This window comes from Bufo gargarizans, chromosome 2, assembly GCF_014858855.1.
Source record: "Bufo gargarizans isolate SCDJY-AF-19 chromosome 2, ASM1485885v1, whole genome shotgun sequence".
NCBI classification, from domain to species: domain Eukaryota; kingdom Metazoa; phylum Chordata; class Amphibia; order Anura; family Bufonidae; genus Bufo; species Bufo gargarizans.
Window position 1 is genome coordinate 138,561,019 of NC_058081.1, and position 144,179 is coordinate 138,705,197.

Consider the following 144,179-nt stretch of genomic DNA (forward strand, 5'->3'; position numbering starts at 1 on the left):
GGGCTATCAAATTGGCGCATATATTACGCCTCATTTATTGCCAGAAATGGCTCCAATTGTTGCGGACAATTAAACCAGTTTATATGGTAGTATTGTGTAACAATGAGCGTTTACTTGTGAGGTGGTCCGATCGGCGGCACATTTGCTTGGGGCAATTATCGGGAACTAGCGTTTGTAATATCCATCCCCAATAATTGCCCAGTGTAAACGGGGTAAGCAGCGTGTAGCGGCCTCTGCCTCTAAGAATAAGCCTTTTTTATTCCCACCATGCCGATTTAACGGGAGGCTTATGCTTAAAAGGGGTTTACATCAAGGCGTAGAAAAAAAAGTCTGTGGCGTAAACTGCTGGGTTACCAGATGTGCAGCCAAGCACTGTTACTGTAGGACAAAGTCCGCTCTGCTGCATCAGTCACATTGCCGGCACAGCTTCCTACATGTTGTACTGTATCACTGTGATTAATAAGAAGACGGGCAGAAGAGGACAGGCACGGCCATATTTGGTATTGGAAGGGCGCTTCGAATGGCGTCACAGTGGGCGGGGCCTGGCGTGGAATGTACCGGCCGCACTGAGGTGTAGGGCGGGTGCGGCAGCTGGGAAACATCGCGGCTCCGGTTGAGGCCTTCGTGCACACCTGAAGATGGGGGAGAGCAACCCGGACAAGGTCAGCATGGAAAAGCGGCGGGAGGACTGACCCGGGGGATAACGTACCTCTGGTGATAAGTGGTGACAGACTCGTCACCTGCACCGGCAAAACTGCTATAGTCTCCTTATAGGAGAAGAACGCTGCACAGTGGTGGGCTATGCGATTTGCATGCGGTAGTAATGCGGCTTTTATTTATACAAACTGAGTCCTCAGTTTGAGTATTTCCTATGGGGGTTTTGTAGCTGCAGCTGCCAAAGCCACTGGAAAAAACAGAAACCCCAGAGTTTTTCTAATTCCACCCAATGGGGCACATTTATCAAACTCGCCTGTTATTAGTCATAAAATTAGACAGGAGTGTTTCATTCTGCTCCGCTGTCTTTGTTTTGCTGAGTATTTATTAACCCCTTGGATACCAGAGTGTTTGTTGTTTTTTTTTTGCGTTTTCAATTTTCTTCCCTATCTTTCTTGAGCCGTAACTTTTTTATTTTTCCGTTCGCATACCCATATCAGGGCTTATTTTTTTTTCTGGACAAGTTGTGCTTTCTAATGCCACCTTATATTATGACATACAATGTAGTGGGGAAATAAATTCAGATGGGTTGGAATTGGGGAAAAAAAATACATATTCCTCCACAGTTTTATGGGTTTTGTTCCTATGGCGTTCCCTTTATGGCAAAACTGACCTGTGCCCTTCATTCTCTAGGTCAGTACGATTACAATGATACCCCATATGTAGTTTTTTTTTTTATGTGTGTATATAGTGTAAAAAAAAAAGTTTACCCCAATTTTTTTTTTTTTTTTTTTTACATCACTGTATTCTGACCCCCATAACTTTTTTTATTTTTATAGTTATACCTACTAAGCTGTGCGGGGGCTCATTTTTTGCAGGACGATCTGTAGTTTTTATTGAAACCATTTTGGAGTGTGGGTGACTTTCTCATCATATTTTATTCAATTTTTTTTTTTGGGGGGGGGGGGGGGGTAAAAGAAGTGATAAAACAATTTTTTTTTCCGTTATACCATTAGTAGTATAGGCGTTTTCAGACGTGGTGATGCCTATAATATTTATATATTTTTGTTATTTATGTGTTTGTTTTTTTATTATAAGGAAAAGACAGTGATTAAAATTTTTTTTTTTACATTTTCTTTTTACTTTTTTTTATGGTTTTGTAGCTCGTGTTTGAGGCTACAAGATTCACTATTTTATTTATTTTTATTCTATGCCATCATTTTTAATAAAGATCCATGATGAGAGCAGAATTGTTAATTTCTTATGTTGGCCTTAAAGATGAGTGAAGTGAGCTTCGGATGCTACATCCGAAGCCGCTTTGCAAAAAAAATTGTTATAATACTGTACAGAGATTCGTCTCCGTACAGTCTTAGAATGTATGGGCTCAGATGAGCCGAACTAAGTTATTAATAAAGTCGCGTGAGACTTTGTTGAATAACTTCAGTAATTGATTATTACAGTGAAAAACCACTTCAAAACTTGGAACCGAAATCGGCTTCAGTTCCGAGTGGTACCTTGTTCGGTTCCAACGTTTTTTCACTGTAATAATCAATTACTGAAGTTATTTAACGAAGTCTCGCGCGACTTGGTGACTAACTTACTCCAGCTCATCGGAGCCCATACATTAGAATACTGTACGGAGACAAATTTTTGAGCTAAGCGACTTCGGATGTAGTTTCCGAAGTCGCTTCGCTCATCTCTAGTTGGCCTGTCACCTGCTGGCCAAAATAAGAATTGCAGCTCCAATACCCTGGGTCTCTTTAGAGAGACCCAGTGTATTGAATTCAATTACCGGCATCCTCTTTGGCCACTGTTTTAGCTTTTAGATGCCAGAATTATGTGTGACTTCAATGACCGCGATTGGTGTAATTGCCGAGCTCAGTCATTAGCCGTGGGTCTCTGCTGTTTAAAAACAGAGTAGACCCCCCCAGCCATGGCGGCTGCTGCACGCGCAGCAGTCTAAAACCACTTTTTTTTTTTTACTAAAAACAGATGCGAACACTATAGTAAATGTGCCCCCCCCCCTTCTCTGGTCTGCTAAGAATGGCATTTGTGTGGCTGGTGGTTTAAAGCCGTGATCGCACCAAGAAACAACACGTCCATTCTTGGCAAGTTGTCCATAGAGAAGCTGCCGGATGCAGGGGAGCGTGTCCAGCCATGGTTTATCTCCATTCAATGCTGCTAAACCACAAAGGGGTCCATGGCACTGAAATGGGAAAAACTGCAGCAGAATGTCCAAATCTGCCATGTGAACAGCCAGCCATCTGTCATGTGTAGCCTTAGACCTCATGCACACGACCGTTGTTTGGGTCCGTTTTGGTGGCTCAGATGCGGACCCATTCACTTCAATGGGGCCGCAAAAGATGCGGACAGCACTCCATGTGCTGTCCACATCTGTGGCTCCGTTCCGCGGCCCCGCTAAAAAAATATAATGTCCTATTCTTGTCCGCGAATAGGCATTTATATTGCCGGCGCCCTTTCCGTACCGCAAATTGCAGAAGGCAACACGGACTGCTTCCGTTTTTTGCGGATCTGCGGTTTGCAAACCGCAAAAAATGGAACGGTCGTGTGCATGAGGCCTTATAGTAATGCTGCTGGAAATGGCTGCACTGAAAATTTCCATTTTTAAAGATAACCTGTCCCCATGAATTGCAATGCAGTCTGCAGGCAGCACGTTATAGAGCAGGAGGAGCTGAGCAGATTGATGTGTAGTTTTATGGGAGAAGATTCAGTAAAACTTGCAATTTATACATTTATAGCCCTGCTCTTACTGTGGTTAGGAGCCATGTGGGCGGTCTTATCAGTGGCTGACCGTAACTCGCTATGCTTAGGCATGCAGGGTTAGCTGTCAATCACGGAGTCAGACCGCCCACATGGCTCCTAAGTATAAAAAGAGCAGAAGCGTAAATGTATAAACTACAGGTTTTTCTAACTCTTTTCCCATAGAACTATATATCAATCTTCTCAGCTCCTCCTGCTCTATATCATGCTGCCTGCAATGTATTTCAAGGGGACAGGTCCTTTTATAAAGGGTTTATTTGACACGTTGGTGGCTTATTGGTAGAAAGTGCCACCAGTGTCCGATTAGTGAGGGTCCCACCTACTTGACTTCTGCCGATCACAGGAACAACAGAGGAAGTGGTCGGTGACGACACTGGTAGAAAACCTAGACTTGTCTCCTTCAGTAGCAAGAGCATAGACTCCCTCAGCATTCGTGGGTATGGATAGCAGGGAAACATAGACGATAGCCTGGACCTACCAGGAACTGGTGTGCAGCTACAAACTGGGCACTGCTATATCTCTATGGCGGGGATCTGCAACCTCCAGCGCTCCTGCAGTTCTCAAACTACAACTCCTAGAATCCTCCTTTCACTTCTATATAGGAGTTAGAAGAACAGCTGAGTAAGTGTGCATGCTGGGAGTTGTAGTTTCTGGCAATCGGGGGGGGGGATCCCAGCGTTCAGACCCCCAAAGTCTAGCAGATCGGAGTACCTCTTAAATATTTTGGTGTTGCTTGTGTTCTGTAGATGAATTCTGAAAACCTAAGAGAGGACGGTAACAAGCACTTCAAATCCGGAGATTATGAAGCAGCGTTGTCGTGTTACACGAAAGCACTCAAGCTATCCACTGATAAGGGAGACGCGGCCGTATTACATCGGAACCGCTCCGCCTGCTACCTGAAGCTGGTATGTGTAGAGAACCGCCGATGTCTCAGACAAACACGTTTCCGTACCCTCCAGTAACGGTGTGCTTGGAAATAGTGAGGATGCTACAGCACGCAGCTGTTCAGAACATGATGGGGAACATTCATGAATAGCAACCATTAGAGTAGTTGTCCAGCTATTTTTTATTTATTTATTCTTTTTAATTAAATGTATTTAACTTCAGGCTTCTGTACCTGTGGGAAAAAAACATGCATTCCGCCACTCCGTTTCGACTCCTTTTACTGCTCCCCATCATGCAGATAGATGGATGTAACATGCTTCACCTCAGACGGTGATTAGCCTGAGCAGCTCCATGTCACTGCCCGGACATCTGCTGCTTGGGGATTTATCACTCCTGAAGCCATTTATTGGTTGCAGCAGTGCACGTGAACCCTTCCATCGAGACGTTTACAGGACTTCAACAGTAAGGGAGGTGGAAAGGAGTGGTAGGGAGCAGGGGAGTATGTTGTTTTTTTTTTTAAAACAAACTATAACAGCTAAACCGGTATTGTTATGAATTATTCTCAGCCAGGTAAATACTTGTCCGTGTTTTACAGGAGGATTATGAAAAGGCAGAAGAAGATGCCTCTAAAGGTGAGCGGAAGTGAACTTTTACAGTTTACATATTGTTGGTTTGTATAATGTTAGGCTCTGTTCACATCTGTCAAGGAACATAAAAACTAAAATTACGGCAGTGACGGATGTGTTACATGGCAGAGACCTGACGGCCCCTGTTGTCTGTCATTTTACTGTAACTTAACACATCGTGCAGTGTCATTATTATTATAATTTTTTTATTTTTTGCTGTTTTTGAATTGGAGGTCCCTAACAACCTACAACGCAGATGTGAACACAGTCCTAATATATATATATATTTTTTTTTTCTTAAATGACACCATAACTGTAGTAATCAGTTTTTTCATGGAAATCCAAAGCTAAAACGGTTTAGCTTACAATTAGTTTATTCATTCCATAGCCATTGGGGTGGATGGAGGTGACGTGAAGGCCCTGTTCAGACGCAGCCAAGCCTTAGAGAAACTGGGCAAATCAGACCTGGCAATACTTGATCTTCAGAGATGTCTCAGTCTAGAACCGAAAAATAAAGTGTTTCAGGATGCTGTGAGGAACCTAGGAGTGCGGGCGCAGGAGAAGGTATTCAGATTAATTACTTATTAAAGGGATTTTCCAGTCTGAAATAAAAAATAAAAAAAATTACAAAGAAAATTATTAAATCAGGTTTTTATTATAAACTTGTTTAGAAATGGTGCGCTTTTTATTTTTACTTGATCCACTTAAATTCTTGGGTTTTCTGACACACCTACATCTAATGTCATTATGAATAAGCAACTGGATGATTAGATGTGATTAATTTTTATTTTCTGTTCATAAATATTATTTACGTATTTTAATAATTTTCTATAGGTTCGGCTCATGTCCACTACAGACTCCCGGGTGGACCAGATGTTTCATATTTTGCTTGATCCTGAAGAGAAAGATGTTGAAAAGCAGCAGAAGGTATTGATTGACTGACTGGGAAGAAATTAAAGGGGTATTCCCATCTTGGACATTGGGGTCATATTGCTAGGATATGCCTCCAATGTCTGATAGGAACGGGTCCAACCTCTGGGACCTATCCTTAGAATGAAGACCCCAAAATGTCGGCGGGTGCACTGCTCATGTGCGGCCGTCCTCCATTCATTTCTATGGGACTGACGAAAATAGCCACATACCCCGCTTGGCTATTATCAGCAGTCCCAGAGAAATAAATGGAGGGTGGCTGGACATGCACAGTACGCCCTCAGGTCCTAGCGATATGACTCCAGTGTCAAAGATAGGACAACCCCTTTATAGTCAAGGTAGTCTAGGTGGATGGTATTTTATATAATTTACTTTTGCAGGCGGCACAAAATTTAGTAGTTTTGGCTCGAGAAGATGCTGGAGCAGAGAAGATTTTTCAGAATGATGGGGTCCGTCTCCTGCAGCGGATGCTAAACACCAAAAAATCAGACATGATGTTGGCTGCTTTGAGGACACTGGTTGGACTCTGCACTGGTCATCAGTCTCGAGTAAGAATTCACTTTACATTTCAGTCTAAACTCTAGTGCTGTAATTTCTTTTTACATTATGGATTTCTGAGATATTTATGCATTAGAACATTTATTTGCCACCAGGACTACTTCTTTTGCCATCAAAATACTTTATTGAACAATTCATAGGGAGATTGCAAGAATTGGCATTTCTATCATAGAGCAGGACCTTTGATCCACAAAATGCAGAATACACACGGCCAGGTATCCGTGTTTTGCGCATCCACAATTGCAGTCCGCAAAAATGGATACGATTGTGTGAATGAATAGCATTTATTTGTTGGATTACTGAGACAGAAGTTTCCACTAGAATTCTGGCACATGTTGGTGTAGATATATAACCTTTTTAGCCACATCCCTTTTCCGTTGAGGCACAACCGTTGGATTTTTCGTGAAACTAGGTATGCCCTGTGGTGATACAATTACCGCAACGTTTAGGTCAACTCACGTTAGTAAATGTGTCATCAGAATATAAACTATTATTTAAATCACATTTTTTTTTACCTTTTTTTTATTTTTAGAAACTTCAGTGATTTGTGCTTTGATTTTACATGTCGCTCTTTTTTTTTTTTTTTTTTTTTAAAGTATCTAAAATTGTACAGTAGGAAAACTGCATGATTTTAAGATTTTTTTTTTAAATATAGGTAGGGACATGGGAAATAAAAAAAAAAAAAAATCACCAAAAAGTCTAAAAAATGTTTAGCTTAAAAACCAGATATAAACAATTGGTCCTTTCAGATGATACATTAAGCTGTTATTTTTATTCTCCTCGGTGTAATCTAGTCTTGTACACTAAAACATCTGCTGTGGGTGAATACTTTTCGTGGTCGCTCTGAATGCAACTTTGATGTCATAGTTGATTGGAGGTTATCCAGCATAGCAGTTCTGTAGGCTGTAATGGTGCAGTTCCCACATTTTGGAATTAAATATGACATTTAAAAGGGACCTGTCCCAAAAATGTCTGTTTTGGTAAATAATTGTATTCCACATAAAATGACAATTCTGGAACACTTCTTTATATGACCCTTATGTTTTACCACTCTTTTTCTCTTGCTAAAAGTTGATAGATAAAGGTACAGTTATCCATAACCTTCCAGCAGGAATAATAGAAGAACAGATGCTCCAGAATCGTTATTACATGGAGAATATGCAAGTATCTCCTAAAACAGCCATGTCAGGAGAGGTGACAGGTCCTTTTTAACGTAAAAGATATTGGATAATCTCCTCTTTTGGTCGTATGCATACTAGTGAAGACTGGTTACATATTAGGGCTGTGATGTAGAGTTTGAGAAATGTTTCTGCTGAGTAGTCATTAGACATTTATACAATGTACATAATACTGATTTAAGGTTTAGAATACCGAAAATGTGTTAAATATTTGAGATGATGGTAAAGCCTTGTTCTTCATAGATCTGTTGTATTTTATAACTTTTTGCTCTTGTATGTCTAGACAGTATCAATCCTCAATGCTCTGGGTGTGGAGACGTTCTGCACAGTGATGGCAGTGGACAATGAGCCGGTCTCCCTTGCTGCTTGCAGTGTCCTGCATGTTATGTTTGATGCTCTCAAAGAAGGCATGACAAAAGATATTCGAGGGAAGGAAGGTGCAATTGTATTGGATCCTTCCAAGGAACTGAAGTCAATGATTCATCATCTGCTGGAAATGTTAACTCAACCAAGTGTCTCATCACATGGCAGAGAGAACTCCCTAAACCTTCTAATCAAGGTAGTGCCTCGAAAGTCACTACGTGATCCCAACAATGGGATGACATTGTGGGTCATAGACAATGGTAAGTGTACCCTTAATCAAATCAGTAGTGTGGCACTAAGCAAGGAGTTTTGAATTATTTGAAATCTGCCATTCTCCTGCCCTCTCTACAATACTTTCTGTATGGTGAGAGGTAAACGGATATATACCTAGTGGCCCCGGCCAGCATAGAGGCTGATGCTTTTTCCTGTAGTGTGCAAGGACGACCGCCACTGATGGATTGCAGGGTGGTCTGTAACCATGGAAATGAGCAGTGTATAATTGGATGGAAAAATAAATCCAGCCAGCAAAGGAAGCAATATGGATATCACTAATACATTAGTAAGTGGCTTGTATTAACTTTCTCTACATGACTAATGCCACTTACTGAAGTGAGACAACCCCTTTAACCACTCCAGAACCGCCGTACGCAGGATTGCGTCCTGCCGGCGGCCCTGCTCTTCTGGGTGGACGCATATACGCGTCCTCCCGCGAGAGCCGAGATTTCCTGTGAACGCGCGCACACAGGCGCGCGCGCTCACAGGAACGGAAGGTAAGCGAGTGGATCTCCAGCATGCCAGCGGCGATCCGAATTTTTTAACCCCTAACAGGTATATTAGACGCTGTTTTGATAACAGCGTCTAATATACCTCCTACCTGGTCCTCTGGTGGTCCCTTTTGTTAGGATCGACCACCAGAGGACACAGGTAGGTCAGTAAAGTCGCACCAAACACTACACTACACTACACTACACCCCCCCCCCCCCTGTCACTTATTAACCCTTTATGAACCCCTGATCACCCATGATCACCCCATATAAACTCCCTGATCACCCCCCTGTCAGGCTCCGTTCAGACGTCCGTATGATTTTTACGGATACATGGATCGGATCCGCAAAACACATGCGGACGTCTGAATGGAGCCTTACAGGGGGGTGATCAATGACAGGCGGGTGATCACCCATATAGATTCCCTGATCACCCCCTGTCATTGATCACCCCCTGTCATTGATCACCCCCCTGTAAGGCTCCATTCAGACGTCCGTATGATTTTTACGGATACATGGATCGGATCCGCAAAACACATGCGGACGTCTGAATGGAGCCTTACAGAGGGGTGATCAATGACAGGCGGGTGATCACCCATATACACTCCCTGATCACCCCCTGTCATTGATCACCCCCCTGTAAGGCTCCATTTAGACGTCCGCATGTGTTTTGCGGATCCGATCCATGTATCCATGGATCCGTAAAAATCATCTGGACGTCTGAATGGAGCCTTGCAGGGGGTGATCAATGACAGAGGGGTGATCACCCATATACACTCCCTGATCACCCACTGTCATTGATCACCCCCCTGTAAGGCTCCATTTAGACGTCCGCATGTGTTTTGCGGATCCGATCCATGGATCCATAAAAATCATACGGACGTCTGAATGGAGCCTTACCAGGGGGGTGATCAGGGAGTCTATATGGGTGATTACCCCCCTGTCATTGATTACCCCCCTGTCATTGATTACCCCCCTGTCATTGATTACCCCCCTGTCATTGATTACCCCCCTGTCATTGATTACCCCCCTGTCATTGATCACCCCCCCCCCTTCCCCCTGTAAGGCTCCATTCAGACATTTTTTTGGCACAAGTTAGCGGAAATTTTTTGTTTGTTTTTGTTTTTGTTTTTTCTTACAAAGTCTCATATTCCACTAACTTGTGTCAAAAAATAAAATCTCACATGAACTCACCATACCCCTCACGGAATCCAAATGCGTAAACATTTTTAGACATTTATATTCCAGACTTCTTCTCACGCTTTAGGGCCCCTAAAAAGCCAGGGCAGTATAAATACCCCACATGTGACCCCATTTCAGAAAGAAGACACCCCAAGGTATTCCGTGAGGGGCATATTGAGTCCATGAAAGATCGAAATTTTTGTCCTAAGTTAGCGGAAAGGGAGACTTTGTGAGAAAAAAACAAAAAAAATCAATTTCCGCTAACTCATGCAAAAAAAATAAAAAAAAATTTCTATGAACTCGCCAGGCCCCTCATTGAATACCTTGGGGTGTCTTCTTTCCAAAGTGGGGTCACATGTGGGGTATTTATACTGCCCTGGCTTTTTAGGGGCCCGAAAGTGTGAGAAGAAGTCTGGGATCCAAATGTCTAAAAATGCCCTCCTAAAAGGAATTTGGGCACCTTTGCGCATCTAGGCTGCAAAAAAGTGTCACACATCTGGTATCGCCGTACTCAGGAGAAGTTGGGCAATGTGTTTTGGGGTGTCATTTTACATATACCCATGCTGGGTGAGAAAAATATTTTGGTCAAATGCCAACTTTGTATAAAAAAATGGGAAAAGTTGTCTTTTGCCAAGATATTTCTCTCACCCAGCATGGGTATATGTAAAATGACACCCCAAAACACATTCCCCAACTTCTCCTGAGTACGGCGATACCAGATGTGTCACACTTTTTTGCAGCCTAGGTGGGCAAAGGGGCACATATTCCAAAGTGCACTTTTCGGATTTCGCAGGCCATTTTTTACACATTTTGATTGCAAAGTACTTCTCACACATTTGGGCCCCTAAATTGCCAGGGCAGTATAACTACGCCACAAGTGACCCCATTTTGGAAAGAAGACACCCCAAGGTATTCCGTGAGGGGCATGGCGAGTTCCTAGAATTTTTTATTTTTTGTCGCAAGTTAGTGGAATATGAGACTTTGTAAGAAAAAAATAAAAATAAAAAATCATCATCATTTTCCGCTAACTTGTGACAAAAAATAAAAAGTTCTATGAACTCACTATGCCCATCAGCGAATACCTTAGGGTGTCTACTTTCCGAAATGGGGTCATTTGTGGGGTTTTTCTACTGTTTGGGCATTGTAGAACCTCAGGAATTATGACAGGTGCTCAGAAAGTCAGAGCTGCTTCAAAAAGCGGAAATTCACATTTTTGTACCATAGTTTGTAAACGCTATAACTTTTACCCAAACCATTATTTTTTTGCCCAAACATTTTTTTTTTTTATCAAAGACATGTAGAACTATAAATTTAGTGAAAAATTTATATATGGATGTCGTTTGCAAAATTTTACAGCTGAAAGTGAAAAATTTCATTTTTTTGCAAAAAAATCGTTACATTTCGATTAATAACAAAAAAAGTAAAAATGTCAGCAGCAATAAAATACCACCCAATGAAAGCTCTATTAGTGAGAAGAAAAGGAGGTAAAATTCATTTGGCTGTTAAGTTGCATGACCGAGCGATAAACGGTGAAAGTAGTGTAGTGCCGAAGTGTAAAAAGTGCTCTGGTCATGAAGGGGGTTTCAGCTAGCGGGGCTGAAGTGGTTAAATACTGACGACCTAGTCTTAGGATAGGATATCAGTATCTGATCGGTGGGGGTCTGACACCCGTGACCCCAGCTGATCAGCTGTTTGAGAAGACAGTGGCGCTTCCATGGGTGCTGCTGCCTTCTCTCAGCTTTTCCTAGGACAGTGACATCACGTTCATTGGTCACATGGCCTTGGCGCAGTCCCATTGAAATGAATGGAGCTGAGCTCAATACCAAGCACAGCCGCTATACAATGTACGGCACTGTGTTTGGTAAACACGGAGAAGGCCGCGGCGCTCGCAGGAGCCGCTGCTGCCTTCTCAAACAGCTTATTGGTGGGGGTCCCAGGTGTCGGACCCCAAACCAACTTAGAGGCTGATAATATGTCCTGACGATAGGTCATTAGTATTAAACCCCTGGAAGACCCTTTTAAATAAATTGGTCCATTTCCTAAAATCTAACACGGCATACATACCACACAAATAATGTGCTTCTATATGACACACATGTACCCAGAATACATGCATTCCCGCAATTTGCACACACAGATAATTAAAGGGGTATTCCAGGCTCCTGATATTATTGACCCATCCTTAGGATAGGTCATTAATGTCCGGTCAGTGGAGGCCTGACAACCCAGACTTCCACTGATCAGCTCTTCCCTGCAGCCTCAGCGATGGAATTAGCACTTTTAATGAGACAGGAAGCACAATAGTTTAATGCATAGTAGTCCTGCCATGTTATTGAAGCTCAGCTCCTATTCACTTCAATGGGAAATAGGCTGCAGTAACCCAGTACGGCCACTGCACTTTGAACGGAGCTGTGCATATTTTTCTATTCAAAGTGCTAATTCCGCCACCAGAGGCTGCGGAGAACAGTTGATCAGTGGGGATGTGGGGTGTCAAATCCTCAATGATCGGATATCAATCGTCTATCCTGAGGATAGGTCACCAGTGTCAACAGCCTGGAAAACCCTTTTAAAGTATCGCTGAGATTTTAAAGATGATATATCAAAGATTTTGGTAGATAGGGTCTGAGTGCTGAGACCCCCGCTGATTGCTAGAACGAGGAAAGTGAAATGTTCACATAGTGAGCCCTCTCTCCTCCTTGCAGTCCATCTTGATTCCTCTGCTGTAAGCTAGGAGAGAGATTGCTCTACTCAATTGGTGGGGTCTCGGCACTGCAGTTTAGCGCTATGCAATGTGGCACCCATCGCCTGAGGCAGGTGCTTTATTTTTGGAAACTGTCACGACATGGCAGATTGCGGTGTAACATTTGCTTACATTACTTGCGGTACAGGCAGTGCTATACAGTGGTCATTGGTCGTCTAGTGCTTGTCTAGCCCAAAGTTAGCCCTGGACAGTTCTTGTCAATATAAATTGAGGATGATCCCAGTAATCTAATCTTTGTTTGGCTTAGGTTTAAAGAAAATCCTTGAAGTTGGAGGTTCGCTGGAAGAGATTCCTGGGAGCCTGGTAGTTACAGAGACAACCAGGATGAGCGCTTCTGTACTTTTAAACAAGCTTTTTGATGACCTTAAATGTGACGCAGAACGAGAGAATTTCCACAAGCTGTGTGAGGATTATGTTCGGTAAGAAGACTTAGAGTAGTCGATTTTATACCTACAAATGGAGTTTATGAGATTACAGGTCACCCTTGCCCAACAAGCAGCCTGTAAATACATTCTGTATCGCTATTGTACCATAGAGTGGACCCCCACCACTCATATGTGCCTGTGGTAAGGAGAACTTTAAACTGAGTTGGTGGTTTCCTCGCTGCGCGTGGCACTCCTGTTCCTGTCATCAGTGAGGGACCCAGCAGTGGGCCCCCAGAGATCACACATTTATCACCCATCCACTCCATTCATAGTTCTCCTTACTGTGGTCATGCAGTGAGGAGGAATGTGGCCCCAGGACCCCCATTCTAGTAATCAAGGGGTACCCAGCTGTTCTGTGGATACATGTAATTTGTCGAAAAAGCCTATATTAGGGCTTGTTTAATAAAAACCTAAAAGAAAATGTGGCCTTATTGTTAGAAGCAACCATTCAGATCTCTAGTTTCATTACTTATAATGCTCTGAAAAATGAATCCTGCCCTAAAATTTATTGCTACTAGCAAAAAAGCCAGTTTTCTGTTGCCTAGTTTTAATAAATGAGGCCTATTGGGAAATGTCTGTCCTACTTGGTAGTGCCAGCTGCCCTGCCTAGATCAGTGGATAGAGATCAGGATTTTAGTAAATTGGAGCAAATATGTTTCTGTCATGGACAGCAGTCAGTACATTGCTGGTGTCGGGCTGTCCATACTAATCCCTGCTGACTGTTTCACATAGCACAGGTGTGGCTCAACCAATAGCTGAGATCCTGATGCGGATCCCGCTGCTGGGTATGGGCGGACTAAAACGAAAAGTGGCCCCATGCTGTAGGCAGGTCCAAACCAACAGAAGGCACAGCAACACAATTAGCTAGGGCCAGCAATGCCATATTGTGGCACAAAATAATGCCCCAGCAGCATATAATACCTCCCCAGAAGCTAATCCTCTGTGGTGGCCAGTGCCAGCTCCCATGTTCCATCCTCCTAGTCCAGTTGTCTCAGGATGGCAATACAATTGAATTCAGGAGTCAGGAGGGCACCAGCGGCTGTCGGTTAAATACATGGGTTCTTGACACTAACAGTCTTAATTAACTCAGGGAGCATCAGATCATTACTTACCTGGCTGGCGGCTGTGAGTGGGGCCCAGGCGGCTCTCTGGGCCTCGGCCCACCGAAGTTTCCCGGTAAGGTCTATGGCCAGCCCGCCCCTGCTGGTGGGTCAGCTGGTGTACAGGCAGCCTGAGTAATAGAACAGATGGCAAGATGTAGGCCGATTACCTCTAATTTCTAGAGGATAGACTTACTAGATTACTAAAGGGGTTGACTCCTAACAGACAACCTATTTAATCTGAAAGATCAGTGTAGGCATAGCTACTAAAACCCTTTGCCCAGATTGAACTGTAGTATTATATGGCAGCTATTTGATTTGGCTCATTGTGGGTGGCCACGGGAAGAGGACCCGTTTAAAGCCATTTCGTAATGTGGCATGTATTGACAGTATCCTAGAGAGATATATTAATATATCTTTCTTTTTATAATCTAATAAATGCCACAATTTGTGATTCATGATCTACACTTTGTATTTCCTGATGCCCAGGAGCTTGTTTGAAAACCACGGTATGGATGGAAAGCTACGTGCCATACAGACCGTCTCATGTCTGTTGCAAGGACCTTTTGATGCTGGAAATCGAACCCTGGAACTTTCTGGCATAATGGACAGTGTCATATCTCTCTGCGCCTCAGAACGAGAAATTGATCAGCAGGTGGCAGTGGAAGCCCTCATCCATGCAGCTGGAAAAGCTAAGAGAGCCTCCTTCATCACTGCCAATGGTGTGACACTGCTAAAAGATATATACAAGAAAAATGAAAATGATGCTATCCGGATTCGAGCCTTGGTGGTATGTATTTTGTGTGATCTTGTACATATGTACTGTTGACTACTTTCTGGTTATAAACTTTGCAATATTCTCCTCTAGGGTCTTTGTAAGTTGGGATCAGCAGGAGGAACTGATTTCAGCATGAAACAGTTTGCGGAAGGCTCCACTCTTAAGCTAGCAAAACAGTGCCGGAAGTGAGTTTCATATTTACTACCGCACATTGTGCATGAATAAGGGGAAGCCATGGTTGACCTCTATATGGTTTCTCTACAGGTGGCTGTGCAATGAAGGCATTCAAGCCAGCACCCGACGTTGGGCTGTGGAAGGCTTGGCCTATTTAACATTTGATGCAGATGTAAAAGAGGAATTTGTAGAAGATAAAGCAGCATTGGAAGCAATGTTCAAACTAGCAAAGGTAAGCATTTACAAAGCCTTTGTTAAAGGCGCTTCAGTAAATGGCATTTATCATGTTAATACAAGGCAGAAGCTCCCACGGTCCCGGCCACCATAGAGGCCAGCATTCCTATAGTGTGCAAGCATCGCCACCGCTATTAGATTGCAGGGCGGTCAGAACCATGGAAACGATCGGTGTATAATGTGAAGGAAGGCAATATGGACAATCACAATACATTAGTAAGTGCCTTGTATTAACTTTCTCTACATAATAAATGTCTTGAAGTGAGGCAAATTCTTTAAAGGGGTTATCCAAACCTGAACCCCCCCCCCCCCCCCCACACACGCACACACGCACACACACACACACACGCACACTATGCTTAGGGCCCTCATACAGAGAATACTTACCTGGTCCCCAACACCTCTCCAGATCCCTCCAAGGCTGTAGCTGCATCTCCCCGGCATGCAGATCACAACAACTGTAGACATCAGGGTGCATCCAATAGCAGGCCGTGATGATGACCTTCCCACTTGCCTCAATTGTGCCTTCACACGCGATGCGAAGGGAGCAGGTCAGCGGCGCAGCCTAGTATTGACTGCACCCCTCTGGAGACATGCTTTTTGAAAATTCTTCCAATTGTAAAAAAATATGCAGAAGATGCATCATAGACTAATTGTTTTGAGCCTTGTAATTGATATAATGTGTGTTATTCTGTGAGGCCTTAGACTGTAGTCTATTCAAAATTGTAGACGAAGGATACTGTAAATTAAAGGCAATATTTCTTTCTAGTCTGTGAACATTGGGTGATGGAAATAAACCACCGTTTATTCTACACCACATTTGTTTTCTTCTCTAGTCACAGGACAAGACTGTGATTTTTGCAGTTGCATCCACCCTTGTAAATTGTACAAACAGCTATGACCGGGAAGAAGTAGACCCACAAATGTTGGAGTTGGCCAAGTATGCCAAGCAGCATATTCCTGAGGAGCACCCTAAGGTGAGGAGAAGACAGTTCTGAGACTATTGCTGGTGCTGTACGCATACTGTGACCTGACAACGGCTCTCTTGTAACTGCTTTTTCTGCTGCACAACAATAGGACAAGAAAGAGTTTGTTGAGACGCGGGTCCGCAAGCTCCTGGTAGCAGGTGTGGTGTCTGCTCTAGCCTGCATGGTGAAGAATGAAAGCCCAGCATTAACAGATTCCTCAAGAGAACTAATTTCACGGTAATTCTTGGACTGATTTATCGTAGGTTTCAAAATACGATATAGTAGGAAAAACTTTTTTTTTTTTTTTTTTTTTCTTTTTTTTTCTCATGTTAAAGGTGATATCGAGGATTAGAACAATATGGCTGCTTTCTTCCAGAAACGGCACCCCAACTGTTCATGGGTTGTGCCTGGTGTTGCAGCTCAGCTCTGTTGAAGAGAAGAAGGCTAATCTGCAGTACCACATACAATATGAGGACAAGTGTGCTTTTGTTTTTGGAAGAAGACAGCTATGTTTTCTAATCTTACACATCCCCTTTAACCCTTTCGCTGCCAGGGGTGTTTGGACATTTTGCTCCATGTTTGCCTTGTTCACAGGAGCCCAGAACACAGTACTCAATGTGTGGTCTGACTAATGATTTGTAAAGTGGCAGGACTATGTTCTAATCACGGGCATCTATGGCCCTTTTGATGCAACCCATTATCTTATTGGCCTTGGCAGCACCTGCCTGACACTGGTTTCTACAGCTTAGTTTGCTGTTCACTAAAATTCCTAGGTCCTTTTCCATGTCAGTGTTACCCAGTGTTTTACCATTTAGTATGTACGGGTGACTTGCATTATTCCTTCCCATGTGCATAACCTTACATTTGTTAGTGTTAAACCTCATCTGCCACTTCTTTGCCCAAGCCTACAATCTCATAGTCTACATACTTCATTAAGTGGTGACAGAAAAAACTGCTGGAATGTGTTCTTCCCTCCTAGGGTGTTCTTGGCTTTGGTGGAAAAATCTGAAGACCGAGGAAATGTTGTAGCTCAAGGAGGAGGGAAGGTAATAAGTTGTTTAACGGAAGTAACTTGGAGTAGATTATTGTGTCCGGGAGTCTCCAGGAGGGGCCTTTACTGTCTTCTCATGAGCATTTTAATATTGTTCACTAAGGGGTGCCCCCGAAAGGTGTGAACCCACTAAATGCCAAATGTAACTGACAAAGCTTTGCAGTTATCTTACAGAATAAAACACTTCAGACATTTCTGCCAGTCTTTAGTAAATGTGCCCCGTAGTGCGATTGATGTTTCATTATGGCCACATGATAACAGGACATATTCACATGACCGTATTGTCCTTGGGTCAACAGCTCTGTCACCCTGTGAAATCTGTACCTCCGTTTGATTTGTTGCAGGTGTTAATACCGTTGGCTTTAGAAGGAACGGAAATTGGAAAAACAAAGGCAGCACAAGCACTGGCTAAAATAACAATCACCTCTAACCCCGAAATTGCATTTCCAGGTGAAAGGGTAAGTGCCCATGAGCACCATCCAAAGCAATGGACTGCTCATCAAATCATCTGTTGTGGTGCATTATGTGTCTTTTGCTGCAAATAGTGTGTTCCTAATTTACTGGACGGTATTCCATTAAAAGTTGTTAAAATGTCTACACAAAATTTATGAGATGGGACGTTTCAAAAAGTCACTCAACATTTGCACCTGTTCTGCACACAGACCCTGGTGTAGAAAAAGTGACATACTTTTAGCCAATGTGAAAATGAATGACAGTGATGTATGTTTTGATAGACTCGGTGGAAAAATTGTCACAAAAACTTAGCTGAGCTTTACTTTGATACTGGCTACAGCTATTAATAAATGTGGGTCTTTTTGTCATGTAAGACTCAGCACAACCCTTTAATACATGGTGCTAATCTGAAGCTAATTCAGATTTGTGATGTATTTATACATCAGTGGCCATCTATGCACAATCTATGTGTGATCTGACTGATTTATTTAAAGGGTTTCTGTCACCCAAATTTTCGCTATTAAACAGGCTAACATTATAGATGTAAAAATGTCACCTGAATTTAACTCTGCATTTCTTTTATTTAAGTATGCCCCTGTTTTCGTGTAATTTTAAAGGGGTTCTGCAGTTTGTTTAAACTGATCTATCCTCTGGATAGATCATCAGCATCTGATCGGCGGGGGTTTGACACCCAGGACCCCTGCCGATCAGCTGTTCGCGGCGCTGCGGCCTTCTCACTGTTTACCGCTGGCCCAGTGACGTCACGACAAGTGAATGGAGCTTAGCCCCGCCCAGGCAAGTTGATACTAGTCGTGACATCACTGGGCCAGCGGTAAATGGTGAGAAGGCTGCTGCGCTCCTGGAGCGCCGCCGCCTTCTCAAACAGCTGATCGGTGGGGGATCCCGGGTGTCGGACCCCCGCCGATCAGATGCTGATGATCTATCCTCTGGATAGATCATCAGTTTAAACAAACTGCAGAACCCCTTTAACTTTTAATATATGCAAATGAGCCTCTAGGAGGAGGGGGCGTTGCACCTGCTCCTAGAGGCTCCGTTCGCCCACCTCATTTCCACGCCCTTGTGTCTTAATTGACAGGGCCAGGCCAGCGTTGGTTCTCCGGCTGGCCCTGTCTGCTGTGTAAATCTCGCGTCTTCAGTATTCGGCGCAGGTGCAGTGGATAGATAGATATGGAAAAATTGGCAGAACTCTCCTGTATCCTTTGAAGCTGGGTGCTACCATGCTAGATCCTGATTAAGAACCCACATGAATATTTAAGGAAGACCGAGGCACTCCAATGGCTAGAATAAAGTGTATTGAAGTTTATTCACTGTCCATGAGAAATGGGTGAATAAACTTCACTACACTTTATTCAAGCCATTGGAGATGGATAGTTTCTGCACAGAGACAATGATTTTGGGTGACGCATTAACAGTGCTTTGCCCCGATGCAGAGTAATTGGCGCACCACTATTTGAGCTAATTATTGGGAACGAGTGTTTGTACCTGAACATCAACCCGTGTAAAGGGTCCCTTAATATAGAGTACATCCCGAAGAGGCTACCCTGTGAGCTGTATTTTTAGTCCACATGTACAATGGCTAGAAGGGACATTGTGAGCATTATTCATTGCTCGTCACTCACTTTCCTTTCTCCAACAGATTTACGAGGTTGTTCGCCCGCTGGTCAGCTTACTTCACCTGAAATGCACTGGTTTGCAGAATTTTGAGTCACTGATGGCATTAACAAATCTTGCAGGGATCAGTGAGCAGCTGAGGTGGGTAATCAGGGGTCACACAGAGCCGATCATACAGTGTTGGGGTAGTTTAGGGACTATGATTCTTTTCTATGTGTTCTGCAGGAGTAAGATCATAAAGGAGAAGGCAGTGCCGATGATTGAAGGTTATATGTTTGAAGAGCATGAAATGATTCGTGTCGCTGCTACTGAGTGTATGTGCAACCTGGCCATGAGCAAAGAGGTAAGACACGTGCATCTAATTGGAGAGGGGGGGAAAGGGTGACCTTTCTCAGGCCTGGCTGTTTCATCCAGAGGATCCACTCTATGTATGGTGACTAGATTATTGCAAAGTACAGACGCTCCGAACCTGTATACTTTACACTCAGCATTTTGTAGTTTTTTATTGCCATTTTTAATATAAATATATATATATATATATATATATATATATATATATATATATATAAAAAAAATATTTTTTTTTTAACGAGGGTGGAGGTAAATATACAATTGGCAGTTAGTACTTTATAGCATATTATTGATAACAATTTTTTGTGGCATTTTTGGGGTTGTGTTTTTTTATTTTTCAAAACACGATAAGGGCTCATTTACACGACCGTATGAAGGGGTCCGCATCCTTTCCGCAATTTTGTGGAACGGGTGGAGGTCCATTAATTTCAGTGGGGCTGTAAAAGATGGGGACTGGATGCCGTGTGCTGTCCGCATCCATTGATCTGTTCCGCGGCCCCACAAAAAATATGGAGCGTGTCCTATTCTTGTCCACGAATTGATTGCGGACAAGAATAGGAATTTCTATCATAGTGCCGGCTGTGTGTGGACCGCAAAATGCTACGCAGGTGAATGTAGCCTAACATATTTTTTGCCATAGGCTTGAGCCAGAACAAAAACGCATGCAAAACAGCAAAAAAAAATTTATCAAAACTGGTGCATGGGAAAACTTGCTTAGTTTCCCATAGCAACCAATCAGATTCACCTGAAAAATAAAATGGGGAATTTTATTGGTTGCTATGGACAACTAAGCCACTTTTCCTTTTACACCAGTTTTGATAAAGGTCCCCCTTTTGGAAGCTGACAAAGGTTTATGGGGTTTTTGCTGTCGGATCTTGTGAGCTCCCATAATGCATGTTTTACTACGGCAGAATTTAGCTTTAGACAAAGAAAGGTGAAGAAAGCAGTATGTCGTTCAAATCCGTCAAGAAAAATACAGCAAAGTGTGTTTTCCTTTGAGGTAACGTCAGCTTGTCTTGTTTGATGCTGTATTAGATTCCCCTAGATCTATTTGCAGTATTGTGCACAGATCAGAGTAAAAGCCAAATGGTAATTTTTTTCCCCAGGTGCAAGAATTGTTCATGGTAGAGGGATCCGATCGACTGAAATTATTAGTTCTGTACAGTGGTGAAGATGATGAGCGTCTACGCCGTGCTGCTGCTGGGACTATTGCAATGCTGACTTCTCTGGAGCCAAAAATTTGCCAGAGGATAACAGTAGTGGTAAGCGACTTGTAATGTAATGTGAACACATGCCAAGATGTAAAAAAATATATATATATATATATATCTATCACACACACACACACACCCACACATAGGTGACACATGGTTCACCATTCACAATAGGTGATGGTCACAGCTTATCTATTGCCTTTCTCTGCCCAATAACCAGGACACAGGACATGCCTACAAAATTCTCTATAGAAGTCAGTGAGTTATGTCCTGTCTGTTGGTGCTATGGTCCATGTTGCTGCTTTAAAGCATATCTCTAAACACTATTAAAGGGGTGGTTTCTCTGGGATCTTTTAGGACTTACTTAGGATAGGTAATTTATCTCAGAGCGTGGGGTGGGGTGGGGTCCGACTCCCAGCACCCCCACTGATCAGCTGTTCTGCAGTAGCTTTAGCGCTGGAGCTGTACAGTTCCATGTAGTGGACAGAGCTTGGAGCCCCACAAATCTGATATTGATGACCTGTCTATGTACATATATATTATATACCTATCAATATAGAAATCCTACAACCTGCAATAACCTTGCTTCCTCTACACTGCCATATCAGCACCTTTTAACCTTCACCTAACTGACTCCTTCCCCATTCACTTGTAGATTGTCAGCCCTCGCAGGCAGTCATCTCCTCCTCCATACCAGTTAATAAGTTACATTTTTTTTGTGCTTGTTTTATATTATGTACAGTATGTATATCCCCTTTTTAGGTATACAGCATCCTGAAAGTATTGGTTCTTAAAAATAATAAATTAGGCTAGTTTTCCTATGATATGATATGGTTTCCCATGTGTCACATCTGTAGACAAGTTAGTGCAGCATTCCCCTCTTATTTGGTCCTGCAGCTTAATCCACATTTATTTCTAGAAATGACTACCGGTATGTGTGTGTTAGGAAGGGTTCACATCTGCCCCTGCATTTCTGAACGTCTGTTCCCTCATAGGAACATAAAAATGCCAGATCCATCACACGTCAATTAAAAAAGAAAGAAATTACATGCAAATAGCAGGACGCACTGCAAAATAATAAGTTTATTGGGTCAATGGATTAAAAACACTTAGGGTCCATTCACACGGATCTGCAAAACACATACAGCGGCAATGTGCGTTCCGCATTTTGCGGACCGCACATTGCCGGCACTAATAGAATATGGCTATTCTTGTCCACAATTGTGGACGAGAATAGGACATGTTCTATTTTTTTCGGGAACAGAATTGCGGACCCCGGAAGATCCACATTGTGCTGCCCCATAGAACTGAACGGGTCCCCAATTCTGAATTGCGGACGTGTGAATGGTCCCTTAAACTGTGTTGGGTCAATGAGAGATTACCCCCCTAAAAATACAGCAACGAACCAATTTCATGCAAGGGAGCAACCCAAAGTGATACAAGTATATTTATAACCATACAATGTACAGGGTACAGTACACCAGGTAAAGTATATTGCATCTGTAAATGAGCACCTGAAATCGATCCCATATGCAGCGACACAGTAAAATAATAACTCCAAAACTACAAGCGTAGTGGACCGAATAGTCAAATAAATGCGGTAAATGCCAAGATAGCCTGAGCAGTAAAGTGCAAAAGATCACAAGATCAAAGGGGTAGTCTCATCTGAGACAATGGGGGCATATCGCTAGGATATACCCCCATTGGTCTTATAGGTGTGGGACCCGCACCTATATCGGGAACAAAGGGGGCAAAGTGGTAGCTGGAGGACTCCGGTTTGACCACCACCATGCGTTCTCCCCATAGAAGTGAATGGGAGCGCATGACCGGCCACCACTCCTATGAGCCTGACGGCAATAGCCAGCGCTAAGCTATTTTCGGCGGCCCCATAGAAATGAATGGAGGGTGGCTGCGTATGCGCAGTGTGCTTTTCACCACTTTTGGGGCTCTTCCTTTTTTAAGTAAAAATGAAAAACACTATAAATGCCTGATACCTAAACACATATAGAAATACAAAAAAAAATGACGAAGACTGCCAAAATAATCCCCAAGTGATCTGATCTAACCTAGACAAAAAGTGCTGTGTGCTGGGAAATCACGTGACTAATTCAGATAACAATCACTATAAATACATGATACAAACACACATGTGCAAACAGGAGGACCGAATAAAGTGCCATGCTTTAAAATAGGAGAATAAAGTACTAAATCCGAACTGAATGTGCTGGATGAAGTGTGGGCTTCTTGCGTTGCTGCGGGGATCACATCCCACGCATATTGCTGCTTGTAGATCCATGACACATGGCACCCGATAAACCACATTTCTTTCATGGTGTCAGTGATTATACTGGAAAACATAGCGCTACATACTGCACTATTTTTACTGCCAGTGTTTATGGAATCTGGAACAGAGGCTAGGGTCAAATGTGAACGCAGCCTTACAGCCTACATGTGATCAGTGAACTTACTGGAATTTTCTCATTGCAGACAGCCCACTGGTTAGAGATTTTCCAGGCCCTACTCCTGAGTGAGAATATAGAACTCCAGCATCGTGGAGCGGTCATAGTCTTGAACATGATGAGTGCGGACAAGGAGTTGGCAGGGAAGTTGATGGAGAGTGAAATGTTTGAAATCCTTACTGTTCTTGCAAAAAATGAAGGGGAGGAAAAGAAACGTCCTGTGTTCCAAGCTGCACAAGAGTGTTTAAACAAAGCGGTCGAGTATGGACTCATTAAACCCAACCTGACTACGGAGTCTGACTAAGGGCCCTCTGAGGTCCTCAAGACTCGCCATTGATTTACTCTCCTATCATTCCATGCGGCTTGAATGTTTCTGTTCACTGGTACAAAGCAGTGATCTTGAAAATGTTGAGGAATTGAACCCTAAATTATGTTAAAATATTGCATAACTTTTCATTATACAAAGACTAAAGGGGTTGTCTGGTGGGATATATATTTTAGAAAAAGGGTTATAATGGATTAAAAACAATATATAAAAGAATATTAACTCACTGAAAACCCATTGAGATGCTTACCCAGGTTTCCACTTCCTGTGAATGTCTCAACATAGGAAATGACAGTGTGTAAAATGGGCCAGTGGAGAGCCAGATGAGCCTCTGAATGGCAGCAGTGGGGTTGATCGGTAAGTAATTTTTTTAAAACTTAATATGCCCCTCTAGACAACCCCTTTAAGTGCTGAGATCATTCTATAGAATTGAATTCAGTATAATTAACCACTTCAGCCCCGCTAGGTGAAAACCCCTTCATGACCAGGCCACTTTTTACACTTCGGCACTACACTACTTTCACCGTTTATCGCTCGGTCATGCAACTTACCACCCAAATGAATTTTACCTCCTTTTCTTCTCACTAATGGAGCTTTCATTTGGTGGTATTTTATTGCTGCTGACATTTTTACTTTTTTTTGTTATTAATCAAAATGTAACGATTTTTTTGCAAAAAAATGACATTTTTCACTTTCAGCTGTGAAATTTTGCAAAAAAAACGACATCCATATATAAATTTTTCGCTAAATTTATAGTTCTACATGTCTTTGATAAAAAAAAAATGTTTGGGCAAAAAAAAAATGGTTTGGGTAAAAGTTATAGCATTTACAAACTATGGTACAAAAATGTGAATTTCCGCTTTTTGAAGCAGCTCTGACTTTCTGAGCACCTGTCATGATTCCTGAGGTTCTACAATGCCCAAACAGTAGAAAAACCCCACAAATGACCCCATTTCGGAAAGTAGACACCCTAAGGTATTCGCTGATGGGCATAGTGAGTTCATAGAACTTTTTATTTTTTGTCACAAGTTAGCGGAAAATGATGATGATTTTTTTTTTTTTCTTACAAAGTCTCATATTCCACTAACTTGCGACAAAAAATAAAAAATTCTAGGAACTCACCATGCCCCTCACAGAATACCTTGGGGTGTCTTCTTTCCAAAATGGGGTCACTTGTGGGGTAGTTATACTGCCCTGGCAATTTAGGGGCCCAAATGTGTGAGAAGAACTTTGCAATCAAAATGTGTAAGAAATGACCGGTGAAATCCGAAAGGTGCACTTTGGAATATGCGCCCCTTTGCCCACCTTGGCAGCAGAAAAGTGTCACACATGTGGTATCGCCGTACTCAGGAGAAGTTGGGGAATGTGTTTTGGGGTGTCATTTTACATATACCCATGCTGGGTGAGAGAAATATCTTGGCAAAAGACAACTTTTCCCATTTTTTTTATACAAAGTTGGCATTTGACCAAGATATTTTTCTCACCCAGCATGGGTATATGTAAAATGACACCCCAAAACACATTCCCCAACTTCTCCTGAGTACGGCGATACCAGATGTGTCACACTTTTTTGCTGCCAAGGTGGGCAAAGGGGCACACATTCCAAAGTGCACCTTTCGGATTTTGCAGGGCATTTTTTACACATTTTGATTGCAAAGTTCTTCTCACACATTTGGGCCCCTAAATTGCCAGGGCAGTATAACTACGCCACAAGTGACCCCATTTTGGAAAGAAGACACCCTAAGGTATTCCGTGAGGGGCACTGCGAGTTCCTAGAATTTTTTATTTTTTGTCACAAGTTAGCGGAAAATTATGATTTTTTTTTTTCTCTCTTTTTTTCCTTACAAAGTCTCATATTCCACTAACTTGCGACAAAAAATAAAAAATTCTAGGAACTCGCCATGCCCCTCACGGAATACCTTGGGGTGTCTTCTTTCCAAAATGGGGTCACTTGTGGCGTAGTTATACTGCCCTGGCAATTTAGGGGCCCAAATGTGTGAGAAGTACTTTGCAATCAAAATCTGTAAAAAAAAGACCAGTGAAATCCGAAAGGTGCACTTTGGAATATGTGCCCCTTTGCCCACCTTGGCATCAAAAAAGTGTCACACATCTGGTATCAACGTACTCAGGAGAAGTTGGGGAATGTGTTTTGGGCTGTCATTTTACATATACCCATGCTGGGTGAGAGAAATATCTTGGCAAAAGACAACTTTTCCAATTTTTTTATACAAAGTTGGCATTTGACCAAGATATTTTTCTCACCCAGCATGGGTATATGTAAAATGACACCCCAAAACACATTGCCCAACTTCTCCTGAGTACGGCGATACCAGATGTGTCACACTTTTTTGCTGCCAAGGTGGGCAAAGGGGCACATATTCCAAAGTGCACCTTTCGGATTTTGCAGGGCATTTTTTACACATTTTGATTGCAAAGTTCTTCTCACACATTTGGGCCCCTAAATTGCCAGGGCAGTATAACTACCCCACAAGTGACCCCATTTTGGAAAGAAGACACCCCAAGGTATTCCGTGAGGGGCATGGCGAGTTCCTAGAATTTTTTATTTTTTGTCGCAAGTTAGTGGAATATGAGACTTTGTAAGGAAAAAAGAAAAATCATCATTTTCCGCTAAATTGTGACAAAAAATAAAAAATTCTAGGAACTCGCCATGCCCCCCACGGAATACCTTGGGGTGTCTTCTTTCCAAAATGGGGTCACTTGTGGCGTAGTTATACTGCCCTGGCAATTTAGGGGCCCAAATGTGTAAGAAGTACCTTGAAATCAAAATGTGTAAAAAATGGCCTGCGAAATCCGAAAGGTGCCCCTTTGCCCACCTTGGCTGCAAAAAAGTGTCACACATCTGGTATCGCCGTACTCAGGAGAAGTTGGGCAATGTGTTTTGGGGGGTCATTTTACATATACCCATGCTGGGTGAGAGAAATATCTTGGCAAAAGACAACTTTTCCCATTTTTTTATACAAAGTTGGCATTTGACCAAGATATTTTTCTCACCCAGCATGGGTATATGTAAAATGACACCCCAAAACACATTCCCCAACTTCTCCTGAGTACGGCGATACCACATGTGTGACACTTTTTTGCAGCCTAGATGCGCAAAGGGGCCCAAATTCCTTTTAGGAGGGCATTTTTAGACATTTGGATCCCAGACTTCTTCTCACACTTTCGGGCCCCTAAAAAGCCAGGGCAGTATAAATACCCCACATGTGACCCCACTTTGGAAAGAAGACACCCCGAGGTATTCAATGAGGGGCATGGCGAGTACCTAGAATTTTTTATTTTTTTTGCATAAGTTAGCGGATATTGATTTTTTTTTTGTTTTTTTTCTCACAAAGTCTCACTTTCCGCTAACTTAGGACAAAAATTTCAATCTTTCATGGACTCAATATGCCCCTCACGGAATACCTTGGGGTGTCTTCTTTCCGAAATGGGGTCACATGTGGGGTATTTATACTGCCCTGGCTTTTTAGGGGCCCTAAAGCGTGAGAAGAAGTCTGGAATATAAATGTCTAAAAATGTTTACGCATTTGGATTCCGTGAGGGGTATGGCGAGTTCATGGGAGATTTTATTTTTTGACACAAGTTAGTGGAATATGAGACTTGGTAAGAAAAAACAAAAACAAACAAAAAATGTCCGCTAACTTGTGCCAAAAAAAATGGCTGAATGGAGCCTTACCGGGGGGGAGTGATCAATGACAGGGGGGTGATCACCCATATAGACTCCCAGATCACCCCCCTGTCATTGATCACCCCCCCCTGTAAGGCTCCATTCAGACATCCGCATGATTTTTTACGGATCCATGGATACATGGATCGGATCCACAAAACCCATGCGGACGTCTGAATGGAGCCTTACAGGGGGGTTATCAATGACAGGGGGTGATCAGGGTAATCACCCCCCTGTCACTGATCACCCCCCCTGTAAGGCTCCATTCAGACATCCGCATGATTTTTTACGGATCCATGGATACATGGATCGGATCCACAGAACGCATGCGGACGTCTGAATGGAGCCTTACAGGGGGGTTATCAATGACAGGGGGTGATCAGGGTAATCAGGGTGATCACCCCCCTGTCACTGATCACCCCCCCTGTAAGGCTCCATTCAGACATCCGCATGATTTTTTACGGATCCATGGATACATGGATCGGATCCACAGAACGCATGCGGACGTCTGAATGGAGCCTTACAGGGGGGTTATCAATGACAGGGGGTGATCAGGGAGTGTATATGGGTGATCACCCGCCTGTCATTGATCACCCCCCTGTAAGGCTCCATTCAGACGTCCACATGATTTTTACGGATCCATGGATACATGGATCGGATCCGTAAAAATCATGCGGACGTCTGAACGGAGCCTGACAGGGGGGTGATCAATGACAGGGCGGTGATCAGGGAGTTTATATGGGGTGATCAGGGGTTTATAAGGGGTTAATAAGTGACGGGGGGGGGGTGGGTGGGTGGGTGGGGAGTGTAGTGTGGTGTTTGGTGGGACTGTACTGACCTACCTGAGTCCTCTGGTGGTCGATCCTAACAAAAGGGACCACCAGAGGACCAGGTAGGAGGTATATTAGACGCTGTTATGAAAACAGCGTCTAATATACCTGTTAGGGGTTAAAAAATTCGGATCTCCAGCCTGCCAGCGAGCGATCGCCGCTGGCAGGCTGGAGATCCACTCGCTTACCTTCTGTTCCTGTGAGCGCGCGCGTTCACAGGAAATCTCGCGTCTCGCGAGAAGACGCGTATATGCGTCCAGGAGGAATAAAGCAACCACCTCCCGGACGCATATACGCGTACGGCGGTCGGGAGGTGGTTAAAGGGATTCTGTCACCTGGATTTTTGCCTATAGAGCTGAGGACATGCGCTGCTAGATCGCCGCTAGCACATCCGCAATATACATTCCCCATAGCTGAGAGTGCTTTTATTTAGGCAAAAAACGAATATATATATATAATATATATAATTAGTGTGTAAATTAGGCAAGTAAGGAGCCCAAAGGGCTGTTACCAACGTTTCAGGAGCCCAGTCGCACCCACTGTGAAGAAGCCCAGCACCTAGGGCTGCAGTAAACGAATATTTTTGTAATCGAGTATTCTATCGATTATATTTCTCGATTCATCGAGTAATCTAATAAGAAAAAGCTACTTAAAATAACGTACGTAATTAGGTATGTATAAAGTTATTGGTTTGAAGGGGTTAATAACTTTATACATGCCTAATGCCAAGGTGCTTCCATTAACCCCTCCAAACCAATAACTTTATACATGCCCATTGGGTTTGGAGGGGTTAATGGAAGCACCTTGGCATTAGGCATGTATAAAGTTATTGGTCTGAAGAGGTTAATGAAAGCACCTTGGAGGTGCCTTCATTAACCCCTCTCTAAACCAATAACTTTATACATGCCCATTGGGTTTGGAGGGGTTAATGGAAGCACCTTGGCATTAGGCATGTATAAAGTTATTGGTCTGAAGAGGTTAATGAAAGCACCTTGGAGGTGCCTTCATTAACCCCTCTCTAAACCAATAACTTTATACATGCCAAGGTGGTGCTTGCAGCCTCCATTAACCACTCTCTCTCCATCTGCCTCCCCCCAGCCTCTGATCTGCTTGCCCCCGCCTCTGATCTGGCCCCCCCCCCCCCCCAGCCTCTGATCTGGCTCCCCCCCCCCCCCCCCCCCACCTCTGATCTGGCTCCCCCCCCCCCCCAGCCTCTGATCTGGCTCCCCCCCCCCCCCCCCAGCCTCTGATCTGGCTCCCCCCCCCCCCCCCAGCCTCTGATCTGGCTCCCCCCCCCAGCCTCTGATCGCTCAGTCCTGCCTCTCTGGCCTCCGGAGGACACGGAAGCGGTGAGCGAGACGCTTAATTTCACTCCCGCTCCGTGATCACGTGATCTGAACGATTCCTCGATGCAGGGAAACTGCATCGATGAATTTTTTGACTCGATTTAATCGAGTTATTCGAATAATCGTTTCAGCCCTACCAGCACCGCCCACATCCTCTGAATCTCCTTGCTCCCGGACGTCACAAAGTTAGAGCGCCGTAATCTCTCAGCTAGTGCATGCGCAGTTCGTTCCCTGAGGCTGATGCCAGCACAGGGAAGGAACACTGCCGACACTGACATGCCTCGTACTTGTGCATGCGCGAGATTACGGCACTCTAACTTGGTGACCTCGTGGGATACGGGGCGGCGCTGGGCTCCTTCACAGTGGGTGTGGCTGGGCTCCAGAAATGTTAGTAACAGCCCTTTGGGCTCCTTACTTTCCTCATTTATGTATCTGTTTTTTGCTTAAATAAAAGCACTCGGAGCTATGGGGAATGCATATTGCGGATGTGCTAGCAGCGCATGTCTGCATCTCTATAGGCAAAATCCAGGTGACAGAATCCCTTTAAAGCTAGTGACCAAATCATCATTTTATAGACCAAAGGTGGAAGGGTTTTGTTGCAGTTATGGAGGTAACCAGCTACTGTTACTGCTTCACATCCACAATTTATGGTCTATGTCTATATGTGAGTATTAATATTGCTGCAATGTACTACATGTACAGCTGTCTGATTTTATGCTAAGGTTTTTAAGTCTTATGTCCCCTTACAAAAGGCTTTTGGTTTTTAAAGAAACAAAAAAGTGCTTTTTGATCTCCAAATTTTTCCCTCTAAATTGATTCCGTGCCTTCATTGTATACAATGTAATAGCAGCAGATTAGGGCACTTCATGCGGCTGTAACATTCCGGTATTCTTCATAGTGTCGATAATAGCAGCTCTTGTTATGAGTCATGGACATAAATTGCTTTATGTATTATTTTTTAAGTGGTTTTGGTTTTTAGACTTGGCTGATTTCTAAACTCTTTACAGCTCCAAACTAGTAACACTGTACAATAGGAAAGGGTCAGTTCAGGATTTTCCATTACATCCAGTTATAGTGACCAGATATTGCAGCGGTTTATCTTCATTTAGGCATTTCATTGTATTATATTTATGCTGATTTTGACAAAGCCCCTTTGAGATACAGTGGAAAAAAAGGTTCTGGCTACTTGCACCTTAATCTTAAAGACAGTTTTTAGTGGCTGCATTACAAACAATGTGTACATTTGGCCCTCATTACTTTGTGTACTGAACTGAAAATTTACCCAATTGGGCAACTGAAATTGTTGCCACTGTGACCAAATTGATATATAATTTGGCTCCTATAGTTTTAGACTGTAGGCAGACACCTAAGTGTCTTCTATATCCTGGATCCTTGCTCCCATACTCTGGAAAACATAACGTGCTGATTGCCTACAATCACCACTAGAGGGAGCTTATTGAGTTCAGTGTAGGACCATATGCCATACGCTTCAATGCTTACAGTCATTCCAGTCTATCTAAACTTTGCAGTTGGCCATTCCACTGTCTAGTGCATATGCTTTATAGACCATATGTGGAACCAGTCACTTCAATGGGTCCGCAAAAAAACCCACCTGAAACCACTCTGTGCATTCGGTTTCCGTATGTCCTATTATTGTTTGCAAATCACGGTCCGTGGCTCCTTTTAAAGTCAATGGGTCAGCAAAAAAAATAATAATACAGAATGCCACTGTATTTCACCCGTTTGTGGATTCTTAGGCCAGGCCCACAATAGCCATGTGATTTAATTTTTTTTTGGGTAACTCTTTATTGCCTAATTATTTTGTCCGTATACGATCTGCAAAAATCTGAACACATACGGATATGTTTTGTACAATAACAGAACGGAAGAGGACTTAAATCTGAGAAAAACAAAACCCGCAAAACAACAACAGTCATATGCATGAGCCCTATGGCTGAAGCTACTCCCAGACTTTTTGTAGTGCTTTTCACTTTAACTATTGAATGACAGCTACAGGCACAAGAGAATATACAAGCCAGTTTACTGTTTTAGACTACAACTAAAGGGAAAAAAAAAAAAAAAAAAATCTATGAAAAGGAGATTTTTGTATAACTTACCAGTTAAATCTCTTTCTCGCTCTTCCTTGGGGGACACAGACCTTGGGTATAGCTCAGCTCCCTAGGAGGCGTGACACTAAGTAAAACTGTTAAGCCCCTCCTCCATCAGCTATACCCTCAGCCTGGAGATAGAGGCTACCAGTTGCGTGTCCAAGTAGTGAAAGGAAAACAACCAATAACGGGAACAACCAGCCAGCAACCCAACGGGGCGCCAAACCATAACCCCGTAACCAAACACAGAAGGGTGGGTGCTGTGTCCCCCAAGGAAGAGCGAGAAAGAGATTTAACTGGTAAGTTATACAAAAATCTCCTTTTCTCGCCCATTTTCCTTGGGGGACACAGACCTTGGGACGTTCAAGAGCAGTCCAAGAAGGGAGGGACCACAACCCAAGGCGGAACACCACCAGAGCATCAGATAACCTCTGCCTGCAAAACCAGGCGGCCCAAAGCAGCATCCGCCGATGCATGCGTATGCACTCTATAGAACCTTGTGAAAGTGTGCAGAGAGGACCAAGTGGCTGCCTTGCACAACTGTTCAGCCGAGGCCCGATGCCTCTGCGCCCAGGAAGCTCCAACTGCTCTGGTGGAATGAGCAGTGATGCCGAAAGGCGGAGCTCTGCCCTTGGCTCGATAAGCCTCAGACACCGCCAGTTTAATGAAACGGGCAATAGCCACCTTGGAGACCGCCAAACCCTTGCGCGAACCCTCCGGAACCACAAACAGGGAGTCCGTGCGCCGAAAGTATCCGGTGACCTCCAAGTAAATCCTCAACGCCCTGACCACATCCAGACGGTGCAGTTCCTGTTCTCTGGGGTGGGAAGGAGAGGGACAGAGTGACGGAAGGACGATGTCCTCATTGATGTGAAAGGCGGAAACCACCTTTGGCAGGAAGGTCGGGACAGGCCGAAGCACAACCTTATCCTGGTGGAAGATCAGGAAAGGGTCGCTAACTCCGACACCCGTCGGAGAGACGTGATGGCCACAAGAAAGATGACCTTGCAGGACAGAAGACGAAGGGAGACTTCCCGTAAAGGCTCGAAGGGGGCGGATTGGAGCGCCGAGAGCACCACATTCAGGTCCCAGGAAGGAACTGGAGGGCGGTACGGCGGAACATAGTGAGCCACCCCTTGTAAGAAGGTCTTAATTGGCCCTAGAGGGGCCAGGGGACGCTGGAGAAGAATAGACAGCGCCGAAATCTGTCCCTTTAGAGAACTGAGGCTCAGCCCCAGGTCCAGACCCGACTGGAGGAAGGACAGGAGTGTGGGAAGAGAGAATCGGAGAGGAGGGATGCTCCGGGACTCACAGAACCCCAGATAGGACCTCCAAACCCGATAGTAGATCCTAGAGGATACGGGCTTACGAGCACGGATCATGGTGCGGACCACGTCCGCGGAGAAACCCTGTTGCGTTAAGACGGCGGTCTCAATAGCCACGCCGTCAAACGTAGCGAGCCTAAATGCTCGTGGAAGATCGGTCCCTGAGAGAGAAGGTCTTCTCTGGAGGGCAGTGGCCACGGTGCGTCTGCCAACAGCAACATTAGGTCGGCGTACCAAGACCGGCGGGGCCAATCCGGGGCGATTAAAATCGCGGGAACGCCCTCTGCCGCGATCCTCCGAAGAACCCGTGGCAGGAGGGGGAAAGGAGGAAAGACGTACAGAAGGGAGAATTCGCGCCACGGAAGGACGAGCGCGTCGGCGCCGTATGCCTTCGGGTCCCGTGCCCTGGCCAGGTATAGGGGGACCTTGTGGTTGAATTTGGAAGCCATGAGGTCCACTTCGGGGCGATCCCAGCGAAGACAAAGGGCTTCGAACACCTCTGGGTGCAGGGACCATTCTCCCGGGTCGATGGTGGACCGGCTGAGGAAATCCGCCGCCCAGTTGTCCACCCCCGGGATGTAAATCGCGGATAAGGCCGGCACGTGCGTCTCCGCCCAGAGGAGAATGAGGGTCACCTCTTGCATCGCTGCGAGTGCCTCCCTGATGGTTTATGTATGCCACAGCCGTGGCATTGTCCAATTGGATCCGAACAGGGTGGCCCCTCAGTAGATGGGTCCAGTGTCTGAGGGACAGAAGAATCGCCCTCAGTTCCAGAATATTGATTGGAAGTCTGGACTCCGATAGAGACCAAACGCCCTGGACGGACCGGGGAGGGAAACCCCCACCCCCCCCCCACCCCCGTAAGCTGGCATCGGTGGTAATCACCAGCCAGTTCAGTGGGAGGAAGGACTTCCCCCGTAGAGGGATATGCAACCACCAGCTGAGGGAAGCCCGAGCCAGGGGAGGCAGAAGAAAGGTCCTGTCCAGACTCCTCGGTGATTTGTCCCAGGCCGACAGAATTGCCCTCTGAAAGGTGCGGGATCGGAATTGTGCGAACGGCACCGCTTCGAAACAGGCAACCATCTTCCCCAACAACCGCATGCTGGATCTGAGGGAAGGGCGGTGATGACGGAGGAGACTGCGAACCGACCCGCAAAGGGCCAGACGCTTGTCCGACGGGAGGCGGACCTCCGCCAACTCCGTATCCAGGAGCATCCCCAGGAAGATCAGCTGTCTGGAGGGGGTAAGGGAAGACTTGGGGTGGTTGATGATCCAACCGAACCGCGTCAGGGTCTCCAGAGTGAGTTCCACACTGCCGGATGCCTGAGAGAAGGAGGGTGCCTTGACCAAGATGTCGTCCAAGTAAGGGAGAAGAAAAACACTTCTTGAACGTAGAAGGGCCAAGACAGGGGCCAGGACCTTGGTGAATACTCGAGGAGCCGTCGCCAGACCAAAGGGAAGGGCGACGAATTGGAAGTGATCGTCCCCCACCGCGAAGCGCAGGAAGCGGTGATGATATGGAGCAACCGGAACGTGGAGATATGCATCCTGAACGTCGATTGAGGCCATGAAATCCCCTCTTTCCAGGGAGGCCACTGCGGACCTGAGAGACTCCATCCGGAATCTCTGCAGTCGGAGAAAACGGTTCAGGCGCTTTAGGTCCAAGATCGGTCGCACTGAGCCTTCCTTCTTGGGAACCACAAAGAGGTTCGAGTAGAACCCCCTGAACCTTTCCGGCGGCGGCACGGGGGCGACGACACCCTTGTCCATTAGAGAGCGAATGGCCGCGAAGAAGGCGGCCGCTCGTACGGGATCCCGCGGAGGACGGGACCGGAAGAAACGGTCTGGCGGAATGGACGCGAATTCGATCTTGTATTCGCAAGATACAATCTCGAGCGCCCATGCGTCTGAGATGTGGGCCCGCCATACGTTCCTGAACAGGAGAAGGCGGCCCCCCACCCGGGTGGGTGGGGGCGCACCTTCAGGCAGAGGGCTGCTGGCCTGTGGGAGCCCGTGTGGGCTGGGACTTGCGCCAGGTAGGTTGCGTCCTAAAAAACGGCTTCTTGCGTCTATCCTGGGCTGGGCCAGAGGAAGAAGAAGAACTGGCCGCGGGGTCTAGACCCGGTGGGCTTGCGAAAGGACCGAAAACGGGACGAACCAGCGCGACCACGGGGGGCGCCCCTCGGCCTGGACTGGGGGAGGTGAGTACTCTTCCCACCCGTGGCCTCAGATATAAGTTCGTCTAGATGGGTCCCGAACAAGCGGGAACCCGTGAATGGTAGGCGGGCCAAAGAGCGTTTGGAAGCGGCGTCCGCCGCCCAAACCTTCAGCCAGAGTTCCCTCCTGACAGAAACTGCCAGGGCAGAGGAACGGGCAATGAGGGCACCCGCATCAAGAGAGGCCTCACAGACAAATTTTCCGGCCTGGACAATTAGTTGGGCTAAGGAACGGAGGTCCTGTAGAGGGACGTCCGACCCTAACTCCTGTTCCAGTTGCAAACCCCATTCAGAGACTGCTTTACCAGCCCAGGCGGAGGCAAAGACCGGTCTAAGGGCCGAACCAGAGGCAGTAAATATGGCCTTGGAGAGGGATTCCGTACGACGGTCCTCAGCAGACTGGAGGGAAGATCCGTCTTGTACAGGAATAGTAGTGCTTTTGGACAGGCGAGCCACGGGAGGATCAACCTTAGGCGGGGACGTCCACGTGGTCACAGAATCCGCTGGAAAGGGATAACAAATGTCCAGCTTTTTGGGTGTAACAAAGCGGACGTTAGGCCGGGTCCAAGCCTTGGACACCACAGAAGAAAAATCAGCGTGGATGGGAAAAACCTTGGAGGCCTGTCTGGGGCGGAGAAAGGACACGCCGGCCTGTTCAGAGCTGGGGGGGGGGGGGGGTCATCGTGTATGTGAAAGGTATCACGGATGCTAGTGATAAGATGCCCCACCGCGGACGCCAATTTGGACGGAAGCTCTGAGTCCATGTCCACGTCCGAATCCGCCAGTTCTCCCTCAGAAGGCGTATCCCTTTGAGAGGATAGACTTGACTGAGCTCGCACGCATGGCAGAGAGAGCGAAGCATCTGGAGAAGATGTGCGCTCAACCCTTGAACGTTTCTGAATATGCCGGGCCCTGGAAGATTCGCTGGGAGGCAGGGAACCAGTGGGGGCGGCAGAAACGGTAGTCCCAGCGGGTGCGACAGGGATTGTGGCAGCGGCGGTCTATCCACGAGACGGCCCACTACGTGTGTAAGGCTTTCCACCGCCTGAGACAGAGACCTAGCCCAGTCAGGGGGTTCAGAGGCACCGGGGGGGCGCAGCGGGAAGCGGGCCCTGCATCGGGGCCTGACATGCAAGGCAATGCGGCTCAGATTGCCCACGCGGAAAAAGTTCCTTACAGGCGGTACAGGCATGGTACCAGGGTTTGGGGGCACCCGTGGGATCTGACATGCTGAAATGTGGTCATACCCTAATACAGAGACCACAAGGGATATAGCAGCTATGACCAGGAGGGTTAGGAGAGGGTTAACTGTCCTACCAGTGCCTCAGAAGAAACGTCAGGAGTAGAGAAGGATCAGCAGCAGCAGGAGCAGGGAGCAGCAAACAGCAGAGAGCCTGCAGATAGCGCCCACAGAAGCCGAGCGATGTACCAGGAGCTCAGAGTCCCCCACGTGTCCCAGCTTCCTGTCTAGGAGTGAGGAAGCGCGGGAAGAACTCAGCAGAAGCGCGGGGAACAAGCTCCGCCCCCTCCAGCACTTGAAAGGTTCTCCTTCACAGGAGACATAACTCCGCCCCCAAAATGATGCGCGTAAGCCACGCCCCCTGCTGCCGAAAAACTCTCAGGGCTAAGAAGAAGCCGGATGCCGTGAAATAAAGGGCCCGCAGGCCCCAAGAGTGCGGCGATTTTGCCCAGGTGGGTGACCTTCTGCCACCATTGTCCCCTGCCCCACCGATCCCAATATAGCCATGTCGGGCATAAGCCCCGCCCCCCGTTCTCGGAACGGAGCGGGCGGCGGCGGGAAGGGAGAGAGTGAGAGAGCATGCCGGGCCCTGAAAACAGCGTGGGGGTGCCGAGGATACACCGGAGGGGAGCTGGGGAGGGTCTGCTGGAGCGCTCAGAATGAGCGACCACGGGTGCCCCCCTTACCCAGAGGGGTACATGCTTGTCGATAGGGACGGGGTATGGGCTGGAATAGCCATCTCACCGATCAACGTCTTCACCCTCAGTTCCTTCCAGCAGGGTCGCCCCTTCAGCCACTGGCACCGCAGTGGCAGGAAGCTGGGAGAGGGGCTTGGCGTGCGGGCGACCCCCTAGCTGGCAGGGATGTAGGGGAGCCATTGCTGCCCAGATCCTCCTATTGCTTCTGTGGGGGAGGCAGCAGTGCAGATAAGTTGGCACTGGCGCAGCTCAACCCCGGGAGAGCAGAGAGGTCCAATGCGTCTCTGGTATCCCTAGGAAAAAATAAAATAACAAAATTAGAAGGAAAAATAAAATAAAATAACAAGGAGAAAACAGCCCTGCAGTAGCAGGGAGTGTCTTGCCTCCTTGGACACTAAGCTAAAACTGGTAGCCTCTATCTCCAGGCTGAGGGTATAGCTGATGGAGGAGGGGCTTAACAGTTTTACTTAGTGTCACGCCTCCTAGGGAGCTGAGCTATACCCAAGGTCTGTGTCCCCCAAGGAAAATGGGCGAGAAATAAATGTACTGTACTTAGATATAGCACCAGCCTAATAAATTATTCAGTTGTTTGCATTGGCCTGTCCTCATCTGTGCTATTCCTGCCTGAACATCAACCTGTGTAATAAGTCCCCATATCTTGGTTTACATTTGTATATTTTATCCCAGTGTTTGTGCTAATTATTGGGGTGACAATAAATATTGGCAATTTACACACATGACATTTTACTTGGACAGTTATGGATTTGTGGGTTACCACCTCTGAAAAATAAATGCACCTTTAGTAAAGTGCCTTTCAATATCTGCTAAGTTCAGACCGTATACTGTACTTATGTATTAATACATGAAAACCTCCCTTGTTAGTGTGTGCTCATCTTTAGTATATCAAACATTACTTCATGGGGCTGGCCCAAGATTGGAAAAGTCACTGTACTTTCACAGCTATTACCTTTCTAACGTCTTTCATGATCCTGGGGCACATTTCTGAAGCAGCTTCTCTTCTACTTTCTGTATGCAGTGGATGGCAGCTAGTCTCCACCCACCATGTCTGTGCAATCTGCAAACTAGATGCTCAGAAGAAAACTGCTAAAAATTGCCAAATAAAAAGGCCACTGTACTACTGATTAATGCAGTTTGGTGAAAGGTTAGCTACGTTTTAAACTTGCCCCTTATCCACATAATATGGGATAAGTGTCAGAACGCTGAGATCTATAATGATGAAGAGAGTGTCAACCTTGTGTGTGACACCACACTAATTCTGTCTTCTGAGTGTCTTAAGTGTGTTCACATTTCACCATGAAACTGTTGTATAATTTCCGTCATGGGTTGGTTTCAATGCACTGCTTATTTATATGCTATTATTTTTATACAAGCTAAAGTTTGCCTCTTGGAATCTGGTAATTTATTTCTGATATTAGATCAATAAATCAAATTTTTGACAAATGTGTGTTTATTTTATTACACAGTCTTCAGTAGCTATAAGATATGTTAGCTATTCTGATGGACAGAGTAGTGTCTTGGATCCAAGAGTGATAATACAGGTCCTTCTCAAAAAATTAGCATATTGTGATAAAGTTCATTATTTTCTGTAATGTACTGATAAACATTAGACTTTCATATATTTTAGATTCATTACACACCAACTGAAGTAGTTCAAGCCTTTTATTGTTTTAATATTGATGATTTTGGCATACAGCTCATGAAAACCCAACTTTCCTATCTCAAAAAATTAGCATATCATGAAAAGGTTCTCTAAACGAGCTATTAAACAAATCATCTGAATCAACTAATTAACTCTAAACACCTGCAAAAGATTCCTGAGGCTTTTAAAAACTCCCAGACTGGTTCATTACTCAAAACCGCAATCATGGGTAAGACTGCCGACCTGACTGCTGTCCAGAAGGCCATCATTGACACCCTCAAGCAAGAGGGTAAGACACAGAAAGAAATTTCTGAACGAATAGGCTGTTCCCAGAGTGCTGTATCAAGGCACTTCAGTGGGAAGTCTGTGGGAAGGAAAAAGTCTGGCAGAAAACGCTGCACAACGAGAAGAGGTGACCGGACCCTGAGGAAGATTGTGGAGAAGGACCGATTCCAGACCTTGGGGGACCTGCGGAAGCAGTGGACTGAGTCTGGAGTAGTAACATCCAGAGCCACCGTGTACAGGTGTGTGCAGGAAATGGGCTACAGGTGCCGCATTCCCCAGGTCAAGCCACTTTTGAACCAGAAACAGCGGCAGAAGCACCTGACCTGGGCTACAGAGAAGCAGCACTGGACTGTTGCATGTCATTCGGAAATCAAGGTGCCAGAGTCTGGAGGAAGACTGGGGAGAGGGAAATGCCAAAATGCCTGAAGTCCAGTGTCAAGTACCCCAAGTACCCACAGTCTGTGATGGTCTGGGGTGCCATGTCAGCTGCTGGTGTTGGTCCACTGTGTTTTATCAAGGGCAGGGTCAATGCAGCTAGCTATCAGGAGATTTTGGAGCACTTCATGCTTCCATCTGCTGAAAAGCTTTATGGAGATGAAGATTTCATTTTTCAGCACGACCTGGCACCTGCTCACAGTGCCAAAACCACTGGTAAATGGTTTACTGACCATGGTATTACTGTGCTCAATTGGCCTGCCAACTCTCCCGACCTGAACCCCATAGAGAATCTGTGGGATATTGGGAAGAGAAAGTTGAGAGACGCAAGACCCAACACTCTGGATGAGCTTAAGGCCGCTATCGAAGCATCCTGGGCCTCCATAACACCTCAGCAGTGCCACAGGCTGATTGCCTCCATGCCACGCCGCATTGAAGCAGTCATTTCTGCAAAAGGATTCCCGACCAAGTATTGAGTGCATAACTGAACATCATTATTTGAAGGTTGACTTTTTTTGTATTAAAAACACTTTTCTTTTATTGGTTGGATGAAATATGCTAATTTTTTTAGATAGGAATTTGGGGTTTTCATGAGCTGTATGCCAAAATCATCAATATTAAAACAATAAAAGGCTTGAACTACTTCAGTTGGTGTGTAATGAATCTAAAATATATGAAAGTCTAATGTTTATCAGTACATTACAGAAAATAATGAACTTTATCACAATATGCTAATATTTTGAAAAGGACCTGTATATAGTGGATGGCACTCCTTGTTCCGTAGAAGTTACGGTGCTCAGTGGTAATGATCAATGTAGATATAGATAGAGACCACGGCACTCATGTTGAAGTTATCATAAAAAGTTCATTTTATTGTCCATCCCAACTTGAAATTGATGACACTGGCCAACGTTTCGGTCCACCAGGACCTTGTTCACGGCCTAAAGCGCAAATATATACATACGTTTTGATTGAGACAGAGTTCACAGGGCAGACCATATGCAATAAAGCAAAATATCTGTGACAAATTAATACTAGGATATCTATAGTACGGTACAATGATATATAGCCATTTAGTGCAGAGGAGTACCGTAAAATGGATATACAATTATATACACTCACCTAAAGAATTATTAGGAACACCATACTAATACGGTGTTGGACCCCCTTTTGCCTTCAGAACTGCCTTAATTCTACGTGGCATTGATTCAACAAGGTGCTGATGGCATTCTTTAGAAATGTTGGCCCATATTGATAGGATAGCATCTTGCAGTTGATGGAGATTTGAGGGATGCACATCCAAGGCACGAAGCTCCCGTTCCACCACATCCCAAAGATGCTCTATTGGGTTGAGATCTGGTGACTGTGGGGGCCATTTTAGTACAGTGAACTCATTGTCATGTTCAAGAAACCAATTTGAAATGATTTGAGCTTTGTGAAATGGTGCCTTATCCTGCTGGAAGTAGCCATCAGAGGATGGGTACATGGTGGTCATGAAGGGATGGACATGGTCAGAAACAATGCTCAGGTAGCCCGTGGCATTTAAACGATGGCCAATTGGCACTAATGGGCCTAAAGTGTGCCCAGAAAACATCCCCCACACCATTACACCACCACCACCACCAGCCTGCACAGTGGTAACAAGGCATGATGAATACATGTTCTGATTCTGTTTACACCAAATTCGGACTCTACAATTTAAATGTCTCAACGGAAATTGAGACTCATCAGACCAGGCAACATTTTTCCAGTCTTCAACAGTCCAATTTTGGTGAGCTTGTGCAAATTGTAGCCTCTTTTTCCTATTTGTAGTGGAGATGAGTGGTACCCGGTGGGGTCTTCTGCTGTTGTAGCCCACCTTTTTTTTCCCATTCTGACATTCAGTTTGGAGTTCAGGAGATTGTCTTGACCAGGACCACAACCCTACATGCATTGGAGCAACTACCATGTGATTGGTTGACTAGATAATCGCATTAATGAGAAATAGAACAGGTGTTCCTAATAATTCTTTAGGTGAGTGTATATTTACACACACATGTGAAGACTGGTTACAAGGTGGGAGCAGGCTCATCTTGATCCAGGTAGAATAGGTGACAGACCTATATAAGGAAGCAGTAGCAATAAATCAATATTCATGTGCAGGCTGAGAGTCATAATATTTTGCATAACATCCAATGTAATACTCAACACTCTATTAGAGATCAGCATGAAGGCATATAGGCACTTGGGAGCAGATTCAAAATCATGTGTAAGGTCATGGCAGTAACCTGAACATACACTGGTGGTACTGCTTCCTTATATAGGTCTGTCACCTATTCTACCTGGATCAAGATGAGCCTGCTCCCACCTTGTAACCAGTCTTCACACGCGTGGTGCGTGCGTGCGTGTGTGCGTGTATCCATTTTACAGTACTCCTCTGCACTAAATGGCTATATATCATTGTACCGTACTATAGATATCCTAGTATTAATTTGTCACAGATATTTTGCTTTATTGCATATGGTCTGCCCTGTGAACTCTGTCTCAATCAAAACTTATGTATATATTTGCGCTTTAGGCCGTGAACAAGGTCCTGGTGGACCGAAACGTTGGCCAGTGTTATCAATTTCAAGTTGGGATGGACAATAAAATGAACTTTTTCTGATAACTTCAACACGAGTGCCGTGGTCTCTATCTATATCTACTTGGATCCAAGAGTGACTCCAAAAGGTACAGGACTGGAATAGGTAAAAAAAAAAAATTATATATATATACACACACACACACACACTACATACATACATACACCTACTTCTATAAAAAAAAAAATTCAAAAACTGCATCTGTGAAGTCAGGATGGAAAATGACAAAATGCATAATGTGCAGGTCCTGCCATGGGTTTCATACTAAGACAGAACGAGGCATGCTGCAGCTGTAAAAATCCACGTTTTTTTTCCCCCCCACAGTATGTGATTTGTAAAATCCCATTTGTATGCATTGTGGTGTACAATACTTTTTTCTGTGTGGATCTCACACTGAAAGTCCATAGCAATCTGCCACATGTGAACATGGTGTAAAGCAGCTCGAACAAAAACAATCATTGGCCCAGATTTAGGCCTCGTGCACATGACCGTATGTATTTTGCGGTCCCAGTCCATAAAAATATGGATGACATCCGTATGCATTCTGTATTTTGGAGAACAGAAGAGCTGGCCCCTAATAGAATAGTCCTATCTTTTTCTGTAATGCAGACAATAATAATAGGACATTTTTATTTATTTTTTGCTGAACGGAAATACGGAAACAGAATGCACACAAAAAAAAATATAGAACGGAAAGCAAATACAATTTGTGTACATGAGCCTGTAGGATTAAGGCAGGCCTCATGCACACAAAGGTATTTTTTTGTCTGCAGTTTGTGTGGGTCTGATGCGGACCCATTCACTTCATTGGGGCTGCAAAAGATGGAGAAAGCACACCTCTGAGCCGTCCGCATCTGTATGTCCGTTCGGTAGCCCTGCCAAAAAAAAGAAGACAAACATAGGACAGTTCTTTGGCTGTGCGGGCATGCTGGGAGTTGTAGTTTTGAAAAAGCTGGAGGCACACTGGTTGGGAAACACTGCTTTAGAGCTTCTGTTCTGCAAAATGTGGAACAGACACAGCCGGTATCAGTGTTTTGCAGACCGCAAAAACGTCAACAGCTGTGTGCATAAGCTGGAGTCAATTTAGGCCAGCACCAGATTTATTAGAGTTGTTCAGGCTGGACAGACACTTCTCTTTACTGTTGGTGGACTTGGGGCTCATGCACACGAACATATTTTGTTTGTGTCCGTTCCAGATTTTTTGCGGATCGTATACGGAACCATTCATTTCAATGGGTCCACAAAACTGTGTGCATTCAGTTTCCGCATTTTTTATTTTTTTTGTGGAACAGAACATATCCTAGTAGTGTCCGCACTATGGACAAGGACAGGACTGTTCTATTAGGGGCCAGCTGTTCCGTTCCGCAAATTACAGAATGCACACGGACCGCAAAATACAAACGTTTGTGTACATGAGCCCTTACTTTCAGACAGATTTTTCCACCATAATTGTTGAGCATGTCTGAAAAAAAGTGCCATTTTTTAGACAGATTCTTGGCACAGATATCACTTCTGAGCCATTGGGTGCTACGATAGAAAACATTAACAGAAGGTTAACCTCCACTACAACATGCCCAGCAGAAGGAATGCCAGGCCACAGTATATCACATGAGACATCATGTAAGAGGCAGTTTGAATGAAGAGAATTCTATCGAGATCAAACCAGAATTTTTGCACTTGCAAAAAGATCACACATGCTCTGTACTTGGCATGTGCCATAACCAACAGGAAGCACAGTGGAGAGACCACACTATGAATGTATGGGAAATTGTATTGGGAACCAGTAAGTTTACATTTCACAATATGTAAGTAGTGTGGATTTGTTACAAGTGGCCTGTTACTTTCACCAAGTTGTAAAACGGACTGCTCATCATTATTTCAGCTTTACATTTGTGTCTGAACAGCCAATAAGACATCCAGCAATTAAAGTATGAACACAAGGCACACAGCCATGTTTTTATTTTAGCCCGCAAACGACGGACACCGTTCACGTGCATTCTGCATTTTTATCACTCCCGTAAATAGAAAGGACTATTCTCATCTGGAATACAGACAAGAATAGCAAACGGTCCATAATTTGCAGAGCAGCCACACTGATCCCCCCAGAAATATAAAAAAAATATATAATTTTTTATTATAATTTTTTTATATTTCTGGGGGGATCAGTGTGGCTGCTCTGCAAATTATGGACCGTTTGCTATTCGTGTCTGTATTCCAGACATACAATGGGTCAGTATGCTATCTGCCCCCCCAAAACAAAAAAAAATGTAGAGAGCACATGGATGAAAAATATGGTGGTTTGCATGAGGCCTAAAACAAGATTTGCTGAATTACTATGGAATCTGAATCACATTAGTAAAGTCTGTGTAGTGATCAAAGCACAAAAGAAGGGGTTGGGAAGCTCAGTGGTAAGCTGGGACTGGAATTCTAGGTTCTAATCTGAAGAAGGACAATATTTGCACGGAGTTTGCATGTTCTCTTGGGTTCACTCCGACACTCAAAGATACTGATCGGAAAGTGATCTCCATTGGCCCCGTGTGCTGAGGATGTCTGTAAAGCGCTGCAGACTAGGTCAGCTCTATATAAAAGTCAGTAAAATAAATAGTTGCCTGGTCTGTTCAGTCACTATCCATTAGAAAGAACTCTTGTGGGTAAGGTATAAGGCTACTTTCACACTAGCGTTCGGGGCGCCGCTTGTGAGCTCCATTTGAAGGGGCTCACAAGCGGCCCCGAACGCATCCGTCCAAGACTAACGCATTCTGAGTGGACGCGGATCCGCTCAGAATGCATCAGTCTGGCAGCGTTCAGCCGTCCGCCTGGCCGTGCGGATCCGTCCAGACTTACAATGTAAGTCAATGGGGACGGATCCGTTTGAAGATGACACACTTTGGCTCAATCTTTAAACGGATCCATCCCCCATTGACTTTACATTGAAAGTCTGGACGGATTTCACACTTAGAAATTTTTTAAGAATATAATGCAGACTGATCCGTACTGAACGGAGCCACCGTCTGCATTATATGAGCGGATCCGTCTCAGACGGATCCGCTCTGAACGCAAGTGTGAAAGTAGCCTAAAATGGCTTTTGGTTAAATGCCCCTATGGCTTTTGGTTAAATGCCCCTAAAGGAGCAGAGTGAGGTAGGTAAGACCGTACACTTAAATAACAACCAGAAATGGCTTTAACAAGGTAGATTTAATTTACTATACAAGAACTGTACAAAATGTTCAAAGCAATACATTAGGCACGTTACCATACGACAGACTTATCTCAAATGATACTGTGGAACGGGTCATTAAAGCCATGAAGGATATACCCTTTTTTTCAATGAGATATCACTACGAGTCTGTAACTTATTAATCGGAGATATGTTACCTAGATAAATGCCTAACCAGTCACATCATGTCATGTACATAGTCCTATATGAGTTATAAACACCCAGGAAAACTGAAGAGACTCCAGGTAGAAATGACACTGTGTAATGCCTAGTACAGTCCCTCATCACACCCTGCACTAGATATTAGCTCTGCCAGGGGCTGTACTCCCATAAGCGTGTATTCACACTTGTTCTAAAATCCAATTGTGGGAATATTCGCAGGTGTCAGTTATATGCGTTTTTTCTATCCATTACACAGCATCATATGCCCTTTCATCCATCATCAGCCTAATCGGCGCTCTACCTAAAGAGGTTTTAAAGGGAATCTGTCACCAGGATCATGGACTACTATCTGAGAAAATACATAGTAGTACTGCACATAAGGAGTCCTGTACTCTCAATTATGTTAAAGGGGTCTTCCAGGCTCTTAATATTGATGATCTATTCTCAGGATAGGTTATCAGTATCAGATCGGTGGGGGGCTGACATCCGGCACCCCTGCCGATCAGCTGTATGAAGAGAAGGCACGCGCCTTCCTCACTGCAAGCAGGAAGAGACAGGAGACGGCATACATGCACCTTCTCTTCATACAGCTGATCGGCGGGGGTGCTGGGTGTCGGACCCCCGCCGATCTGATATTGATGACCTATCCTGAGGATAGGTCATCAATATTAAAAGCCTGGAGAACCCCTTTAATATGGCACGGCCGTCCATAGTGTGTTTTAAACCACAGCTTTGAATGCTGACAGCGAAGCAACAAGGGGCAGTAGGAAAATAAAATATGTGAAATCCGAAATGTGCAGTACTACTCTTATTTCTGCAGATAATGGTCCAAGATCTTGGAGACAGATGCCCTTTAAGAATTAAAAAGCAGCCGTTACTGCCAAGTTAAAAATTGTCAGTTAAAAGGGAAATTATTAAAATGAATGGCCTCTTTGTATCAGCTCTTGTATACTGGAGCCCTCACTGACACGTTACTGTCAGAGATGAATCTGTATGGGCATCTGCAGCAGTGGTACAGCCCCGATCACAGGCTATATTATAGGGCTTAGCCAGGTCTCTCTGAAGCCGATTGTGCTGCCAACCTGGGACATTATGTCCTCAAAGAATGAATTGCTTGGATTCCATGTGATGCCGACATCTCTCTGTACTCCTCAAACAGCTTACAATCACTTCTCAATTTGGTTTGTCAAGGTACAGAGTGGGGGGGAAAAAAAAAAAAAAAAAAAAAAAAGTTGAAAAACGGTATAAAAGTAGTGTTAAAGCCTCTAAAAACTCCATTCCATGACTTTCAATCTTTTGAAAATAAAATTATTCTGTGGAATCTCTGTAGTGACGCTAGAACTAGAAAATAAATGTGCAAAGTGTCCACGAACTAAGAACCGTATATATACGCACAAATAGAATATTAAGCCTTAGCCGTGATAGAAGCCGGGACGACCGAATCCAAGGACTTACCCTCTTATTATACAGTACAAAGTACATTTCAGAACGGATCATGTCTAACTACCAGTTGTCAAGCTTCTAGAATGATACAAAGATTAGGATCTATTAATATAAGCTAAAGAGATGAATTTACAGTGCAAAAAGTAGCATGGACTTTGGTGCAGATTCCCCCTCCAAACAGAGTCCAGGGAGGCACCCCTCAGCTAAGAGGCCACCTTAGTACATACATAGCGGCGACGCTCAGCGATGCAAAATGTCAGTCCTTTTTCTGTACAGCATTTTACATATGCGTTATGGTGGAGTTCAGGACTCGAGGGTTGGTGTTAGCTCTTGTAGCTTTTGAAAGTTCTCGCTGTAAAAGGGGAACAAAAAAAAAAAAAAAAAAAAAAAAAAAAAAAGATATATTAAAGAAAGGAGCACCAAGAAAGGGGGAGGGCATGCAAATACAGCTACTGAAAGATACCAATACTGGTGAATTCAAGACGGGCAACGGTACAAAATAACCAGAATCATAGAATATCAAGGAGAGATAAGACTCTGTTCACAATAGTATCATGGCTCCATTTTTAGGGGAACCATGACCGTTATGAGGGATCCATTGTGTAACAGGTCCAGAAAGATTCCATTGACTTCTAATGGGTTCAATAAGTATCTGGGTCTTTCTGTCCTATTTTACATGAAAGAATGAGGGGAATTAGCCTATTCTGGCCATTGCAAAGGGGTGTGAATAGAGCCCATTATATTTTGGGATTCATATATTCAACATTACTGAAAGGTGCAGTACAGGTCTTGACAAGATCAAGAGCCGGAAAGTTTTTTTATTTTATTTATTTATTTATATTTTAGAGGATTTTTTCTAAATCTTAGGATACATTGGGGCAGATTTACTAATACTGTTTAATGTAAGCACTAGATTTATCATAGTGCTAGATGATCTGTTTCAACTAGGGATGAGCGAAGTCGATTCGCATAAAACTTTGTTCTAATACTGTACGGAGCAGGAGCTCCGTACATTATTAGAATATTTTGGCTCCGATGAGCCGAAGTTATTACTTTGCGAAGTCTCGCGAGACTTTGCATAACTTCATAAATCAATTTCTACTGTAAAAAATATTTTACGGACTCGGCTACGGTTCCAAGTGGTTCCTTGGAACTGAACCAGAGTTCGGGAAATGTTTTTTTTTACAGTAGAAGTTGATTTATGAAATTATTACCTGAAGTCTCGCAAGTCTTCGCGAAGCAATAACTTTGGCTCATCGGAGCCAATACATTCTAATACTGTACGGAGATCCTGCTCCGTACAGTATTAGAACAAAGTTTTATGTGAATCAACTTCACTCATCCCTAGTTGAAACTTTTTACTGTATAGTCTAAGTTTACAGCACCTGTTACTGGTGCATTTTAAGGGGCTGCCAGGATAAGGGGCTGCCAGGCCCCCTTGTCATAGGCCAGTTTTTGGCACAAATTGCAGTCAAAGCTTGGGGCATTTTCGAAAGTAAATTGCCCTAAACCTTTGGACCAAAGAATTTATAAGATATTTTACACCTCTCAGAAAGGTTCCCAACCCTCACTGTTCCGCAGTGTGAGAAATGCTTGCTGATTATTTGCTGTAATAGAGCAGAGACTATAGACAGTACAGTAAAGCAGGGTGTTAGAAGGCACATGTGTTATATAAAATAAGAATGGATGGCATAATCATGTCCCCATGAAGTTATAAAGGAGCACGTCAGAAGAAGTCATCTGTGCGTTCAAACTTTGCCCTTTTCTAAATGAAAGATTTGGTAGGGCTATTGGAAACCCCATTTACTAAAGTAAAAAAACTAAAAAAAACTAAAAAAACAACATTAGGCTACTTTCACCCTAGCGCTAATATTTTCCGGTATTGAGATCCTTCATAGTCAATGGGGACAAAACATAACTGAACAGAATGGAATGCATTTTGGAGTAGAGTTGTTGCGATACCAAATTTTTGATTCGGTTTCGATACCATGAAAAAGTATTGCGATACTCAATACCATTCGATACCACGCAAAAAAAATAAAACAAAAAAAGCCACGTGCATTCCTCATTTTTAAAAATGGCGAATCGCGCAGTTTTTATTTTATTTTTTTCTGTTCCGGCATTCACCACCTAGATTTTTTTGACTTTTCTGACGTGGCGACGTAATATGTTTATTATTTATATATTTTATATGTGAAATTTGGAAAAGGGGGTGATTTATACTTCATATTTTAGTGTTTTTTTTTTTTGTTTTTTTTTTTTACACTTTTTATTTAATAACTATTTCCCCCCCTTAGGGGCTAGAACCTGGGATCTTTCATCCCTTGTCCTATTCAGCCTGATAGATCTCTATCAGGGTGAATAGGACTTCACACTGTCCCTGCTGCTCTGTGCTTTGTGCACACAGCATCAGGGATGTTACCATGGCAACCAGGGCTTCTGTAGCGTCCTGGCTGCCATGGTAACCGATCGAGCCCCAGCATTACACTGCTGGGGCTCCAATCAGAAGCTGCCACTGCACCACCAATGAGGGGGAGGGGAGAGGTCCCTGTGGCCACTGCCACCAATGATTTTAATACTTGGGGGTTGAGATGGGCCGGCGCACTGTGCCACCAATGATGTTAATGGGTTGGGGGGCACACTGCACCACCAATGATAATTACCCCTTTATACAGAAGGCGGGTACTGGCAGATCAGCGGCAGTTAACTGCCGCTGATCGCAGCTCCCTGTCAGGGGCAGGGTGCCGGCAATGCGATTCTGCTGCCAGCACCCGCCTCCTGTATGCGTTAAAGACTGACTACTATATGGGACTCCAGACTTTCACTATCAGGCCACACAGAGCGGCGCCCAGCGATGTCTCAGCACTCACCATTAGTCCTGGGCGCCGCTCCGTTCGCCTGCAGTGCTCCATTACTGTCTCCTCTCCTGCTCCACATGCTGCTGATTACTATCGGAGCGATGGGAGGAGACATCAGCTTCACTAGTGGGCGTTCCTTCTCCCTGGCTGTAGCGCTGTCCAATCGCAGCGCAGGGAAAAGGAACGCCCACTAGTGAAGCGGATGTCTCCTCCCATCGCTCCGATAGTAATCAGCAGCATGTGGAGCAGGAGAGGAGACATTAATGGGGCACTGCGGGCGAACGGAGCGGCGCCCAGGACTAATGGTGAGTGCTGGGACATCGCTGGGCGCCGCTCTGTGTGGAAATAATCCTATCATTGGTGGCGCAGTGCACCCGCCCCTCCTCCGCCCCTCTCTTCTCATTGCCGCCCCTCCTCCGTGGTGCTGCCCCTCCTCCGCCCCTCTCTTCTCATTGCCGCCCCTCTCTCCTCATTGCCGCCTCTCTCTTCTCATTGGTGGCAGCGGCAGCAGCACAGGGGGGAGGGAGGACAGCTTCCTTCTCCCCGTGCTGCTGAGAGAACATGAGCGCGCCGATAGCAGCGCGCTCATGTTCAGAGATACTAGACTGCGCAGAAGCGCAGCCCAGTATCGAAAAAAACGGAAATCCCGGTATCGTATCGATACCGGGACAAAAATCAAATCGATTGGGTATCGAAATTTCGATACCCGCAACAACCCTATTTTGGAGCATGCTGCGGTTTGCTATCTGTCATGACCCACAATGCAAGTCAATAGACACGGATCCGTCATGACGCACAATGCAAGTCAATGGAGTTCATGACGGATCCGTCTTGGCTATGTTAAAGATAATACAACCGGATCCGTTCATAACGGATGCAGATAGTTGTAATATCAGTAACAGAAGCGTTTTTTGCTGAACCCTGCCAGATCCAGTAAAAACGCTAGTGTGAAAATAGCCTTACGTGTATAAACCATCCAATATGATGTTGACAGCAGCACTAACAATGCAGTCATTCCCCTCTTACAGGGGCTACACATCTGCAACATTACAGGACATAAATGAGGGTGCCGAGTACTCATCCATCAGATGCTTTAAGACAAACTGCCATCGCCTATCCATCCTGATGGATCCTTGTTCCAAAACCCAGCACCCTGCAGATCTGTCATGGCTGCCAACAACAAGGCTAATGAGGAGCATAATCTGATATAATCATTCATATGAAAGGTACATCTAAAAATAAGCCAATAGGATGTGGCAATGTGTTTGCATGGGCAGGATTAATAAACTAGCTGGTTAAGTGCCAAGGGTTGAAGCGCTGCCATGGTTTTGACAGTGTAGAAAATAAACACAAAAGAAAAATAGAAGTAACAAGGATGTAAAAAGTGAACATCAAATAAATAAAAAAGGACAGATGGGTAATAACACACAATGACAGTAAGTCATGTTAATACCGCCGCACACAAAGAATGTTAATACAGCAAATGAACAGCAAAGAAAACTCATGGTTAAAAAACAGCAACACAGTCAGGTTCTAGTCTCTGCCTATAAAATACTCTAACAATGTACATCACATATAATGACAAGTACATGGCGGGGAGGGGGTGCTTCATGAGGTGGGGTGCTGTTTTAGATGGAACTGTTAATATCCCCCCGTTACCCCTTCACCGTGGGTATCCATAGAAAGTGTTAGAGATGTTAAATGACACCTTAGTGAAGAATAGGTTAACCCAATTGCATGCACCAGCTGTGTGTAATGTGGTGGATACAGACCTGGAGTATATGGATGTGGAGTCAGTGTGTGTGGAGTCCCTCTATAAACACAGAACATGGAGACATCAGCCAAGACCATTTTTTGTGAATTCACAATGTGTATTCTGTGCAATGATTTATTTATTTTATTTTTTATTTTAACCTGATGTCAACTGTAAAATGTGCAGGTCTGTGAACCCTATGTGCCAGGGCTCATCCACATATCGATTTCTAGCCTTTCAGAAACTAGTGCTGATATTTCATTCTGTCATCTTTGTTTTACAGATCTAAAATTAAAACTATTCCGAGAATGGCTCCTAGAATGCATGTGAATGATTACCAGGGCAGCAGACACAGCCGCAGTTATGGGGCCCCATCGCCACTCACACAGTGTGCAGTTAATGATTAATTAAGGAGAGTGTAAGGAAGGTTATGTAAAACACAAGACCGCGGGAGCCAGCGACTGGCTGCAGCAGTCACATGAGTAGATGGCACGTGATCATTTGCATTGAAAGAGACCACTAGAGCAGTAGCACTAGCAGTGGGGGATTAAATTGGGAAGTATTGTTTTATTTTATAGTATAACCTACCTTTAGGAAAAAACAACTCCTTTAAATATTGATGGTCTATCCTATGGGCAGGCTATCAGTGTTTGATTGATTTGTCCCCAAGATCTCAGCCAGTTAGTGGGAGTCCTGCACTGTCTTCATGGTTTATACATGAACATATGACACCCCCCAAACTAGAGTGTATGTAATTTTTATCTTCAGTTTGCCCACAATCCAGCATTAAAATGCATTGAGAGGTCTCCCATGCTTATGCACATAATGGAGGGGACTCGTCAATAAGTCGTCAATGTATTTTACTGTCGGTATGTGGGAGCACTATGTCAAATAGAAGAGAGTATGAAAATGAAACTTACATAAATCGGATTCAGCTTCACTTACACTATACACCACTTACTCTAGTTCGGGGTGTTTTGGAGCTGACAAAGTCCCTTTAACCCGCTGGTAGCGCTGTAGAAGCATGGCGCCTGCTCGCGCGTGCAGCGGGCATCATGGCCGGCAAGTGTCTGCTGTTTCAAACAGCAGAGACTTGCGGCTAATAATGCCGATCGCGGTAATTAAATGCTTTAGATGCCGTGATCAAGTGAGATCATGGCATCTGAATGCGCAAAAACCCTGAAAGCGCTTAGTACTGAAGCCCCGTGTGGCCAATCGGGACTTTAGTACATGCGCTCAGTCTCTATGAAGAAATTCAGAGCATTAATGCTGCAATTCTTATTTTGGCCACCAGATGGCAGGCCAACATAAGAAATAAGCAAAATGCAAATAAATTCCCTTATAGGTTAAAATTAAAAAACAAACATAGTTTATAAGGTCATTTATAAGCCTTAAAGAGGACCTTTTACCTGGAAAAACATTGTGAACTAAGTATCCCGACATATACAGCGGCGCCCAGGGATCTCACGGCACTTACTATTATCCCTGGGCGCCGCTCCGTTCTCACGTTATGTCCTCTGGTATCTTCGCTCAGTAAGTTATAGTAGGCGGAGTCTGCCCTTGTTCTGCTGGGCGTCTCCTCCTTCTAGGCTGTAGCGATGGCCAATCGCAGCGCACAGCTCACAGCCTGGGAGAAAAAAAAAACTCCAGGCTGTGAGCTGCGATTGGCCATTATCAAAAAAATGGAAATCCCGGTATCGTATCGATACCTGGACAAAAGTATCGATTGGGTATCAAAATTTCAATACCCGTAACAACCCTACCGGGCTGCGCGAACAAGTGGATGAGGTGAGTTAAATTATTTATTTATATTTTTTAACCCCTCCATCCCCATTTTACTAAGCATTCTGTATTAAGAATGCTATTATTTTCCCTTATAACCATGTTATAAAGGGAAAAAAATAAAATCTACACAACACCTAACCCAAACCTCTGTGAAGAAGTCCAGGTTCGGGTACCAAACATGACGATTTTTCTCACGCGCGTGCAAAACGCATTAAAATGTTTTGCACTCGTGTGGAAAAATTGTGCATTTTCCCGCGACGCACCCGCATCCTATCCGGCCCTCACATGCGACGCCCGTGTGAAAGAGGACTTAGTCTTCATAAGATGTTCATTACCTAGGTAAACACAACTGCAAGTCTTGAATGTAACTGCAAGGCAGATTTAAAGGGCAAGTCTATAAAATGTAATCAGAATTTCAAAAATGGTTGCCTATCTTGAAGTAGCATTTTGGGAGTATTCAACATCAGAATGCCATATTGAAAACCTTTGCTTCTTCGTTTGTGACTATTATAAATGACTAAAGAGTCAGAGGTCGACATATTGGCTAGGGAATCACAGACAACACTGCACTTCTTAAACCTAAACTTTCAGCGAAATTTTTTTTTTAAACCTAAATGTGCTAAAAAGAAAAATTTTTAAACATACTTTCATTATTTTCACTTTTTCTTGCAAAACAGGCACCTGAAGTTCAGGTGCCTTTAGCGCTTTGGAATCCATACACTCACATACTGCTGACACGTCAGTAGTGTATAGGAGTATGGATTCCACTGCGATGCCCAGTGAGTACAGGCCAGAGCATACATTGCGGAGTGATGTGCTATGCAGAGCTTTTAGCAAGCGGAGCTGGTACAGGCAAAAGGAGAGATGTATGCTCCGGCCTGTACTCAGGTCGCCTCACAATGGAATCCATACTCCCATACGCTGTTGAGCGGTGTATAAGTGTACAGATGCCAAAGTGCTAAAGGCACCTGAACGTCAAATTGTATTACAAAAATTCTTTGTAGCACATTTAGAATAGGTTTTAATAAGATTTTGTTGAGAGTTTAGGTACACTAACCTTTTTTAACTTTTTAGTTAGAGAGAGTCTGGCAGCAGTTTTGACCATGCTAAACTGCTGACCGCAGTAGGTAGAAGCTAGGGAGAGCAAACATACCTTTTGTGTAGCTCTTCTCATCAGATGTATTGTGAATACATACTGCCAGACAGTGCTCCTGCAAGTGCTCTGGAAGTGGGCTTCCCTGTCAACTTCTCTCTGCATTAAGCTGTTTCACAGTCTCTGCCTGAGTGACAACTGTAGTGCTCAACTGGTTGTATGCTACAGCTGTCATATAGAGCAGAGAAGTGAAGCAGCTTATTTTAGAGCGTTTTACAGTGAAGCTCTGCCTCCAGGGCACTTGTAGGAGCAAAATCTGGCAGAATAAAAGTTCATATTCACACTAGTCCTGATAATAAAAACTCAGCAAATGGTATGTGTGTATTGCTCTTCCCCAGCCCCTACCAAATACTGTCAGCGATTTAGCATTGTCAAAAGTACTGACAGACTCCCTTTAAGACTCCTCCCTTCCTGACTGTGTGCTGCTGCTGTTATGTGTTTTCTCTAAGAAAAGGTGAATTACCGCAAACTCAGAATAGGTGCTGGCAACAGAGTTAACGCTGAGGTTACGCTGGGCAGAAATTGTGAGGAGGCACCCACCGCTCATGGCGGTTCCATTTAACTGGGGCATGTTCTCTTTATTCTTTTCCAGTCTTCTTGCTTGTGGAGTCTTGAAAGTTCTGTTTGGTGTTCGGATCGGCTGTCCAGGCTAAAAGGAATTATAAGCATGTTTAAACAATGAAATGATTTTAAATTATTAGCCATTTAAAAGTATTTGTCCAAAAATATGTAAGCATGCAATACGATTTATTTTGAATGATGGGCTTGCTTTAATTTATACTGTAAAACACAGTAGAGGCTCACTAAAAGGTAAGCATGCAGGTTAGGCAGCTAAAGATCAATACACTTAGGCAGTAAAAATGTGTGCTTATGATATTAACTGACCTTGCCACCACTAGGGGGTGGTCGTGATACAGGCGAGTGGCACATTGTCCCACCGAACGCAGAACGCAGCGTGCTGTTGGTAGAACTGGAAACGTATGTGCCATTAAGCTGAGGGGGAAAAGCAGGCAAGTTAGTGCAAGGTATAGGTAGGAACAAAACGCACATGCACAGCAGGGTTACTTGTTACGGTGTAGTTATACACTGGTGGAGACGAGGAGGAGAAGAGGCAGTGCGGAGCATTCTGTGAGCACCATAAACACAGCTTAGGAACCATTTACTGCTCTTGGCAATTTCATAACTGTAAAAATGTCTTCAAAAAGTCATGCAATGGAAGCGGGTGTAGAATTAAGAAAAATAGCCTCATTGAGAACAGAGCGCAGAGAATGGACATAGACTCCATTACTGTCTGCAGAAAAAAATTGCGCTGCATGCAGTGTTATTTTTCTGGCAGAACGATGGAGCCAGACAGACCCAATAAAACTGAACCAGTGCACAGATCTTGCATTACAGCATGTTAGCTGTTTTTAAAAAACGTAGCCTTATACAAATATCTTATTTATATCACACAGGGCAATGACTGCATAATTGGCTGTTTTAATAGGTTAGGGAAATTTATTAATGGTTGTATGCCCCCCCAAAAAATGGCGTAAAAAAGTAGTAAAAAAAAAAAAGTGGGGATAAAATCAAGTAGGGCTTAGCAGGGCATTGCCCAATATTTGAATTGTAGATTAAATCTATGTTAGCTGTGACAGGGCGTAGATTTCAAGGGATTCTGCACTTTGTTTAAAACTCCTCTGGATAGATCATCAGCATCTGATCGGCAGGGGTCAGACACCCGGGACCCCCATCGATCAGCTGTTTGAGAAGGCAGAACAGAGCTTAGCCCCGTCCAGGCCATTGATACTAGTTGTGACCACACTGGGCCTGCGGTAAACAGTGAGAAAGCCTCCGCCGCTGCCTTCTCAAACAGCTGATCGGTGGGGGTCCCAGGTGTTGGGCCCCCGCCGATCAGATGCTGATGATCTATCCAGAGGATAGATCATCAGTTTAAACAAAGTGCAGAACCCCTTTAAGTTTCTGGTGCATCTCACTTCTGCGGCCTGTTTACCAAGACTGGAGTACAAAACTTCAGCCTTAATAAATCTGCCCCAATAATTTGTAACAAGGCCAATTTTGATCAGATTGGGGGAATTTAGTGAAATATGGTCTTCTAGAGGGAGGTCAGTATTTAGAAGATATAAAGGATCTGAAAAGGTCATTGATATAGAGATATGTAGAGCAGACCTTGCGCATTTTACTTGGTGTAGTTGCCCCAAGCACTCTTCGCTTATTTGGGGTTTTTGGAGCGCTTCCATAATACATTTCCTCTTCTAGTTGACGAGACTTTTTCATTAACTGCATCAAAAAGAAACAGAGGGTTAAATACATGAACAAATCACATATCGTCTGTAAATACTGGCATTTAGTATGCTGCATACTAAGCCAACTATAGAGAAGGAACAGAGACGGTCTTATTGTATAGCATGCTTATTAAAGGAAATGTCCTTACCCGCTCTTGTTTCTCTCTTTCTTTTTCTAAGTGAAACTGATTCCACTGCTCTGCCACGTATTCCATGAATTTCATCCCATTCATGAAGAACTCCTGCTCTTGTTGCTCTTCCCATGTTGCAATGCGAACTCTTAGCTCTTCCTCCAGCTAACAAAGAAAAATTGGATTTTTGTACTTGTCATAAAATCTGTTTCTCGTTCAATGCATTGGAGGACACAGTACCATGGGTATAAGCCCAGCTACCACTAGGAGGCACTAGATATAAAAAAAAGGTTGGCTATACCCACCTCCTAGTGGTAGCTGGGAATATACCCATGGTGCTGTGTCCCCCAATGCCATTAACAAGAAACAAGAATATTTTTCATTAGCATACTTTAAGTGGGTTTCCTGGGGCTTAAAAACTGATGACCTCATCAGGCATCACCACGTCGATCAGACAAGTGCTCAAGCCTCTTCCTCAGCCTGTGAAGCCATAGCTATCACTAAGGGTGGGTTCACATATGCGTTATATGCTTCCGTTATAACAGAATTTAAGGGCGGAATGCAAAACTGAACCCTTTAGAAGCATTCCGTTTGGTCCTGTCCTAATAGAACTCTAAGGGCACAAATAACGGTTCAGTCTTGTTCCGTTATGCAAGAGTACTTTCACACTAGTGTTAAAGTTTTTCGGTATTGAGTTCCGTCCTAGGGGCTCAATACTGAAAAAAAAAATTAATAATAATTCATCAGTTTGGTCCGAATGCATTCTGAATGGAAAGCAATCCGTTCAGTCTGCATCAGGATGTCTTCCGTTTCATCCCGGTATTTTCCCCGGCCAAAATTCCGGAAGATTTGCCGGATCTGACATTAATTACCATTGAAATGTATTAGTGCCAGATCCTGCATTAAAATTGCAGCATTGCCGGATCCGGTCTGCGCATGTGCAGACCTTTAAAAAAAAATGTGAAAAAATAAATACTGGATCAGTCTTTCCGGATGACACTGGAGAGACGGATCCGGTATTTCAATGCATTTGTCAGACGGATCCGTAAGCAAATGATATCCGTTTGCATACGGATTTCCAGATCCGGCAGGCAGTTCCAGCAATGAAACTGCCTGCCGGAATCCAACAACGCAAGTGTGAAAGTACCCTAAGACGGAAAAAAATAAATAAAGTCCTGTTGACAGGACATTATGCCACATTTATCAAATGTCTCATGTTTGATAAGTTTGTCTTATCCTTAAACCCAACACTTTTGCCTAGAAAAGCTACTCAAGTTTTCCTCCTCCACCCTCCTACTTTTGCGACTTAAAAAAAAAAAAAAGTCTCAATGGTGAATCTGGAGTGAGACTCTTAACCACACCCACTTTTCAAAACTGGAGTGAGTGGCGATTTTTTTTGCACAAGTGCAAAAAGTTGCAAAAGCCGACCTTTTGAAACCAGAATTCTGGAGTGCAGGCATGATAAATCAGGGCCCTTGACTCCAACCAATTTAGATCTTACAAGAAAAAAATAAAAATAAAAGTTGTTTAATTACCTTTGGAAGCATTTTCTGTAACTTCGCCCTTTGTTTTTCTTCTTTTAAGAGGTTCCCTCCACGATTTGTAAATCTGTTGGGGTCTGTTGCCTTTCTCTAAGAAATCAAAAAATACCCAAAGATTATCAATAGCATTATAGACACATTATCTATTAAAGTGTAGATAATTTTTATTTTTTTTCCCCCACAATTTTCTAATAACACTTCCTGGCCACTAAACAGTATAATTTTGCTGGGCTTCTTGCCCCCCCCCCCCACTGATCTGACATAGATAACCTACCCACACAGAAAGATCATGGTAGGTCATCAATATTTAAGCCCTGTAAAATCCCTTTAAATAATGTCAAATCTCACTTACATCAAACTCCAGAAAAAGACGCCAATTTTCTTCCCACTTCTGGACCCCTTCGAACATCTCTTTGTGTGCCTCATAATACTGCTTGATGCGTTGGATTTCATTATCATGAAGGCATAAAAGGTCTTCACTAAAGTCCTCTAAGAAGAGACAATACACTTCCGATTATAACCCGCCAGCCATAAGAATGTTCCAAAGGTGTGGAATATTTTTTTTTTTACAATATAGGCAAAATAATGAAATGTCTCACCATCATAAAATGGAGCAAAGGCTTGCCTTTGTTCATTGCTATAAAAGCACTTATCCCAGTAGGTGGCCAGCTCTGTTCTAATGACTTCAATGACACGTTTAATATTCTGCAGCTTCAGCTCCTGGAGACGATCCACTTCTTCTTGTAACTGGAAAACATACAGGCAGTTTGTACATTTTATACCTAGATGAGACGGAAACTTGTGTACAATTACTAAAGGGTCTCCTTTTTCAGGATTTTAACCCATTGTGTACAAAAGTTCAAGGATACAAGAAGCTCATTTCTAAAGCTGTCTTTTGCAACCAAGAGTGGTATATGACATCCACAGAATTCTCACATAGAAAAATCACTCCCCATATTTATATAGAAATAAAAATAAACAATCACACTCCTTACTTGTCCATTTAAAAAGGGGTTTTCCGTGGGAAAAATATATTTTTTTAAAGTCCACAAGGGGGTTACAAAACTCTACAGGAAAGCCCTGCAGGGACCAGGAAGTAAAGAGCAGTGGGGAACCGACCAGCAAGGGAAACCTTTGTGACTTAAAGGGGTTGTCCAAGTTATATTTATTGATGACCTAGCCTCAGGATAGGTCATAAATATTAGATTGGCTTGGGTCCGACACCCAGCACCCCCGCCGATCAGCTGTTTGAAGAGAAGGTGCGTGCCGTGCCAGCACTGCCTCCTCTTCATTGTTTACCTGCTCGCCGTTGCATCTGCAGCGGTGAGCAGGTGTTATTACACCCAAGCCTTCCCATTCATTTCAATGGTACGGATCGTTCATACGGAACGCTGGCTCAGCGCGCGCCTTCTCTTCAAAAAGCTGATCGGCGAGGGTGCCGGGTGTTGGACTCCAGCCAATCTGATATTTGATGACCTATCCTCAGGATAGGTCATCAATAAATATAACTTGGACAACCCCTTTAAAAGGACCAGAGCCGTACATGTACGGTGGACTGATGGGGCGGGTGCAGGAGCTGCGCCCGCCCGATCAGCGGCACGGACCTGGCAGTCACTGACAGCCGGGCCCTTGCTGCATATGCCGGCATCGGTGAAAAACACAGATGCCAGCGTATTAACCCCTTGTATTCTGCGGTCAAAGCCGATTGCGGCATGAAGAGGGTTTGCGGAGGGTACGGGTGCCCTCCACATCTCAATCGGGTCCCCGCGCTGCAGTGACAGGGACCGATGGCAGAGAAGGCAGCCCGATTTCATAGTGATATTATTATTATTAATAATAATGATAATAATAATAAAGAAATAAAGAAAACCAGACATATTGGGCATTGCTGCGTCCGTAACGACCGGTTCTATAACAATATTACACGATCCACCCCCTCACCTGAACGCTGTAGAAAAAGGAGATTTTTTGTGAAACCCACCTGTAAAATCTTTTTCTCATCTTTTCCATTGGGGGACACAGCCCATGGGTATAGCGTAGGCTACCACTAGGAGGAGACACTATGCAAATAAGAAAAAACAGCTCCTCCTCCACTGGCCCCATGCTCCAACAGGAGGACCTCAGTACGTGCAAAAGCAGTAGGAGAAGGAGACCAAAAACCAAACTATTAATAACAGAACCAAGGAATACCGCCATCAGGCCGTTAACCATAACGTCCCAATAGATAGATCCAACCCCTCCTGTAACAGACAAGAATGGGTGGGAGCTGCGTTTACAGGTGAGTTTCACAAAAAATCTCCTTTTCTCGCCCATTCCATTGAGGGACACAGACCATGGGACGTCCTAGAGCAGTCCATGGGGTGGGAGACCAACACCTCCAGAGGGAAAACGTCCAACGGTTAAACAGGAACCACAGCCTGCAATACCTTGCGCCCTAGGGCAGCATCAGCCGACGCCAGAGAGTGCAGCTGGTAGAACTTTGTAAAGGTATGTAAGGACGACCAGGTGGCCGCCTTACAAAGTTGTGATGTAGAGGCTCGATTGTGCTTAGCCCAGGAGGCCCCCACAGCCCTGGTGGAGTGGGCGGTAACCCCCGCTGGGGGAACCCTACCCCAGGATCAATAGGCCATGGCAATAGTCGACCGAATCCACCGAGCCACAGTGACCTTGGAGGCCGCCAGGCCCTTACGAGGTCCCTCGGGAACCACAAAAAGGGAGTCCGAGCGGCGAAATGGGGCAGTAACCAACAGGTACATCTGCAAAGCACGGACAACATCCAGAGAATGGAGAGCACGCTCCTTGGGGTTCGCCGGAGCAGGGCAAAAAGAGCGCAGGATTATGTCCTCATTAAGGTGGAAGGCGGAGACCAACTTGGGAAAAAAAAGAAGGGACTGGGCGCAGTACCACCTTATCCTTGTGGAAGACCAAAAAGGGTTCCTTGGAGGAAAGGGCGTCCAGCTCCGATACCCTCCAGGTGAGAAGACTCAGGGAAATGTCCCTCAGGGGCTCAAAAGGAGCCATCTGGAGAGAAGACAGAACCGGGTTCAGATCCCAGGGGGGCAGGGGAGGGATCGAATGTGCCACCCCCTGTAGGAAGGTTCTCACCGGATCGAGCAGAGCTAGAGACTGCTGAAAGAAAATGGCCAGAGCAGAGACCTGACCCTTCAGAGAGCTCAGGGACATTCCCATCTCAAGACCCGACGGGAAAAAGGAGAGGACCACCGGAACGGAGAAGCGAAGGGGGAAAAAAAAAAAAAAAAAAAAAAAAAAAACACCTGACTTCTCGCAAAAGGCAAGAAAGGCCTTCCAGGTACGATTGTATATCCGGGAGGAAGCTGGTTTCCTGGCTCTTATCATGGTCCTCATGACAGAGTCTGAGAAGCCCCTCCTATTCAAGATGGAGGTCTCAACAGCCACGCTGTTAAACGAAGCGACTGTAAATTTTGGTGGAAGAGCGGTCCTTGAGACAGCAGGTCCTCCCTGAGAGGAAGAGGCCACGGAACGTCTGTCAGCATCCGAGTGACTTCCGAGAACCAGGTGCGGCGAGGCCAATCGGGCGCGATGAGTATGGTCGGGATCCCTTCCGCCGCGACCCTGTGAAGAACCTTTGGGAGTAGAGGCAGTGGTGGGAAGACATAGAGGAGCGCCAAGTCTTGCCACGGAGACACCAGAGCGTTCACCCTGTACGCCTCCGGATCCCGAGCTCGGGACACCATCAGGTCCACGTCCGGGCAGCCCCAACGGCGACAGACGTCCTCAAATACGTCCGGATGCAGAGACCACTCTCCCGGATCCACCCTGTTGCGGCTGAGAAAGTCTGCCGTCCAGTTTTCGACCCCTGGGATGTACACTGCAGACAATATTGGAACATGAGTTTCCGCCCACTGGAGGATCCTTTTCACCTCTTGCATCAATGTCCGGCTGCGGGTTCCGCCCCGATGATTAATGTAGGTCACAGCTGTGGCATTGTCCGACTGGACCCTTACCGGGAGACCCACTAGGAGGGGGGTCCAATGAGAGAGAGAGGAAAATTGCTCTGAGCTCCAGTATGTTGATCGGGAGGCGGGCTTCCCCCTCTGACCACACCCCCTGAATCATCCGAGCCCGGAGAACGCCACCCCAACCCAGGAGACTGGCATCGGTGGTGACGATTGTCCAGGATATTGGGAGGAAGGATCTCCCTGAAGCCAGATTGAGGGGACAGGCACCACAGGAGTTCCATGCGAACCCGAGGAGGTAGGTGGATCTGAGAGTCCAGACCCCTCGATGTGCCTGTCCCAGAAGGACAGGATCGCGTGTTGCAGAGGCCGAGTGTGAAACTGGGCAAAGGGGACAGTCTCGAAGGAGGCCATCATAAGCCCCAGAACCTGCATGCACTCCCTGATGGAGATACACGGGGCATGCAGAAGGCGAGACACCAACTCCCGTATCCGTGAGAACTTGCAATCCGGAAGGTGTCCAGAATCATCCCCAGGAAGGTCACCCTCTGGGAAGGTTGGAAGACTTCGGGAAGTTGTTCAGCCAGCCGAACTGCTGTAGGAGTCTGAACAGTGATCCTGACGCTGTCTTCGGCCTTGGGACGAGAGGGAGCCTTTATCAGTATGTCGTCCAGGTAGGGCAACAGAGATATGCCCCTGGTGCGAAGAAGCGCCATGAGCGGCGCTAAGATCTTTGTGAATACCCGCGAGGCTGTCGCCAGCCCAAAGGGAAGGGTGACAAACTGATAATGACGGCCGCCAATGACGAAACGCAGGAATCTGTGGTGAGATTCTGCAATAGGGACATGCAGATAGGCGTCCCGGATGTCCACTGATGCAAGGAACTCCCCTGGAAGAAGAGAAGCAATAACTGAGCGGAGGGATTCCATCCGGAACCTCCGCACCCACAGGGACTTGTTTAAGAGCTTCAGGTCTAGGACCGGACGCACTGATCCCTCCTTCTTTGGCACTACAAAGAGATTTGAGTAGAACCCTGTACCCTGTTTCTCCAGAGGAACTGGGGCAACTACTCCCCGGTCCAGAAGGGAAGAGACCGCTTGTAAAAGGGCCGAGGCTGGGGCCGGATCCCCCGGAACCCGAGAAGGGAAGTAACGTTCCGGAGGTCTGGAAGTTACAATTTCCAGGGCCCAGGCATCTTGAACGTGAGCTCTCCAGACCTGCTGAAAGGAGAGCAGACTGCCCCCCACTACAGGCGGTGGGGGCGCCCCTTCAGGCGGAGGACTGCTTGGGAGCCACGGGGCGGGCAGAACTCCCCTGGAATTGTGCCCGCGGGTGCCAGCAAGGTTGAGGCTTAAAGGAAGGCTTCTTGCGGGAGTCCTGAGAGCCACCGGAGGAGGGGGCTGACGCAGACCTGGAGGAGGAGAAGCACCGAAAGGACTGGTTTCTAGAGCCTAAGGGGCGAGCTCTGAAGGCGCGCTTGGATCTAGATTGGGGCAGGTGTGTGCTCTTGCCGCCTGTAGCGTCAGAGATAATCTTGTCCAGCTTAGCACCGAAGAGCCTGGAGCCCGCAAAGGGGAGGTTAGTGAGAGAGTGCTTGGAGGAAGAGTCGGCGTCCCAGACCTTCAACCAGACCTCCCTGCGCTGCGTGACCGAGGGGGCCGAAACCCGCGCAAAGAGAGTGCTGACGTCCAATGAGGCCTCACAGAGGAATGTTGTCGCTTGGGATGTCTGGAGGACAAAGTTCAGGGTGTCCGCAGAGGCATCCTGCTCCGCGAGGTCCTGATGATGGCGCTGCAACCACACCGAGAGCGCGCTGGCTACCCAGGCCGAGGCGAACGCGGGCCGCAGACCTGTGCCCGCCAGAGTAAAGATGGCTTTGGAAAGAGTCCAAACGCCTGTCAACTGAGTCCTGTAGGGAGGAACCATATTTTTAGCCAATCTGGCCACCGGCGGGTCGACCTTAGGAGTAGAAGACCACTGCTGCACATTATCTGACGGGAAAGGATACAGAGTATCCATGCGCCTTGAGGCAGAAAAACGGTGATTAGAGCGCTCCCAAGCCTTTGAAAGGACCTTGGCGAACTCTCCATAAATGGGGAATGTGACTGCCTCAGGTGAGCCACCCCTTCTGGAGTGGAAAAGGGGGAATTCCTGGATGTCAAAGGTGTCACGGACCGCCGTGATCAAGTCTGCCACCATGGTGGAGAGCTTAGGCGAGGGTTCCAGGTCCTCGTCCGAGCCGGACCTTTCCCCTTCAGACCTGCAGTCCCCGCGAGGGGGAGAGGCTGAACACGCCTCCAGGCGAGGGGGAGAAGCAGAGTCATCCGAGGAGGGATGGTGCTGCGTACTGCGCACGCTGCCTCTTAACGGTCGAGCGTCCTCTGTGGGGGTGCACCGGGAGGTGGAGCGGTGCTAACCACAGGCAGCGCAGGTGGTGGATCCGTGGCCGCCATGCGTTCCATAAAGGCCATGGCCGCGTGCAAGACTTGGGCCAAGTCCACGTCCGCCCTAGCTATGGCAGAGGCCCAGGAGGGCTCCGAAGGGGCGGAGGAGGGACTGAGCTGGCTTGGTGGAGGGGGAGGAGGAGGTGGATGATCCTGTCCCGAGGCAAGGCAAGAGTTACAGGAGCCTGTAACCGATAGTGGCAAGCAGCAAACCTTACAGGATCCCAGTGGGACCTGAGGTGTCGCTTTAGATTTTTGAGGGGCCCCAGGTCTAGGCATGACGGCAGCAATCCCGGAGTCAGGGTCTCCTACAGCTTTGCTGAACACTATTTGTCCTACCGTGACCTGTGAGGAGCTGGAGTAGCAGCCAAGCGTGGATGAAGCGCTGAGGCAAAGTGGAAGCGCCGGAGCTGATGCAATAGGCTCCGCCCCCCCAGTCGCATCACAGATTGAGCGCAAAAATTTGCGCTCGCGGGAAAACATGAAAGAAGACAGACCTCTACTCCAAAATGGCGCCCGCCGTGTAGATAAGGAGCCCTCCGAACAAAACGGAAAAGGCGCAGCAGCATGGCGCTGCGAATAGCCACTGCCCCAAGAAGGAATCCCTCCTCCCTCTCACCCAGCAGGCCCTCCCATAGGCAAGCCCTAAAGAGCCGTGTCACAGTGTGAGCACAGAGGGAGAAGGAGTTTGCAGGAGCTGTACTTATCCTAGTCCTGCTGTCTTCAACCTCTGTTCCGGACCAGCAGGGGGTCACCTCTTCACTCTTCAGTCATCTGGCACAAGGAGTGGCAGTGCACTGGAAAGAGGGTAGGACTAGGTGACCCTGGATCTGGTAGGCCACCGGAGCTGCAGGTCGAGCCCGGTTCCACTTATCTTCTGGGGGGAAAGGGAGGTAGCCTGGGACGGTCATTCGACCCGGCGCTCGCTCCGCTGAGAGACCAGGGACGCACCATGCGACCCTGCGTCCTCTGTTTAGAAAAACAACAAACAGGAGAAGAAAAAACTACAGGGACAACCCTGCAGGAGCGTCACCTCCTTATCCGACACTAAGCTAAAACTGAGGTATAGCCAGTGGAATGGGCGAGAAAAAAAATTAAAACTGTGCTAAAAAATTTTTTTGTTACCTTACATCACAAAAAGTGCACCACCAAGCGATCAAAAAGGCGTATGACCCCAAATTAGTACCAAACAGTCACCTTATCCCGCAAAAAAGGAGACCCTAGATAAAATAATCGGTCAAAAAATAAATAAATAAATGTCTCTCAGAATATGAAGACACTAAAACATGATTATTTTTTCTTTCAAAAATGCTTTTATTGTGTTAAAAGTGCAAAAAGTAGACATATTAGGTATCGCTATGTCCGTAACAACCAGGTCTATTGAAATATCACATGACCTAACCCCTTCACTGTAAAAAAATAAATAAAAACGGTGTCAAAAAAGCAATTTTTTGTCACTTTACATCACAAAAAGTTATACGCACCCTAAAATAGTACCCATTAAACAGACATCTCATCCCACAAAAAATGAGACCCTAACTTAAGACAATTGCCCCAAGAAATTAATATATGGCTCTCAGAATATGGAGACCCTAAAACATGATTTTTTTTGTTTCAAAAATGCTTTTATTGTGTCAAACCTAAATATATTAAAAAAAATTAAGTATTCATATTAGGTATTGCCGCACTCGTAACAACCTGCTGTATAAAAATATCACATGACCTAACCCCTCAGGTCAGGCATGGCCAACCTGAGGCTCTCCAGCTGTTGTAAAACTACAACTCCCACCATGCCCTGCTGTAGGCTGGGCATGCTGGGAGTTGTAGTTTTGCAACAGCTGGAGAGACTCAGGTTGGCCATCCCTGCATCAGATGAACACCATAAAAAAAACACAAAAAAAAACACACAACTCAATAACATTTCCAGGAAAGTATTCCTACCGCTTTTATGGTTTTTCCTTTTGATCCAGTCATATGAACTGCAAAAGCCTCCCTCTCCTCTTCAGGTACTTGAAGTCTATTCCACAGTTCATAAATTTTGGCCCGCAGTTCTTCACATAATGATTTATTCTGTGTGATCTGTTCCTCAAACTGCAAATAAGACATTGTTACCATGAAACACTGCCGCAAAAAACAAACAAACAAACAAAAAACCAGAAGCAACCAAACAAGCAAAGAGCACTTCATGGGGCAATATAATGTATGGCTGATACCAGTTGTGTGACACGCACAGCTCCTAATACACATGTATAAAACAGTGGGTCCTGCAGAGCCTGGAGATCGCTGGAAGTCCAAATCCAGAAGAAAAATGCCAGGAGGTCAACCGAGGAAAATTCTGAACTGTTCTCGCCAAATATTGCGGTGTATGCACCACATGTTTCGGGACATGAAGTTTAATTAATCACTTAACTGTAACACGTTTTTTGGGGCATCGGAGAGCCCCTTTATACAAAATACTGTAATTACAGTAATTAACATGTCCAGAAACGAGGTGTACGTTATTTGGGAAGTGCACTCCAGAACCCTTTTCTGGTTACCTCCTGAATAAAAGAATAGGCTCTGACCTGAAAAAGGAGCTGATGTAAAGCTGCAAGATTATCTTTCGACAGACAGAAAGCCTCTTCTTCCTCACACACCACATCCCTCTCGAAACTTGTGTCAGGTAAGCGGTCCAGTTCTTCCATGCAAAGAATGATCAGTTTCTTGGTCTTTACAAATTCTGCTTCACGGAGATCCTACGGTTAAAATAACTGTGTAAGAACACAACCCTCCAGGAAACACTGCAGGCAAGATCCTATAGTGAAAATACTTGTAGAAATATCCAAAATGAACCTTTTCTGCAGAAAGTGCAGCCAAATGCCTCCTATACTGATCCAGCTCGTCCAGACTTGGAACACGCTGGGCATCAATGTGGAAAGGAGGGGTGCACAGGATGTCACACAGGTCCTGATCCCGCTGTATTAACAGTTTGAGCTCCTGCATTCTTTCCTTCTTCTGTTTCTTTATGACTTCCACTCGTGTACGCAAGTCCTTCTCCACCTGCAAGATAGTGCTGCCCTCATCTTCCTGAAAAATAAAGAGAACCTGTCACAACGAAATGCAGTGTATGTTATAGAGCAGGAGGAGCTGAGCAGATTGATATGTAGTTTTATGGGAAAAGAGTTAGTAAATCTGGTAATTTATACATCTGCCATTGATGACTTCATTGTTCACAGGGAAGGTGTTATCATTAGATGTCCTGTTGGGTTTGGCTGACATACCAACCAACCATCTAATGTGTATGGGGCCTCCTAACCCTCTGGCAACAGATGTCAGCATGGTATGTGGCAGCAGCTCCTTCCTACTGAAAACACATGCATGTGTATTGGAGGTTGGGAGAAATAGCTATTGGCTAACAGTTATCTCATGTGTATGGCAAGCCTTATAGTTTGGTAGTCACATATCCTACATAGAGATAAAAATGTGGCGAGTCCCAGACAAGTGCGTTTGTGGCTAAAGGATAACTGTCATATTTTATTTGCTAGTTTATTAGAACAAGGCATGTATACCTGAGTTAGTCCGTCAGTGATTGTCAAAAGATCTGTAATTACCTTATAAATACAGCTTTTATTAATGTCTCCTGTCCCTTCCCACTGGTCTCTTAAAAGACCGTTGCTAGGACTCCTCTGTCTTCCTTTTAGTATAAGCAGAAGACAGAGGGGCGGTCCTTCACACTGCATTAGGCTTCAGAGTGAAGGAGGCGTGTCTCTCAGTAATCCAATCTGAATGACTGGCAGGGAGCTGCTCGCTACAGCAAATGTGTATAAGAAGTGAGGGAAAGCAGTTCTGGCCTCAGAGAACTGGCAGAGGAGCCATCCTCATAATGTAAGATTCAAAACAAGCCGTAACTAAGGGGAAAACTCAAGGAAAACTGTGGCAAGTGAAGAAACTAAAGATTGCTTTATGCCTAATGCTGCTGCAGCAGTAACATATGCTAAAAATTGATTTATTGATGAAAATATGACAGTTACCCTTTAAGTTATCTCATGACTATAGCTATGACAGAAGACTGCTCAGTAAGTACAGAGGAGAATGACTGAGTGACATTGGCCATAGACTGGCACAGAAAGCGTGAAAAGATTAGACAGTGAAGCGTGGTGCAGGTGAACACTACTGGTCTCCATAGTCACTATTTTACTAGGTGTATGCTGCACCAATCTTGTTTCCAGTTCAAGTCATACTCAAAAGTCATGTTATATTAGCGACTGAGAAAGTGGTGAGAAATATGGGTAGGGGCTTAGCCTCCTGCCACCTCCCCCGCACAGATTTCCTACCATTTATGCCAAAAACTGACATAAATTAGTGTTGAAATCTACGCCAGCTTGCACTTAGCATAGATTTGAATTTCTGGACTGTAATTTATAAAGGGGTTGTGCAGTGCTTACATATGGAGGACCTATCCTCAGGATAGGTCATCATTATTAGATCGGCGGGAGTCCTTGGCACCCCCGCCGATCAGCGGTCTGAAGATGCAGCGGTGCTTACAACATGTCCTCTTCACCGTTAAAGTGATTGTCTCACCAAGCAAGTTTGAGCCACCCTCGGTCCTTCCAGTGTGCCCCTTCATGGTGGATGTGGGCGTTTAAATAATAAGTTTAATCATCCAATGAGAAGCAGGCCCTGAATCACGTAACCCATGTAGGTGCGCGCTCCCGACAAAGCATCTTTTCAGCCTGTGCTATATGGCATCCTTGGCTGACTGGAACAGATAGTGACACCCCCTTACACATTTTTCTGTGCCCTGGCTTCTCCCCTCTGAGTGCTGGCAGGCGAGATGCAGTAAATCCACTGTGCGGCGGCCACTCTGCTATTTCTGTCTGCCACCATAGGAACGAATAGGGTTTGCACTCCCTATTCATTCCTATGGGAGTGTCGAAAATAGCCGAGCGCACCGCTCAGCTATTTCCATCAGCCCCATACAAGTGGTTGGAGGGCGGCCGTGCGTGTGCCCTCCTTCACTGCTGGCTCCAGAGCTGTCGGGAACTAGTGAGCATGGTAGCTATGCGTGCTGACTCCCGACAGATACCAAATACAACGAATGCGGCACAGCGCCTGCGCGGCCATGCTGTTAGTGATACAACGGTTGCCGGTTCCCCTTGGCAACAAGCAAAAAACATAAGAGCAGGAATCTTCATATATCAAGCAAGGGATGCATTACAGAAAATAGAAGGTATTTAAGAAAATTATCATAGCAATGTTATTGTTATATTTAACACTAATGGTTTTGGCGAGACAACCCCTTTAACCTACTCACCGTCTACATCGTAGCGGCAGCACTGTGAAAAGGAGGTGTAACTACAATGCGCCCCCGCTAGGATGTAGATGGAAAAGCAGGTTAACAGTGAAGAGGAAGCAGCGCATGCTTGAGCGAAGTGGCCTCTTCAAACAGTTAATCAGCGTGGGGGAGCACTGCATAACCCCTTTAAGATGCCTGTGTCTCTTAATAAATTTGGACCATTCTCTGCTGACAGACCTTATATTAAGACTGGCATTTGTAAAACCAGTTTTAGTATATCTGCCCCTTTAAGGTTTTAGAAACAGTATAATACAACAGGCTTGTAGAGCATTATACACTCACCTCAAATGGTGCAATATGCAGCTCCTCACAAAGAGTATTCAATTCTTTGCGGAAGACATCAATGTTCTTAAGAAGACGATCTTTCAAGTTTTCCTCCTCTTCGATCATTTGCATCATTAGAATCTGATACACAGAAGTAATATAAAACCATCAAATAAACATTTAAACTACAAAGTAAATCTGAAGTTAGTGCAGTAGCTAACACTTGTTTAACGCAGAGATCATTGCCATCTTCTGATATATATATATATATATTATGTAAGAAGCCGTTTGCAGATTTGTGCGCTTGGCAGCTGAAGACATCTGGGTGGCTCAGAATAAATTAATACGCGAGATCCAATAGCCTTAGGCTATATAAATTTTGTTTATGGCCTTTTCTACTATTTAAAAAAAATTACTTTTATTAATTATCCTAAAATGCTTAAAAATTACAAACTGCGGGGGCGTGGCTTGCCGCTGACCTGCATGGCCGCACGTTAGAGGAGCTCCGTCACCACCTCAGGATTTATGCTGCATATCACCCTCTTTCTACCCCATTTTGCAGACAAATATTCTGGTGACAATCCGCATGATGACCAGAGGAAGAAAGTCGAGCAAGGCGCAGGGCAAATTGGACTTTTATTTTGAGAAAGACCGGGAGCCGTCCGGAGCGCTAATGGAGGAAAGCGAGAACCTGCATATCTCTAAGCTAAAGCCTCCGTCCCCGGCTCAAAAGTTGGGAAACACTGCTGCCGACAAGGACAGCAGTCAGCCCGTTCCACAAAAGAAGCTGCCGCCGTCCTCGGACAGCGGATCCAGATTCTCCCAGCTGACATGGGAAGATACAGACGGCACAGGAGACTCGGTGGAGAAGGAGGCGCCATCTTTGCCAGCAGGAATTCCCGCCAGACAGCAATCCATGGCGGCAACAGCGGAGGACATTAACGAGGTAAACGCAACAGTCTCACCCGCCTCTATACTCCCAGATGCCCTCTCAGACACTCTCTCCTCTATAGAGACTTCAGATGAGCCTGCATCTGGCTCTTTGATTAAAAACCTGCTGCTGGCGCTTAATAAGTCGCTGCACCAAGATATCACTAAGTTGTATACCCCTCTTCACACACAGTTACAAGATGTCTCCAGCAGAGTAGATCACATTGAGCATAAAATGGGGGAATATGCTAATTCACATAACCAGCTTATTGATTCTCACTATGAGTTAACAGAGGAAGTGGAAGCATTAAGGGCGAAAGTTACTGATCTGGAAGACAGATCAAGAAGAAATAATATAAAGTTTAGAGGCATTGCGGAGGAAATTCCGTCTGCTGATCTGTTTGCTTTCCTACAGTCCTTATTAAAAAAGTTGCTTCCAGGCTGTGAATCAGGAGAGCTAGTGATCGATCGTGCACACCGCATAGTTAAACCCAGGCACATTCCAGATTCCGTGCCCAGAGACGTGCTGGCAAGGATTCATTTCTTCCACATCAAAGAGAGGGCCATGGCGGCTGCCAGGTCTCTGAAAGAACTTCCCTCACCGTATCACCAAATCAAGATGTTTACAGATCTCTCTGCTACCACTCTTCGTATGAGAAGACAACTAATGCCTATTACTTCTGCCCTGAGAGAAAATAACATCGCCTACCGCTGGGGATTCCCTGTGAAGTTACAGATAACCCGAAATGGAAAGCTACACAACATCTCCTCCATTACAGAAGGGACACGCTTGCTACTTGAATGGGGGATCACAGTTTCCACCAATCACCGCCCAGCAGAAGGTGAGAAGCAAAGGCATATGTCGGCGGAGTGGAAAACGGCGAACAGACCACGCTGACAGGCGAACGAGGTCAATACTCACACTTACCTTTATACCTGAGGTGGTCAGTAGTTGCCACTAGAGACTTCCTATGAAAGGTTGTTTCCCCCAAAAGAATTGCAACCAACCGTTCCTGTTGATTGCTTATTCTCTGATGTGTTTGCTCCTTTCTCTTATAAGGTGCAATTGTTCCATGTTGTTTTTTACTGTTATTTCTATTTCTATTTTCTTTATTATTACAGCACATTTTCTTAGGTACACCATCCGCTGCCGGTACTCAATTGAGTATATGATGCTGATTTTATATTGCATTCAAGCTCAAAGGTATTATTCTCTACCTCTATTGAAGAAGGTATATGCAACCCCCCCTAGCAATTTAGGCAATTACCATGCCACTTAAACTCGCATCCATGAATGTTAAGGGCCTGAACAGCCCACTTAAACGCTCATTGATGTGGAAAGAAGCCATCTCCCAAAGATCTGACGTTTTCTGTGCATCAGAGACTCATCTTGTGGCCTTGGATGCTCATAGACTACACCATCCTAAATTTCCGCATATCTTCCAAGCAAATTATGCAAAAAAACAAAGGGGAGTGCTATTGGCTATCAAAGACACAGTTGCCTTCAATCAAACAGAGGTTGCCATAGACCCAGGAGGCAGGTTCATAATACTTGTGGGTACCATTAACAATGTACAGTACACAATTGTGGCAATTTACGCACCGCACAGGCACCAGGTGTCCTTTTTTAACAAGCTTATGAACAAAGTTGGCAAACTTAGAAAGGGGCATCTGGTGATTTGTGGAGACTTCAATGCTATTCATGACTGCCAATGGGATACCACCTCATCATCCACTTGGAGATCCCAATCTCTAGCGAAATTCCTATGTAAGCAAGATTTGTATGATATTTGGCGCATCTTACACGAATCTGAAAGAGATTACATGTTCTTCTCCCCCAGACATAAAATGTATTCCAGAATTGACCTGTTTTTAATTTCCAGGTCTCTCCTGCCTTGCTCCATCTCCGCATCCATTGATACTATCACATGGTCGGACCATGCCACCATCAATCTAACACTTAAAGAAAAATTTGAGCCACCGGTGTCCCCCCAGTGGAGGAACAATGAATATCTTATGACACATAAAAGGTACCACTCCGAGTTCTCCAAAGAATTACAGGAGTTTTTTGCTCTAAATGCAGGGTCTGTGAAGGACTCAGCTGTCTTGTGGAATGCACACAAAGCATTCATCAGGGGCATTTTCATCAAACTAGGTAGCCGCTTCAAAAAAGAAAAGGAAAAAAGATTCACGGATCTAATGTCTGAGATCAGACGCATTGAGTCACTCAATAAGAGAGATATTTCACCTTCCCTAATAGTCAAACTAAGACAGCTGCGTACACAGCTAAATGAATGCCTGATATTTAATTATGAGAAAAGCATGAGATCTCTGAAAGTTCAATATTACTCGCAAGATAATAAAGCTAGTAAATTGCTAGCCCGCAGACTAAAAGCTAGGACATACAAATCCAAAATCCCTTTTCTGATAAAAGATACTACGGAGCAAAAATATATGACCCTAAAAGTATAGCCAACAAATTCAAGGAATATTATTCCTCTTTATATAACCTGGCTTCCTCTAATGTTCACATCCCCTCTCAAGAGGAGGTTAATAGGTTTCTAGATTCGGTCTCTTTGCCTCGCATGTCTGAAGACCAAGCAAGATCTATATCTATACCTTTCTCAAATGAGGAAGTAAAGAATACTTTAAAACGCTTCCCTCTCACAAAGCCCCAGGCCCAGACGGATTATCCACCCAATACTATAAAATATTTATGCCTGAGCTGATACCCCACCTGCGGAACACATTAGAAGATATTCGTTCTACAGGCCAACTCCCAAAAGAAATGCTGAATGCCACAATAGTGACCCTTCCTAAACCGGGAAAAGATCCCATTTATCCCCAAAATTTCCGCCCCATATCCCTCTTAAACACCGACACCAAACTTTACGCCAAACTTTTAGTTAACAGATTGACCTCGCTCATCCCACAATTAGTGACTATCGACCAGGTTGGCTTTGTTCAGGGCAGATGTGGCTCTGATAATACAAGAAGAATAGTAAACATTTTGGATTTTGTGAATAAACGGAAATTACCAACAACGTTGGTGGCCTTAGACGCAGAAAAGGCATTTGACCGTGTTAGCTGGTCTTTTGCATTTTCAGTGCTAGGTACAATGGGTTTTACAACGGAAATCATCTCCATGATAAAAGCATTATATACAGAACCTACAGCGAGAGTCCTTGTCAATGGCACCATGTCTGATGAATTTGCCATAACAAACGGAACTAGGCAAGGATGTCCCTTGTCTCCCATCATCTTTATTCTCACAATAGAGCCTTTAGCGCAGGCGATCAGACAGTGTCCACACATTCACGGAGTGAATATAGGTGGATTAGATCACCGCATATCCTTGTATGCGGACGACATCATATTGTCTCTCACTGATCCCCCTAACTCCCTATCCGCAGCACTGAAAATCATAGAAAATTTCGGTAACCTCTCTTACTACAAACTTAACCTAGATAAGTCTCAAGTACTGCCTTTACAACTCCCGGATGCAACCCGAAAACAAATGAAACGGCAATTTCCATTAGATTGGCAAGATCATAAGATAAAATATTTAGGGATATATATTACCACACGAATCGGGTCTTTATATACTGCTAACCATGTCCCACTGATGGCGAATCTGGATGCGGAGATGGATCAATTAACCAAATGTGAAGTGTCCTGGTTAGGGAGGATTGCATCATACAAGATGCTTATACTTCCGAAATTATTGTACTTATTCCGAAACCTTCCAATCATTTTGCCACAGATCTTCTTTCACAAAGCACACCTGGCCTTAAAAAACTTTGTCTGGAACAAAAGCAAACCCCGTATAGCCTATAACATTTTGGTAAGAGATAGGAAGGCTGGAGGCTTAGGTCTTCCCAATGTCAAACATTACTACCTTGCAACCCAAATCTCACATCTGAAACATTGGTGGATAAATGCCCAAACATACCCGTGGGTGTCTATAGAAGCCGCCTTGTCCCCATCTCATAATCTGAAAGCCCTTCTTCTAGCTACCTTATGCTCTTCATTCAAAATGCCCAAAGATATACCATACAGCGTCTCGGCTTCCCCGACTAACTGGAAAGAATACCATTCAATAGGGTCAGAAGGGGAAAAATCTATATGCAAATGGACCCCTATAGAATTCCTAGAGATTTGCTTAGAGGACATTGACTTATCCTCATGGAGGAAAAAAGGGCTGAATAAGGTTTCTGAATTGTATATGGGTGACCAACTGAGCAGTTTCGAACATTTACACCATGTATACGATATTTCCAATCGTGATTTTTACAAGTACCTCCGCATTAGACACCTCTTGACTTCTAATGATCCACTCGTTGTAAAGGCTGATCACCAGATATTTATAACCTGGTCTCAAGCAATTCCAACAAAGAAAGGCATAAAGCCCTTATATGCCGCACTAGGTGATAAAGAGGTATTTGTGAAAACCTCGCCTTTCAAATCATGGGACCTTGACATAAAGCTATCGATTGAAAAGGCCCAATGGACTCATGCCCTTAAGTTTGCTGCTAAATGTTTTAGATGCACTCTTCATTATGAGTCATATATGAAAACAGTCTTGCGATGGTACTACACCCCGGACAGACTCAGTATAATATACCCAGGTTCATCGCACCTTTGTTGGAGAGGATGTGCATGTAGAGGTACATTGCTTCATATTTTGTGGCAGTGTCCCCTTCTAAATAATCTGTGGAAACAGATCTTCAAGATAATTTCCGATATGACCGGAATCTCAACAATGCCATCCCCACAACTGGCATTGCTTCTGATTGATATGGGAAGGTTCCCGCCATCCTATCGTGTGAGCGTAGCACACCTCCTTATATCAACTAAGATATCTATAGCCAAGCACTGGAAATCACAAACAATTCCCACGATTACAGAAGTAATCGACAGAGTAGATAAAACTCACTCATATGAAAGGATTTTGTCATACAACTTTTCACCTTCTCTGAAGTTTGATAAGGCTTGGAGTAGGTGGGGAGAGTATAGAGCTAAGCTCCAATTGATCTGACCTGACTTCGGGTATCGAGCTTACACCAAGCACAATAATACTGGCTATTGCTGAACAAATTGTAATTACGCACAACGAGTGGATATGTATGTACCTGATTGAGTATATATTTACTATCTTGTATGTTTTCTTATGTGCTGTTTTTGTTTTCCCCTAGCCCTCCTCTCATTCTCTTCCACCCCTCACCTCCCCCCCCCATTCCCTCCCCCCTTCCTCCCCTTTTCTTCATTTATGCGTATGATTTTTTTAAACCGCCCAAGGAAATGAACAACAATTGTATATTGGTACTTCAATATTATCAATGTTTGTCAATGATTTACTGTAAAAACTTGAATAAAAAAACTATTGATTTAAAAAAAAAAAAAAAAAATTACAAACTGCGTCTAGTTTGGCTGTGAGATGTAATAGTTTTTTATGCGGTCAAGCAGCCCATGTCCTCAGCTGTATACCCAAAATCCCGGTGACAGGTTCCCTAAAGGGGGTATACAGTAGTCGTTAAAATACTCTAACCTCCTCATGTTTGGGGTGACAGCTGGTTTGTGACCACCTCTAATCCCCCCCCAAAAAAAAAATAAAAAAAAAAATATCAGCAGACCTGCCTCCTATGGAGGCTAAGCTAAAACCGATGAGCTCAGTGTCTGCAGGAGGGGTATAGCAGGAAGGAGGAGCTAACACATTTTTTTTGCTTACTGTTGCCACCTAGTGGCAGCAGCTATAACGCATGGCCTTCTGTGTTTCCCAACGATATGAGCGAGAAACCATAATCACCAAACTCCTCTTATACTTACATCTGCTTTAGGGCTTCTGTTTTAGGCAGAGCGATGTGCATGGAGCTTGTAAAAAGGCACACGGAGCCCCCCAAACCTTGTATTGCGGAGCCGCAAGTACACAAGTACACATTGTCCTGCCGTATAAAACTATTCTATGGAGGTATTCTCCCCTAGAAATAATGCTTCCAGAGGACTGGAAATACAGACTCTGGAAATACAAACATGCAAGTATTTTCCCTTAATGAAAAAAGTAAGCGAGAACTTACATGTACATGTCTCTTGACGGTATCTGTCCTTTGCAGTCTCTGGTCTTCTGGTATTCCAATTTCTTCCCAGATATCTCGAAGACGACCTAATGCAGAATTGAAGCAGGCCACTGACTCCGCGGCAATCGCCTCGCTAAAACACACAAGGGACAAGAAGAACACATTTTTATATTAGACCTAAAATTGCTGGCCAACTACACAAAGGGCAGACAGGATCCATAATCAGCTATGTGACTAGTGGGTTTAGCGTGTACACCAGGAAAGCTCCTGACATACATGTTATATGCATCCACAGGGTTATGTTACCCAAACAGAGGGGAAAAGGTGTCCTTCTGCCCCTGTCTGGCTGGTATTTGTCAGTATACTGGAATATGTATACTAGTATATGGAATAGTAGAAATAATAGAGGAAAGGTACAACATATTACATGGGGACTGAATGAAGCTACTAAAACAGACATTTCAGGAGTGGAGACAGGTCCTCTTCAACCCCTTGATGACATCCGCCATGCATTTATTTGTTAAATAATAGAGGACATAAGAAAATATTGTGCACGAGAAACACGTCTCTGCTGCTCCGCTGTACATGAGCACATGAAAGAGGAATGTAACGGCTGCAATGAGATATAATAAGCGCTCGCTGCCCCACCCGCAGACAGCTTGGGCCAGCAAGTCAAGATGAGATCACTCCAAACGCTCTCACGCCGTCTGAGGAGGGTTTGTATTCAGTTTACACATGAACCAACCAACCCCAAGGTCTAAACATGCACAGCACAAGACATTAGTAAGGTGTGAAGTCCCATCCAAGTCCTGGGTTCCTCATGTGCTCACCTCTGCTAACCAAATCCTGAGACGGCTTCTCCTGTCCAGAATATTCTGCCATAAGAGTTCTCTAAGGGCTCATGAACACATCCGTTTTTGCGGTCCTCAAATCTCGGCTATACGTGATACGAAACACGTATACCGGCAGTGTGCATTCCGCATTTTTGCGGAACGAAAGGGCCTTGGTGAACATCTGCATAATGAATGCAGAAAAATGGAAGTCAAGCTGTGAAGGACCCGTCATACAGCGGACTCCAACGCAGATGTGAACAGCGGCTAAGGCAGATAACCACTAACATCAAGATATCAACCTGCAGTGCTAAAGTCCCCAGCAGTCCTAAAAATGAAGGGGCCGCAGGGTTCCTCCAGTGTCTTCTCACAGCAGCCCTCCTGACCACGCACTGTGCATAGGACCACTGCCCAGCTATAGCCAAGGAGAAAAGAGTGGTCCACGGAGGATGGGGGTTCTGTACGTCACCATACAGGTCACATGCACACAGCAATTCTACATTCTACACAAAGTCACCATTTCTGGTTACATAGAACCACGGAAAAGGCAAAAAGCAGATGTCCACCTCCCTTCTTCACAAAGTGCCCTAATAAAATGAGGCATTTTTTTTCATTTAATTAAAACAAACTCAAAGGCCCTTTAATATAAATGGACAGTTTTAGGGTTCGTTCACACAAACGTGTGAAGCCTGTGCTGTGGACCGCAAATTGCGCTCCACAATGCACGGGCACTGTCCGTAGGGGAAGGCGCATGGGGATCACAGACCTAGTCACTTGAATGGGTCCGCGATCCTTCTGTTCTATCTTTTTGTGGTGCGGAAGCACGGAACAGAACCCTAGAAAGCACTCCGTAGTGCTTCCATTCCGCATTTGCGGAGCCATTAAAATGAACAGCAATGCAATACAGCAACAGGCATCACACTGTTATTTTTTTACACTATGGAAGAACCCAACCTTTTCCTCCCTGGGGCCTTATTTTACTTTGGCGCCAGAAGCTCTGTTCAGGGCCTAACTTGCAGATAGCTCTTTATAATACCAGTAAGATACAATTTTTGCTCCCAAACATGACCCTTTATAGTTACTGGGTTTTGTTCCACGTGCCCAATCCGGCATTTCTATTATTTTCCTTGTTCTGCTCTTTAGTGGTGTAGAACCACGGATATCACTAACTCTGATGAGACCACAGCCTTAGGCTACATGCACACGACCGTATGTGTTTTGCGGTCCACAAAAAACAAATGACATCCGTATGCCACCCATTTTTTGGGGCGGATCCATTGTAACAATGCCTAAAACAGACAAGAATAGGACACTATTTTTTTGCAGGGCTACGGAACTGACATACGGCTGCGGATAGCGCACGGTGTGCTGTCCACATTTTTTGCGGACCCGTTGAAATGAATGGGTCTGCATCCTATCCACAAAAAAAAAAAAAAACAGAATGGACACGGAAACAAACAACGTTGGTGTGCATGTAGCCTATGTTCACCTGAAGCAGAAATCTGCGTGACTGCCTCATATTCATCTGAACGGGGCTTGCCGAAATCATGCACAACAATTTCAGCAACACGTGTGAAAGAGAGACAGCTCCTGCCGCCTTCAGGGGAACCATGACTGAACAACACCCCTTGGATTTGTCCACATATCTGTCCCTCACATTTGTAGTTTGACAGGCCACGGATCTGACTACAGATTTAGCATCCCCTGCTGTTTTCGTGGCATTCAGGTCAACTTTTTCTACAAAGTGGATTCCACATCTGTAGAAAACATGAACTACCACACAAATCGCCACTAAAGTCCACATGTCTCACGGACATTCCCGTGACAGTTGACAGGAGATCTGTGAGATCTGTGAGACTGGCAACACATGGTTTGATCTGACATGTTTTCCGTTTGGATCAAATGACGTCTGTGTTGTTTTTGGTGATTGTCACAGCTTCTTTCTCCAGGTGTGGCTATAAGGGCTGTTTCACACGAGCGGATGCCGTGCGTGACATCCGCTGCGTGAATGACAGCCAAGACCCGATGCAGACTGCAGAGGCACGGAGCAGTAACATGACTGATAATGCTCTGTGCCTCTCTGTGACCTCTTTACTACGAAATCACGGTGACAACTTTATCTCGCTGTGATTTCGTAGTAAAGAGATCACAGAGAGGCACGGAGCATTATCAGTCATGTTACTGCTCCGTGCTTCTGCTGTCCGCATCGGGTCTTGGCTGTCATTCACGGAGCGGATGTCACGCACGGCATCCGCTCGTGTGAAACAGCCCTAAGGCTGGGTTCACACCTGAGCGTTTTACAGCGCGTTCCTACGCGCTGTAAAACGCACAACAGGCAAGAACCAATGATTCCCTATGGGAATGGTTCTCACCTGGGCGTTTTACAGCGCGTACGATCGCGCTGTAAAACGCCCGACGCTCAAACAAGTGCTTGAGCTTTTTTTGGGGCGTTTGTCGCGCGTTCCCGCACATAGAAATTCGGGAACGCGCGACAATGTGTGAACGCCAGTCTCTGTATGCGCGATTGTAAACGCCCATACAATCGCGCATACAGAGCGCTCGTTTCAGAACACTCAGGTCTGAACCCAGCGTAAAGGTAATTTTACCTTCTCTATTTATAGTTGTTTCTCCCACTATGCTGTGCAGTTTATAGCTTCTGATTGAGTTGTGGATCTCAGGAGTTCCTGGTGCTGCCATAGGCACTTGAAGTTAAATGTTTTCTTTCCCTTTTGTATTTTGTTTGGTTTATTTTATGTGTTGCATTACCCTGTCATTTGTATTAAGGCCTGAGGGAGACTCCTGTTTGCCCTTTTTGGAGGAACAGGTTGTCTCAGTCCTGACATTAGTACTAGGGTCCTATAGGGTGAGTTAGTACATTAGGTATTCCTGTGTATGAACCCATCTACCTCTGTAGTCTGTTCATACTGGTAGTTAGTCAGGGTTTTACTAGGAGGTGACCATCTCCTTTCCCTAGTTCCCAGGCCTCATTCCCTCATCCCTTTCCCTCCCACACCCAAACGTGACAACATGATTCCACTATGTGAATCTTGCCATATATATTGATGACCTAATTGGCACCCACTGATTAGCTTATTTAAAAGGGGGCAGCGCTGCATGCAAGCATTGCTTCCTCTTCATTACACTGCCTGTCGTCTGCAGTGTAATGACCGGTACTGACTCCATTCACTTGAATAGCGCGAGTACTTGTAATAACACTACGCCACCGCTCCACAGGAGACGATGCGTAAAGTAATGACCATGAAGTAGCGATTACATTGAGCGCTGCCCTCCTCTTCACACAGCTGATGGGCAGGGGTGCCAAGTGTTGGACCCCCGCCACATAGAAATTAACAGAAGGACATATATGGGTGTGATATATATGGAAGGACAACCCCCAGTTTTATGCTGCTGTATCTGAGGGGAGCCTGAGCAAAACGCTGGACCACCTGAATTGTGGTTTTTCTACAATCCGTATAGAACAGCTCCAGTGTGCGTGGAGTGCTGGGGTCCACACCAGGAGACGCTATTACACCTGACCCCGTACTGGACAGGAAGGGAAGCGGTACACCTGCACACAGGATGCCAGCTGCTGAGCAGATTGGCCAGGGGAGGGGTCACGGGCACACACTGCATGTACAGAAGATGGGCGAGTGTATTGGCTCCTGGAAATACCTGCGGCTGGAGACTTGGCAACCCGGCTACAGAGGAAAAGTACAATATAGATATTCCTCCTCCATAGTGACAGCATATCCCTGGAACGTGTCGTCAGGCACTGATCATGGGGGTCTGCCCCTCATCTTCTACAATGAAGGGGCTGTAGCACTAAGCTCTGTGGCTCCTTCACAGCATCGCTCCCCACCACCGGCTGTGGCTCAGCTCATTCACTTACACTCTAGTGTGAGGCTAAACATATAGGAACAACGCTGCAAAGTACATGTGTTAATATTTACCTAGGAACCTAAATTCCTGAGCATTAATGGCCGCCACCTACTGACTAGCAAATCCTCTAGAACTACAACTCCCCACAGAGCACAAGAGCCGAGCACGTCTCCTCTCTCCTGTACACAAGCTGTCCGCTTACATCAGTGACGATCGCCCAATATTCTTCTGTCCCAGACAAATAGGCCCCGTTCACATGAGCGAGTGCAATGCGTGACATGAACGCATCGCACCCACACTGAATCCAGACCCAGTCATTTCAATGGGTCTGTGTACATGAGCGTTTTTTTTTTTTTCACGCATAAGTTCTGCGTTGCGTGAAAAATGCAGCATGTTCTATATTCTGGGTTTTTCACGCAGCCCTGGCCCCATAGAAGTGAATGGAGCTTCAGTGAAAAAGCACATTGCATCCGCAAGCAAGTGCAGATACATACAATGCATTTTTTTAATGTTGGTTGCTAAGAGATGTTTGTAAACTTTCCGTTTTTTATCACACAAAACGCATCAAAATGCAAGGCACCCGCGCGGAATAAAATGAACGCAAAATGGTGCGAGTTTCACTGAGCGCATCTAGAGCCGTCATGCTCGTGTGAAAGAGGCCTTACTCTGCCTGGGGGTTCAGTGAGAAGGGAACTGGAGAGGATTCTGGGAAAGCTGGGTGATGACCCCTGTGGATGCTGAATGGGAAAGGAATTGTGCCATAGGAAATGGAATTCCTAGAAGGATCGCTTCTATGTTCTCGCAAAAAAGTGTAATAGAGATTTTCTCTGCGTCTCTGTGAGAGCTGCTGGGGCGGCTTATAACTCAGCTTTCTCAGGAACAGATCAAAGACACACAAGAATAGAGATGTAACAAGGTCGGGGGTCCACAGAACGATATGGGGGTAAAGTGCTTGTGAAGGCGGAAAGAGAAGTTTACAGATGTGGCTAAAGACAAGGGACATGACATCATCATTAAAGGGGATGTTCCACCAACAACAGATCACTGATCCACAGAATAGGCGACACGGGTGTCATCACTGGGACCCCCACTGATCACGAGGTCCCCAAGTCCTCTGTGTGAATAGATCAGTGGTGTGCATGTGCGACCATTCACTGTCTATGGGACAGTCAAAGACCGTGAGCATTGTGCTCTGCATAGACAGTGAATGGAGCGCTGGTCATGCACAAGGACCTCGTGATCGGAGGGGGTCCCAGTGATAGTGATCACACCTTCATTACCTATTCTGTGTCATAATTACTGGTTGTGGGCCAACTCCTTTTTTTTTTTTTTACCTTTAAAGGGGTTTTGCCATCTCAGACAATGGGGGCATATCGCTAGGATATGCCCCCAACAGGTGCGGGTCCCACCTCTGGGACCCACACCTACAATGAGAATGTAGCAGGGAAATGCACACGCAGCAGTCCTCCATTCACTTTTATGGGAGCAGCGCATGGTGGTGGCTGGACCCCGGGAAATCCGGGGTCCTCCAGCCACAGCTTTCCCCGCTGCGTTCTCATTGTAGGTGCGGGTCCCAGAGGTGGTATGCCCACATTGTCTGGCTCTGAGATGGGAATACCCCTTTAAATAACTGGAAATGTCATAAAACATAAAAGAAGCACTGCCGACCCCCAGCAATTCAGCACTGGGACGGCGATGGTCGTCCTGGTCTTTGCTTACACATGGCCGGTATTGAGTGGCCACCGCGGTCACATGCCGTACTACCACCGTCATGGCGCTGGGCAGTGATACCAGTAAAGTACAAGTGACGGCGGTGGCCACTGATTGGCTGAAGGAGTCACACACTGGCCACTTGTAACCAAAGACTGGGGACCACTGCAGCGTCTGCTCGGATTCACTGGGGGAAAGAAGAGGAGAAAAGCTTCTTAGCCGTTTCCAGCAGTCACACAGGTGAGAGGTGCGCGTGCTTCACCTTCACTCATTTCAGGAGGCCCCTGTCTCGTGATCAGTGGGGTCCCAACAGTTCTATGGATAGGGGATGACTTGAAATAACCAGAACATCCCTTTGTAGAGAATCTGAACCGCATTTTTTGCGGACCCATTGAAATGAATGGGTCCGCATCCTATCCGCCAAAATAAAAAATGGAACGGACACAAACAACGTTCGTGTGCATGAGGCCTAACACACAGAATGCTATAATCACTGATAACACCTCCCCGTGTACAGTTATCAATGACTGACAGCCATGTATACACACATAGGGCTCATGCACATGAACATATTTTCTCTCTGTCAGTTCCATCCTTTTTTTTTTTTTTTTTTTTTTTTTTGCGGACCGTATACGGAACCATTAATTTCAATGGGTCCACAAAAATAAATCCGTGTGCATTCCGTTTCCTTAATACCATTCTGCAAAAAAATAGAACATGTCCTATTATTGGCTGCATTACGGACAAGGATAGTACTGTTCTATGAGGGGCCAGCTGTTGCATTCTGCAAAATATGGAAAGCACACAGACGTCATCCATATTTTTTGCGGATCCGTATTCTGCGGACTGCAAAATACATACGGTCGTGTGAACAAGCCCTTACACAGAGAATGCTACCAATCACTGATAACACCTGCCCCATGTACAGCTACCAGTGACTGACATCTATGTATACACACTTACACAGAGAATGCTATCACTGATAACACCTGCCCCATGTACAGCTACCAGTGACTGACAGCTATGTATACACACTTACACAGAGAATACTATCACCGATAACACCTGCCCCATGTACAGCTACCAGTGACTGACAGCTATCTACTGTATGTATACACACTTACACAGAGAATGCTATCAATCACTGATAACACCTCCCCTGTGTACAGCTACCAGTGACTGACAGCTATCTATGTATACACACTTACACAGAGAATGCTATCACTGATAACACCTGCCCCATGTACAGCTACCAGTGACTGACAGCTATGTATACACACTTACACAGAGAATGCCATCACTGATAACACCTCCCCTGTGTACAGCTACCAGTGACTGACAGCTATCTATGTATACACACTTACACAGAGAATGCTATCACTGATAACACCTGCCCCATGTACAGCTACCAGTGACTGACAGCTATGTATACACACTTACACAGAGAATGCTATCACTGATAACACCTCCCCTGTGTACAGCTACCAGTGACTGACAGCTATCTATGTATACACACTTACACAGAGAATGCTATCACTGATAACACCTGCCCCATGTACAGCTACCAGTGACTGACAGCTATCTATGTATACACACTTACACAGAGAATGCTATCACTGATAACACCTACCCCATGTACAGCTATCAGTGACTGACAGCTATGTATACACACTTACACAGAGAATACTATCACTGATAACACCTGCCCCATGTACAGATATAAATGTATTAATTACAAGTTTTACTAACTCTTTTCCCAGAAAACACACATCTACCAACCTGCTCGGCTCCTCCTGCTGTATATTGTGTGGGGACAGGTCACCTTTCATTCCCTGTAGATGCTGCTGCCCCCCACATGACAGCAGACATCTGATGAGCAGTCTCCACCAGCACTACATCATTTGCACACAATACACACATCCAGCTCTGCAGCGTCTTGCATTACAACAAAGGCCTCTTTGACAGAAACCGAGTGGAGGGTTTCGGAGGTGTGGCACAGTGCCAGCCATATACAGCCTGCACCAGGAGGCTGGCAGCCCATGCTGGGCCTTGTAGTCCTACATTTCGATAACAGATTGTATGCAAAGGAAATATTTACCAAAAGGGGTATAAATGGGGGCACCGAAACCCATGCGCCATGACAGATAGCACACTAGCCCGGCACCCTCTATGCAGCATCTGATGGCTGGGCTTCATGTGCAGGTCTCACACCCTCCAATAAACCGCACAGTCAGTACACTGCCTTACCGGACATTGGCCGGCCCGGCATCCAATCGGTTACAGCAATTAATGCCCTAATTATCGCTCACCTTCTTCTCATGATGGCGGCGGCCGCTCCGCTCCCTTCGTTGGATAGCTGGCTCTCAGCTGCCGCTGCAGCAACCGTTTCTCCTCCTCACCTCAGCCGCACTAACTTTTCAAATTTGCCTCGAGAACACATCTCCCCGCATAGCGATTGGCTGGTAGTGATGACGTCACGTGTTACCAAGGTAACGGCCGGAATGACAGCTTCAAAGCTAGTCCACGCCTCAGTTAGGAATGAGGGACTGCGCATGCGTGATCAGGTGGCTGCCGATTCAAATCCTCAGTCTGGCGAGACTACAAACCTGTGGGACTGGGCTGACCTTGTCCCTGCAGAGGACTGCGCATGCGCATCACGTGACCTGTGCTTACAGTGATGGGAATGTCTCCGGGAGCATTCACATCTACCTGATAGCAACAAAATACCTGCAAAAACCGCATGTTTCTTTTTTAGGATGTAATGCGTTTTAAAAACCTCAGCAGCCTCTAGCCATTGCAGGTTTCTTGTCTGATTTCCACCTTTTGGCTTTAAAGGGGCTCGCCTTGCTGTTCTGAAGATCCCTGTGGAGGAAAGATAGTTTTCTCTGTACTGGAACAGACTGTAAGCTCTTCTGCTCAGTTCCCACGGATGTGTTCCCAAGCCTTCCTGTTCAGCTGTATAAGGGCTCATTCAGACACAAACTGCGGAACCGCAAAACATGAATAGCGGCCGTGTGCGTCCTGCACTTTGCAGACCACACATGGCCGGCCCTATGATAGAAATGCCCATTCTTGTCTGTGATTGCTCTATCTTTTTTGCGGGGCCTCGGAAAAGAACTACGTGGCCCCATTGAAATGAATGGGTCCGCACCTGTTCTACAAAATTGCAGAATGGATGCGGCCCGAGAAATACAGACGTGTGATTGGACCCTAATGCCGGTGAACATGAAGACTCCAAACGAACCCGACTAGCAGGAACCCAAGCGTTAGAGCCCCCATGGAATCAGAGCGCAGTAGACATGGCGGCATTTTGGGAACAACAGAGTGGTAACTCCAGGAGAAATGATCGTTCCTCCACCATGTCTGAAGACCCTGGGGCTTTCAGAAAAGCAAGGATAGCCTCCTTGGTATTCCCATCACTAGGATATGCTGTCACTGACATAAGTATGCATCCCACCTCTGGGTCTCTGGCTCCAGAACTGGGCCCCCACAGAGCACACATGTCCACCCTCTGTTCACCGCTATGGGAGTTCTGAAACTAGCCCAGCGCTGGTGCAGCTATTTCAGCAGTCCCATTGCAGTGAATAGAGAGGTGGCAGCGCTTGCGCGGTATGCTCAACATTCACGGCAATGTGAGTCCCAAAAAACAGCAGAGTGAGTGCTCAGCTGTTTCTACCAGTCCCATAGCGGAGAATAGAGGACAAGCTGTGCATGCATGGCTGCCTCTCCAAGCATTGCTATGGTACTGCTTGAAACGGTCAAAATAGCGCTAGGCTAGCTATGGAAATTCCCCAGCAGTGAACAGAGGGTGATTGTGTAGGTGTACCTGCGCTCCCTGCACTTCGGGGGCCTGTTCTGGACACAGGAGCAGTTCCCTAGCGATATGCCCCCAGATAAAAATACCCCTTTAAGAAAAGAAAAATTGGTGTTAGAGTTGCAGGCAGCGTGTGATACAGGAGGAGCTGAGCAGATTTTTATATAGTTTTATGGGAAATGATTCAGTATAGCCTGTAATTTATACATTTATAGCCCTGCTCATTCTGGGCTTTGAAGTCCAGGAGGCGGTCCTGTCAGTGATTGACAGCTATCTCTGTATACACAGTCATAAAGGGAAGGTCCTATCAGTGACTGACAGCTATCTGTGTATACACAGTCATAGAGGGAAGGTCCTATCAGTGACTGACAGCTATCTCTGTATACACAGTCATAGAGGGAAGGTCCTATCAGTGACTGACAGCTGTCTCTGTATACACAGTCATAGAGGGAAGGTCCTATCAGTGACTGACAGCTATCTGTGTATACACAGTCATAGAGGGAAGGTCCTATCAGTGACTGACAGCTATCTGTATACACAGTAATAGAGGGAAGGTTCTATCAGTGACTGACAGCTATCTGTGTATACACAGTCATAGAGGGAAGGTCCTATCAGTGACTGACAGCTATCTCTGTATACACAGTCATAGAGGGAAGGTCCTATCAGTGACTGACAGTTGTCTCTGTATACAGTCACAGAGGGAAGGTCCTATCAGTGACTGACAGCTATCTCTGTATACACAGTCATAGAGGGAAAGTCCTATCAGTGACTGACAGCTATCTGTGTATACACAGTCATAGAGGGAAGGTCCCATCAGTGACTGACAGCTATCTGTGTATACACAGTCATAGAGGGAAGGTCCCATCAGTGACTGACAGCTATCTGTGTATACACAGTCATAGAGGGAAGGTCCTATCAGTGATTGACAGCTATCTGTGTATACACAGTCATAGAGGGAAGATCCTATCAGTGACTGACAGCTATCTCTGTATACACAGTCATAGAGGGAAGGTCCTATCAGTGACTGACAGCTGTCTCTGTATACAGTCATAGAGGGAAGGCTGTCAGTCACTGACAGCTGTCTCTGTATACAGTCACAGAGGGAAGGTCCTATCAGTGACTGACAGCTGTCTCTGTATACAGTCACAGAGGGAAGGTACTATCAGTGACTGACAGCTACAGTCAGGTCCATAAACATTGGGACATCGACACAATTCTAACATTTTTGGCTCTATACACCACCACAATGCATTTGAAATAAAACAATCAAGATGTGCTTTAAGTGCAGACTGTCAGCTTTAATTTGAGGGTATTTACATCCAAATCAGGTGAACTGTGTAGGAATTACAACAGTTTGTATATGTGCCTCCCACTTGTTAAGGAACCAAAAGTAATGAAACATAATAATAATCACAAATCAAAGAACGGAACGGAATGCATTTTGGAGCATTCAGTTACGTTTTGTCCCCATTGACAATGAATGGAGACAAAGCGGAAGCGTTTTTCCCGGTATTGAGACCCTATTAATATTAACACTAATTATGAGGTTTTTTTTTATTACGATAACATATATATATATATATATATATATATACACACAATTACATGTAATTAACATTTTTAATATTCTCTTTTACATACAATGGACATACATGTTATATTTTCCGTGCTGGCCTGTATGTGTCACGGGTAATGGGTAAGGTAAAAACACCAGATACACTCAAAAGAGATAGACAATAGTCTAGGCCTAGACTAAGGAAGAGGGAGGGTGACCTCCTAGTAATCCCTAGGCCTTTCCCTAACTCCTGCCAGTATGAGCAGATCCTGATGGTGGAAATACTCATACACCGGATACCTATGCCCTGCTAAAACTGGACGAGCCCTAGGATAGGTAGCAGGAGACAAGACATCTGGTTCCTTCCAGGATGAAGAAACCCGCGTCTCCCTGAGGCCTAGAACCAAAACACACCAGAGAACAACAAACAGAACAGGCAACTTGTACTTGGCTTAGAGATGAATGGAGAAGCAGGAGATCCAAGACAAACAAGCTCTAGCAACTCCCAGAGGAAATAACAACTGCATGGTCAGCAGTGTGAGGCAGACCTAAATAGAGCCTCATCACCGATAAACCTGAGGAGAGGTAAGATCCTGCCAAACAAAAACATACAAAGAGGAAAACAGAGAGACCTGTCAGATAGCCTCACATGCAGCAAGTCTATCCGATCTTCTCACTGTGACAGTATGTTCTGTTGAAAACACTTTCCCAGCATATATCCCTCATCATCACTTGTGGAAAGAAAAAAAAAATAAGAAGGCACCTGCATGATCACGAGAACAGGGGTCAGTCCTGAACTGAGCAATGGTAACGCATACGCGATGCGGATCAATTCGAAGTCTATAGGACTCAATTTAAAGTCTATAGGAACACTATATCCATCATTCTCATAGAGACTGAAAGGGGATGCAGCATGCATGTGTGAACACCACTCCATTCAGGGCCCACAGGACCTCTGTTCTTGTGACATTGGTGGGAGTCCCAGCGGTTGGACCTCCAGCCATCATACAGTTATCTCCTATTCTGTGGATGGGTAATAAATGTTTTTGTGGGCCAGTCCCTTTAACTGGAATCGTACAAGTAGGTTTTAATGCAGTTTTTTGGCACCAGACACAGGAGTGGATATAAAGCAGAGAAGTATATCCTTTAGTACCCACTCCTGCTCACATCACTGGTGTATGAACCACAACATGGAATATACACAATACATTGTCTAATTCAAATATACAAATGAATCCTTTAATTTGTGCAGCCATTGTAAAGGCCCTACTACACCTACAGACGCTATATAAACGCTCGTTAACGATGATCTGGCAGTGTAATAATGCGCAGATTACCTGATCACGCTCGTTCATCAAGTAATTGGATTATTTCAACATGTTGTGCCGTGTAATCAGCGATCTGCTGCCGGCAAACAGTGCTTCAGTACGGGGACAAGCAATGGCATTATTGATCGCTCCATGTAATAGCAGCGGTCTCCTCCTTTAGCGAGCAGGCGAATGTTGGGAAAGAACGCTTCCCTTCCGACAATCGCCTGCAGAATCTGTAGGTGTAATAGGGCCCTAAGTCACATATATGTATAACAATCACTACGAAGGGTTCATATATAGACACAGTAAACATATAGACCATATTATAAGCAGCTATAGCACAAGATTGGTCACACACTTGGCCGTATCTATAGACTCACTCACATGGACATACATGTGTACCTCACACACTTCCCGTAATTCTTGAAAATCTGTAGTTCTGACTTTCAGCCCTTCAAACTAATTGCACCAAATTGATTTATCCCTAATTAAAATTTGCATTTAAATCATGTGTACAGCCATTGTACTGTTTTATTTATTTTTTGCTGTTTATAAAACAAACAAAAAAATGGTGCACAATGCAATAAAATAAAATAAAAAGCACCACCCACCTCAAAACAGTGTTTTAAAGAAACTTTTTATGTCTGTACTGTACCGATCCCCCACTGCCACCGTTTCGCTATGATCCCTGATACACACCAGAACCAGGACTGTCCACAGCGGATCAGTGGCCAGCGTACACAAAATGTTTTCCCAAGAAAAACGCTTTAAAAATGATTGAAGCACATTTTGTGTGCGTTTGGTTTGTGAAGAACCCTTGAAGGGGTTTTATATTGATTATCTATCCCCTGTACATAGTACAGTGGCTATGCTTGGCATCACAGCTCAGCTCCATTCACTTCTATGGAGCCGAGCTGCTCCTAGGCCACGTGATGTCTTGTGGCCTACGTCAAGCTGCGAGAAGGCCGAGGCGCTACTGCGAGCCCCACTGCCTTCTTAAACAGCTGATCGGCAGGGGTCCCGGGTGTCGGAAAACCTCTTTAAGACTGGGATCATGAGCACGATTTTTTATGATTTTTTTTTAACTAAGCAGAGATGTGCAAAATGAGCTGACTGTAGACAGGCCATTATAGCTAAATGATAAAGTACATGGAGGATATACTATACTGAGCTGTAGTATTCAGGTTAAAATTGCTGTGTTGGCACTTTGTGATAAATATGTGGATTCTGGGTTGCAGTTTGGGCACTTGGTCTCTAAAAGGTTCTCCATGACTGCCCTACCACATACACTCATCAGATGAATAGATACACAGGTCTACATTTACTAATGATCTGTAGCAGCATAAACGTAGAGTCTGCCTTCACAAGATGCGCCAAGTTCACCACAGTGGTGCAGGTTGTGCCATATATATCTAGACGTTAGACATTTTATATTACTTGTACAAGTTCAAGGCTGGTATAGCTTTACGGCATTTTTTTGCGCCAAAAACCTGGCACACACCATGAATAAATCAGGTGTATTTTACAAATCCATCTAACCTGGCTCACTTATCTAAGCTACTTTAAAGGGGTTCTGCAGTTTTTTTAAACTGATGATCTATCCTCTGGATAGATTATCAGCATCTGGTCGGCGGGAGTCGGACACCTGGGACCCCCGCCGATCAGCTGTTTGAGAAGGCAGCGGTGCTCCACCACTCACTGTTTACCGCAGACCAGTGACGTCACGACTAGTATCACTGGCCTGGGCGAGGCTAAGCTCCATTCAAGTGAACAGAGCTTAGCCGCGCCCAGGCCATACTAGTCGTAACGTCACTGGGCCTGCGGTAAACAGTGAGAAGGCTGCGGCGCTGCTGGAGCGCCGCTGCCTTCTCAAACAGCTGATCGGCGGGGGTCCCGGGTGTCGGACCCTCGCCGATCAGATGCTGATGATCTATACAGAGGATAGATCATCAGTTTAAGCAAACTGCAGAACCCCTTTAAGTGACTAGCAAGGTGCAAACATCTCCTCTTTCAATAATCAATAATACATTTTTCTAAAATGATCTGCGCCAAAAGGAAGGTGCAACTTGCGACTCAATTTTGGCAAAATGCCCTAGTAAATATTGGCCAAAATTTCCATCCATTTACCATTCAGTTCATAAGCTTCTGTGCAACATGTTAATAAATTAAAGCGACCTTCTGGATATTACCGTCATTTCTCAGTTAGTTTCATTTGCCCCTTATATGCTGTATATTCATTTAGTCTAATGTAATAAAAAAAGCAACAAAAAAACAGCCCTTTGCTCCCTCTGACGCACGAGGAAGGTTTTAGTCGGCAGTGTGATGGCTGGAGGTGCACATCAGGCTTATTGGCAACTGGAATATTGATTTTTTATTTTTTACAAAAAAATTCCTTAAAACATTCAGATGTTACACAAGCAATGTGTGATGTGTACTGTAATTAGCTGGCACATGAGAAGAAACTTTGGGCCGTATAGAATAGACCTCTCCACAATGGTATATTTACAAGAATCCCCATGGTCTAGTAAAAAGGGAAAAAAGTTTCATCCAATAAAATTGGAAATTGAAGGCCATTTATGTAAGCATTTGACAGAAGAATGTCCATCATATGAGACAGTGACATCAGGAGAGGCTTCTTTCTTTCTGACAGTCTTATCCCATAGTCATCTGCAAGATACCTTCAATCATTTCCTGGAGGAGCGATCATTTTTCATACACCAGATGATTCGGACAGAGACCTCACGTGTTAGATTACTAGGAGGTTCCCGTGTGGTCACAGCTTTTAGTTCCTAAAACAATCCCAGTGGCTAACAGTTCATGCCGTGATGGAGTCCTGGAAAGAAAAGATGACCGACGACTCATGACTTGGTCTCTGCCATTGATTCCAGTAGCCGGGCCCCATTGGTAATTGCTGTGGTCAAGAAGACAAATTTGTGACCTAAAAATGAAAACAAAAGACTAATCAGATACAGTTCTAGCACTAAAATGCATGGTATAGCGTGGAAAAAGGAGTATATGCATGCACTTTTCTCAGGGACATTTGTCTCTGTGACGTCAATGAGAAAAGTGAAGCAAAATGCAATTTAAGGGAATTTTTCTGTGCGCCACTCCTTTTTTCCATACTATGGTTTTTAAAAACGCAAGCAGTAAAAAACCACACACATGGGTGTGTGAATTGTAGGCCTCAGGCATGCGACCATCTGCGTTTTGCAGTCCACAAAATAAGGATGTGGTTCGTGTTCTGTTCGCATGTTTGTTTGCGGACCAGTTGACTTCAGTGGGTCTGTGGTTTTGCAGGACGGACATACAGATGTGGAAAGCACACAGATCATCCATGTCCTTTCCACATCTGTGTGTCCATTCTGCAAAAAGATAGAACATGTTCTATAATTGGCCGTAAAAGTGGCTCATTGAAGTCAATGGGGGGAATTTATCACGAGGGGAATATTTGAAGTCAGTTTTGCTTGAGTCTGTGTTGGTCTACTTTACACCACATTTATCAAATGTCTCATTGTCCTTACACCTAGAGAACCTCCTCCAGTTTTCCTACTCCACCCTCCTCCTGGAGTGAGATTGCGACTTATTTGTGACTTTTTTAAAAAGTCGCAATGATAAATCTGGGGTGAAACTCATTAACATATCTAACCACACCCACTTCCCCACCCATATTACAAAACTGGAGTGAGTGGTGTAAAAATGAAAAGGTGAATGTAAAAAAGTCGGAATTTTTTGCGTAATCGCTTACATTTTGCAGGAGTGCCAAAAGGTGGAAAAGCCCTATTTTGTGACTTTTTAACGTCAGAATTCTGGAGTGAAGGTATGATAAATCAGGGCCAAGGAGTCTGCAAATATGCAACATGGACGAAGCTGCAATTTGCAGCCCACAAAATACTTAGTCATGTACATGAGCCCTTAGGTGCAGAATCAGCACCAAAATCCACACAAAAAATAAATAAATCTCTGTGTTAACTTAGTCTTAGGGCTCATGCACACAAACGCTTTTTGCGTTCCGTATACGGGCCGTATTTTGATTCCGTATACAGAACTATTCATTTCAATGGGTCCAAAAAGATGCGGACAGCACTCTGTGTGCCTGTTGTAGATATCAGGTGGCAGGTTACGCCATAAACAGATCTATACAACAGAGGTGGTGCAAGCTGGAATGTGGCAGGAAGTCGGATTCGAAATTTCTGAGACTGTTCCATACATCTGAATGGAAATTGCAGAAACCCATGGATGCGCTGCAGAAACAACCCCATTCCGAAAGTGGAACAGATTCTTACTTGCAGAAATTTTTTAGGACAAATCTGCAGTCTGTGAATATACTACAATACTTGTTTTTAACAAGTGTGAATAAATCTAAAATAATACAAATAATACATATACAGAAATTAGAGGCATTTTGGTTTTAGGCATCTTATTAATGAAAATCTCTCCTTGCCATCATTGCGTGGGAACCTTCAGGGGGAGATTTATCAAAAGTGGTGTAAAGGAAAACTGGCTTAGTTGCTCATAGCAACCAATCAGATTCCACCTTTCATTTCCCAAAGGTAAAAAGGTAGAATCTGATTGGTTGCTATGGGCAACTTAGCTAGTTTTCCTTTCTACCTGTTTTGACAAATCTCTCTCTCAGACTTTACTGCCAAAGGATAAAAATCTGCCCCGATCCGTGATGATCACAGAAGTGCAGGACAGATTACAACTAGGGATGAGCGAACCCGAACTTTACAGGTTCGGCCTTCTGGCAGTGGGGAAATCCCGTTATGGATTCCGTTATGACAGAATGCAAAATGGAAGCCTTTTAAAGGCATTCTGTTTTGATCCGTCATAATAGAAGTCTTTGGCCAAGCATAACGATCCATCTGGTTTCCTGTCGACAGGACTTTGTTTTTCATCCTGCCTAACGGAAACCAGATGGATCCGTTATGCTGCCCATAGACTTCTATTATGACGGATCAAAACAGACTGCCTTTAAAGGGCTTCCATTTTGCATTTTGTCATAGAGTTCCGTTATAACGGAATCCATAACGGGATTCCTCCACTGCGAGAACGACACCGAACCTGCAAAGTTCAGGTTCACTCATCCCTAAATACGACATTCAATCTGACTACTAATGTTTTACATTACATGGGTTGTACCTATTTCTTTTCCTAGAAATCTCAAAGCCGAGATCTCTGAAAACGTGCATCCTCCAAGGAAAACTACGACAATGGTCCTGTGAGAATCCGCAAAAGAATTCCTCTCCGAGAGTTGTTCTGCATATAGAAGCAAAGTTCATTGTAGGTTCACAAACTTCTGTCAGACTGTTTGTTTTTTAACATTGCAATTTTATAGGAAAAAATAAATACCTGCAAATTCAATGCTATGGAGTAGACGTGTCACTTCTTCAAGACCTGTCCAACCTTTACGTGCCAAAACCTGAAAATCCATACACTTGTAAACACATGGCATAGTGATATACATACTGAGGTAGCACGTTATGGTGGTCATACACATCAGATAGAAGTAGATGTCTGAACTAAGGGTCGTCTGGTGAACAATCTCTTTGTAGATGCAGCAGAACACAATTTAGTACATATTGGGCTTTCCAGCTTCAAACTGGTCAATGTTCAATGACAACAGGCAAAGAACGAAGGCGGAGGTCTTTCTGGGAACGTTCTTTTAAAAGACAGATTAAAAAGATCTTGATATACAGTTTTATGGGAAAAGATTCTGTAACCTTCACTGTATCTAGACCAGGCATGCTCAACCTGCGGCCCTCCAGCTGTTGTTAAACTACAACTCCCACAATGCCCTGTTGTAGGCAGATAGCTGTAGGCTGTTCGGGCATGCTGGGAGTTGTAGTTTTGCAACAGTTGGCGGGTCGCAGGTTGAGCATGCCTGTTCTAGACTCCGCACACGCCACAAGGTCAGGTCTCAGACAGAGGTTCCAGGATCATTACAATTTACTTTTCCACATTGTCTTACCTGCTCGATGATTTTACAACTTAGCGGTGTGTAAGCCCCACTGAAAACATATGCCATGTCCTTTGGGGTCTTCAGGTCATAGTCTCCATCCACACGAGGGATCTGTCAAAAAGGTTTTACATTAGTAGAAGTAAACCGCTTGCACACACTATTCCTCACTATATCTGGTAAAATAGTAAGGCAAACGCATAGCATCCTTCTTCTCATTATATAAGTGTCACACTGAACAGATTCACTCCATTACAGAGACAGCGGAGGGTATACACACCATGGAGGAGATTTGTGCCAAATGTATCAGATGCTGCACAAGGTTTGATACGTTTGGTGCATCTTTAAGCATACTTTCACACTTGCGGCAGAGGATTCCGGCAGACAGTCTCATCGCAAAACGTATGCAAACTGATGGCATTTGTCAGACGGATCCGTCTGACAAATGCATTGAAATGCCAGATCCATCTTTCCGGTGTCATCTGGAAAAACAGATCTGGTATAAATTTATTTTGCATTTTTTTCGGTCTGCGCAGGAAAGCTGGATCCGTTTTGCCGGAACACTTAATGCCGGATCTGGCACTAATACACTTCAATGTAAATTAATGCTGGATCCAGCATTCCGGCAAGTGTTCAGTCTTTTTGGACGGAGATAAAACTGCAGCATGCTGCGGTATTATCTCCGTCCTGAAAAGACAAAAAGACTGAACTGAAGACATCCTGATGCATCCTGAACGGATTGCTCTCCATTCAGAACGCATGGGGATAAACCTGATCAGTTCTTTTCCGGTATAGAGCCCCTAGGACGGAACTCAATGCCGGAAAAGAATTACGCTAGTGTGAAAGTACCCTAAGGGATCATGCACATGACCGTTGGCTGTTTTGCGGCCTGCAAATTGCGGATCTACAAAACATGGATAATGGCAGTGTGCATTCTGCGAAACGGAATGGCCGGCCCACAATAGAACAGTCCTATCCTTGTTCTTAATGCGGACAAAAAGAGGACATGTTTTATATTTTTGTGGATGCCACACCGCACCTTTTCTGTCCCACTGAAGTAAATGGGTCAGAAGCGGACAAAAAAATAAGTTCATGTTGACTTCAATGGGAGCAGGGCTGCAGTAGAGAGCTAGTGCCTCTACAATGTTTCTGGTGCTATGTAGCTCTGGTGCTGCCTTCAGGTGGTGGAGAGACACAGACCAGGTGATAGGCAGGGGGGTCATACTCCTGCCAACCAGTTAGTGATGGCCTGTCCGAGGATAGGCCGTAACATAAAACAAACAAAAAAACTGTCCAACCCCTTTAAATCAGCTCACCAGGCTTACAAAACTACATTCTTACCCACTTTTCAAAACTGGAGTGGTGTTAAAATGGAAAATGTTGCAACATTATTGCACGCATTCTGGAGTGCAGAGCTTAATAAATCCCCGCCACCTCCACATCTCTAGGCGATACAACCACTGCCTCGTCCTGGCAGAGAAAAGTGCAGGATCATAACCTCTGGGCTACTTTAAATGGGTTGTCAAGTTTAGAAAGTTAAGAAAGAAGAGTGTCCTGTGTTCAGAATCCTCACCTTTTGGCCAGAGTATAGACAGAGTGAGATCCTGGTCTCTACTGCAGACCCATTCATTTGGATGACCTGTGTGTCATGGCGGCGATGCAGAGACACTGACCACTTACTGCCAGGCTTCCCCACAGATTACACCAGGAGGGGGACACTTTGTGATTAGGAGGCAAAGAGGGAATGTCCAAAGCCAGAACCCCTTTAATGTAAATTATTTCAGAAGGGGTACGTGGCCAGAAAGGCACCACAGAACCCACCTTACACACACAATTTTCATCTATCGGCAGAAAAACCCTATTGATCACCCAGATATTGCAGACGATTCAGGACAACTAGAAAACAGGCTGCATCCGTGCTGCTGAGATGCTACACAGCAAAAATGTTCATGACCAAAGCCACACCACTATGGTACGTTTAGAGAAAACATCACATAACAAAGTGTTCTTCTGCATGAAGACCAACTACAAGGCTCTGTTGACACTTGTGTCATGGCTGCCATTTTCTCCGGATACATAATGGCCTTTTTATGATCTGTCATGATCCATTTTCCCCTCGCAGACTTATAATGGGTCTGTCAGTCCTTGTTTTTATTACTGGATAGGGCAGTGGTCGGCAACCCGCGGCTCTTTTGATCCTTAGATGCGGCTCTTTGGTTCGGGCTGGCGGGTGGGGGGCCTTTCTTGCAAAATGTCAAGCTTTCAAAATGTCCATCATGTGCCTCCTGCCCCGTCTGTCTGCTCCTTCCACTTGATGAATGAAGCAGGCAGCCGGGGCAGGAGGCGCATGACGGAGGGTGAGATGTCACGCTGCGCACAGCAGCAGAAGGGTGGGCAGCGGCTGACTTTCAGCAGAACACCGGCCATGTGAGGAGTGAGGAGTGATGAAGAGGCCGCCGCTCAGGTGGGATATCTTATGGGGGATATCTGTGGATGACGCACTTATGGGGGATATCTGTGGATGACGCACTTATGGGGGATATCTGTGGATGACGCACTTATGGGGGATATCTGTGGATGACGCACTTATGGGGGATATCTGTGGAGGGCACTTATATAGCATCTTATGCTATATATGTGTCATCCACAGATATCCCCCATAAGTGCGTCATCCACAGATATCCCCCATAAGTGCATCATCCACATTACATCCACATCTGCAGACAAGTTTAATAAAAGTAAAAAATGATAAAGATAAAATGAAATAATAATCAAGATCCAAATAAAAGAAAGTACATATAAAAGTATGTAAAAACACACTCTGGGCTCATGCCCACGAATGGAAGGGCGCTGTGCCTGTGCTTCGGACCGCAAATACCGGTCCGCAATGCACGGACACAGACCATGGGGCAGCTGCATGAGGATCGCGGACCCATTCACTTAAATGGGGTTCGCGATCTGCATCCGACTGCCCGCACCGCAAAAAAAGTAGCGCATGCTGAAGTGAATGGGTCCATGATAATTAACATTCCTAAAAGCAATAAAGAGTAATAGCATAATATGATGTTACCAACACATTACTTACTAGTCCCAGCTTTTTGCTGATCCCTCTGAAATGGCTCTTTTTTGCCAATGATAGAAATGCATCGGTAAGTTTTCCTGTAGCCATATGCAAAGATACAAAAGTTTAAATAGTCACAAACTTTTCACACAACTTTTAATAAATTAATAGTACAAAGTAAAGCCACCATAAGAAACTTTGTAATATGTTTTATCAGTGAGAAATGTCTACTTCTCGTGTTATTAGCTGTTTATCTCTGCCCCCCAACCCAATAATTGCTTTTCACTTTGAAAAAATTTATTAATTCCATCCTTGAACCTTGACAGTAGCAGCTCCACAGGAGGATCATATATCATATTACATATGTCAATGCAAGTCTATGGAGAGGGGAGGGGGAGTGAGCAGAGGCACACATGGACAAGCAGACTGCTGGTGCTACATGGGGTGAGGTATAAACTCCATAAGCACTTTATTCAGGTCTGTTATGTCCTCCATGATCTTGGGGCTGATTCCGAGTGCATAAGAGAATGTTAGGAAGAAGATTCTCCTCTACTTTTGTGTGCAGTGGATGGCAGCTGGTCTCAACTCACCTCTAGGAGAACTACAAACTAGACATTCACTATGCACAGAGGAAAATTGCTAACAAAATGCTACCTACAAGTGATATAATGGAAATGCAAAGTTTGTTGAAAGATTAGGTACAAATGTCTAATTCTGCCACTACCAGTGTCTGAAGCTATTGATAATGTTATAATTCACATGGTGACAAATGTGGTAGCGCTAACAGATCTTCTTGGATGTATTACACATCTGCCACTGTAACCAAACCTCCCGGGGTACTGGGTCTCCTTACAGAGATCAAATAGGTCTAGGAATTCTTATGGGGAATGAACTTGGCTGTATTACAAGATCCTGTTTGGTGGGATTTACTGATTGATCTAAGAGGAGAAAAAGCAAAGCTCCTATACAAATGACAGGACTAGACAGGACATGTGTCATTGCCTCAGAGCAGCATTATATATGATTATTTAGAGCATATACGGTAACGTGTCATCCTGTGTCTCAGAAAAGACAAGCTCACCTACAGCTTTGTCCGTTACCAGTTTGCTCACTCGGCTCTCCACGGCAGTCAGAGTCTCTCCTGGAGCTTGTTCGGTCAGCAGGCCGGCGCGTTTTAGATTGGAAAATGTCAGCAGATGCTCAGGGCCGTAGCTCTACATGAAGCAGAGAATTCAATTTAAGACAAGAATAACATGACTGAAAAGCAGATCAGTACTTATTAAAGCTGATTCTACGGCACAGCAAATCAACGTCATTAGAAACAATTATGTTTCAGAAACCATATGAGACATGAATCAGTCGGGGCTGTAATTGTGTGAATTCTACATTTCCTAATATTAATCAATGGCTTTATCCATGGTCCTAAAATGAGTAACTGCATTAGCATCGTATTTATAGGCTCTTTCCATATATAAACCATGCCAGAAAAGGGTTGAATGAGTTCAGCTGAGACATAAACTAGGCAAGTACAGCATACCTGAATTAGGCGTCATGAAAAGATGACATGGAGGTGTGTGTATATATATATATATATATATATGGTATTCTACTATAGCTTGTGTCCTGATGTGTAAAATGTGACCTCTTTAGGCTACTTTCACACTTGCGTTCGGAGCGGATCCGTCTGGTATCTGCACAGACGGATCCGCTCCTATAATGCAAACGATGGGATCCGTTCAGAAAGGATCCGTCTGCATTATATTATTTCACTAAAAAAGTCTAAGTACAATTTGTATTCAGACGGATCCGTCCAGACTTTACATTGAAAGTAAATGGGGGACGGATCCGTTTGAAAAATGCACCATATTGTGTCACCTTTGAACGGATCCGCCCCCATTGACTTCCATTGTAACTCTGGACGGATCCGTTTGCCTCCGCACGGCCAGGCGGACACCAAAACGCTGCAAGCAGCGTTCGGGTGTCCGCCTGCTGAGCGGAGCGGAAGCCAAGCGGAGCCATACTGATGCATTCTGAGCGGATCCGCATCCACTCAGAATGCATTAGGGCTGGACGGATCCGTTCGGGGCCGTTTGTGAGAGCCTTCAAACGGAACTCACAAGCGGAGCCCCGAACGCAAGTGTGTGAAAGTAGCCTTAACTAATCAGAGGAATTTTTGTTGCAGGGTAAGCTGGATCTGGTGTGTACAAGCTCCAAGGAATGAACAATAGACATCTCGGCGGTGCACCTCTAAACCCATACAGGGAGATAAATTAACGAAACACATACAAGTTAATATTCATCGGACTTGCCCCTTTATCAGTCTGCTGACGAGTCACCAACAAGGGACTACTGATTCAAAACACGAGCCAAGGGCTGAAATGATAAAACAGGGGGCTGACCATATGAATGGTGCTACACAGCGTTTCTATATTTCCTCCTAACCCAATGATTATGAAGGACTGTAGCTTGTCTTTTTGTATAATTTTTTGTAAGCACTGAACCCTTTTTGTATTAGGTGTTTGCTTTAATGTTAGTCCCTGTAAGCTGCATGAATCTATTGCCCTGCTTGCCGTCTGATTGCTCGAGTGAACGCATGTTGGGATATCTATTGGCCTGGAACTCAGTAGATGGTGGGTATCTGGGGTGCGTGGACTGTGTTGGGGTATGATTGAACGCTCATTCCCCTTGAGTGGCCCATGTAAAGGGGCTTCCAATCACCTGACAAAACAGCAGATGCTCATTTGTCGGGTGATTGCATCTTTTATGCGGTACCAAAAATCCATGTTTGACAGCAACACATCTTCCTGTGCAAGGAAACTGAATGGAAAAGAATAATTGTAGTAATGACCATTCACCCACCCTCTCGTTCCTGGCCAGTGTCACTCTGTAGGCTCTGTATAAAAGGGCCCATACTGCTTGCCTCCCCCAATTCCCACAATCAGTGTGATTATTTTACATGCCTGATATGCACATCAATGAAAACTGACAAGTAGGTGATCTCGACCACCTAGTGTCAGTGGACATGAGACCGAGCTTCTCTATCAGCATAGACTGAGTGACTTCAGCTTCAAAGCTCACGTTTGTGACTTTTTAAAACACCTCTGCACCTAAATCTAAGCTGTCTTCATCACCTTCCCGAGAAGGGCGCAGGGGCCAGCAGGCCAGGCACATTTATATCTTTTTTTACACTAGTTTTCTGGCATAAAAGACGCTTCTAGCTGGCATAGATTTCAGTTTAGGCTCACAGACTTCTGGAGGATGAGCCTGATGCCCCGTTATAAATTAGGCACATCCTCTGGCAGCTCAAAATAAGCAGTTCATGATCACTGAGGCACAAACACTTTTGCTATACATGCAAATGGTCATACAGACCTGTAAGTATTGAGTCTTCAGAGATCTGTAATCTTTTGCTATTAAACCTAAAGGAATAAATAATGCGATTAAAAGATGTCCATGTATAAAGGGTTTCTGATCAGTGACACAAGAGGCAGGGCCTACCATTTTCTGTGAGCGACAGTAGACACAGCAAACGTAAACTCTCAATGGGTGATACCTGCAAAAGGAACCATGGCTGTTCACATGCATCTACAATATCAGCATTGTCCCCCAGTTATTGCTGGTCAATATATGACGGACTCACCTGTCTGTTTATGTGTTCTTCTATTACACTGATGTTTTCTCGAACATTAAATCCCTCTAGTAATGCTGTGTGTACAATAGCAATAAAACTATTTTAGTGCTAGAGCAAGAACCCAATTCATCATCATGCTGCTCACTTTAAAGTAGGTCTGTCAGCAGTTTTCACACTAGGCACGAGTCCTGGACAACTTTTTAAGCATACATATGTTGGTAGTTTGCAGGGTCACAACTGACAGACTCCTTTTTGTACTGGTTTATTAAAAATCAATTAAAGAGTTCTCTTAAAAAAAAGGGTCTTCCAGCATATTATATTCCTCGTAGATCCTGATTCCACCGTAGGTTGTATACTCGCTGAACTTTTAGTCTGCAGCATTTCTGGTTCTCTCAACCAGCACCAGATCCATCCAGTGATTGCGTGACAACTAATGCCTGTACCACACAGGCAGACTGAGCAAGCGATTGTTGGGAGCGAAGCATTCCTTCCCGGCAATCGCTTGCTAGCTAGCGGAGGAGACCAGTGCTATTACATGCAGCGATATCGCTATGACATCGCTCGTCCCCATACGGCCTAGTGGTTTGCAGGCGGGAGATCGCTATTAGACTGCACGACCTGCCGCTGGAAAGCATTGATTTTTAAGCATGCCTAAAAATTAGAATTGCCTGATGAACAAGTGTTTGCTCATTCATCAGGCAATCGGCGGCAGTATTACACTGCTAGATGATCGCTACTGAGGGTTCAAGCGAACACTCGTTAGCGATTAGTTTTCAAAATCATCTCCAGTTTAGACTATTAGGCTAGGTCTACATGACGACATTTGTCGCACCAATGTCGCGCGACAATTTTTTATAATGATAGTCTATGGTGTCGCACTGCTACACTACTGCTAGACTATCATTATAAAAATTGTCGCGCGACATTGGTGCCACAAAATGTTGCGCGACAAATGTTGCAGTGTAGTTGTGCCCTATTTGTTTCGCAACTTATTGTCGCGCGACACATGTTAACCTAGCCTTACACTAGTAGAGCTGGAGGTGATGGGACACCCACCGATTAGTTTTTTTTTTTTAATCAAACAATTTTTATTGTAATATATTTTGTAAAAGATACAACAAGTAAGAGGTGTCTCCTTTTTCCCCTTAAGTTCCCATACATCATACAATATTTGACATACATTGCATCAGTAGCAAAGTCAAATCACAGACAGATTATAGATATATCCAACATCTTATGACAACCAACAACGAATTGAAATCCGCTCCACGCACACCTCCTAACATAAAAACTAAACCCTCCCACCCATATCCCAACTGTATCTCATAGGGGTGACACTTCATATACTCCAGCACTATACCACCTCGATCTCTTCACGTATGAGAGCAGATATTGCGTAAACTGTTAGGGCAGTTTATTGTAAGGTCATTAGTTCTATTCCACGTCCAGTTCTAAAATAGGGACGTCAACCGGTCTCTCAGACAATCTCTCAGTAGTGCTGCAGACGCCATACCAGGGGTATCTAGCCAATCTTGCCATATCATAACAAATTTAGTAAGACATTTTCTTTTCATATAAATTCCCCTTTCAAATTGTATCACATTATTCATCCTGTTTATATACTCTCGTACAAAGGGGGGGGGGTCACGCCTGTATCCAATGCTTAGCAATCAGTACTCTTGCCTGGAAAAGCATCCTCTGGACACACAGGGCCTTTTTGTCAGCAATACCTGCTGAATCCAAAATGCCCAATACACAGAACCTATGGTCATTGGGAACCTGGATTTGAGTTGTTTTGGTTATCGTTTTTCTTATTCCCGTCCCCACCGATTTGTAGGAACCACAGCAGCTGTGACACAAGATATAAACACTTACAATGTTCGGTTTTCAGAAGCTCCTGGAAGTCCTGTTTGGTTTTCTTCTTCATGATCGACTCACAGGCTCCAATATCTTTATCAAAAATAACACAAGAACATTGGCTTTACTACAACATGTTATCACTCCTATTTACTAACTGTCCAAGATAGCTGGACCACCTTAGAAGAAGCTTGGCACTGGCATTTCTCTAATAACCTCTGCTCCGTGATTCAATTCATGATCAGTAATGTTCTGCATGTTTTCTTCATTAAAGGGACACTAAACCTGGAAATGAATGCCAAATAATTAAGCAATATACAGTAGGTGCCCTCACTATTTTTTCTGTACTTTCTGCAGGATCCTAATACTAATGGTCCTGTAGAAATCCTGCACAGAACACAAGGGTTACCCGCCTGCTGATCTTCTCCATCTTTGGCTGGAGACTGCCTCCTGCTGTTACCTGCCTGTCCCACAGCAGACAGGAGGCTCCTGCTCCAGCTACTTGTCGTACAGCAAGACACATGAATATGAGGAGGGGGCATAGAGAGAAGATTTCTTTATAGATTTCTCAGTTTTAACTGTAGTATGAGACAAAATAGAGGAAAAAGAGGAAAGGAAAAGAGAATGTGCCGGGATATTTTCTATGTTTTTGTGGATTTTCTGTGTTCACTGTTCCTTTAGCCAGCCACTACACAGTGTATGTATGATTACCTGATTTATAATAACCATAATCATTCATTTCAGAGCTCACGCCACTCATCCTACAATATCCATTTATCACCTGTACAAAAATATGCATTCTGCATTGAATGATAAGAGATGTTTGCCCGTTCTGGGGCTTTATTCACTTAAAACCACTTCAAAAGAATATTATTTCAGGCACAAACGGTTAAAGGCAAAGTACTATGCAAAAGGGGGTTATCATCCACACAGGCAGCTGCTGGCACTGTGTATTCCTAAATTCCATTTTCACCCCCGAGTCCGTTGGCCATGCACATTAGATACCTGTCAGGCAAAAAGGTCATCTGGCCAACAGCTATTCCCCCTGACCTCATCATAAACTCACTCGAGCATGCACATCTTCTGATTGGGGAAAGACGAGACCCTGACTTATCTCCCCTGTAAGCAAGGATTGGGCATGCTGACATCCAGACTGCTTTTCCCCTGAGACGTGCTGTTGGGGAAAAGTTGAGGGCCCCCCATCCACATGATGATTGGCGGGTTCAGCCAATGTTAATCACTTTCTACTTCTACTACAGAGAAAAGCATAAGGGCTGTAGTTGTATTGCAGCTAAATAACAACCAGCAGCATCAGGGCTAGTGTTCTGCGTCTGCGCTGAGCTCCTAATCTGTAGTGGATGTTAATTCTGCCTACATCTGACTGCTGCAATGTGTCCGATGTAAAGACTAAACTACACTTCACAGAACACTACACATCACCTGAACAAGCTTTGCAAGAAATGCAGGGAGATTTCAGCACTGACACTAGCAGAATTATGAATACAGCTCTAGGCTAATTACAGGCTGTAATACAGAATCTGCACAGGATAAGGAGAGAATTTACCTTTTCTGCATATACATTAAACTGTGATATTTTGATCAAAGCTGAAAAATCCTCTTTTATGTATAACACTATAGGGGCTCAAGCACACGAACGTATTTTCTTTCTGTGTACGTCACGTTTTTTTTGCGGACTGTATGTGGAACCATTCATTTCAATGGATCCGCAAACCCAAAAAAAACGGAAGTTACTCCGTGTGCATTCCGTTTCTGTATGTCCGTATTTCCGTTCAGCAAATAAATATAACATGGCCTATTATTGTCTGCATTACGGACAAGGATAGGACTGTTCTATTAGCGGCCAGCTGTTCCGTTCGGCAAAATACAGAATGCACACGGACGTCATCCGTACTTTTTGCGGATCCGTTTTTTGCAGATCTGAAAATACACGCATGAGCCATAAATGAATACATGTCTAGATTTGCGGGAATTACATAATTATTCGGGCTCATCAGAAATGATCTAGCAGCTCAACAGACAGATTCAGGTTTCCAGGCTTTGAACAGCTCCTACATTTACCATAAATCAGCACATACAGTCCCACAAAACAGGATAAAGTACGACTATAAAGTAAAGAATAGGGTCACTCCGTACGTAAACTCAGCATGCGATGCTCCTGCTTTAATCCTTTCAGCTCCTGAGCAACAAACGTTTTCATCTGTTTGATGTCCATTCCTCTACGTTTCTGGAACGCATCAAATATTAACAGTTATAAGCAATGCGATTTTCAAAGTGCAAACTATCTATGAAACATACACCTGGTTTTAAAGGGACTGCACAGGATTAGTATGGCAAAGCCGCCTAGCTCCACTAAAGTGAATAGGGCGGATCTGCAGTTCCAGGCACAACCTGTGGTCAGGAGCGGGGCTGCTTAGAGATGAAAGCAGCCATGTTTTTGGTAATCTTGAACAAAACCTTCAATCTCAATAAATCTCAGTTAGAATAATGCCTTTTACCCCCACCCAAAAAAAAACCCATAAATAAACCTGACAGATCACATGTCCATTGTTCAATCACACAGCAGGGTCATTATTGCTATACTGGCTGTATCAAAAGCACATTTTAAATGGATTTTTCCTATCTCGTAAAGCAATGGAATATCGCTAGTATATGCCATCACTTTTTGATCGCTGGGGGTCTGATCTCTGGGGCACCAACCAATCTTGAGAATGAAGTGGATGTACGTTAATGCAGCGTTATACCCCCTTCTGTGTATTCCCTGCACAGTGGGCCCTGGTGCAAGGAACAGCAGCCAGCCCCATTTACATGAATGAGGACACTCTACAGTTCCCTGTACAGACTGCAGCCCATTGCTGACCCCTACTGATCATAACGTGGCGCCATGTCCAAATCATGGCTTTGTGATTGGTGTGGGTTGACTGTACAACGGTTGTGCATGTCTGCGGCTTCTCCCTATAACTCTATGGGACATGGAATAGGCCCCCCTTATATATCATTCCTAATGGCATACTTTATTCTCTGTATCCTCAATTACATTTTTAAAACATAAAAAGTTAATTTTTCACAAATTGTGAATACACAGCCACACGTTTTTCAATTATTTATAACATAAAATCTACACAATCCACTTACATCATATTGAGTTTGCAAGTTGCGGGCTTTCTGACTCAGAAAGCTAAACACATTGGAAAAATGCTCATTCCGAATTTCTCCAAATACCTAGGGATATCGGAACATAGTATATAAATGATGTGAAGTTTTACACTGATGCATATAATAGGTCGTTATACAGAAGTGAAACATGCACAGAACATAGCACAGTTTACAGTCTAGGAGAAGTACTGTGAGCAATTTGGTGATAGTATAATTAAGTAATATCCCTTGTGAACCTTAGATAACCAGGAAAGAGATACTTGGAGGCTTGGGCCGAAAAGTGGCAGATGAGGTTCAACGCTGACAAATGTAAGGTTATGCACATGGGAAGGAATAATGCAAGTCACCCGTACATACTAAATGGTAAAACACTGGGTAACACTGACATGGAAAAGGACTAAGCTGTAGAAACCAGTGCCAGGCAGCTGCTGCCAAGGCCAATAAGATAATGGGTTGCATCAGAAGGGGCAGAGATGCCAGTGATGAGAACATAATCCTACCACTTTACAAATCACTGGTCAGACCACACATGGAGGACTGTGTACAGTTCTGGGCTCCCATGAACAAGGCAGACATAGCAGAGCTGGAGAGGGTTCAGAGGAGGGCAACTACAGTAATAACTGTAATGCGGGGACTACAGTACCCTGAAAGATTATCAACATTAGGGTTATTACCTTTAGAAAAAAAGACGACTGAGGGGGAGATCTAATAACTATGTATAAATATAACAGGGGTCAGTACAGAGATCTATCCCATCATCTATTTATCTCCAGGACTGTGACGAGGGGACATCCTCTGCATCTGGAGGAAAGAAGGTTTGTACACAAACATAGAAGAGGATTCTTTACGGTAAGAGCAGTGAGACTATGGAACTCTCTGCCTGAGGTGGTGGTGATGGTGAGTACAATAAAGGAATTCAAGAGGGGCCTGGATGTATTTCTGGAGTGTAATAATATTACAGGCTATAGTTACTAGAGAGGGGTCGTTGATCCAGGGAGTTATTCTGATTGCCTGATTGGAGTCGGGAAGGAATTTATTTTCCCTTAAGTGGCGAAAATTGGCTTCTACCTCACAGTTTTTGTTTGCCTTCCTCTGGATCAACGTGCAGGATAACGGCCGAACTGGATGGACAAATGTCTTTTTTTCAGCCTTACAAACAGACTAATTTTTGAGAGAATATATTTTGCTAGAATTCCTCAGGTTATAGTCAAGATTACTGTTCACACATCACAGTTGGCATTTATGGAATATTAACAAGTACTGCTTGGTGCATGCGCAGTGGAGATTTCCTTCATAAATCTGGGGGCGGATTCAATCATATTTACAGTGAAATCTGTATATTATACATGCAGATTTCACCTCTCTACATGGAAAGGAGGTGAAATCCAGAGTGACAGCATAGCATGTGAATAAGAGTACTTGAAAATAATCTCATTCATTCTGCTGTTACTGTATTCTACTCTGATATGAATGGACGTACCCAATAGAAATGGCTGGAAATAAAGTGCCACCATTTATTTAATGTTGAGCATGAGTCGCAGGATCTTAACTATCTTACAGTGACTTATGAAACGTGCCATGTATGTAAGGGTCTCTGAAGGCTCCCAGAAGTGGACATGCCATTTCTATGGAACCCTTATAAGCACTACCATAATATACACTACACTCAGCATCGGTCCAGGCTAGTCTGACTGTAATATTAATGCAGATGAGACCAATTTTAATGGCTGGAAATTGGTTGGAAGCGGAAGATGTACGCAGGGCGATTGAGAAACTTTCTTCTCAATCTGCCACATACAGACGAGTGGGGCGGAAGGAATACAATCCTAGGAATGTGGAGGAGATCACAGCATGGAATATTCTGAATTCTATAAGGAGACTCCCTATAAAACTACTGGAAACTCAAGATTAAATGTTTTAATGATGGGAGTGAAGAATTCTAATGAGAATAAAAGTCAGAAGAAGTACTGCAGGCAATCTATTACCAATGCTATAATCCATAGACCTGCATAAGATATACAGTGGCTACCTGACACCTCTCCTGACATGTCTGGTTTAGTCGCTGCTTGCATTCCCCATTTAACAATTCTTCTGGAGCATTTTTTTTTATAGAACTGTGTGTTGTACCATTCCTCTATTATTCCTACTAAACGTTTATAAAATGAATTAGCAATTTAACAGTTTGCAAAAAAAAAAAAAAAAAGGTCCAGATGAGTGTTACCAGTTTGGAGGGTGTCCCTGCACATTCTGACACTATCCAATCAGTGCAGAGACACACCGCAAACAGATAACACCCAGCTGGACCTTTATTGCAGGGTGCTGGCAATTCATTATTAAACTTCTAATAGGAATAATAAAGGAATGACACAACATAAAGTTATAGGAAACAAATGCCCCAGAAAGCAAGCAGTTACGTCACAGGTGACAGGTTCTCTTCGACATAGAAAAGTTCTTACCTTATCCTGAGCGTTCAGAAGAATTTTCACGCTTTTATCAGATGAGGTCACCTCAGGCCCAAATTCCACACTTCCTAAAACATATAATAACATCAAATCATTTGTTAGAGTGAAAATGAGGGGGAAATATCACAACAACCTAAAATTAGACCTGGCAGGTAGAAGACACACTGTCCAGATTTACTAACCCTATAGATGGTGTAAACTTAGACACACTGGGGGAGATTTTATAAAATAAAAAAAAATGGTGCAAAGAAAAACTGGCTTAGTTGCCCATACCAACCAATCAGATTCCACCTTTCATTTTTCAAAGGAGCTGTGAGAAATGAATGGTGGAATCCGATTAGTTGTTATGGGCAACTAAGCCAGTTTTGATAAATCTCCCCCACTGTCTTGACCTGCAGCAGATTTATCACAGGGGCTCGGGCTGGATGAGAAATCTGGTGCAGACACTTTTGTCTAGCTCTATGCCATCTATAGTGTATATAGTGTATAACTATTCGTTTGGCTATTACTTTCAAACAGAATTTTTACGCTGCACAAAACAAAGCATCTTAGGCCATGGCCTAGAAATCCAAGTTTTGCCCCAATTCACTTAGGCACAGACACATTAGTAAATCGGGGCCAGTATACTGCATTAGGCGCATCTTGCTAGACACTGTTACATAAAAAAGCAAGACAATCGTGTCGGCAATCCGCTGTATCTGAAAAGCCTCATGTGCCCGGACATCCAGAGAAATAGTCCAACTACCAGCACCAGACACGAATCTGAGCTAATGACCAGAGTCCTAGTTAATAACGGTCAGGAACGCCCAGACCGCTGCCAGCATGCTGTATTCAATAAAAGCTATGATGCATTTGCCTGTAGTGCCGGACGTTCCTGACAGGCATGTTAGACCTTACCTCTTTCTTATGCCACCTCTTGGCTTGGATCCTTTACACCAGTCATGCTCAACCTGCGGCCCTCCAGCTGTTGCAAAACTACAACTCCCAGCATGCCCGAACAGCCTACAGCAGGGCATTGTGGGAGCTGTAGTTTTACAACAGCTGGAGGGCCGCAGGTTGAGCATGCCTGCTTTACACCAATATTTTGCACTAAACCATTAACCTCTTAGGCCAGAAAAGACTTGTATCGTGTGTCAGTTAGAGGCTCTGACAGGATCGCACAGCATTTTTTCCTGGATCTGTTTCTCCGCTATTTAAAAAAAAAATTCCAGTAGTGTTTCCAGTTCCATTCCGGTTTTCCGTATAGGAATATACAGTAATTACATAGAAAAAATTGGACGGGGCATAAAATTTTCAATAGATGGTTCCACAAAAACGGAACAGATACGGAAGACATACGGAGTACATTCCGTATGTGTTCCTTTTTTTTGCGGACCCGTTGACTTGAGTGGAGCCACGGAACGTGATTTGCGGGCAATAATAGGACATGTTCTATCTTTCAACGGAAACAGAATGCATACGGCGTACAACCCGTTTTTCTTTTGCAGAACCATTGAAATGAATGGTTCCGTATACGGACTGTATACAGAACGCAAAAAAACTGCCCGTATACGGAATGCAAAAAATGTCAGTGTGAACGAGTCCTTAGCGTCCATTCACACGTCTGTGGTGTATTGCGGATCTGCAAAACTCCCGGCCAGCACCCCTATAGAATTGCCTATTCTTGTCCGCAGTTGCGGACAAGAATAGAACATGTTCTATTTTTTTCCGGAGCGGAAGATGGGGTCCGCGCTCCGGAAATGCTTCTCCGCATCCATCCCTGCCCCATTGAGAATGAAGTGAGTCCGCACCTGTTCCGGATATTGCGGAACGGATGCGGACCCATTCCACGGATGTGTGAATAGACCCTTATACTAATTTATATAGTTGTGTGACCCTTATGCCTCATTCACACGTCAGTGATTTTGAGCCAAAACCAGGTGCGGCTCTAAACACAGAACAGGAGCAGATCTTTCCCTTATGTCTGTGGAGGCTCCAATCCTGGTTTTGGCTCCCAATCACTGATGGAAATCACTGACGTGTGAATGAGGTTTTAGAGTCCTGGAATCTATTGAATGACACGGACATAATAAAGTCAGTGTAAGGCTACATGCACACGACTGTTGTGTGTTTTGCTGTCCACAAAACGGATCCGCAAAACACAGATGGCATCCGTGTGCATTCTGCAACTTTGCGGAACGGCACGGACAGCCTTTAATATACCTGCCTATTCTTGTCCGCAAAGCGCGGACAAGAATAGGACATGTTAAAAAAAAATTGTGGACCACGGAACGAAGCAACGGATGCAGACAGCACATGGAGTGCTGTCCGCATCTTTTGCGGCTCCATTGAAGTGAATGGGTCCGCATCCAAGCCGCAAATACTGTGGCTCGGATGTGGACCAAAACAACGGCCGTGTGCATGAGGCCTAATACAACAGATTTCAGGACTGTCAGAGGAGCGAGGCCAGAACGGAACCTCACACTGACACACATTGCAAGTTTATCTCATTCAACACATGTGTGTTTGGCCTCAGTGGCCAGCCTATTCTGGGCTTTAATGACCAAGTGACCATGCCCATGCCAGAGAGGTGGAAAAGAAACCATGGGAGCCAGAGCGGAGGACTACAGCGGCGATGAGCAGGTAAGTATGATCCTTTCCTGCAACTGTTAGAGATTATTGGGGTCATTTATTACACTGGTATAAAGTAGAACTGGCTTAGTTGCCCATTGCAACCAATCAGATTCCACCTTTCATTTTCCAAAGGAGCTGTCATAAATTAAAGGTGGAATCTGATTGGTTTCTATGGGAAACTAAGCCAGTTCTACTTTACACCAGTTTGATAAATGACCCCATATGTATTCCATGACAGCCCCTTTAAACAATCATAACATGTTTTTTGTCCTAAGTTTAACATATATATATATATATTGGGATATTGGGGAAAAAAGGGATGCAAAAGCATAATATGCTAAACTTTTCTATCCTGTAGAGTCTAGCAAAAAAAATGTAGACGTTAACGGATAAGTTTGCTGTTTTTTTTGTTTTGTTTTTTATGGAAACCTATGGTGACAGATGCCACTGTATCCTTCTTAACATATTGTGTATAAGATAAACATGGGGCAAAAACGACATGTGAACACAGCCTTACTAGCATATCTGGGGCTCACTGGTAAACGCCTTCGCCAGTGATATGACAGCATCATCTAATAGCTCTAGTGCGGTACCTGGGAGTAACTGCGGTTACACATATGTAGAACACAAGTATGCTCCGGCGGCTTCCAAAGTGTCACTTCAGAATTCAACTCACCACATTTAATTCTGAAGATATCATCAACAAGTCCTTCATATACGACCTGAGAACACAGGGGAGTGATGTAGTCCACATCTGCAAGAACAGAATGTCATCTTGGTGTGATCGAACACTAAGTCAAGTCAATGCTGAAAGTTCAAAAATGCTAATTTAAAGGCTATTACAATTTCTGTACGTCTACTACACAGTGGTCAGAGATGGCTGATTAGCTAGACAGATGAGATGGTGCCCAGAAAAGTAGTAAGTCAAATTCTAATAGAAAATAGCAAAGTGAAAAGAAGCAGGACATCCCCAGGTATGTGATTTTGTTGGGACAGTAGGAGAAATGACTTCAGTAGATTGATGACCCAACCAAATCGGTCCAGCATGTCCAAAATGATTCCTAGGCTGTCCAGATTGGATGACAATGAAGGGTCCTTGATCGAGATGTTGTCCAGGTATGGGATTGCTACTATCCCCTGAGCATAAAGGAGAGCCACGACCGAGGCGAGCACCTTGGTGAAGACCCTCGGAGCCATGGTCAGCCAGAAGGGGAGCACCACAAAATGGTAATGGTAATTGGGTCTCCACAAATGCCGAAATTAGACTGTTCATTATGGATGAAAGTTTAGTAGACTGCTCCTCGTCTAGGCCTAACTCTACATCTGAAATTGTACCCTCTCAATGGTCATCCTATTTGGAAGACATAACACCACGCAACAACAAAAAAACGTTTCGTCGGCTACTGGTCAAAAATCATGTGCGGATTACAAATCCGAAGTCAGAATTGTTGCAACACGTCACTAAATTTTGCTATGCATAAGTATGCCTAAATGAATTAAGCACTTGGAAAGCAGTGAATAATTTTGAACAGAACGAGTTTTACTCCAACAATTACCTGATCTACATCAAAGTTTGCGTAGTAAACCGTGTATGAAAATGTAATGGAATAATCTAGTTTTTCAGTTTAAAGGTCCTACTTGAGCAAGGCCCAGTACTGTAAAAGTGCTTCAGGCATCTGCTTTTGCATTAGTGATTGGTCATATTTTCCCGTTGCAAAAACCAGCAGTAGTCCCCCATCATGTTGGGATTCCAGCGGCCTTGATACCTGTTCTCCATTGTAGAAATATCTTTATGGAACCACTCTCCATGTTCGCCACTTACGTGTCCCAAATTGGGTGGGAAAAAGTCAAGATAGGAATGTAAGAAATGCACTTTCAATGACATTCGGCAGCCAAGTTGTTCATATGCTGTAAGCACGTTGTCTACTAATTCAGCACAGTTTGTAGCTCGTCTGTTCCCAAGGAGGTTCTGCACTACTAGCACAAATACATCCCAGGCTGCAAGACGCACTCGCTTTGTCAGATTCTTGCGCTGATCATTAGTAGTGTATTTGCCACATAAGTAGCAGAAATTGTCTGGATCGTGAACCATCTTAAGTTTCAAAACTGATAGCACTATAACAGATCACTTTATCAAAATCTGTCCAGCTTGCCTTATATACTTACTGCTGACATCAGCCTGAGTGCGTCCGAACAGGACTGGCCATGTCCACTGGAATATCTCCAATATAATGCATTAATATTATAACTGAATAGGCTTTGCATGTATAACTTAAAATCTAGACGTATCAGGCAAATTCCGAGTTAATATTTGGAATCAGTGCGCTCATTTTAGTATAAATCACATGTTTTTCTCTCAGTAGCAAAATCATTGTTGGCGATGTAATTGAGAGAGACAGTTGAGGAGGGGGAGTAGGTGATGTTCCTAGGGAACACATGGAAGGGTGGGGGGTTTTGGACTGTTTGCATCGACATCTGCCACATGAGCCTGTTGTGACTATCTCAGAATCTGAATGTCCCACGTCTGACCTCAGGGACATGCACCTTAGCATCTCCAAGATGGCCCTACTGGTTTGAGAAATGTTCTGCACTATTTTGTCTAATAGGAAGGCACCCAATCTAGTTCCGCTGTCAGCTGGGTTACTGTGAGTCAGGGTACTCAAAGGCAATGTGTCATCAGAAATGACCTCTTGCTAAAAGCAAGTTTTATTGTTAATTTCTGGTGATTTCATTGTAGTTTTCCAAGTCACTGTCTATATTTAAAAAAACTTTTGCACTGGCCAGTAAGCCTAATAACATATTAAGACTTTCTGTTCTATACAGATCATTTTCAGCAGCCATCTCCATATAATCAGAGGCAAGATTACAATGACAGATAACACCTCTGTATCTATAACGGCCCTGTTCCACAGGTCGATGATCATAATTATTGGGAAAGAATGTTTTTTTTTTACAAAACTCTTGTTACCAATAATTGCCCTACGTAAAGGTGCTGGCGATTATTCACTTGGGGAAAGCATCATTGATACGGACAATAAAATCATTGTTTCTGGGCAACAAATTGTGCTGTATATAGCAGTGACCAAGCGTCCTCATACTGAGGAGATGACCACTGCATGTAAGTTGAGCTCTGACCTACTCTGGCAAGAAGGCAATTATTGGGAACAAACACTTCATTCCGGATAACTGCCTGTTGAAATGGTCTAAGTAAAGGGGAGTTAACTCAGGATCCACCATTCACAGCTTATCAGCTTATCCTTGTGTGATGACCTCTGCACAGATCACGGAGCATGCCTAGAAAACTACCACAGAAGTCAGTGAATCCCTTCCTATCTATTGAGTCTATTCCCAAGGTGGCTGCCATAAAGCACATCTAAATGCTGTTAATAAGGCCTCAGGCAGAACTGCAGCCCCCATAATCATGTACAGAAAGTAGAAGAAAAATATCTACAGTCAGAAGATAAAAACAGCCTGTTCATACAGTATTAGAATGTATTGGCTCAGATGAGCCAAAGTTATTACTTTGCGAAGTCTCGCGAGACTTTCGGTAATGACTAGGGATGAGCGAACTTCATATTTTGAACTTCAGGTTGTAGTATATGCTGAATTGCGCTATGGAATCCGTTACCACGGACCATAACACAATTCCATGACGGAATGCATAACTGAATGCCTTTAGAGGCATTCCGTTATTCATTCCGTCATAATACAAGTCTACGGCCAGCATAATGGATCCGTCCGGTTTTCAGTTATGCTGGAGTCCTCAGACTTATATTATGACGGAATGAATAACGGAATGCCTCTAAAGGCATTCAGTTATGCATTCCGTCATGGAATTGCGTTATGGTCCGTGGTAACGGATTCCATGGCGCAATTCAGCATATACTCCTACCTGAACTTCAAAATATGAAGTTCGCTCATCCCCAGTAAGAACTTCAGAAATTAATTTCTACTGTAAAAAAACACCTGGAACCGAAACAGAGTTCGGTAAAAGGTTTTTAACCGTAGAAATACATTTCTGAAGTTATTACCCACGAGACTTCGCGAAGAACTAACTTCGGCTCATCTGAGCCAATACATTCTAATACTGTACGGAGCGCCCACTCCGTACAGTATTCTGACAAAGTTTTATGCAAATCGACTTTGGAGGTTTCATCCGAAGTCAATGCGCCCATCCCTAGTCATTATCTAATTTAAATTGACAGAAAAAAAATTATAGCTATACCGTGCTACTACATTTTCACAAAATTATCGCTCAAAATTATCATTTCTGTCAAACTAAAGGAAACACCCACAAAAAAACTCATAAACGCCACACAAAAAATGCTAAACTATGCTATGCCGCACGACTTGTGTTTTTTGTGTTCTTTGAATCTCTGTGTCATTCACCACCCCACACTAAGCATAGCCCAGTGTATCAGTGGTTATGTATCTCAGTTTGTTCTAATTTCTCCACAGTTCTGGAATATACTCATGACAATAATCCAAACCTCTGTCAATCATGAAGACAAGTCCCAGATCTGGTTTCCTCTCCTTTTGAATAACCTCTTCCTCATCAAGGAGCTCTTTCCACATTTCATATGTCATCTGTAATAGATATTTACATCACAATGCAGTCGATTGGACAATTACTTGGAAGAAGGTACTCACCATTAGTGTAAATACCCCAACTTTCTCCAGGTGAACAAACACAATGGGGGGACCTCCTCTGAGGAGGAGCGCCCGGCCGGTCACAGACAGCGCAGGTAAGTATAATGCTTCTAAAATTGTTAAGTAACCATGGCAGCCAGGACTGCAGTAGCGTCCTGGTTGCCATGGTTACCGATCGGAGCCCCAGCGATTAAACTGGGACTCCGATCGGAACTCTCCGCTGCCACCAATGATCGGGGGGAGGGGGGGGGGGGGGAGGCCGCACTGGCCACCAATGAATTTAATACAGGGGAGGGAGGGAGGGGGACCGCGCTGGCCACCAATGAATTTAAAACTGGGGACGGAGGGGGGTCTGCCCCCTGCTGCCTGGCAGCACCTGATCTCTTACAGGGGGCTATGATATGCACAATTAACCCCTCAGGTGCCACACCTGAGGGGTTAATTGTGTGGATCACAGCCCCCTGTAAGAGATCGGATGCTGCCAGGCAGCAGGGGGCAGTCATGTCCACAGTTCTTAGTATATTCTAACTTGAAGCGTCCCCATCACCATGGGAACGCCTCTGTGTTAGAATATACTGTCGGATCTGAGTTTTCACGATGTAACTCAAATCTGATGGTATATTCCAGGGCTGGCCAACCTGCGGCTCTCCAGCTGTTGTAAAACTACAATTCCCACCATGCCATGCTGTAGACTGATAGCTGTAGGCTGTCTGGGCATGCTGGGAGTTGTAGTTTTGCAACAGCTGGAGAGCCGCAGGTTGGCCAGCCCTGGTATATTCTAACATAGAGGCATTCCCATGGTGATGGGGACGCTTCAAGTTAAAATATACCATCGGAAAGGAGAAAACTCTGATAGGGACTCCTGACTTTACATTGAAAGTCAATGGGGGACGGAGCCGTTTGCAATTGCACCATATTTTGTCAACGTCAAACGGATCCATCCCCATTGACTGGCATTGTAAGTCAGGACGGATCTGTTTGGCTTTCCTTCATGTCTGGTCATCCTCAAAAAATCACGGAAGACACACGGAAGAAAAAACGGACACGGATCACGGAACAACGGAACCCCGTTTTGCGGACCGTGAAAAATGTGGTCGTGTGCATGAGGCCTTTGTAAAGACACTTTTTTGTGGCAAAAGGAGATGATGAATCTCCCCCTATTGATTCAAGGGCTGGTCCCCCATAAGGTCCCTTTCATACAATGCTCAGGAAATCCGCTACCCTATGTGGAGGATTTCACAATGCTACAGAAGGTTGCAACTTATGCAACTGTGTGGGAATATAGTGCCAAATGTTATTCATGGGCTCCTACTAGGGGAGCGTGTGGTACACACTTTTTACAGTATTCCCCTGTATAGAGGAGTGGAGTCAGCCATGTCTTTCTATACAATTGAAAAAAGGTATAATGAGGTATAAGGCCTGATGTAGGCCAAAAGGAAATCTATGGATATGTTTGAGGTTGGCACCAGAAGCTTTCCTCCTGGTCAGATTTATCAAGACTACTGTTTCCTACTATGCGTTGGCATGAGATGCACCTAATTTATTAGCTCTTAAAAAATTAGGTGCCACCTCTGGCCCTCCATGCTTCAGAATCTGCAGGAAGGCCGCAGCGCTCAGTGAAGCACCACACTCATCAGTGGGGGTCCCGGTTGTTGGACCCCCACCGAACACATACTGATGATCTATACCAGGCATGTCCAAATTGCGGCCTTCCAGCTGTTCCAAAACGACAACTCTGGATAGCTTACAGCTATTAGAGCATGCTGGGAGTTGTAGTTTTGCAACAGCTGGAGGGCCGCAGTTTGGACATGCCTGATCTATACTGAAGATAGGTCCTCAATATTAAATTCTCGGACAACCCCTTTAACCTAAGGCACAGAATACTATGATACATTCATTACCTTAGCACACCTTCCTATCCCGTAAACCTTTGACATTGGTCCAAAGATTGAATTCAGTAAATGGAGAGCTCTGGCCACAGTTCCAATCCACCGTTGGTCTCCCTCCTATGGAAAATAGATCAAAGATACTACACGGTGAAAACAAAACTAAAAATTTTCCTAGAACTTTTTCCAAAAGAAAAAGCGTATATGTGGCAAGGTACAATAGCTGTATTTGTGTTTGCAGCAAAATTGTGTAAAGGCAAAATGGCAGGAATTACTGTTGTGATAAAGGCCTCATGCTCATCTCAAAGAATAGCTTAATGCAATAGAAACAGACACACACGTGTATGCATACTGGATATTGGGTGTACTTTATGCTGATATATACTGGAAAGGAACTTCATGGACATTGGGGAGTCTTATTAAAACTGGTGCAAATGAAAACTGACTTAGGTACCGAGAGCAATCAATCAGATTCCACCTTTCATTCTTTAGAGCTTCTTTGGAAAAACAAAAGTGGAATCTGATTGGTTGCTATGGGCAACTAAGCCAGTTTTCCTTTACACCAGTTTTGATAAATCTCCCCAGTGCCTCTATTTACAGCCACAAGGTGTAAAGTAGTACTGTAATTACTCACAATCGTCCCATTTCTCTACTCTTCCCCTAATAACGACTTAATCTGCTACCCAGCATGTGAAACATGATCCCTCTTGAATCATAGAGTGAGGGGAGGGGAGAGAGTGGAGATAAGGCAATTGACAAATGGGAGATAACCACATTTTTCAGCGTACAGGACATCATCAAACCAGCTGGAAACAAAGGCCAGGGGCATGGTTATGTGACTGCATGTGAGACTGGCTTACAGAGACAGCTCAGATACAAAAGGCAAGTAACTATAGATTCTGCATATATGCGATTTGCACTTAATTTTCAAAGACCGAAAACCCCTTTAACAATGTTACAAAAAAAGAAAATAAGGAACCAAAACCAAGTATTCCTTGAATTTATGAAAGAGCAATGATTTGAAGAGAAATATTCTGTTTATCATTGCTGTTGCCTTGTTAATATTAGAAGACAATAGAACACAGTGGTTATAATTTTTATTTCAATAATTTATAATGTCCCAGATAAAAAGGAACATGGTAGCAATAAAATCTGTGCATGCCAGGGGTGCATTATGTATTAAATTACATCCAAAATGTGAATGCGACATCAGAAATTTAGGGTCACTGTGTAGAGCCCCAGCCGAGATACAGTTTCATAAAATTTAAATCCTGTTATCTTCAAATCCAGTATGACATCTCTGAATACAAATTCTTAACAGTCTGGGTATCCCAACTTCTAAGCTCTACTCTAAACTGGTCATCTTTTCCATCAGAGAATGCCGGGAATCGGCAGGACAAAAACTGCTATGTGCAGCGGTTTTTGTCCGGTCGATTCTCTGTATATTTGCCGGGTAGCAGTTATAGTCACGACATTATAGTAACGACAAAGCAATCTTCTATATTAAAGGAAACCTGTCACCTGGATTTGGGGTATAGAGCTGAGGACATGGGCTGCTAGATCGCCGCTAGCACATCCGCAATATCCATTCCCCATAGCTCTGTGTGCTTTTATTGTGTAAAAAAAAACAAACTATTTTATATATATGTAAATGAGCCTTAGATGAATCCAGTCTCCTCCATGCTTCAGAGATGAGTCCAGCGTTCTCTGACTCTGAGCTCAGCCACGCCAACTGTGAAGGAGCCCAGCACCGCTCCGCAACCCCCGAATCGCCTCCTTACTCCCGGACGTCACAAAGCTAGAGTGCCATAATCTCACGATGCGCGAACTAGCGCATGCGCAGTTCGTTCCCTGAGGCTAATGCCAGCACAGAAAAGGAACACTATGCTGACACTGTGACTTCGGGAGAAAGGAGGAGTTTCGGAGGATGCACGGCGGTGCTGGGCTCCTTCACAGTGGGCGTGGCTGGGCTCTGGAAACGTTAGTAGCCTAATTTACATATATATAAAATCGTTTGTTTGACACAATAAAAGCACACAGAGCTATGGGGACTGGATATTGCGGATGTGCTAGCGGCCATCTAGCAGACCATGTCCTCAGCTCTATACCCCAAAATCCAGGTGACCGGTTCCCTTTAAAGACTCTATGATACGTTCCATAGCTGCCTCTTTACTACACCATCTAGATGCCCCTCATATATAGAGGCCTGTAAAGAGTCAGCTATGGAAAGAATTAACGAATTATAGAGTCTTTAATACAGAAGATTGGTTTCTGTTCTTGTAAAGTGTGTCCCCACTGCATACTTCCGTTACATTGATGCTTCAGCATATTTCACTTCAGGTTACCTGTACAATGACTGGGGTATGGAGGACTCTCACCGCTTGTACAGTGCACCTCCTGGTGAAGGAAGAGTCCTGCTCTTGATTTATAATGAATATTAAAAGAAGAACTCCCGCCAAAAATGTTATTCTCTTACCTGCTAGAAAGGTACATGATGTAATCTTTGGTTAAAGTAATTTTCTTACCAGTGTCTGTATTTGTGAGTTATCCCCTACCTTCTGATCCTCAGCTGTGTCATGTGACCAGCAATCAGACTTTCCAACGTATTCCTATGGGAGCCTCAATGTCAGTCTCATAGGAATGACTAGAGAAGTAGCTGACTTCCTGACCTGTGTCGTGTCCGTTGGAGATCAGAGTGCTGGTCACATGACATCACTTTCTAACAGGTCAGAGAATAAACATTTTGCCGGGAGTTCTACTTTAACACTGGGCTGATTTTACACTGCGGCACTTTATTACTCACAAGAAAATAGTCCCGATAAAATTCTGGTAGCTCCATACTGATGATATCATCATCCAAGGGGAGGAGATAAAAAGGCCATTCATCACTGGTTACGTCTAAATAAAAAAATAAAAATCTAGTTTTATTGGATATTTCAATCTAGTCTTCTACTATTCAAACAATTATCCATGTACCTTACAATAACATTGCTCCAGTGGAAAAATCAGCACAATATAGAAATATTTATGAGCATTACAACCCCGTTCAAGTGCAGCAACAGTGAAGATATTATATATACTCTGGGCAGTGTCAGGTATTACAGCTCAGCCTCATTCCAGTGATTATATGATATATAAAGCTACTACCATGGCTAACAGGAGGTCCGTCACCTCTTCTGCCTGTCTGTTTTAGTAGCTACTTGCATTGCCCATACAATAACAATTCTGGAGCATATTTAAAAAAAAACGCTATGTGGTGCCATTCCTCTATTATTCCCATAGAAGTTTATGAATAAGTTGACAAATGGGTGTTACCAGTGGGGGTTATGCTGCAAAGTCTGTCAATATCCAATTAGTGCTGGCATCCCCAACTGGTAACATCTAATTGGACTCTATTGCAGACTGATGGCAATCCATTCATTAACTTCTATTAGGAATAATAGAGGAATGCCTGCTCCAGAAGTATTATTACGCAGGGAATGCAAGTAGTTATTAAAACAGACATGTGAGGAGAGGTGACAGGTCCTCTTTTTAACTATGCGCCTGTGCTGTTTGCTGTAAAGCCTCTTTACAATTTGTGGTCACAAAATCTATTTTTTTTTATGATAGAGCCTCATAGTTATAAACTACCCCCTCTATCACAAAAAACACACAAAAATAATAATAATAAATTCAGCATGTAACGATCTGTGGGTCCCGCTTACCTCCATAAACGCCTTCCTGCTCCAGAATCATGTCACATGTGTAAAACTACAGAGAAACAATGGTAGAGATTATCTGGCACTTTAACGCTAATAATTCAGAACCCCAACATGTATTACACTTACCTTCTGAGGACTAAAAATTATCTTGTACTTCCTGCTCACACCTGATTTCTTATCTGCGTTGACGAGATCTGCAGAGAATAAAATACAATAAGAATGTATCATGTGTGCAGTGCAGTTCTAATGGCAGTGGAGAAGGAGAATTACTTACCGGTGATTTGCTTCACATGCTTGATACGAGGTCTGATTAGAAAGCACACTCTAGAGACAGATATGTCCACAAAACAGGGTATTATTACAGAATATGAAACAATAATGTTCTGATATTATGTAGTACGGCAGGTCTATTCTAAGGATAGGCCAACAGTTTTTAACCCCTTTAGGACCTTCTCCGTACGGTAGGGTAAAAGTCTGGTCTCGCACGCACGCCAAAGCCTCTGGGTTTCTGCTATTTTAAATAGCAGAGACCAGCGGCAGATGTATGCAATCAGCCATAAGGCTGATCGCATACATTTTCCCTTTCAGATGCTGTGGTCAAATGTGAACACGGCATCAGAGCACTCCGGAAGTGGAAGCCACGCGCTTCCGCTCCGATAACAGCGTTCCCCAGCTGAGATCGGGGAACCTGTTACATTGCGCTAATAGACCAAAGCCTCAAGCATGCTTCAGGGTCTATTAGATGAATATACCAATACAGGCCACTAGGTGGCAGCACTGTATTGTTATATTGAAAATTAAAGGGGTTTTACAATCACATACAATGGGAGCATATCGGTAGGATATGCCCCCATTCTCTGACAGGTGCATATCCCACCTCTGGGACCCGCACCTACAACAAGAAAGGAGCAGGGAAATTAATGGAGCCACCGAAAAAAGCCAAGTGCTGGCTCAGCTATTTCTGTCTGCCCCATAGAAATGAATGGGAGCAGGGGCCGCATGTGCGCGGTGCACTCCCATGGGAGCAGCACTTGGTGGGTCCTCCAGCCACATCTCTCCCCGCTCCGTTTTCCTTGTGGTGAGGGTCCCAAAGGTGGGACACACACCTATCAGACAATGGGGGCATATCCTAGCGATATGCCCCCATTGTATGGGAATACCTCTTTAAGTGTTCAATGATGGCTATATAGCCATCAATAAATGCAATGGGCAATCTAATGATTGCCAGTTATAGTCACCCAGGGTGACTTAAAAAAGTAAAAAATAAAAACAAGTTAAAAAAGGTTTTTACAAATATAAAATATATATATATATGTTCAAATTACCCCCCTTTCCTTAAAATACAAATGGTGTAACGGGAAAAAAAATGAAAACAACCAATTTGACACAAGTGATCAAAAAGTTGCACACACCTCAAATTGGTGTCACTGAAAAGTACAGATCGCCCCGCAAAAAATGAGCACACACAGCCCCATACATATAACAACAAAAAAGTTCTAGGAGTCAGAATATGGTGATAAATTTTTTTTTTTTCTCAAAGGTTTGATTTTTTTTTGTGGTATCGTTGTAACCGTACTGACCTGGAGAATGAAGATAACAGATCAATTTTACCACATACTGTACAGTGTAAAAAAAAAAAAAAAAAAAAAGCTTTCTCAGAATTGTACCCCATTTTTTATTTTTTTCCCGCTTCCCACTACATGGTATGCAACCATACATGGCGCCATTAGAAAGTACAACTTGTCCCGCAGAAAATAAGCCCTTATAAGGCTATGTGAACAGAAAAATAAAAAAGTTAGGACTATGGGAAGGCAGGGAGTGAAAAATGAAAACGCAAAAATGGAAAATCTCAGGGTCCTCTAAGGTTTAAAACCTGGGACCTCAGATGAAATTTATATTGTAGTACTATTGTCTCATTATCTTTTTTGTATCAGGTGAAAAAATAAAATAAATGACAATACGAAAAACAACTGATATGCTCCAATAATATAAAAAGAGATAACGACGTGCCCATTACTCACTGGTCGGAGTTGGTATAAATGGGTTTGTTCTCCAGCTTATACAGCTTGTCAATGTCATGTTGCTAAACAAAAATTAACAGGAAGAAAATAAACACTTCATTAGTATATTCAATTCCACCATAAAACACTAGTGACTGCTCCAACCCAAATATATTTTATGGTACCTTTAATATGGAGACATTAGCAATCCGATCTAATGGGCTCATCAAGTCGGGTTCAAGGAACAGATCTTTTTTTCCCGGGAGCTGAAAGTAGAACAAATCTTAGATGAGAAGATGCGCACATGGACAATACATATTTCATGACCACACATCGTCCTTTGACGGTGGGCAGTGTGGATCCGTAGTCGGCAGTGACTAGCCTGTCTCATCAGTGGGTTTAGGCGGTTACTTCAGAGTCCAGATGCTGGAAACTTAATATAACGCTTTAGCCACAGGAGTTGCTTGCTTTGAACGATGCCTTTATGCTGGAAAAATCCCCTGAAGATAAGCAGATCATAGGGCGTCCTGCTACTGGGACTTTCAGCAAGCAGTTTTAGTTGATTTTTATGTAGCTCCAGCTCCACTACAGCGGAAATTAAGCATTACGTGGTGACTGTTGGGCCCCTTTCACACAAGCGAGTTTCCTGCGTGGGTGCAATGCGTGAAGTGAACGCAAAGCACCCGCACTGAATCCTGATCCATTCATTTCTGTCTGTGTACGTGAGTGTTTTTTTTCACGTATTAGTTCTGCGTTGCATGAGAATCACAGCATGTTCTATATTCTGCGTTTTTAATGCAGTCCTGGCCCCATAGATGTGAATGGGGCTTCAGTGAAAAACGCATTGCATCTGCAAGCAGGTGCGGATGCAATGTGTTTTTCGCTGACGGTTGCTAAGGGTACTTTCACACTTGCGGCAGAGGATTCCGGCAGGCAGTACCGTTGCCGGAACTGCCTGCTGCATCCGTCAAAACGTGTGCAAACTGATGGCATTTGTCAGACGGATCAGGATCCTGATCTGTATGACAAATGCATTGAAATGCCGGATCCGTCTCTCCGGTGTCATCTGGAAAAACGGATCAGGCATTTACTTTTTTCACATTTTTTTCAGTCTGAGCATGCGCAGACCGCAATGCCGGATCCGTTTTTCCAGAACACTCGACATTATTTAATGCATGTCAATGGGAAAAAAATGCCGTATCCGGCATTCCGGCAAGTGTTCCGGAATTTTGGACGGGGATAAAACCGCAACATGCTGCGGTATTATCTCTGTCCTGATCAGTCAAAAAGACTGAACTGAAGACATCCTGATGCATCCTGAACGGATTGCTCTCCATTCAGAATGCATTAGGATAAAACTGATCAGTTCTTTTCCGGTATGGAGCCCATAGGACGGAACTCAATGCTGGAAAAGAATAACGCTAGTGTGAAAGTACCCTAAGGCCCCTTTCACACGGGCGACTTTTCCGTGCGGGTGCGATCCGTGCGGCGAACGTATGGCACCCGCACTGAATCCTGACCCATTCATTTCTATGGGGCTGTGCACATGAGCGTTGTTTTTAACGCATCACTTGTACGTTCAGTGCAAATCGCAGCATGCTCTATAATGTCCGATTTTGACGTGACGCAGGCCCCATAGAAGTGAATGGGGTGTGTGAAAATCGGATGGCATCCGCAAGCAAGTACGGATGCCATGCGATTTGCACGCATGGTTGCTAGGAGACCATCGGGATGGAGACCCGATCATTATTATTTTCCCTTATAACATGGTTATAAGGGAAAATAATAGCATTCTGAATACAGAATGCATAGTAAACCAGCGCTAGAGGGGTTAAAATAAAATAAAAAATAATTTAACTCACCTTAGTCCACTTGTTCGCGAAGCCGGCATCTCCTTGTGTCTCCGCTGCTGATGAACAGGACCTGGGATGAGCTGCTCCATTAAATAGAGCTTAAGGACCTTCGATGACGTCACTCCGGTCATCACATGATCTTTTACCATGGTGAATCACCATGGTAAAAGATCATGTGACGTACCATGTGATGACCGGAGTGACGTCATCGAAGGTCCTTAACCGGTATTTAATGGAGCAGCTCATCCCAGGTCCTGTTCATCAGCAGCGGAGACACAAGGAGATGCCAGCTTCGCGAACAAGTGGACTAAGGTGAGTTAAATTATTTTTTATTTTATTTTAACCCCTCTAGCGCTGGTTTACTATGCATTCTGTATTCAGAATGCTATTATTTTCCCTTATAACCATGTTATAAGGGAAAATAATACAATCTTCAGAACATCAATCCCAAGCCCGAACTTCTATGAAGAAGTTCGGGTTTGGGTACCAAACATGCGCGATTTTTCTCACGCGAGTGCAACGCATGACAATGTTTTGCACTTGCGCAGAAAAAATCGCGCATTTTCCCGCAACGCACCCGGCTCTTAGCCGGGCCAAAAAAATGACGCCCGTGTGAAAGAGGCCTAAGAGATGTTTTTGTAAACCTTCAGTTTTTTTATCACGAGCGTGAAAAACGCATCAAAACGCATTTCACCCGCGCAGAAAAAACTGAACAACTGAACGCAATCGCAGACAAAACTGACTGTACTTGCTTGCAAAATGGTGCGAGTTTCACTGAATGCACCCTGAACGCATCCGGACCAAATCTGCTACGCTCACCTTAAAGGGACACTAAACCCACAATTCCCCCCCAAAAAAAGAACAAATAAAAATAAATAAAAAACTTTGAATATTTCCATCAGTGATTGTGAGACAAAACCAGTAGTGAAGCCTCCACAGAGATAGCCTCCACAGAGATAAGGTATAATGGAAACATCTGCACCTGTTCTGTGCTTTTGCCTCACAATCACTGATGGAAAAAACTGAAGTCTGAACAAGGCCTTATTATTTGTCCTCATTTCGGCAGACATCACAGCTGCAGACCATGGACTGCTTGCAATACACAGGTGAGACAGCACCCCTTTAAAGAGGCCCGTCATGTCCTCTAGAACTCCAATTTTGCAGCCCCAGTATTGATGTGACTCCAGCAGGATTTTTCTTTTCTTATAGCCTCTCTCATTTGACCAGTATTGATGCCGTCCATTTCAGTGCCCAACAACAGCGGACTATCAGATGGTGCCAACAATCAGCCGCCCTAGCTCCAGCACCGGGACCGCTCTATCCATCGTGTAGTGGACGGAGCTGGTTACTTTGCCATTCTCAGCTGCAGTAACCTACACAATGGACGGAGATCTGGAACAGTTGATGGGTGGGGGTGTTGGACCCTGCCAACCGTCAATCAGATATCAGCGACTGATGGGGTCTGAGGATAGGTCATCAATATGGCCTAAGGATAGACCATCATAAAGCACTAAAATATGTTCACACTTTCTGTATTAGATTCAGATTTTCGTCTCAAATTTTGCATCAAAATACAGCAAATCCACAGGGATAAGGCTTTTCTACATGCAATTCTATGAAGCGCAAAAAAGATAGTGGGGGGAGGGGGGGGGGGTAATTTAGCATAGTCACAAGTGTCAGTCTGAGACCAAATTTGTGAGTTTTATCTTTTTCTGACACCATTGCCATTTTTTTTTAAAAGTGGGTAGGTGGTGGGCAGGGGGAGGCCGGCCACAGCTCCATGGCCCGACTCTAAAAGTGGGTAGGTGGTGGGCAGGGGGAGGCCGGCCACAGCTCCATGGCCCGACTCTAAAAGTGGGTAGGTGGTGGGCAGGGGGAGGCCGGCCACAGCTCCATGGCCCGACTATAAAAGTGGGTAGGTGGTGGGCAGGGGGAGGCCGGCCACAGCTCCATGGCCTGGCTCTAAAAGTGGGTAGGTGGTGGGCAGGGGGAGGCCGGCCACAGCTCCATGGCCCGACTCTAAAAGTGGGTAGGTGGTGGGCAGGGGGAGGCCGGCCACAGCTCCATGGCCCGACTCATTTAACAACATTTTGGTGATTTTTCCGTTTTGCTCTTGGCTGGAATAAATTTCAGTTCTGGCGCACAGACAGCAGAAGATGCAGCGTGTGCGCCTCTCAATAAATTGGTCAGATGTTCCTCCAGTGGGTCTTTACTAAGCTTTATGTGCAGCTGTAAATCTGGACCTGCAGTAACTTGAACCACTAATACAAAAGCTAAAAATACTAGAGTATTATGTTAACTTCTTCAATATATTAGTCACATTTCTCCTCTTGCACAAAGGAGTGCGGCTGTAAAGGATTCCACGTGTCTGCATGCTATAGATGACGGTTTACATCGGTCTATAGTCTGCTCTCGGCTGTAGACCAAGGGTCAGCAACCTCCTGCAATCCAGCTCTTGTGAAACTATATTCCCAACATGCACAATTGCTCAGCTGTTCTCAGAAATCCCATAAAAGAGAATGAAACATGCTGGGAGTTGTAGTTTCACAACAGCTGGAGTACCAAAGGTTGCTGATCCCTGCTGTAGACTGTTGTAAAACCATAGTCTGCATTAAAGGAGTCTTCTCTCTTTTATTGATAACCCATCAATATCAGATCGGCGGGGGTCCAACACCCGGCGACCCCCGCCGATCAGCTGGTTGAAGAGAAGGCGCGCTCCCTGCCAACGCTGCCTTCTCTTCATTGTTTACCTGCTTGCTGTCCCCACAGGAGCGGTGAGCAGGTGTAATTACAAACCGTCCCATTCATTTCAATGGGAGGCTCTTTGGAAGGAGCCGTCGCATAGAAGTGAATAGGATGGCTTAGGTGAAATTACACCTCTTTACCGCTGCGATGTCGGCGGCGAGTAGGTAAAGGGTGAAGAGAAGGCCATGCTGGCACGGTGCACGCCTTCTCTTCAACCAATTGATCAGTGGGGGTGCCGGGTGTCGGACCCCCGACCAATCTGATATTGATGACCTATTCTGAGGATAGGTCATCAATAAAATAACTTGGACAACCTCTTTAAGGGGTGATTTCTTGTTAACATGTAAATGAAGGTATGAGATGTGAAGGACCTGCTCCAGAAGATAGATAAGCTGGTCTCGTGCTAGCCTCTTCAGTATGGTGAAGTCAGGAAGCTCTGGAGCATCGACTCGTTTTGACGCCATTACTGCCCTACCTTAGTAACCCACCTAAAAGAGAAACACCAGCAATCAATTAACAGTTTCCATTTCCAAAGACATTTATTTTAGGTTGTAAGTGTCTTTATTTCAGTTGAATATCTTCTCCCATGTTAGGAATTATAATATTTTAGTTCTGGGAATTTCACGTGAGACCATTATAGTCGCCCGTCTTCTAAATGGTTATACAGTGATCTAGAAGTAGTAGATGCATCACTGACGATTACTTACTGCTCTATCATGGAACATCTGAGCAAAACAGCAACTTTTCTTCCTCGAGCTGTATGCCGAAATATTGCTATTTGTGCTTATGAACTCCATAATAAAGAAGCAGTTAATTGTATTGGCGGTGCCCTGGACATTTTTGTATTTTATGCTCTTTGGGTGGATCAAGGTGGAACCCATGCCTAAGGCCTCTTGCACATGGCCGTTGTGTGCCCATGACTGTATTGCGGTCCGCATATGGCGGGCCGCAATACTTGAATGGGTCCGCAATCACGGAGATGCAGAACGGAAGCACGGATCGGAAACCCCACAGAGTGCTTTCGTGGGGTTTCTGTCCGTGCCTCCGCATTGCAAAAAAATAGAACTTATTCATGTTGAATGGGTCTCGATCCGTCCCGGCCACAGCACGGATGTTGTCCGTTCATTGGGCACCTCAAACTGCGGTCCCCAATGCACGGAACGGACACACAATGGCCGTGTGCAAGAGGCCTAAGACAGCATGCCATCCCTGGACCTAGTGCACACAACACTCATTCACTACATAAGTCAACCTTTTTTTTTACTTCAAGAGCATGTAAGGGCTCATGCGCATGAATGTATTTTTTGTCCTCATCCAATGCGCATTTTTTGCAGATAGGATGCGGACCCATTTACTTCAATGGGGCAGCAAAAGATGTGTGCCGTCCGCATCCGTATAGAACACGTCCTACTCTTGTCCACATTAAGGACAAGGATAGGGCAGTTCTACTATGGGCCAGACATTCTGTTCCACAAAACGCGGAATGCACACGGCCGGATCAGTGTTTTGTGAATCTCAATTTGCGGACCAGAAGAAAAGCGCTACAGCCGTGTGCATGAGCCCTAATACAGTGATTTTTACTCCTATTGATGAAACAACATTGTTGGCTGCGACTTGTGGGGCTGTTTTACCGCTCCATACCAGGCTCTGTCAGTGTCATTTCGTGACTGGCACTGTCTGGATTTTTCTCTCCATAAGGCTACATGCATACGAACGTATTTTGTTTCCGCGTCCGTTTATTATTTATTTTTTGCGGATAGGATGCGGACCCATACAAATATATGGAGCTGTTAAAAAATGCGGATAGTCAACCGTTTGTTTTCCGCGTCCATTGTCTGTGGTTCCATTCCGCCAAAAAAATAGAGCATGTCTTATTCTTGTCCGTTTTGCGGACAAGGATGGGCATATACAATGAAACCGCAAAAAAAAACGGATGCCATATGGACGTCATCCATTTTTTTTTGCGGACCGCAAAACACATACAGTCATGTGCATGTAGCTTAATGCAGCGATTAAGTATAGTGCTCATGTTTCAACAGATAGTAAATGTTAATCTTATTTCACACTTTAAACATCCAACATCATAAACACCATACTAGAGAGGCAAATAAGGAAAGGATGGCTGGGTTCTGTTTGTACTGTGGAACCAGGGTACAGATATCCGACACGAAGGTAAAGGAGATGTTATATGCCAGGGACCAGCAACCTACGTCACCCCTGCTGTTGTCAAACTACAATTACCAGCATGCAAACAACCTAGACTGTTCTGGGAATTCCCATTAAAGTGAACAGTGCATGCTGGGAGTGGTAGTTTCACAACTGCTGAAGGTTACTTATTTCTGTTACATGCTATTCTTTAATGAGAAGAACAGTGACTGTAGGATGAGGGATCATTTGCTTAGCCCTCACATAGCAGTCTATGTGGACATGATGTATGCAGTGATCTCAATCAGTGGACTTCACACATGGAAGCAGACAGATGGAGGAGAAACATATAAGGAGGACCTGTCACCGCTCCTGACATGCCTGTTTTAATAGTCTTATGTATTCCCTGTGTAATACCAATTCTGGAGCATCTTTTCTTATGGCTCTATGATGTGCCGTTCCTTTATTATTCCTACTAGCAGTTATGAATGAATTGCTAGCGGTCTGCAGTAAGGGTAGAGAGGGGAGGTAACCAGTTGGGGGGGTGTACCTGTACAGACTGAGAATGGCAGCACTGATTGGATAGAGTGAGTCTGTGCAGGGACCCCCCCCCCCCCCCAAAACAGGTTACCACCCCTCATAACTGCTAGTAGGAATAATAGAGGAACGGCACAACATAGAGCAATAAGGATAGATGTTCCAGAATTGGTATTACATGGGGAATGCATGAAGCTATTAAAGCAGGCATGTCAGGGGTGGGGACAGGTCCTCTTTAAGACAATGGGGGTCATTTTCCTAAGAAGGCTTTGCCCGGTTTTGGTGTATATAAAAGTTGCAAGATGCCTGTGCATCATAAATTTGTTGCACAGGCTTTGTTACACTGTCTGCGCCACTGGTAGATGGCGGGGGCCACCACAGGGGATCCCCATTGTTAAAAGGCTAGCGATCACTTGTGTAACTAGTCAAATCCCCCATAGAGGAGTCTGAGAAAGCTGAGTGACAACACGCAAAGCAACGGTGTAGGCAGCCATATTGTTAGTCACTTAGCTGTCCCAGAAATGGATGAAAAGTAAACTTTCTTGACTCTTTAAAGATAACTGCTTTGGATATTACTGATTTCTCCATAGGTCAGCTTCATATACTGTCCTATGAAAGAAGACTTGGCATGTCTGGGCCCCAGCACAACCAATCAGAGGCCTGCTTTCATTAATCCACTGCTGGTTAGAAAATGAGAGAAGTGATTTAATTGGTTGCTATAGGCAACTGCTGGCCTGCACCAGTATATACCTGGGGGCCACAATGTACACTTCTCTGTAGACCCAGGTGAATCAGTATGAATAGGTGACAGCCTATCTGTGGGGGTGGACTTCCGGCTTTATCCCAATTGCATAAACCATACGGCCCCTTCCCCCCAGCTACAGAGCTCTAGCGCCCCCCGACTACAGCCCGGGCACTGACCTACACGGTGGCTTCCGTGACTCCACACCGAATAAGAAGCAGGAAGATGGGTCTCTGCTAGGAACTAAAGTGACGGTATCCACTGGGGGAAGAAAAAGGAGCGGGCGTCTTCCGGTTCAGTCAAGCGCCTGCAGGAAGTGCTGTCACCATGGAAACGGAGAGAAGCGGAAGTTGGCCTGTCAGGATGCGTTCAGTAGCCGCCTCCGCTGATGGAGCAGACTTCAGTGTGGACGGCGTTTAGGCACCGGGCGGGAGTAACTCACATCATTTGTATTTTTTTTATTTTTTTAATACATTTTCAGGAGACCTTATCACCAGCATTTGTGTTTGAATTCATTTAACCCTTTAAAAGCATTAGTTACTTATTCAAATCAGCAAAAAGTGTCCATTTGGCCAATTTGATGCCAATTTTCATGCTTTGGGCCAGGCTGAACTCCACTGTATGTTGGCAGTGCGAGATCAGTGGCTGGAATTCATTTAACCCATTAAAAGCACCAGTTAGGGTGGGTTCGCACCAGCGTTATGGCATTCCGTTATAGGCTCCGTTTAGAACGGAATGCAGAACGGAAGCCTTTAGGAGACATCCCGCTTTGCTCCGTCCTAATAGAAGTCTATGTCGTCCTGCATAACGGAAACCAGACGGATCTGTTATGTTGCCCATAGACAGGATGTCTCCTGAAGGCTTCCGTTATGCATTTCGTCTACGAATTCCGTTATAAACAGAACCTATAACGGTGTGCTGTCTGCATTTTTTGCGGACCCATTGAAATGAATGGGTCCGCATCCTATCCGCAAAAAAAGGGACACGGAAACAAACAACGTTCGTGTGCATGTACCCTAACCCTTTAAAAACACCATATTTAAATAACTCAAATGTGCTCATTTGCCCACTTTGATGCCAGTTATTGTGCCCTGAACCTTTACTGCCAGGCTTAAAGGGCATCTGTCACCCCCCAAAAGTCATATTTTTTTTAGGCTAATTAAAATCCTTATACTGCGATTTTTCACTATATAGGGCTCTTACCCTTTTCTGTTGGCTAGTTTCTTTAAAAACGGCACTTTTATAATATGTAAATTACCCCTCTACCAGCAAAAAGGGGTGGTTACTTACTGGTAGCCGCCGCATCCTTCTTTCATAAAAACGCCCCCTCCTCCTGTTGATTGACAGGGCCAGCGAGCGCTCTCCTCCGGCTGGCCCTGTCTGCAATTCTAATCCCGCGCCTGCACCTCATTCGGCGCAGGCACTCTGAGAGAAGCAGGCTCGCTTCCTCAGCACTTCCTCAGTGCGCCTGCGCCGATGACGTCACCTCTAAACCCGAAAGAGAAGATGTCATCGGCGCAGGCGCACTGAGGAAGTGCTGAGGAAGCGAGCGTCCTTCTCTCAGAGTGCCTGTGCCGAATGAGGTGCAGGCGCGGGATTAGAATTGCAGACAGGGCCAGCCGGAGGAGGAGAACGCTCGCTGGCCCTGTCAATCAACAGGAGGAGGGGGCGTTTTTATAAAAGGAGGATGCGGCGGCTACCAGTAAGTAACCGCCCTACTTGCTGGTAGAGAGGTAATTTACATATTATAAAAGTGCCGTTTTTAAAGAAACTAGCCAACAGAAAAGGGTAAGAGCCCTATATAGTGAAAAATCGCAGTATAAGGATTTTAATTAGCCTAAAAAAAAAAAAAATATGACTTTTGGGGGGTGACAGAAGCCCTTTAACTCAACTGTATCGGATACGGGGCATCACCTCCTGTATGTTGGCAGTGAGATCACTGACCCGATTTCATTTAACCCATTAAAAACACCACTTATTCAAATCAGTGAAAAGTGTCCATCTGCCCACTTTGATGCCAGTTTTCACGCCCAGAACCTTTTGGGGCCAGGCTGAATGCAAATATAGTATCACCCTCTGTATGTTGGTGCCACCAGATCAGTGGCCCAAATTCATTTAACCCTTTAAAAACACTAGTTACTTAGTCCAATCACTGAAAAGTGTCAGTCTGCCCACTTTGATGCCAATTTTTATGCACAGATCTTGTTCTGGCTAGGCTGACCTCAACTGTATCTGATGTGGGGCATCACCCTCCTTATGTTGGTGGTGTGAGATCAGTGGTCGGAATTCATTTTATTCTTTAAATCACACTTTTCTGTGTCCACTTTTCTGTCCATTTTGTGCCCCTCATTTGTATTTTAAAAGTGAACCTGTCACCAACTTTATGCTGACCTCCCCGAGGGCAGCATAAAATAGTGACAGAAATGCTGATGTCAGCGGTGTGTCACTCATAGGCTAAATATCAGTGGTGGCCGAGAACCAGCATCATAATCCTTGCCGCTCAGGCCTTGAAAAGAGTCAAATCTCCCTGAGAAGAGTCCTGGTTATTCCTAATCTCCTGCTCTCACCCGTCTGCTGATGATTGGCAGTTCTCTCCTAGAGAGAAAGGGAGAAAACTAGGTAGAAGACGGTCAGTCATCAGCAGGTGGGCAGCAGAGCAGGAATTCATGAGTAACCAGGACTCTTCTCAGGTGGCCGGGACTCTCTTCCAGGCCCAGTCTGCAAAGATTGTGATGCTGGTTCTCGGCAACCACTATAAATGACAGACCGCTGAAATCAACTCGCCTGTCTCTACCTCATACTGCTGTTAGTATGGGCAGCATAAAGGTGATGACAGGTTCCCTTTATTGCCGCTTTCAACCGATTTCCCTTTAGGACAGCTTACTGCAACTATTTTTTTAATTACTAGTGATGAGGTCTCCCAAAAATCCATAAAAATAAAAAATAAATGATGTGAATTAGGCTACTTTCACACTAGCGTTCGGGCGGATCCGTTCTGAACGGATCCGCTCATAATAATGCAGACGGAGGCTCCGTTCAGAACGGATCCGTCTGCATTATTTTTAGCATATAACAGCTAAGTGTGAAAATAGCCTCGTACGGATCCGTCCAGACTTTTTAATGTAAAGTCAATGGGGGACGGATCCACTTGAAGATTGAGCCACATTGTGGCATCTTCAAACGGATCCGTCCCCATTGACTTACATTGTAAGTCTGGACGGATCCGCACGGCCAGGCGGACACCCGAACGCTGCAAGCAGCGTTCAGCTGTCCGCCTGTCCGTGCGGAGGCGAGCGGAGCGGAGGCTGAACGCCGCCAGACTGATGCAGTCTGAGCGGATCCGCTCCATTCAGACTGCATCAGGGCTGGACGGCTGCGTTCGGGTCCGCTCGTGAGCCCCTTCAAACGGAGCTCACGAGCGGACACCCGAACGCTAGTGTGAAAGCAGCCTAAAGCCTCTTGAACCGAACATTTTTTTTTTCCGTTTACGTTCCATCTTTTGTGTTCCGTATACGGAACCATTCATTTCAATGGATCCGCAAAAAACACGGAAGGTACTCCGTATGCCTTCCGTTTCCGTTCCATTCAAACATAGAACATGTCCTATTATTGTCCGCATAACGGACAAGGATAGTACTGTTCTATCAAGGGCCAGCTGTTCCGTTCTGCAAAATACGGAATGCATATGGATGTCATCTGTATTTTTTGCGGATCCGTTTTTTGCAGACCGCAAAATACTGAAAAAGACATAGGGTCATGTGCAAGAGGCCTAAAGCTACTTTCACATCTCCATTGTGAATTCTGGCAGATATAAATGGAATGCCTGCAGGTCCCAGATAATCAGAGAGTCTGCCAGACACAAAGCGCTGCATGACACATAACCAGATTACCCCTTTAGGCTAGGGCTACATGGCACAACTACACTGCAACATGTGTTGCACCAATGTCGGGCGCCAATTTTTATAATGATAGTCTATGGTGTCGCACTGCGACTGCTACATGACAGTAGCAAAAAATCCATCCAAGATGGATTTTTCACGGTCGCAGCATGTCACAGCATGACTTACGCTGGGTTTAGACCTGAGCGTTCGCGATGGAGCGCTCTGTATGCGCGATTGTACCGGCATTTGCAATCGCGCATACAGAGACAAGCGAATGCCCATTGTCGCGCGTTCCCGAAAGTCTATGTACGGGAGTGCGCGACAAGACGCCCCAAAGAAGCTCATGTACTTCTTGGGGCGTCGGGCGTTTTACAGCGCGATCGTACGCGCTGTAAAACGCCCAGGTGAGAACCATGCCGATAGGGAAGCATTGGTTTCTCCTTGTTAAGCGTTTTACAGCGCGTAGGAACGCGCTGTAAAACGCTCAGGTGTGAACCCAGCCTGAGGCTACCTTCACACTAGTGTTTTTTGCAGATCTGTCATGGATCTGCAAAAACGCTTCCGTTACCATAATACAACTGCATGCATCAGTTATGAACGGATCCGGTTGCATTATGTCTTCTATAGCCATGACGGATCCGTCATGAACACCATTGAAAGTCAATGGGACACGGATCTGTTTTCTATTGTGCCAGATTGTGTCATAGAAAACACATTTGGCTCCGCTTCGTCATGCAGACAGCAAAACGCTGTAGGCCGCGTTTTGGTGTCCGGCTCCAGAGCGGAATGGAGATAAAACAGAGGCAAACTGGATTCTGAGCGGATCCTTATCCATTCAGAATGCATTAGGGCAAAAGTGATCTATTTTGAACCGCTTGTGAGATCCCTGAACGGAGCTCACAAACAGAAAGCCAAAACGCCAGTGTGAAAGTAGACTTGTTCCTAACGAGGCAAATATAACAACTTTTCCAATTCACTCACTTTATCTCCAGTGCTTGGTTTCTCAGATTTGACTGAGGGTCACATGACCTGTGATGTCAGCTTCTCTCCCTGCTCCGATAAAGGTCGTTTACAAGCCTGTAAACCAGAAGTCACTGTGCTGGCCACGCCCCCCCTTCACTGCCGGGCTGTCTGCTCTCTCCTAGGATTATTAACCCCTTCAGCTGCACAGCCTGGGTAGTGCAGACAGTGACAATTCTGGGCACAGGAGCTGACAGACTAGAGAGAGCATTGCACAAGAAGGAAGGGGGAAGATCCTGTGTGTATTAGCAGTGTCATTATACAGCAGGGACTTGTAGATCTACACTTACAAGTTGCTGTTTTCTCCCAGCACTCAGGGCAGATCTTGTATCCACTGCCTTAGCAGTGTCATTATACAGCTGGAACATGTAGTCCTACACATACAACATGCTGCAGCGTCTCCCAACAGGCAGACAGGTCACTCAGGGCAGCTCTTGTATTCACTCCCTTAGCAGAGCAGGGGGAGGGGCAGAGATTGTTTTTATTGCATGTAAACAAAGGGCCAGAAGAGAACCAGGGAAATGAGGAAATATATATATTTTTTTTGCCTAAAACTTGCTTATAGTTATATATCGCTGACCATCAGATTTTCAGTGCTATATATATTTTTTTTTTCATAACTCGGACAACCCCTTTAAAGAGCTGAAAGTTGCTTAAAGGGGGTTGCCACCTTTTGAAGAGTTTTTATTAGGCTAGTTTCACACTAGCGTTCGGCTGTCCACTCGTGAGCTCCGTTTGAAGGGGCTCACGAGCGGACCCGAACGCTTCCGTCCAGCCCTGATGCAGTCTGAATGGATGCGGATCCGCTCAGACTGCATCAGTCTGGCGGCGTTCAGCCTCCGCTCCGCTCAGCAGGCGGACACCTGAACGCTGCTTGCAGCGTTCGGGTGTCCGCCTGGCCGTGCGGATCCGTCCAGACTTACAATGTAAGTCAATGGGGACGGATCCGTTTGAAGATGCCACAATATGGCTCAATCTTCAAGCGGATCCGTCCCCCATTGACTTTACATTGAAAGTCTGGACGGATCCGTCTGAGGCTATTTTCACACTTGGCTTTTATATGCCAATATAATGCAGACGGATCCGTTCTGAACGCTAGTGTGAAAGTAGCCTTTAACCCTCCCTCCTGGGCAGCCCTTCCAAGAGAAGCATACTTACGCTGGGTTCAGACCTGAGCGTTCGGGATGGAGCGCACGTGCTGTAAAACGCCCAGGTGAGAACCATGCCGATAGGGAAGCATTGGTTTCTCCTTGTTGAGCATTTTACAGCACGTAGGGACGTGCTGTAAAACGCTCAGGTGTGAACCCAGCCTTAGGTCTCATGCACACGAACGTTGTTTGTTTCCATGTCAGTTCTGTTTTTTTTTGCGGATAGGATGCAGAGCCGTTCATTTCAATGGATCCGTAAAAAATGTGGACAGCACACAGTGTGCTGACCACATCAGTATGTCCGTTCCGTAGCCACGCAAAAAAAAATAGAACATGTCCTATTCTTGTCCATTTTAGGCATTGTTACAATGGATCCGCAAAAGAAACAAAAACGGATGCCATCCGTTTTTTTTTTTTTTTTGCGGATCCGCAATTTGCAGACCGCAAAACACATACGGTTGTGTGCATGTAGCCTTAGGCCAAGTTCCCACTTCAGTTATTTGATAAGTTATTTCCATCAGTTATTGTGAACCAAAAATCGCCATACGAGGACTTTTTTGCGGGAGAAGTTGTACTTTCTGATGGCATTTAATATGGCATACAATGTAGTGGGAAGCTGGAAAAAAATTCCAAATGTGGTGGAGTTGGGGGAAAAAATGCACAGTTTTATGGGTTTTGATTTTACAGCATTCACTATGCAGTAAAACTGACTTGTACACTCCAATCTCTTGGTCAGTACAATTAGGGCGATACCACATTTGTGTAGTTTTTCTTGTGTTTTAATACTGGGGGAGAAAAAAAAAACTTGAAAAAAATTATATATTCTTTCCTTTTCATAGCCGCATTCGGACCCAGGTAACTTTTAAAGTTGTGTCTACGGAGCTGTGTGAGGGCTTAATTTTAGGCCTCATGCACACGACCGTTGTGTGCATCCGTGGCCGTTGTGCCGTTTTCCGTTTTTTTTCGCGGACCCATTGACTTTCAATGGGTCCGTGGAAAAATCGGAAAATGCACCGTTTTGCAGCCGAGGCCGTGATCCGTGTATCCTATCCGTCAAAAAAATATGACCTGTCCTATTTTTTTGACGGACAACGGTTCACGGACCCATTCAAGTCAATGGGTCCGTGAAAGAACACGGATGCACACAAGATTGGCATCCGTGTCCGTGATCCGTGGCCGTAGGTTGCTTTCATACAGACGGATCCGAAGATCCGTCTGCATAAAAGCTTTTTCTGATCTAAGTTTTCACTTCGTGAAAACTCATTTCCGACAGTATATTCTAACACAGAAGCGTTCCCATGGTGATGGGGACGCTTCTAGTTAGAATACACTGCAAACTTGGTACAAGACTGCCCCCTGCTGCTTGGCACCACCCGATCTCTTACAGGGGGATATGATAGCACAATTAACCTCTTCAGGTGCGGCACCTAAAGGGGTTAATTGTACTATCATATTCTCCTGTAAGAGATCAGGGCTGCCAGGCAGCAGGGGGCAGACCCCCCCCCTCCCCAGTTTGAATATCGTTGGTGGCACAGTGTGTGCCCATCGCCCCCCCCCCCCTTCCTCCCTCTATAGTTAAAAATCGTTGGTGGCACAGTGTGTGCCCATGGCCCCCCCCTTCCTCCCTCTATAGTTAAAAATCGTTGGTGGCACAGTGTGTGCCCATGGCCCCCCCCCTTCCTCCCTCTATAGTTAAAAATCGTTGGTGGCATAGTGTGTGCCCATGGCCCCCCCCCTTCCTCCCTCTATAGTTAAAAATCGTTGGTGGCATAGTGTGTGCCCATGGCCCCCCCCCTTCCTCCCTCTATAGTTAAAAATCGTTGGTGGCACAGTGTGTGCCCATCGCCCCCCCCCCCCTTCCTCCCTCTATAGTTAAAAATCATACTTACCTGCTTGCTGCTGCGATGTCTGTGACCGGCCGGGAGCTCCTCCTACTGGTAAGTGACAGTTCTTTAGCAATGCACCGCACAGACCTTTCACTTACCAGTAGGTGGAGCTCCCGGCCGGTCACAGACATCGCAGCAGCAGGCAGGTAAGTATGAATCTTCTACAATTGTACTATTGCTAAGTAACCATGGCAACCAGGGCTTCAGTAGCTTCCTGGTTGCCATGGTTACCGATCGGAGCCCCAGCGATTAAACTGGGACTCCGATCGGAACTCCGCTGCCACCAATGATGGGGGGGGGGGGGGATATGGAGGGGGGCGATGGTGGGCGCACACTGTGCCACCAACGATTTTTAACTATAGAGGGAGGAAGGGGGGGGCGATGGGCACACACTGTGCCACCAACGATTTTTAACTATAGAGGGAGGAAGGGGGGGGGGGCGATGGGCATACACTGTGCCACCAACGATTTTTAACTATAGAGGGAGGAAGGGGGGGGCGATGGGCACACACTGTGCCACCAACGATATTCAAACTGGGGAGGGGGGGTCTGCCCCCTGCTGCCTGGCAGCCCTGATCTTTTACAGGAGAATATGATAGTACAATTAACCCCTTTAGGTGCCTCACCTGAAGAGGTTAATTGTGCTATCATATCCCCCTGTAAGAGATCGGGTGGTGCCAGGCAGCAGGGGGCAGTCTTGTACCAAGTTTGCAGTGTATTCTAACCTGAAGCGTCCCCATCACCATGGGAACGCCTCTGTGTTAGAATATACTGTCGGAAATGAGTTTCACGAAGTAGCTCATATCCGACAGTATATTCTAACGTAGAGGCGTTCCCATGGTGATGGGGACGCTTCAAGTTATGTTCGGGTGTCCGCCTGGCCGTGCGGAGGCAAGCAGATCCGTCCAGACTTATAATGTAAGTCAATGGGGACGGATCCGTTTGAATATGACACACTGTGGCTCAATTTTCAAACGGATCCGTCCCCATTGACTTGCATTGTAATTCAGGACGGATCCGTTTGGCTCCGCACGGCCAGGCGGACGCCAAAACGACTTTTTTTTCATGTCCGTGGATCCTCCAAAAATCAAGGAAGACCCACGGACGAAAAAACGGTCACGGATCACGGACCCCGTTTTTTCGGACCGTGAAAAAAAACTGTCGTGTGCATGAGGCCTTAGAGGGAGGATTTGTAGTTTTTATTGATACCATTTTTGGGGGGAGGTGAAGTGATGAAAAAATGGCAAATCAACCATCTTGATTTATTTTTTTCCGTTACTCCATTTGGGATTTTTTTTATATTTTAATAGTACGGGCGTTTTTGAACACAATGATGCATATCTTGATATGAATTTCTTTTAGGTCCCCAACAGACAATTATTAGATTGCAATTCATATAAACTAATGGAATTTTATTCATTACACTATACAGAGATTGCTCTATTACTACTCAGTGCTGCCACCTGCTGGTATGATTGGTAATATACAAGTATTAAGCTTAGTACAGGCTCTGAGTTACTACTTCTATGGAACAAGTTCCCTGCTCTACACCCAGGGGAGGCTTTCCTGCCCGGGTTTTCAACCTCTCAGATGCCATGGTCACATTTGGCAATAATGCTGATCGTGGGCATTAAACAGCAGGCACCCGGTAGCTATGGATCTTTAAAGACCTGACATCCGCCGTACTATTACGGCGCATGTCAGGAAGGGGTTAAATAGTATTTTCCTTTCATGCTTGACTACTCTTTAGGCTGTATTCACACGTCCGCAATGTGTTTTGCGGATACACGGAGACACGGATCCGCAAAACACGGAAAGCGGCAATGTGCTTTCCGCATTTTGCGGACCGCACATTGCCGACATAATAGAATATGCCTGTTCTTGTCCGCAATTGCGGACAAGAATAGGACATGTTCTATTTTTTTGCGGAAACGGAAGCACGGATGCGGAAGTGCGGATCCGCAAATGTGGATGCGGACAGCACATTCCGTCCCCATAGAGAATGAATGGGTCCGCACCCTTTCCGCAAAATTGCGGAAAGGATGCGGACCCATTTTGCGGACGTGTGAATGGAGCCTTAGGCCTTTTTCACACGTGCGTGATTTCCGTCAGTATGCGATACGTATTGTGAACACACAGCATCCGCACTGAATCCTGACACATTTATTTCAATGGGTCTGTGTACATGATCGGCACTTATCACTGATCATCTCTGTTTTCAGGAAAAATCACAGCGTGTTCTATATTGTGCGTTTTTTAATCAGACCTGGCCCCATAAAAGTATAGAAGATGTAGACTGTTAGGCCTCTTTCACACGGGCGTCATGTTTTTTGCCCGGATAAGAGGCGGGTGCGTTGCGGGAAAATGCGCGATTTTTCCGCGCGAGTGCAAAACATTGTCATGCGTTTTGCACTCGCGTGAGAAAAATCGCGCATGTTTGGTACCCAGACTCGAACTTCTTCACAGAAGTTCGGGCTTGGGATTGATGTTCTGAAGATTGTATTATTTTCCCTTATAACATGGTA

General features: G+C 44.8%; 3 protein-coding genes across 11 annotated transcripts; 1 reads left to right on the top strand and 2 right to left on the bottom strand.

Moving 5' to 3' along the window:
* The first annotated feature begins 536 nt into the window (after window positions 1-536).
* On the top strand, window positions 537-24,409 carry UNC45A (unc-45 myosin chaperone A). The gene is made up of 19 exons (XM_044283217.1): window positions 537-662; window positions 4,182-4,340; window positions 4,916-4,952; window positions 5,335-5,510; window positions 5,781-5,873; window positions 6,257-6,424; window positions 7,896-8,235; window positions 12,930-13,101; window positions 14,697-14,997; window positions 15,076-15,170; window positions 15,250-15,391; window positions 16,230-16,370; window positions 16,471-16,598; window positions 17,341-17,407; window positions 17,757-17,870; window positions 19,523-19,638; window positions 19,723-19,840; window positions 20,955-21,110; window positions 23,550-24,409. Exons 1-19 carry the CDS (start codon window positions 639-641, stop codon window positions 23,823-23,825), a joined length of 2,823 nt encoding a protein of 940 aa, XP_044139152.1. The 5' UTR covers window positions 537-638; the 3' UTR covers window positions 23,826-24,409.
* Window positions 24,410-45,471: 21,062 nt separating this feature from the next.
* Window positions 45,472-86,460, bottom strand: PRC1 (protein regulator of cytokinesis 1). 9 transcript variants are annotated; one of them, XM_044283222.1, is made up of 15 exons: window positions 86,337-86,460; window positions 77,609-77,741; window positions 70,623-70,745; window positions 67,838-68,071; window positions 67,570-67,740; window positions 66,947-67,096; window positions 59,223-59,370; window positions 58,976-59,112; window positions 58,618-58,713; window positions 57,101-57,247; window positions 56,836-56,946; window positions 55,552-55,659; window positions 55,207-55,315; window positions 51,748-51,788; window positions 45,472-47,469 (listed from the first exon to the last, which is right to left on the bottom strand). In XM_044283222.1, the coding sequence occupies exons 1-14, from the start codon at window positions 86,345-86,347 to the stop codon at window positions 51,769-51,771; spliced, it is 1,698 nt and encodes a 565-aa protein (XP_044139157.1). In that variant the 5' UTR covers window positions 86,348-86,460; the 3' UTR covers window positions 45,472-47,469; window positions 51,748-51,768. The 9 variants fall into 9 exon arrangements, with proteins under 9 accessions (XP_044139157.1, XP_044139153.1, XP_044139158.1 ...); XM_044283218.1 differs by having other exon boundaries at window positions 55,130-55,315; XM_044283223.1 differs by lacking the exon at window positions 86,337-86,460 and adding an exon at window positions 82,111-82,301 and having other exon boundaries at window positions 55,130-55,315.
* Window positions 86,461-93,062: 6,602 nt separating this feature from the next.
* On the bottom strand, window positions 93,063-134,005 carry VPS33B (VPS33B late endosome and lysosome associated). The gene is made up of 24 exons (XM_044279498.1): window positions 133,899-134,005; window positions 130,667-130,783; window positions 125,883-125,963; window positions 125,719-125,780; window positions 123,972-124,021; window positions 123,824-123,891; window positions 123,701-123,746; window positions 122,800-122,894; window positions 120,012-120,116; window positions 117,951-118,047; window positions 114,137-114,214; window positions 110,842-110,915; window positions 108,365-108,451; window positions 107,366-107,456; window positions 105,230-105,304; window positions 103,364-103,428; window positions 103,222-103,276; window positions 103,096-103,142; window positions 100,805-100,937; window positions 99,748-99,821; window positions 96,675-96,776; window positions 96,056-96,125; window positions 95,846-95,962; window positions 93,063-93,644 (listed from the first exon to the last, which is right to left on the bottom strand). The coding sequence occupies exons 2-24, from the start codon at window positions 130,757-130,759 to the stop codon at window positions 93,565-93,567; spliced, it is 1,845 nt and encodes a 614-aa protein (XP_044135433.1). The 5' UTR covers window positions 130,760-130,783; window positions 133,899-134,005; the 3' UTR covers window positions 93,063-93,564.
* Between the last annotated feature and the right edge of the window lie 10,174 nt (window positions 134,006-144,179).

Bases quoted from the DNA above. Each gene is read 5' to 3' on its own strand.
- UNC45A (XM_044283217.1), top strand. From the start codon at position 639: ATGGGGGAGAGCAACCCGGACAAG. The intron at 17,408-17,756 runs GTAATAAGTTGT...GATTTGTTGCAG, and splicing joins TAGCTCAAGGAGGAGGGAAG to GTGTTAATACCGTTGGCTTT. The intron at 21,111-23,549 runs GTAAGCGACTTG...TTCTCATTGCAG, and splicing joins GCCAGAGGATAACAGTAGTG to ACAGCCCACTGGTTAGAGAT.
- PRC1 (XM_044283218.1), bottom strand. The intron at 59,371-66,946 runs GTAGGAATACTT...TATGTTTTCCAG, and splicing joins AAGGAAAAACCATAAAAGCG to TTACAAGAAGAAGTGGATCG. The intron at 51,789-55,129 runs GTAATTCACCTT...CTGTGTTTATAG, and splicing joins GCACCTATTCTGAGTTTGCG to AGGGACTCCACACACACTGA.
- VPS33B (XM_044279498.1), bottom strand. From the start codon at position 130,759: ATGGCGTCAAAACGAGTCGATGCTCCAGAGCTTCCTGACTTCACCATA. The intron at 125,781-125,882 runs GTACCATAAAAT...ATTTTTGTTTAG, and splicing joins CTAATGTCTCCATATTAAAG to CAACATGACATTGACAAGCT. The intron at 118,048-120,011 runs GTAATGAATGTA...TATCTATTACAG, and splicing joins GGATAGGAAGGTGTGCTAAG to ATGACATATGAAATGTGGAA.